Source organism: Ctenopharyngodon idella, chromosome 8 (genome assembly GCF_019924925.1).
Source record: "Ctenopharyngodon idella isolate HZGC_01 chromosome 8, HZGC01, whole genome shotgun sequence".
Lineage (NCBI taxonomy): Eukaryota > Metazoa > Chordata > Actinopteri > Cypriniformes > Xenocyprididae > Ctenopharyngodon > Ctenopharyngodon idella.
The window spans coordinates 23,766,721-23,910,899 of NC_067227.1; the positions used below are offsets into that span (position 1 = coordinate 23,766,721).

A 144,179-nucleotide genomic window follows, 5' to 3' on the forward strand; every position below is an offset into this window, starting at 1 on the left:
AAGAGATTCACAAAAAAAAAAAAAAAAAAATTGAATATAAATGCCGGCATGTGACTTGCAATGATGGCATAGTTTTGTTCATATAAATAGGCCCATCTTTTCTCCTGAATGGGAATTAAATAGAAAGAGTTTTCATGTTGTGATGTGATGAGCCATGTGACATGCAGTGGGCCTGTAATTTGCATCAGCATTATGAATATGACACACATGAAGCTGGAAAACTGTGCTCTTTTGAATGTAAGGTGTGTCTGATTCTGAACACAATGGAGTGTCTGTACAGTTTGACAACATTATGCTAAAAGTTAAAAGACCCAAAATCAGAAGAACAGGAAAATTACCTGGATATGAGCTGTCATTAACAGGCACAACAATACAATGCCACAAATATGCAACAGATGTTAAAGTTCAGAATTGAAAGATTTACTTCCTTTTAACATGTGTTGGAAATCGAATTGGCCACACCAGAGGAAAGCTAAAATTTGAACAGGAATGACAGAAATTCAAAGAAATTCTACATAGGTGATGCAATGTATTGGCCTATAAAACTTCAAGGCTTTAAACATTTTATCTTAATAAACTTAGCTTTTCCCATTAAAAACTATGAATTTGTTGGCATTCAACTTCCTTAAATTCAAATTGCAATTCTGTATCCTGTTTCTACCTCAATTCAAATTCAAGAATCTAATTTTAATTTCAATTTCAATTGGTGCAGAACGCTGATTTACTGAAACAGGAACACGGACTTGAATTTCACAGTAAAAATGGGTAAAAACTGCTGTTTAATTATTCCTTATAGGTCTATTTCTACCTGATCTGACCCTTTAAAATGAGTTAGATGTAATAAAACAAAGTCAAGTTGATTCAGTCATTTAAAATAATATTTTGACTTAAAAACTGATAATTTAGACGCAACCACATAAAAGCAAATTTTTAGGTTACCTGACTTTTTTTTTTTTTTTTTACCATAGATACTGTAAAATGTGTATTCTGCATATTTACAAATTAGATTTCTGTTTGATGTCTGTGATAATGTGCACTGAGCTCCTTTTATGTGGTAAACGACTGATGAATCTTTAACGTTAACGAGAAATGTAATTACGGCAATAATTAGAGCCCAAAAGAGGCTGTGAGATTTCGCATGGCATCTTCAAACTAAAACAGCCATGGTCTTAGCATCGACAAAAGCCAAGTTCTCAAGACTCATGTTCCCTTTGCGCAAGTGTTTGGATCACCGCAGCACCACACTACTTCTCAACGTTCCACGGTGGTCAGGGCTCTGGGTCAGCTTGCGGCCCCCTCTGACACAGCCTGACATGAAAACCCGTCCTTAGAGGGGCTAAGACAGTAGAGAGGTTACTGGAAGAAGCAGTAAGGAGAGAGCTGACAGTTAAAGTCGTGAGGTTCCTAAGGGGGAGAATTTTGTCCGTGTCCTGTAAGCGGACCTTGGGTCTTGGCCGGAGCAGGTGGGTGGAATTTGCTGTTGCGAGTATGATGTCTGCCCAGCCATCACATACACGGTGAGAGGGCTATTTATACAGCACTGTGGGAAAAGGAGAGCGCTCATGTTTATGAGCATTGACCTACAGACATGATGAACGAAGGCCATACCATTTCAGCCTTAGACCATTAGTGACATCAAGGTCAAAGTCTGCATGTGGACACATACAGTTCATGTGTTTACATAACCCTTGCAGAATCTGTAAGATTGTAAGATGTTTATCATTTTTATTATAAAGAGTTCATAAAAATAGTGTGTATATATGTTACGTTAATTACGTTAGTTCACCCAAATTCTGTCATTAATTACTCACCCTCGTGTCGTTCCACACCCGTAAGACCTTCGTTCATCTTCAGAACACAAATTAAGATATTTTTGATCAAATCCGATGGCTCAGTGAGGCCTGCATTGACAGCAAGACAATTAACACTTTCAATGCCCAGAAAGCTACTAAAGACATATTTAAAACAGTTCATGTGACTGCAGTGGTTCAACCTTAATGTTATGAAGCAACGAGAATACTTTTGTGCACCAAAAAAACTAAATAACGACTTTATTCAACAATATCTAGTGATGGGCGATTTCAAAACACTGCGTTTAAATGCAGGCCTCACTGAGCCATCGGATTTCAACAAAAAATATCTTAATTTGTGTTCCGAAGATTAACAAAGGTCTTACGGGTGTGGAACGACATGAGGGTGAGTAATTAATGACAGAATTTTCATTTTTGGGTGAACTAACCCTTTAAGCTATTTGATATTATTATAGTCCACAAGACAAAATAAATAAACCAACCTATGACAAAAATACAAATAAGTTAATTAATAATAATAATAATAATAGCAATAATAATAACATATTGTGTGATCCCTGAGGAGGCAACACACCATATTAAGAACAGGACATTTTTTGTAAAGTTATTATTTTGTTTTGTGGAATATATGCATATATCTGTTATAAAGATTTTTACTAAATAAAAAGTACTAAATCTTCACAACTGTAATTGATTCGGGTATATTGTAAGAACCCTTGTGATGATCCATTACGAGTGTGCGTATGTGGGTTACAGTCGTAGGGTATGGCAAATCGTTTTAGAGTTCATGCTGAATAAGCCGCCCTTTGATTTTCTGAGGCTGGTCCCACTGGCTTAAAAGTGCACTGAGGTCAAAGTAATTCTCTATGGTCGGTAGCCTTTCACACAGTCCAAAGGGAATAAGAGAGAGTGACAGAGACAAATAGATAAATTAAAATAGAAGTAAAGGTAGTGCTAAAAAATGTCAAAATATACACAGATTTGTGTATTACAGGCAGTATACCCCCCCCCCCCCACACACACACACACACGTATACGCATTCATGTAAGTGCACAACATTGGGGAAAGTGTAGAGTGAACATAGTGTTTTTCCTGCCAAGGGTTAATTGTGTCATAAATCCAGCTTGATGCCAGGCATGACTGGTATTCACACCTCCGACTATAACACAGACTCCCACAACAGCGTAGCTAATCTAGATAGGACACTATTAATACCGCCATCTGCAGTAACCAGCTTGACACATAGTAAGTTTTTTTTTAACAGAACAGACTGTATTTCCAGGCATATTGAAAAGGTTATCATTAACGGAACATTTCAGGTTGAATTTAAAGGGTTAGTTCACCCAGAAATGAAAATAATGTCATTTATTACTCACCCTCATGGCGTTCCACAGCCGTTCCACAGCCGTAAGCCGTATTTAAATCAGTTCATGTGCGTAGTGTTTTGAAATCGGCCATCACTATATAAGTAGTTATTTTGGTTTTTTGGCGCACCAAAAATATTCTCATCGCTTTATAATATTAATATTGAACCACTGTACTCGCATGAACTGATTTAAATATGTTTTTAGTACATGAATGGATCTTGAGAGAGGAAATGTCATTGCTGGCTATGGAGGCCTCACTGAGCCATTGGATTTCAACAAAAAAATCTTAATTTGTGTTCCGAAGATTAACGAAGGTCTTACGGGTGTGGAACATGAGGGTGAGTAATAAATGACATTATTTTCATTTTTGGGTGAACTAACCCTTTAAGTTATCGTCAGCATCTGTGGTTAAATTACCTATTGCAGTTAATAAATAAATAAATAAAATACACAATTTTAAAAGAATGCCTCTTGAGGTTCCAAACAGAATTGCAAAATTAACTGTTTTCAGACAGGTTTCATGAACCGACAGCTATTCCCTGTTGAAATAAACCAACTGAAGCTGGTTTTCTGGTCTTTGTTGGCCTCCCAGTCTGGTTAGGCTGGTATGTTGGCTGGTTTTAGAGGGGTTTGGGGCACTTTTTAGCTTGCCCCCAGCTAAACACCAGCTTGGACAGACTGGAAGACCAGCTTAAACCAGCTTTAAGCCAAGTTTAAGTTTTTTTTTTTTTCTCAGCAGGATGGTTTCTGGTCAGACAAAAAATTAAGTATAGCAAAAAACAGACGGCTTTGTGTCTCTGCATAATAATTGATGGCTTTGTAGTCTCAGCATATTAAACTATTAATAATTTAACATAAAAATTACATAGCTTAGATTTAAACACCATCCCCCTGTTTCACAGACAAGTCTTAAGCCTGGTCCCAGACTAAAATACATGTTTGAGCTGTTTTAACTAAAAACAACTTGCACTGGGATATCTTAAAATATGTCAGTGCCATTGTTTTGTCTGAAGATGCACACCAGTAATGTTATTTTTTTTCTAAGGCACATTTATAAAAGCTACTTATATGTCCTAATTGAATTAAGGCCTAAACCTGACTTAATCTAAGCCCTGTCTGTGAAACCAGGCCTAAATGTGTTAGCATTACTATAGCGATATCCAATATCACAACTTCCTGCAAAGTTTGAATGATATAGACAAGGTGCAATGTAAGAAAAACCAAACAAATTGATGATGAATTCTCTGCCTAGAACAGAAGTCCCAACACACACACAAAAATGATTTAGACAACTGACTTAACAGCTCGAATAAAACAATTTAAAGAAAGAATTAATGTAATATAAGCTTCTCTGCTTTTAAACCTTCAAAGTGCAGGACCAGTTTACTTCTACTGTAAGCGCCTTGCTATATCAGCACAATTTACTTTAAAAAATAGTTTAAAAATGCAGGATAAAATGTTTTTCTCTGATAATCAACATTATGCACACACACTGTGAACTGAACCTGAAATGTTCTTCAAAGCCTAGTTAATCAGACAGATGAAGTAGCCCTACAGGTCTAACACAATTACAGTGACACATACGTTCCCATATGGCTGATGAGCTGTACATGAGGTTTAATGTGACCTCGGTATGAGGGTCACTCCCTTTAGTGTGTGTAATGGAGATTGTGTACACACAGGGTTAAGGTGCATCGAGCTTCATCCGTCAGTCTTGTTTCAGGCTTGGTGAGGGTGGAGGGCAGTTCCCAGGCCCCCATGTGTACGTTGGGGGGCAATAACTCACAAGCTCCCTCAGAACTTCCTCTTTCGGCCCTGGTTTTTACGACCTCTGTAGACTGGAGTACAGCTGCTTGGGCTCTGCGGTGCGAATCGAGGGAGCGTGAGAGAGGAGAAACAGGAGGAGAGACAAGACAGCAGGAGAGCTGATGGAGAAAGGTGAAATCACAGTGTCAATTTGAACAGCAAGCAGGAGAAAGAGGAAGCCTTAAGATTCTAGATATTTTGTGAGAAGTATGGCAACCATAAGTACAATATGGTTACAAACCAAGTCACTGTGTGTGAGAACGGCATTATACAGACGCTGTGTGATTTATGATGGTTAAAGCGTCACTATAACAAATGAGAATGGCTTGACAAACAATTCTCATGTCAATGAGATATTAGATGTAATTTATCAACCTTTATCAATTCAATAAAATAAACTTGACCCTTTACAAAACTTTTCCACCATATTGTACACAAAATATCATAGTAAATACAATAATATAATGCAACTTAGTATTACATGCCACTATCATCACAAAAAATGAAAGATATCCAACAAAACAACATTTTCAGAAAAAAAAAAAACCATCACCGAAATGCTGTTTTTATTCTAAGGTGTTGCGCACTGGCAAAAGTCAAAAGAGCCTTGAACTCTCCTTCAAAACACGTCATACAGACTTTTTTTGTCCATTTTATCACTTGCCAAGCAATGGTTGGTAGAAAAGTAATAGCAACTAACATGTAGGATGCATTACATGTTGAGTAATAAATTAAACAATTAGTTCACTTTCAAATGAAAATTACCCCAAGCTTTACTCACCCTCAAGCCATCCTAGGTGTATATGACTTTCTTCTTTCTGATGAACACAATCTGAGAAATATTAATAAATATCCTGACGCATCCGAGCTTTATAATGGCAGTGAGCGAGGATCAACAAGTATGAGCTAAGAAAGTGACTCCATTCACATCCATCCATCATAAACATACTCCACACGGCTCCGGGGGGGTTAATAAAGGCCTTCTGAAGCGAAGCAATGCATTTGTGTAAAAAAAAAAAAAAAAAAAAAATCCCTATTTAACAAGTTATGAAGTAAAATATCTAGCTTCCACCAGACCGCCTTCCGTATTCAAATTAGGAAAAAAACCCCGAAACTGCCGTCGTGTCAGTTACACTTTTTCCGTAAGTTGAATAGGGAAGGCGTAGGACTTTTTACTTCATAACTTGTTAAATATGGATTTTTTTTTTTTTTTTACACAAATGCATCACTTCGCTTCAGAAGGCCTTTATTAACCCCTGGAGCCATGTGGAGTACGTTTATGAAGGATGGATGTGAATGGAGACACTTTCTTAAGCTCATACTTGTTGATCCTCGCTCACTGCCATTATAAAGCTCGGATGCGTCAGGATATTTATTAATATATATCCGATTGTGTTCATCAGAAAGAAGAAAGTGCACAGACTACACCTAGGATGGCTTGAGGGTGAGTAAAGCTTGGGGTAATTTTCATTTGAAAGTGACCTAATCCTTTAATATATTAATTTTAAGTAAAAAATTCTATTTTAAAACATATTAAAATATTATTAAATCTAACCAGCCAAAAATTTTTGAATAGTACTGTGTGTGTGTGTGTATATATATATATATATATATATATATATATATATATATATATAGCCTATAATTAACCCCACTTTTGGTGGGGTTCCCCTGCGAGGACTTTAGAAGACACAACATCTGGATCAACACACACATTCGCAAATTTCTATATATCCTAATTATTGTTAATATGTAATTCATTTTTCCAGGAGCTCTTTGCTTCTACCTTCAATTAAATTGCTAACAGTGATTGTAAATTAATTGCCTAAATTATTACATTATTAGCTAACTGCATTCTCCAAATTGTAATGTTGACATGCATTCTCTGTAAAGCTGCTTTGAAACGATATGTATTGTGAAAAGCGCTATACAAATAAATGTGAATTGAATTTAATATTGATAGTAACTAATAAATAGAATGGTATTTTGGCAGAAAGTGCAGATAACATGGTACATTTTTGTAGAAGATTCTGTTCACACAATTTGACATATTCCTCATAATAACATTAAGTTTAAGTAAATACAGAACCATCTACTATAATTTTCTTTTCTTGATACTAGGTTTTCTTTCCTTTTATAATCCATCTCTTTCAATTTCCATTCCCCAGCAAAACCATTCCAGTAAGTGTGTCACTTGTTCACACATTTTACTAACTTTCCCTGCAGACCGCTCAGAGAACAGTGTGTCTGTGTGTGCATAATCAGTTCATGGTGCGTTAAGAACGTGTGCAGTATACACGACCCCTGATCACACCAAGTATTTTAATCCAATCGGCTTCGTTTTCACATGACTGTCACGCACCCCTGCCACCATGGCAACAGAAAAGAGAGAGACGGGAAGAAAGTAGAAAAAAGAGCAAGAGATAGGAGTGGCAAAATGTTCCCTTGCCTTCCAACTGTAACAAGTCTGGCCTTATTACAATTATTAGTTCTGAAACTGACTTCATCTGATTCTGAACTCCATCTTGAAAATGAGCGCTTGGCTCTTGTCCTGCTCTGTCTGTATCACTAGAGCAAATTTCAAGCAGTGTTGATGATCAACGGTATGCAAACACTTCCCTTCTCACACAGCTTCACACAGTGTCAGATAAGGATCTTCTACGAAGGTGAACATCAGATACAAAAACAGATACACCTTTTTCTCAGGTCACAAGGGCACAGAGCATTTTTATCTCAAAGGGAGAATGTTTTAACCAGGTTTACAAACTTTTTCAATCAATCAACTCTTGAGCTTATCAAATATGTCTGTCTACAGGAAGTGACTTTTACTATTAAAATAGAGCCTTAACAACATGAAAAAAACTGTGTAACAAAGTGTGCAGGAGAACATAGATAAAACTGATGGTGACAGCAGGGTCGTGAACTACAAATCAGCTACATCTACTGATACAAACCGAGAGTTCTTGTAAAGAACATTGCTAAAGATACATAACTGCAAACCTCAAGGACAACTGCTGCTAAAACGCACCTTTCAAATCTATTGCACGGCACAAGTTTCTCATCTATCCATCCATTTCTGCTAAGAAAACATCCAGCATAGTTCAAGGCCTGGCAGTGTTTATCAGCAGGTCAGCCTCAGCAAACTCCCACTTCCCCCTCTGCAAAGAGAAACTGAGGGGTGAAGAGTTGAGTCTGTGCACTGTGGTTGGTGATGCACGCTACCGTGGCAGCTTCTCTTTTCGGCTGTACCCACTTCCTGCACACACGTAGACATAACGGGGTAAGAACGTCAGCATTTCGTTGTCTCTGCAGAAATGGTTAGCACCTTTTTTTGCATCCAGTCTCTAAAATCATCTCTCTTTCTCGGTTTCCTTCTTGCTGAAAACTTTGCACAATAACGAAAAACAATTAGCGCTCGGGCCGAGAACAGGAAATTTTTTATTTTAAACTACAGTTGGGCGCACTCTGGTGGTTGTGGATGGAAAGACATAGCAGACATTGGCAAAAATGTGTACTTTTTGTTCATCAAGAAAGTTTTACACATTAAACAAACGAGTATCACTAGAGAACGTAACATCCAGTCATCCGCGGGACGTTCACTCAGAACGCCATTTTTATTTCAAAAACGTGAAATGCTGAAAGTAAAGGTCTACAATAGTTTTAACTTATAACACTACTGAAACAGCAACAAGGCACTCCGAAACTATTATACACGTTTACATGTAAACTACTTTAAAAACCAGCGCGGTGAAAGGAAAAACACAGCCCACAAATGCTTATTTTACATGGGGCGGGTCGCCTAATGGGGGCCGACATTATGCGATAGTGTTACTAGCTGAATGCTATTCCCAGATAGCACACTGTCTCCAAGATGAATTTTAAAAGAACGCTTCTTTCTGTTGTGCACAATCATATGATAAACATCCTTTTTAAAAAGCAGTTTCTAAACCATAAACATCTTAAAGACATTTTCTAAATGTCTATTTAACATCTGACAGGAAACGACTTTGATTTGAGATGAGGCATCTCCACGATATAGGCGTGCTATAAATTTTACCTTTTACCTTTACCTCCCGTATCCGAAAACTTTTCCAAAAAATTTCCCATTTCAAGGATTTTATATATTTATTTATTTTACAACTACTATTGCTTCTGGTAGGTATAGAGGAATAGTCCACTGTCTTCGCTGGAAACACACACACGCACAAAGTGTACATTTAATTTGTGGCTGTTTTCCCCCCTTTTCATTGGAAATACGCACTATATGACATTAAAATAACTTTAAGGATGTCATGTTAGAAATTCCCATTCCCATGAGTTTATCAGGTCATTCTTTCCAACTATAATTCTAGTGAACTAGTATGAACATACGTGAAATTACATAAAATGAATGGCCTGCTTTGGCAACGGAAACCCAAAAAGCCACAGACCAATGAGACCATTTCTTTGATATGACTGACGGTTACCTTGTATTGAGACATCTACTAGTCTAAAGATAAAAAAACATAAATGCCAGAGTGAACTATAAAACCAGAAAGAAAAGCAAATATACTGTATATAGATTTAGTGAGCTGAACAAATGCTCTTCTGATGAGCAATTTAGCCTAATCCAGTTGGTACATGAGCATCTGGTTGGTTATTTGGAAAGCAATCATCTGATAAACATCTTTTTAAAAACTGTTTCTAAATCATAAACATTTTAAAGACATCTTCCGAAGGTCTGTTTAACATCTGACAGGAAATGACTTTGACTACAAATGAGCAAATGCTCTAAAAATACGTATCTTTCAGATATTAAAGCACGCACATCAAATAGACGTCTCAATGATGTAGTCATGCTGTCGTGTTTCAGATTACTTCTTTTGCCTCGCATTTTACTGAAATTTTTTTTTTTTTAATTGTTTTAAAAAGGTCCTATTCCAGGTAACTGCAATGGTAATGCTTCTGGTAGATGATTAATATCAGAAGTAGTCCATTGTCATAGTGGCAAACACAACCTAAAAAAATACTGTGTGTACCTTTCATTTGTGACATAACACATATGACACATAACTTTTGTAAGGATGTCATGTTAGAAATTCCCATCCAAGCTCATCAGGTTATGCTTTCCAACCATAATTCTAAAGAACTACTATGAACATACATGTGAAATGACACAAAATGAATGGCCTACTTTGGCAAAGAAAACCCCAAAAGCCACAGGCCAATGATACCATTTCTTTAGGTATGATTGAAAGTGACCTTGTATTGACTAGTGGATCTACTACTTATATCTACTAGTTCAAAAATAAAGGAAAAACACATACAAATGCCAGAGAGAACTGTAAAACAGAAAGAAAAACAAAGAAAAACTGAGTTTGAATCATTTTATTTATACTGTAGGTTTAGCGAGTTGAACAAATGCTCTTCTGATGAGCATTTTAGCCTCATCTGGTTGGTACATGGACGCCTGGTTGGTTACTGTGTGTTTAATTCTTCAATGCACGTAAAATACAGACTTGTGTAAACTCTGAAAGAAAAATCTGTAGTAAGTAACCCAGATCAGATATTGTCAACCATGCAATAGTCAGGACCTCAGATCCAGATATACTGTATGTAGTTCTAAACCGCACTGGATTACATCTGACCCAAATCGAAAAAAGTGGCAGGCCACCGCTCACCCCTGACACTAGTTTCAATGATCTGGTCTGTATTGAGTAACTGGACATGACCGCAATGTCCTCACTGCAGTGGCAAGCGCTGTTTGTTGGGCAACTTTTGTACCAAGAAAACAATCGAAAGTTCCAAAATTGCTGTTGGGTCGTAAACAATGTACATTTGAAGCAAGTTCAAACTAAGACTTAATAAACCACTCCATTTCATGAGGCTTTCAGAGATATGAATATCTGGTTTATATATATAGGAGACTAAATGGGCGGTCAGTACAATTATACATTTTGTGCTGATAATTAGGGGACTAAAGCTTTAATAATGCAGTCACCCCCCAAACTCGTCTTACATTTACTCCCCTGGCTGGAAGGAAACTTTATCTAATGTGAGAAGCATTAAGTGTTCAGTGGAACTGATTCTATCCTCTTTCCAATCCACAATGTGCTAAAACTTCACAATTGAATTCACATCTTGTTAATGAATCATTAATTCATTGGTTTGGGATGCACTGCTGCTCTATGGTACTGTTATACAGTATATAAGAATAATTTCCATGAATGGAGGGATTTCACAAAGACAAACAGGAAAACACACTTTCATTCTCTCGCTTTCATTCATATACTCCAAGCAAGCGCAGACTAACTTCTGTGTAGTTCATAAAACAGATACCAGTGAGGATCAGGCTAGGGACTCAACGGCCTGTTAGGAGGGAAAGTGCCGGACCCGACAGTCTTTAAGAACAGGCTGTGGCTTTTGAAACACAACGTGAGCTTGTCGTCATTTGAGAGTCCGTCTGCTTTTCACCTGTAACCTTCTCAAGAGCCCCTCTTCCCTCCGCATATCCGTCACACCTCACAGCCACCAGAAGCGTATGTATACGATCAGCATGATGAAGAAGACTCCACCCGCAGCTAGCTTAGCGTACGTGGAGCGAGTGTTCAGGTACTTAGCGTCACTTCTGTATTTCTTGGAAAGGCTGGACAAGTTGCTGGCTTTCGAGTCCAATGCTGAGGAAAAACATGAAGATGTGAAGAGAAGAAATCTCAAATATACAGTACAGTACACAATTTTGCAGGTTTTGCTCAGGGATCTTTAAGTCAGTAAGATTTTTTTTTTTTTAATGTTTTTGAAAGAAGTCTTTTATGCTCACCAAGGCTGGACTTATTTGACTAAAAGTACAATTATTACAATTTAAAATAACTGTTTCCTATTTTAAAATATAATTTATTCCTGTGATGGCAAAGCTGAATTTTCAGCATTTTTATTCCAGTCTTCAGTGTCACATGATCCTTCAGAAATCATTTTAATTTGTGACCCTGGACCACAAAACCAGTCATAAGTCGCACGGGTATATTTGTAGCAATAGCCAACAATACATTGTATGGGTCAAAATTATCGATTTTTCTTTTATGCCAAAAATCATTAGGATATTAAGTGAAGATCATGTTCTACAAAGATATTTTGTAAATTTCCTACTGTAAATATATCAAAAATTTATTTTTGTGAGTGGATATGCATTGTTTAGGACTTCATTTGGACAACTTTAAAGACGATTTTCTTAATATTTTGATTTTTTTGCACCCTCAGATTCCAGATTTTCAAATAGTTGTATCTTGGCCAAATATTGTCCTATCCTAACAAACCATACATCAATGGAAAGCTTATTATCAGTTTTCAGATGATGTATAAATCTCAATTTAAAATAAATTGACCCTTATGGCGGGTTTTGTGGTACAGGGTCACATATGCTAATTTGGTTCTCAAGAAACACTTATTATTATCAATGTTAAAAAAAAAAAAAACAGTTGCACTGCTTAATATTTTTGTGGAAACTGTGATAAATAGAAATATGTTACATTGTAACATTGTAAATGTCTTTACTGTCACTTTTGTTCAATTTGATGTGTCGTTGCTCTTATTTAAAAAAAGCATTTAAACCTAAATTCGTTCCATATTAATTCATTCACATTCTTTGTTCAATTAACATATAATAAAATCATTACTGCCATCAAAAACATTATTGTTCTGTAGCATTATATAATTGAAATATGCATTTTAATTTTTTTTTTTTTTTTTTTTTTTTTATTAAGCAAGGACAGTGAATAATTTAGCTGAACTTAAGCTTCTTAACATTAGCTTTGGTTTAAGTAACATGAATATTGTATTCGACATGCCTCAAAAACAGATTTTACAGGTAGAAGAGAAAAAAAAAAAAAGTTAATTTTATATGTCCTCAAACTGCAAAGAAAAAAAAGTATTATGCAAAACGAACCAAGCCATTACAAGCATTATTTACCAGATAAAGCCTCTCCCCGCTGCAGAACTTCTTCTATGTTGGCCACCATGATTCTCTGTACATCCTGTAGCTCTGTGTTGATGTTGCTCAGGTTCCTGCGTGCTCTGCTGTCGATATATGACTTTTTGGTCTTCTGGATATATGTATCTTTGGACAGATAGAAAAAACTGAATTACAAGGTTGTCTCTTGATGAGAAGTAAATGAAACTCTTGAGAGAGAGAATGAGAGCTATTACCAAACTCTATAAAAGAGTAGGGCCTAGAGACCGTGGGCACCTTCTTGCCATGTTGTTCGTGAAACTCTGCCTGCAGATCTTCCAGATAACCGAAGGCTAGCTTTTTAGGAAACGCGGCCTCACAGAGAACCAGGTAGCAAACGCCTTTCTCTATGACATAGCTTTGAGAAGACACATTTTATTAGCAATGTGTTTTATCTATCACATATTTTTGTGTGTAAATCTAGAAATTAAGTGTACTGTGATCTTGAAATCAACATTTTATCTACTTATTATGATCAATTATTTTATCAGCTTTAGTGTAGTTTTAATATACTGTACACTTACTGAAAGGCCATTGCTCCAGCCTCTAAGGTGCATCGGTTGGGACTCTGTTCATTTAGTTTGCGGAAGAGCTGTTTGGCTTGGCTCTGATATTGCTGGAGGTCTCGACCCATCTAAGGACAAAAGTGCAAATTTATTAGATACTAACACACTTACACTGATACAGTACATTTGACTCAATCCTCTTCAGAGGGATTTCACAAATCTAAAGGTGAACAAACCTTTTCACTTCCCTTCATGGCAGCATGAAAGGAGGAAATGTAAAGATGTTAGACCTTAATCAATTGACTGCTGTAAAGGTAATGAAACTGCTGTGCACCCATTAGGAACATTAACACCATTTGGAGCAATTTGGATTTTTTTTTTTCTTTATTTCTTCTATCAAAGCCCAAAACTTTGTCTTGATCAAAAAGTTTTTACAGTTAAAAATGAGAAACATAGGAAATAAGCTGGTTTGCAATTTATGTAGTTTTTTATTAAAGGATTTTAGATTTTGCCGCACATAGATACATAAAAGATACTTTACAGTATTAGTTTATATTAGTTTTAGTATCAGTTTATCCATAATTACAGCAGTTCAGCTGCACATGAGAGGTTACAGGTCAATCAAACCAGTCAAAAACAATACTGAGTGAAAAGTGACAAACAAAATCACATACTCTTTATGTTGAAAAGGAATAGATCATTTTAATTTACACTTCTACAAGGTCATCTTTTGTGGTTGATAAATCAACCACAAAATTATTCGAGAAAATTCTGTCATTGTTTTCTTGTTCTCAAGTCATTCCAAACTAGGGATGATTTAAAACAATACCATTACAACTTTACAGGAAGACACACATCACACTATAACAGATGCACAGATGTCAATTATCATATGAGTATAGAAGATGTGCAATATAGTAAGTATATGAATCATATGGTGGAATTTTGGAGCTTGAAAGCCCCTGGTCATACTTAAAATTGTACAGAAAAAGAAAGCATCCTGCAAAATATAGACACTCATTTTGTGTTACGCAGAAGAAAGTTTTACAGGTTTGGAACAATATGAAGGTGAATAAATGATGACAGAACTTTTCAGTTAATTGTCCCTTTAAATACAGTCAATTTAAATCCTCATAGCATCACCATCGAGTTATTGAATGAATAACTAACATGGAGTACAATTGAATTTTTTGGAAAATGTGAGAAACCGTTAATTTAGGGTTTATCCTAAAGTGCTTGACTATAAATTTACAAAATTTATACAGGTGCTGGTCATATAATTAGAATATCATCAAAAAGTTGATTTATTTCACTAATTCCATTCAAAAAGTGAAACTTGTATATTATATTCATTCATTACACACAGACTGATATATTTCAAATGTTTATTTCTTTTAATTTTGATGATTATAACTGACAACTAAGGAAAATCCCAAATTCAGTATCTCAGAAAATTAGAATATTGTGAAAAGGTTCAATATTGAAGACACCTGGTGCCACACTCTAATCAGCTAATTAACTCAAAACACCTGCAAAGGCCTTTAAATGGTCTCTCAGTCTAGTTCTGTAGGCTACACAATCATGGGGAAGACTGCTGACTTGACAGTTGTCCAAAAGACGACCATTGACACCTTGCACAAGGAGGGCAAGACACAAAAGGTCATTGCAAAAGAGGCTGGCTGTTCACAGAGCTCTGTGTCCAAGCACATTAATAGAGAGGCGAAGGGAAGGAAAAGATGTGGTAGAAAAAAAGTGTACAAGCAATAGGGAAGACACGTTTTATTAGCAATGTGTTTTATCTAATAACCGCACCCTGGAGAGGATTGTGAAACAAAACCCATTCAAAAATGTGGGGGAGATTCACAAAGAGTGGACTTCAGCTGGAGTCAGTGCTTCAAGAACCACTACGCACAGACGTATGCAAGACATGGGTTTCAGCTGTCGGATTCCTTGTGTCAAGCCACTCTTAAAAAACAGACAGCGTCAGAAGCGTCTCGCCTGGGCTAAAGACAAAAAGGACTGGACTGCTGCTGAGTGGTCCAAAGTTATGTTCTCTGATTAAAGTAAATTTTGCATTTCCTTTGGAAATCAGGGTCCCAGAGTCTGGAGGAAGAGAGGAGAGGCACACAATCCACGTTGCTTGAGGTCCAGTGAAAAGTTTTCACAGTCAGTGATGGTTTGGGGTGCCATGTCATCTGCTGGTGTTGGTCCACTGTGTTTTCTGAGGTCCAAGGTCAACGCAGCCGTATACCAGGAAGTTTTAGAGCACTTCATGCTTCCTGCTGCTGACCAACTTTATGGAGATGCAGATTTCATTTTCCAACAGGACTTGGCACCTGCACACAGTGCCAAAGCTACCAGTACCTGGTTTAAGGACCATGGTATCCCTGTTCTTAATTGGCCAGCAAACTCGCCTGACCTTAACCCCATAGAAAATCTATGGGGTATTGTGAAGAGGAAGATGCGATATGCCAGACCCAACAATGCAGGAGAGCTGAAGGCCACTATCAGAGCAACCTGGGCTCTTATAACACCCGAGCAGTGCCACAGACTGATCGACTCCATGCCACGCCGCATTGCTGCAGTAATTCAGGCAAAAGGAGCCCCAACTAAGTATTGAGTGCTGTACATGCTCATACTTTTCATGTTCATACTTTTCAGTTGGCCAAAATTTCTAAAAATCCTTTCTTTGTATTGGCCTTAAGTAATATTCTAATTTCTGAGATACTGAATTTGGGATTTTCCTTAGTTGTCAGTTATAATCATCAAAATTAAAAGAAATAAACATTTGAAATATATCAGTCTGTGTGTAATGAATGAATATAATATACAAGTTTCACTTTTTGAATGGAATTAGTGAAATAAATCAACTTTTTGATGATATTCTAATTATATGACCAGCACCTGTATGCATAAAGAAGCCAATGTTGTGATTAATGTAATAAATGTGTGTTTTTTTAAAATACTGCACATTTAGTGTTTATATGGTATGTAATTATAATACTGGCTTAATATAATATACACTGTCAAACAGACTGAAAATACAATTTAATAAATAAAGTAATTTGAAAATGAATAAAATTATGAAATCTATTATCAAATCTTTCATGATCTTATGATGTTGTTAACTTATTTTTTTGTGTTTTTTAAACTATTTATTTAAAAAAGGGCTATATTTAGTATGGAGGGTGAAGACGAACCAAGTGTGAGTTCAAATCAAGACAGAAGAGGGCGCTGTTACTGATCAAGAGCACTCAAATTATACGGTTTCATATAATGAACCTTCTTTCTGTGACCACCAATTACACCTTTCAAATTGACAATAAACGACAAATACAATAGATAAAGATTTACTACGCTGTTGGATTCCAAGTACAGTATTTCAAACTAATATAAACATTACAACAGATAACGAATTACTGCAATCTGAGCTAATAAAGGCCAGATTAAAACAGCTCTCTGCTGTTGTGGATTAAAAATCCGGCAACTATACACGTATAGAAGAAAACGTCATGTTCTCAAGGCATTGCTCTTTTATATTTCACATCTACAGCACACATAGGCCTAGTATAAATGATAATCAATGATAAATGACTGAGCTCATACCTGCTCGTCCTCCTGCATTGAAGCCGCCAGCGGCAGTCCATCCGCCAGCCGCGCGATCATTGTCAGCAGCACCATTTTGCTGTAATGTCAGATTTACACACAGCAGGTGTATATGGAGCGGTTAACAGCTGTGAAAAAGGCTGTGTCTGGATTACAGCTTCACAACACTCCTCCGTACGCTGAGCTGGCCGGAAATACGTCAATATTCGGCGTCACTGTATTATTGTCCCGCAGGGTTTTAATTTTTTTAAACCACTATCTTTGGTTCCGCATGTGATTGGGGATTAGATTTGCTTTTGAATGACAGAAATTAATAATTTAGGTCTAAGGTATTTATTTGATATTTTGCCTGGGTGTTCACTAGTCTACCAGATATAACGTCATATCTCACAGAGAGTTGACACGTAGGTTGCCTCAGTTAACCCATCACGTGCCCACCATGGGATATTATTTATTTACATCTGTTTACATTCGTTTCTGGAGCTAAAACAGAAATTAAAACAAATATGTAACATCTGTGCGCTTACTGTGTTTCAGCCCAACAACACAGAGATTTTAGCCTAATCTAGATCTTCATTAGAGCTTAAGCAATATTTAAAATTGTGGCTCTTATTATTTCTGATTCACCCAATTCACATCAGTTGCCCATTAACATTATGTTACATAAACAAATTACAGATATCAAAGTCTCGATAACAGATTTACCATTTTGTTATTAATCGTTTTCTTTTTCTACACATATATCTGCCATATATAAAAGACAGGGAATTAATGCATAAATCTCCTTAAATCAAAACCCTAGAGGAAAGGGTGGGTAATTTATGAAGTGATGACAACAGTGGAGTGGAAAAAGAATGAACGGGTTAATTTGAGTCATACTCGTCTTTGCAGAAAATTCCTCTGACATGGAAAAAGTATATCTACTGTATCGAGCCTTCTTCTGAAACCCGCTCAAAGCTAAATAACTATAAGTATAGGCTGTTCAGCAGACAACAAATTTTTCACATATGAAATCAAGGGCTCAGTCAAAAAGTGAGTCTTTTGGACAAAGGCAGAGACCCGGGAATAATAATAATAATAATAATAATAATAATAATAAATAAACTAGTCAAGTACCAGACAATCTCAGAGAATCAGAAATACAAAAACTTTGATACAATAACACGAGATGTTTCAAAAGAAATTCCCCATATGTGTCCAGAAAAAGTGTCTCTAATTTGTAGTCAGACAGCTTTTTCTAGAGGAAACATGGTCATGACATGAATTTTAAAAGTGTCTGTTGCAGACACAGTTTAGTTTCCTTTACTCGTATTCTCACTGGGAGGAAATTGCTAGTGTTGTTTCTGCTGCTTCAGCTGATAAATGGTCATATACTGTGTAACACTGCACTTTTTTTAGTCTCTATGTGAAGTCAGCACTAAAAAACACTGATTAAGTGATAATAGTGCAGTCTAGGCCAGTGTGTCCTGACTCCTGAGGTGAGCAGTGAAACATGGAACATACCACTCCTACACTGTTTCCACACAAACATGTATTTAAGAAAAAAAAAAAAAAACATTATTTTCAGACTTGATTTCATTATATCATTTTGAATGATCTAAATGTCACCGAGGTGCTGTTTATCTGAGATTATGAGATTAAACTAAAAGACAGAGGAGGCAGGAGCATTTCATCCACTTAAAAGGTTCAATTTGCTCCAGCCTGCCAGATTTTCACCACAGCCTTGAACAGGGAGGAAGTCAGATGATATTGGGAAATACCTGTGACATAACAGCATTATGACTGCTGGAATATTCAGAGACAGAAAGACTCTGTCCCTTCTCAATTTCTCCATCAAGCAGAAATTAGGAAGTCTTCAAGGAGTGAGGTAAATTTTAGGGCTCTTTAACAATAAAGTGGAAAGGCCAAAGAAAATATGGTAAGACCAAACGGTCAAAAAATAAAAAGCCACTGCTGACCAAACTCATTAAAACAGAAATTTCAAATTAAAACAGGCATATTTTTGAGGCAATTATGAGATTGAATTAGAATTTCAAAGGAATTTCTTGCATTCAATAATGAATAATAATCTTTACTCAAGAGAATTTAAAGATACAAAAATGTCCCTTTTTGTATGTGGAAACTGCAAACATAAGAAACTCCAAGATAAAAAATGTGGTCCATTAACAGTTACATCAGCACCAGCCAAAATTAAGACAGTATTAAAGAATATGTATAATAAAACAGAAAGAAAATGTTACAAAAACAAAACAAAACAAAAAACCATACAAAATACGCATTGAGGTATACAAGGTGCAGTACATCAATGGTGTAAAGAAATCAGTAACGCTGAGGACTATTCATAAACTCTTTAGGGTAATTCAAGTAAGTTCATTAAAATTTCTAACTACATTGTAATGTTATTAATTATATAAAGTAAATGCTAAAGACTATATGTGCGTTTACAACCAACAAAACAATAAAAAAGGCAATCCAAGTATAAAGTATGAAATGTAAAAAGCATGCAAATATAAAAGATACAGTACATGAACATACTGTAGTGTAAAGAAATATGGAACAGTTTACAGCTTGATAAAACAAACCTTTTTTTGCAATTTCATGCAGGCTCACTGAAATTTCTACTTTTATTTTAATGTCTCTGAGAGAAGTCCTTGATTTTCTGTGCTATAGCCTGGGCCTTTGAGACAGGGCACGGCAGCAGCGGGAGTCGGGGAGGACCCAGCACTAACCCTGACACTTCACTCATCACCTGCTTATTCACGGCCACATCAAACCCTGCAGAGCATACATGATGGAATAAAGTTAATAAAAGTTCCCTATAATATGCACAACAACAACAATGTCTTACTGACACATCACAGCTGTACTGGGAGTACAATACTATTCAAAAGTTTGGGGTCAGTGTGATTTTATATTTTAAAGAAATTAATAATTTTATTCGGCAAGGACGCATTAAACTGGTCAAAAGTGACAGTCAAGACATTTATAATGTTACAAAAGATTTCTATTTCCAATAAATGCTGTTCTTCTGAACTTTCTATTCATAAAAGAATCCTGAAAAAAATGTGTCACAGTCTTCACTATATTATTAAGCAGCACAACCGATTTAAATATTGCTTTAAAAAAAAAAAAAAAAAAAAAAAAAAAATCAGCATATTACAAGGATCATGTAAAACTGAAGACTAGAGTAATAGCTACTGAAAATTCACCTTTGGCATCACAGGAATAAATTACATTTTAAAATATATTAAAATAGATAACAGTTATTTTAAATTGCATCAGTCTTTCACATTTTTACTCTATTTTTGATCAAATAAATGCAGCCATAAGATCTTACCAACCCCAAACATTTGAAAGATGCCAAACAGTCAACTCACCAAGGTTCTTAGCAAATGTGATGACCTCCATAAATTCAAACTGTGAACAGAGAAGCGAATTCATTTAACTGAAAATTAATTCATTAAACTGAAAACATGCGGATGAAGTAAAAATGGCCCAAATTAAAGCAGCACTAAATTAAAAATGCACATGAATGATGTACCTGCAGGGCTCTGGTCTGCATGTGGTTGCCATTATCAAAACCAGAAAGCATCTGGTTCACTATGCATCCGAGGTAGTTATATGTGCTGGAGAGGATAGAGAGAGTGTTGCATGGTTTTCAGCAATGCATTATAGGTTAAGTTTTTTAAGCTATGAAAGTGTGTCAGCAGGTACTGGTTTTTATATTGTCAAGCCATAACCTTTAAACATAAATGTGTATCAGTTGTTACTGCAGTTTTAAAATAAAAAGGGAATACAAAACTGAAGCTACACTACTGCCATCAAGCAAATCAGCCACAGGAGACACTGAACGACACAATAGCTATGTTTCCAACCACCTATTTTTATGCAAATTTTGGGATATCGCATAAAAAATGCTGGATGGAAATATTTTAAGAGGTGCAAAAATTCTAAAAATGTGCATAAAAAACATATATGCTATTATCAGATAAAAAGACATGCACATAAACTATGATGGTAACACATTTACCAAATAAATATCTTGATGCACAACAAAAACTCACATGACTTTGCCTCAACAGAGGATGTGATTGGATAACTGGACTAACCAGTGAATCAATTTCATTGCACAGCATCTCAAATTTTAAATCTCAAATCTAATCCAGTGTTGCCATGTCCGCGGTTTTCCTGTGGAATTGGGCTACTTTAACACTGTTAATTGCGGGTTGTTTTTCATGTCCACGAGTTGAAGCGACCCCAAATAACATGATATTTGGCCCCTGGAATGCGAATTTTGCCAGGGGAACCCCACCAAAAGTGCGGATTGTACCCCCTGGAACGCAGAATTTTTACTGGGGACCCCCCCTGAAACGCGATTGGGCGGGTTTTGTTGTGAACACCTGGCAACCCTGGTTTAATCATTCTGAAATGCCTGAGCCAAAGTCTGTCCAAAGTCCAAAGAATGATTTGGTATAATAACCTCCCAAAAGTGTATCACATGATTGCGTTCCAAAACACCAGGCATCCACCTCCGAATGCAAGATAACATGACAGCGTATTTTGTCTGTGTGCTCTTAGGTGCAAAACCATGGTGGTGCAACAACTTCCATTTTTATTTTGCACCAATTTCACCAGAAAGTGATGATTTAGTTCTCTTAAACACATGGGATGGAAACGGTGCTTTATTCTCAAAGGTTATATGAGATATTCCAATTTTGCGTATAAGTTAAATATGCAAATTTGTATGGAAACATAGCTAATGTATTATCACGAACCAGAGTGACACCACAGAAAGAAAAACAGTGAAAGGTCATGAATTTTTGGTAACTGAGGCCAGAGAAAAGAGTTGTAAGATGCCATGATGTTGGCACTCACCTTCCTACTGCTCCATGAACACCTAGTACCAAAGCTCCCAAGAGTTGCTATGTAACAAAGTGTCAAGCAAAACATATAATCAAAACCGGTTACACTAGCAGGAAAAATTTTAAAAAAAAAAGTAGATTAACGAGTGAGGAGATTTCACACCTCATCTACCCCGTACAAGACAGACCAGTTATGGGCTTGACTGTAACAGACACACTGTCCAAGATCCCTCAGGTCAGTCCCACTGTATTTGACTCCCTGAAATGAGGGGATCATCTGCTCTATCCCATTTAGCACATCTGCTGCCTCCACTGAAAAAAAAAAATAAAGAGAAAACTGAGACCAGGAGGAAGTCAATTAGTCAATCTCTCATGTGTGAATCTGACTCATTCAAAAATTGAGTACTGTGAAATACTCAAGAATTTACAAAGTCTTCAGTGTTTTGACTGCCAGTAATGATGACACATGGGGCTGCTCTTACATGCAACACCGGTCATGCCTGGAAGATGATAATAATACATCGGAAGATCTGGAGCAGAGGCGCTCACTTCTTTTATAAACAACCTCAATGCTTCTGTGAAAAGAGGAAGGTCATTTGTTTTATGACAATTATACAAAAGCACATTTGGTAATACCTTTAACATGAGATTAATTAAGTAGAGTTTAGAAAAAGGGGGTTAAAACCTGCATTAATGGGTTTGAAATAGGAAGGAGAGATTACTGCTATGGCATCGGCCCCTATACTGGCGGCATGCCGAGCCTGAAGGAAAGTAAAAAACATCCAGTCAGCATTTTTACACAGTCACGAGGAGAGAACTAGCTGTTTATCTGAACGTGCTGAAACACGAATGGATAACCATGGGAACAAATGGGAGGAAATATATATGTAGGACTGCAGTTATGAAAATGGACAAGTGCATTAAGAAAAGTGGTATGTGCATGAAAGATGCAGATAATGCATGTGAATAAAAGGGGATGTTAAGCAGTGTGCTCACCAGTTCTTGAGAGTCTTTTATACTCATGCAGCCAACATGAACAACCACTTGCTCAAGCCTGAACACACACATAAAGTATAAAGAAATTAAAACTCTAGCAATGGCAACTAAAAGTTAGATGAAGATGTGTATTAGGGTGTTTCTTAAGCTATGGACAATCTTAAACAATAATGTCTAACAGTGGACATACTTGTTGCATCATAGGAGAATTTTGTTATTTTTGTAATTTTTTCCCGAATCATATCCACCACATATGTATCTTGAAATTGATTCACAGGAAATACAAGGATTCTGTGTTGGAAATGATAGTTTATTGTTTTTGGCCAACTCCATTGTCTTGCTAAGACTAATTTCATAGGTATAAATGGATGTATCCTAAACACAAACAATTAAATAACATGTTCACACTTTTCATATAATTTGACATTATTACTCATTAGGAGTAAAACTGCTGGTTGTGGTGGAAATGTAAAAATGTATGCAAATCATTTTCACACAACAAATATTGAAACTTTATGATTTTTTTTCTCCCACTTTTTGTTTAGATTTTTATAGTTTTCAAATTAAAATTAATATTTCAAATTTCTTATGGTGGATTCGCCTATTTTAAAATGGGATGTCTGGGTCAGCAATATTTATACAAGCAATAAACGTGAGAAGTAGCAGAAAATAAACGATGAAGGCACAGTAAACAAAATGCTTAATGTGATTGTCACCTTTGCATAATAAATAAAAATGTTTTTCTGTTAACATTATGTCAAAATTCAGTAACTTTTACAACCCCTGGGACATAATCATTGCCCGCTGCTGAATAAACACCATAAACATGCTATCACTCACTTGCCCTTTCCATGTTGGCACCAAGCTGCTGCAAGCTGCTTCCTTTCGTCCACAGTTAGAGAACAGCCCTCACCTGTTGTGCCGTTAACTACCAAAAACAAGGTGGTTTAGATTACAAATGATATAAATGAGAAAACACGCTGCGTTATTCCCCCAAATCTTTGATTAAATTAATAGGTTTGACTTACCAAACACACTCTTGACATTCTGTTTTTCTATTAGGTATTCAATGTATGGTCCAATTACAGAGAGATTAATCTCCCTAAAAAGAGCAAAGGTTGAATAACAATAACCAAATCACTGCACGTCAGGTATAAGATTGTGTAAAGCATTTATTGAGAAATTAATTATTTCACCCTTCTGCGGTAAGTGGTGTGAATGTAGCTGCCACGAGACCAGTGAGCTTTTTTACGCTTTGAGACATCTCTGCATACAACGAGAAACGTTGTAGTAAGCAGACTGAACAATTCCATGGACATAACATGTCATACATTTAATGCAATCAGACTTTAAATGGTCCTGAAAAGTCTCAAGTTGTATTTTCTTTCGCCAAATGACCACATAATCATTCAACTTGACCGACCAATTACATTTGAATTCAGTCCACAATTAAAAGACAGTCGCTTACCTTTCTCTTTCGTTCGCTAATAGCGTTCAATGAGCTCGAGCAGTATGCACTTGTCACTGCACTGACCGTTGTACTACTGTACTTGTTTGGACATTACGTCACTGCACGAGGCAATCATGTGATGCATGCTTACGACAAAGAACTTGCTCAAGCACTTGTTGCTACATCTTGAAAAGTAAAATATGTGATAGACCAGACAGTTACTTTTTAATTTTATTTAGAGACTTGTATGCATTATATTAAGAAATGTGTTGTAATGAATTAAAGAATTTTAAAGAAATTTAAAGCAGACACTGATACGACGTGTACTTTCAGTAAGACGCATAACAAAATAATAATATTTTATTAATATATCAGGCTTCTTTTGGGATTTTTTATTATTCATATTTCATTTTTATTATATTTGTATATGTTAATTTTATATATATTTTACATATTGCTAACGTAAAAAGCTTGCTTGCAAGGCAAGCTGGGAACTGTAGTTTCTGCACCACACCGTCTACGGGGCGTGTACTCTCGGCTCTACCCGGATGCGGATGTTGACGTCTGCCTATGATCTGGCGTAAAACTGTGGTGATCATCATTCACTCAGCGTTCCTGAGAGAGACCTCTGGCCCTTTTTATTACACCTGATATAAAATCACTCTTACAAGGAATATTTTTTATTTGTTGGAATCTGGGAGCTGAATGGACCATCTAGTCACTCGCGGATGATAGAAGAACAGATTTAAGAAGCTCTTTCCGCTAGTTACAGCAGCGTTTATGCCACAAAACATATGCCCACTGGTGCCGAGCTGTCATCGACGGGTTAGCCGGCGAGCTAAACAACAAAGCGTGACGGGTTAATGAATCTTTTTCAGCAAATCATCTTGACAACAACATTTCGCTGGATATTTTATTTTTGAATAACGCCGTAGCATTTTCTACATGGTTTAATTTTGTTTTTAGTTTGACGAAGATGGGATTGGGACCTGCATACTATCTAACTAATTGCTGTAAGTTCTAGTGGGATCTATACGATGCGTTCTCTCCTTCTTTCTGGGGATATAAACTGCTGATAGTGTCACCCATGGTGATGGTTGCTATTAGAGACAAAGCATCTTTTTCCATGGCCTCATCTGGAGCTCCTCTTGAGCCTGTCTCTGCTGGGGATCCACAGTGATGTAATTGTATTATTGTTTTATAGCTGATACTCAATAGAGTGTAGCATGCCAATGTGTCACATGGGTGCCAACGTGTTATTAAGGTGACAGGCAGGTGTGACAACAGCAGCTGGCTGACCAACACTAATGAAAAGTGACTTAATCGGTCTTCCTTCTTTAGTCATTTTGTAATAGATACTAAAGCATCTCAGAAATGCACCAGAGCTGCATTCATCCAAGAGAGACGTTTAGATAAGAACAGGAACTATACAGTTATTGAACCGGAACGGTGAATGTATTCAAATGCTGTGGGTGTTGCTGAATCTGGCTTGCATCTTATTTTTTTACATTAAATTTGAAAATGATGGACCAGAGGTGGTGGAACTCTAACTTGGTGCTAAATAAACACATCTGAGGCATTAAAGAGTTGCCTAGGGTGTCTTCATCTACGTGAAGGTTGGGATGCTTCATTCTGCAACAATGTTGCCTGCTTTTTTGCTGCTGTTTTTTATGGGAACCTCCATCCGGTTGTCTGAGACCATGAGCAGAGATGAGAAGAGCAAACTGAGGTATGTGAGGACACGTGAAATTATGAATTGCTTGCTATATGATTCAAAACTGTGTTTTTCTTAATATAATAAATGCCTTTACTTCTCAGGAACCAAGTGCTGGAAATGTTTGACCATGCTTATCAGAACTACATGGTATGTACACAGTGACTAATAACATCTGTTGTTGCCAGCTGGGTATACATGGAAGTTTCAGTACTACTTTTCCATCAGCATTCAAAGTTCTATGTACATTTTTAAATGTTTTTGTAAGAAGTCTCTTAGACTCACCAAGGCCGCATTCATTCAAAAATCCAGTAAAACAGTACTATTGCGAAATAATATTAAAATGTTTTTTATTTTAATGTATTTTAACATATAATTTGTTCCTGTGATGCAAAGCTGAATTTTCAGCATCATTACTCCAGTTTTCAGTGTCACAAGATCCTTCAGAAATCATTCTAATATGCTGATTTGGTCATTTCTTATTATTATCAATGTTTAAAGCAGTTGTGCTGCTTAATATTTTTGTGGAAACTTTGATACTTTTTAAATCAATCTTTGATGACAAGAAAGTAGAATAGAACAGCATTTATTTGAAATAGAAATCCTTTTGTTACATTATAAATGCCTTTACAGTCACTTTTGACCAATTTAATGCGTCCATGCTGAAAGTATTTATGTATATATATATATATATATATATATATATATATATATATATTTTTTTTTTTTTTTTTTTTTTTTTTTCAAAAAATGTGTATGCATTTTTGGTCACACTTTATTTTCATGTGCCGTTGTTACAGTGTAATTACACAAATAAGTTCTCACTAATATTAATTAACAACGAAATTATAGGTTTAGGGTTAAGGTTTGGCTTAGTGTTAATTGCATGTAATTATGCATAATTTACTGTTATTACACTATATTAAATGTATTTCACATGTGTAACTATGGCACATTAAATTAACCTTTCTTTCTGTAGAATTTTGAAAAAATGTGTTTGTTTTTTTTTGTCCATACATTAAAAAGCCAGTAGGGTCCAGTGTTGTTTTGGCCCCCACTGACTTTCGGTCTATGGACAAAAACAATTGAAACATTCTTCAAAATATCTTCATGTCTCACAAAAGAAAGAAAGTGATATAGATTAAGAACAACATGAGGGTGAATAAATGATGCCTGAATTTTTATTCATGGATGAACTATCCCTTTAACATTGCTAGTTTGCCAATAAATTTTCCTGACAAGTGTAAAATAATTCCCAGAAGTCTCTGGTATGCCCAGAAGTGTCTCTAAGCAGGTTGGAAATGTAAGATGTGTGAAACTGAAATTTGATAGCCTCCTGTTTAAAAAACAAACAAACAAACAGGAGAGTTGCGAGGATAGGGGAGCCAGATTAATGTTAGAGATAACAGCATTATAATTAAAATCTGCTTGGTTTCATCTAATTTCATCACTGTTGTTTTCATTTTGATAGGACCATGCCTACCCCGCAGACGAGCTGATGCCTTTGACTTGCCGTGGGCGAGTGCGTGGATTAGAGCCCAGTCGAGGGGATATAGATGATGCCCTGGGGAAGTAAGTCAGTTGGAGATGTGTAGAATTTCTTTTTATTCATTTATTTTTAAAGAAACAGAGATAAAACATATTTTCCTGTTCCGTCAGGTTCTCCCTCACCCTCATCGACACTCTTGACACTCTTGCAGTGAGTAACATCTCAAACAGAACTTGAAACCTCTTGCAAACACAAATATGTACAGTGAAACCCAAGGCTGTTTGCTCATGACCTGCTCTGTTATCTCACAGCTATTAAATAAGACGGTGGAGTTTGAGGCGGCGGTAAGGAGAGTGGTGAAGGATGTACGGTTGGATAATGACATTGTGGTGTCTGTGTTCGAGACCAACATCCGGGTGCTGGGGTGAGTAAGACATCTCCGTCAGAGTTTCAAAATGGACTGACGTGACGTGGCATTTTAAATCTATATAGTAAATTGTGGCTGTTTTGCTTGTGTAAAACTTTACTGTTCTTTTAGTGGACTGCTGGGAGGCCATTCCATGGCTGTCATGATGAAAGAAAGTGGGCGAATGCTCTGGTACCAGAATGAGCTGCTGCACATGGCCAAAGATCTTGGACTCAGACTGCTGCCTGCATTTAACACCAGCAGTGGCCTGCCGTACCCTAGAGTGAGTGATCGCACACATGTACATGCATTGCGTATGCAATATGAATGATTAAAATGTCATCATGAATATATGTTGGACATGAAATGGCCTTTTTGTTTTTTTTTGTTTTGTTTGCAAGCATTTATCTTTATGTCTATACACACACTTTCAGATCTTTTCTGTTGATTTGGCTGTTCTGGGCATAGCATTGGTTTGTTGAATGTCTGCTTTAGGGAAAAAGCTGTGACTTCCCACAATGGCTGCATGTCTCATCAGCAGCATGACCACCCCTTTCACAGTTGCTGTTAGTTTATTTTACAGACCTTCAGTTATAAAGCATTTTCAACTTATTACACGTGTCTCTGGAATACCTGATTATGATTGGTCCATCACAGCATTATGCTAAACTGAATGTTGTCTATCTAAGGAAACAGATTTCCTGCACATACTCTTGTGTAATACTCTGCTTTATTCTCAAATAATAAAATAATTTGGTAACACTTAACAATAAGATTTATTAACATTAGTTAACTACATTAGTTAACATAAACATACGATTAACAATACTTCTATAACATTTGTTAATCTTTATTAATGTTAATCTCAGCATTTACTAATACATTTTTAAGATCAAAAGTTGTATTTGTTAATATTAGTTAATGCACTGTGAACTAACATGAACATGAGCATTTTTATTAACAAAGGTTAATAAATGCTGTAAAAATATATTGCTTATCGTTAGTTCATGTTAGTTAATGCATTAACTAATGTTAACCAATGACACCTTATTGTAAAGTGTTACCAATAATTCTTATTTAATAATTAAATAACCTACTTTATGTAATTGTGTTAACTCTAATGTCCACTTAGATGTTAATTCCCCATTATTTATTTGAGAGAAATTAATACTTTTATTTAGCAAGGACACATTAAAAATGATCAAAAGTGACAATAAAGGCATTTATAATGTTACAAAAGAGTTCGATTTCAAATAAATGCTGTTCTTTTGAACTCTCTGTTCATTAAAGTATCCAGAAAAACATTGTATTGCAGGTTCCACAAAAATATTAGGCAGTGCAACTGTTTTCCACATTGGTAATAAAATAAATGATACTTGAGCACCAAATCAGCTTATTAGAATGATTTCTAAAGGAAAGGATCATGTGACACTGAAGACTTTGAGTAATGATGCTGAGAATTCAGCTTTACCATCACAGGAATAAATTATGTTTTAATATATATTAAAATACAAAAGAATTGTAATAATATTTAACAAAATGACTGTATTTTTAATCAAATAAATGCAGCCTTGGTGAGCATAAGAGACTTCTTTCAAAAACATGTAAAAAAATTACAGACCCCAAACTTTTGAACGGTAGTGTATATTAATATAAATCCTGCTGGGGATTATTCTGTGATAAGTCACCTTGATTATGACTTTAATGATTGATTGCATTTACAGGTGAACCTGCGTTATGGAGTCCGTGGACCCGAGACCCGCACAGGCACTGAGACGGATACCTGCACCGCCTGTGCCGGGACAATCATCCTTGAATTTGCAGCCTTGAGCCGCTTTACTGGGGACCCCACATTTGAGGTAAAATATCACAATGGCTTTATGTTGCAAATGTGAACAAATGTCAGTTTTGTTGAGTTTCTGAAGTTATAACATTTGGAAATGTCCTTATATGACCTCCAGATAAATATTTATTTCTTAGGGTCCTTAATTAACCTCCAGAGAAATGTTTGAAAACCTTGCGTTCTGTATAAGTCATGTTGTCTAGAGCATTTAAGGTCACCAAGCTAGTAGAAATACTGTTGTGATTGTTTTGTAAGACACTAACAATGGAGCACTGATGTCATTTCGGCCTAAAGTGTTGATTCCTGGAATGTTTGTACTCATTCAGTCTACAGAATTACAGCATAGATCTATGACATAACTGTGCCATTTTTAAGACACAGACAGCATTAGCGTTACCCGTTTTGTTGTGCACTATGAAAAGTATCATGAGGTCAGGAATGTTCTTATTTTGTGTGGTGAAAGAGACTTACGATGACTAAATCTATTGAAGTAGGCCATTATTTAGGTGCTGGTGTTTTGTTGTATTGTTCGCAGGCTCATGCGAGAAGGGCTCTTGACTTCCTTTGGGAAAAGAGACAGAGGAACAGTAATCTAGTGGGAACAACCATCAACATCCACTCAGGAGAGTGGGTCCGCAGAGGTGAGACTAAACTAACCCACCCAAAACATAAAACAACTGTGCTCCTATACAGACAAATTAGGTAAAAGTCAAGTCAGAATCATGGTGTTTTTTGTAACTGTTCCCTTAACAGACAGTGGAGTTGGAGCAGGCATAGATTCCTATTATGAGTACTTGATGAAGGCTTATATATTACTGGGAGATGACCAATTTTTGCAGCGCTTTAACACTGTGAGTATCACTCATTATTTTGTTAAAGTCATCATAATCTCCTTTTCAGCTTACGTCACCAAGCCGTCTTACTTTTCAAGCCCTTTCCTTTAAACACCTGTCATATTGAGACAACTTTGCTAATCCAATCAATCCTAAATGGATAAAATTAAGTCCCACCCTGCATTTTTTGCAACACCATTTCATATTTACTTTGAAGAGGGTAGATTGTGTATGTTAACATTTTGAATAAGTATATTATATTTATTTATTTATTTATTTATTTATTTGTCTTTAGTAGACTGGAATAGTTTGTATATTTTGAATTATTATTTTAATAATTATTTTTATATTTATTTTGTTACATATTTTTTAATTAATTTATAATTATTATTTATTATTATTAGATTGAATTGTAATATTTTGAGTATTTTTTATATTCCATTTACTTATTTATTTTGGAAGACTAAAGTAGATTGTGTATTTTAACACTATGATTTATCTTTTTATTTATTCATTCATTTGTTATTTGTTTATTTTAGTTGACTAGAGTGGATTGTATATTTTAACATTTTGAATTATTATTGTTATATTTATTTTATTGATTTATTTATTTATTTTATTGTATATTTTATTTTATAATTGATCATTCATTTATTCAGAATAGAAGCTTTGGAACATGTTGCCTGTAATTGTAGGGTCCAAAATAGTTTATCATACTTAATCTAATGCGACTCGCATTTTAGTTTTGTCTGCCATGAAATAGCGGGTCTCTTTATCTTGTCTGTATTCATGAATTGTGATCGCTTGGCATATTTTTCAGCACTATGCATCCATTATGAAGTACATCAGCCAACCTCCTCTGTTACTGGACGTCCACATCCACAAACCCCTGCTGCCAGCCCGCACCTGGATGGACTCCTTGCTTGCCTTTTTCCCAGGATTGCAGGTGAGAAATCAGTGTTGTCTTTGTTTCTCTGAGTTTGTTATGAATGCCCAAACATAAGAGTTTTGCTCTTTGCAGGTGTTAAAGGGAGATATTCGGCCAGCTATAGAGACGCATGAAATGCTTTATCAGGTTACCAAGAAACACAACTTCCTTCCTGAGGTAGTTCCTTTTTTCTGCTGTCTGTCTTTTAAATATCATCACAGTCTGTGGTTTATAAACTCTTCTTGACTGCCCTGCTCCATCACGTACTGTCTCGCCAGGCGTTCACCACTGATTTCAGGGTTCACTGGGCCCAGCACCCCCTGCGGCCAGAGTTTGCAGAAAGCACTTACTTCCTTTATAAGGTACAACTGAGTTCTCAAACAAATCTCAATACAACATCTCCTTCACTCTCCATTATTTTCCTTCTTATCAACTTGCAAATGTGACCCCCTTCACACTCCATTGCTCCTGCTGAGGTGCATTCAACCGTATATTTTAATGTAGTAAACCATGGAGATGATACAAATGATTAACTGTGAATTTCGTCTGAAGGCAACCAGAGATCCATATTACCTGGAGGTGGGCCGCAGCGTACTGGAGAACCTGAACCGATTTGCTCGAGTTCCCTGTGGCTTTGCTGCTATGAAGGACGTGAGGACGGGGAGTCACGAGGACCGGTAAGAGCTGGAGTTTGTGGATAGTTAAAGAGGATATTGGTTTGTGGTATATTTTTGTACAAATAGTTTGAGTGGATTCTGTAAAGAGAGCATTTATGAGTAAAGAGTGGGTGGCAAGCTGTCTCACGGCATATTTATTTCTCTTCATCACCGCCCACCTGTTTTAGCATGGACTCGTTTTTCCTGGCGGAGATGTTTAAGTACCTGTTTCTGCTGTTTGCTGAGGAGGAGGATTTGCCTTTTAATGTGGAGGACTACATCTTTACCACAGAAGCTCATCTGCTGCCTCTCTCCCTCTCCACTGCCTCAAACTCACAGGCGCCCCCTGTCGTCAACAACATGGTACTGCACATATGCACTATTGCAGTTCTGCTTGCCTCTCTATGTTGTAACACTGGTCAGAGTTGACCTTACTCATCCAGCTCTGTTTTTAAGTCATATTCCTTACTATAACATAATACAACTAACTAAGCTCATTTTCACTGGTTGTCTACTTGTTTCTCTAATCAAATGTTGATATAATATCTTTGTCACCCCAGGCTGGAGAGGAGCTTGATGACTCAAATTTTGAGTGGACTTGCCCTAACACCCGCCTACTCTTTCCTGATCCCGCCTACCCACGCAATCTCCGTGAACCAATCAGGAGCGCAGTGGATAAGAGTTGTCCGCGCCCGACCACTCATCGGTGAGAAAGTGATATAACTAGCTGGTCTATTACATAATTATATATATTATGTACAATAAAAATATATATATATATATTTATATATATATATATAAGCATTATATTGATCAGAAGTGACAGTAAAGACATAGTGTGTATGGTTTCCACCAAAAAAGCAGGAAAAACACGTTTCCTTCATTGATAATAATATGATTATAGACGATTAATTATAATTAAGCACCAATAATAATTGAACACTGAATCATATATCAGAATGATGATAATAAATTAAAAAAATAATATTTTAATATAAAAAATGCAAGTGGTCTGGTGGAAATTACACAAGATTTTCAAGAAGATAGTGATGAATTTTTCTTCTTCTTTTCATCTCTCTCAGAGAGCCTGGTATGGGCCGTCCTCCTCTTAGGGCTCAAGACTTCATGGCCAATAACCCCGAACATCTGGAGCTGCTGAGGCGGATGGGTGTGAGTCTCATCCACCTAAAGGATGGCAGAGTACAACTCGTTCAGCACGCAACACAGGTATACCAGACCTAGATATAAGAATTATACTATGTAATTTATATTTCGTATCTGTAGATTAAAACTTAAATCCTTCTCTCTCTCTACAGGCGGTGAGTGCAGTCGCTGCAGAGGACGGCATGCGTTTTATGCAGGAAATGATGGAGCTCTCCAGCCAGCAGCAGAAAGAACAGCTTCCTCCACGAGCTGTTCAAATTGTGTCGCACCCCTTTTTTGGTAGAGTGGTACTGACCGCAGGCCCTGCGCAGTTTGGATTGGATCTTTCCAAAAGCAGTTCTGGAGTGAGTATGACTAACTGTGACTTTTTATTGTGTACTTTCTCACTTTTTTTTGGCTATTTCTGTGCTGTTCTGGGTTTGTTCTTGCTAAAGGGTATAATTTTTTTATAGCCATGCTACATTGTGTATTCTGTTCTCTTTTTCCCTCTCCCTCAGGTGCGTGGGTTCGTAACCGTAGCGGAGCCCTATAACGGCTGTTCTGAGTTGAGTAACAGTGAGATTGTGGCAGGCCGTATCGCTCTGCTCCAGAGAGGCCAGTGCATGTTTGCAGAGAAGGCTAGGCACATTCAGAAAGCTGGGGCCATCGGAGGCATCGTCATCGGTGAGAAATGTTTTAGCGAGTCAACCATTAAAGTCATCTATTTCAGGATTTTTAAATACTTTTTGATGCCAAGGACCCCCAAATGTGTTTTAAAAAAAAAAGGCCTATTCCTAAACAAAACTAAAAATGTGGCTTTTATATTGTTAATGTACTGAAGGCCAAGAAAATAATTAAAACATTATCTGGAAATTTAGTTTGTATTAAGTTGACAGTGTATCTTTTTTCCCCATCAATTTTACTTTTAAATTCACATTAATTTGTATAGCACTTTTCACACTGAATATTGTTCTGAAGCAGTTTTACAGTTAACGTTGACAGCCCTAAAATTACATTTTGTATTTTTATTTTTTTCTCTCAAATTTTTTACGGCCCCCCCAGAACCCTTTTATGGGCCCCTGGAGTCCCCCAGGACCCCTGTTTGAAAACCCCTCATCTACTTAATGTCCTGTACTTGAAAATGGCGACTTAAACAAAGTATTTATGTCTCACTCTTTTTGTTTTGTCACTTCTGTTTAGATGATAATGAGGGCAGCAGCAGTGATACGGCCCCATTGTTCCAGATGGCGGGAGATGGTCGGAACACTGATGATGTCACTTTACCACTCCTCTTCCTGTTCCACAAAGAGGGCAATATCCTGTTGGAGGCTCTAAAGGAGTACAAGGAAGTGGAGGTGCTGCTCAGTGATAAAGCTAGAGACAGAGGTGAGACACTTCGGAGACATGAATTTGGTTAATATGTGAGGAATCATTGTGAGGTTGTGCATGTTGCATCTTCTACTTTCATTCCTTTCTAATTCTTCCTTTATTACTCTTTCACTCTGTGTTTGTAACTTTTTTCCCTTTCCACTACTTCTCTTTTTTCCCTACTTTCCTACTTGGATGAGCAGAAGCCATATTTAAGGGGAAAGCCCTCCCGGGCACCCTGTTGGATGGCAGTAAGTACTCCTCCTCCTTGGGTTTCCCTTCATGCAACCCACTTGTTTTTAATTTTTCATTTAAAATTAAACTAGCGAAGTTGCATACCAAAAAATTACAGTACTGTGCAGTTATGATAGAATATATAATTTAATTTACAGCACCTTGATAAATTGAACAAAAACATAACAATGCAAAAACACGCACAATGCAGATTTTTTTATTCAGTTAAATAGAGTTAAAAAATCTTGCTGAATTTTTCGTAGAAAAGGTACATCGCCATCGTGCTCTGATCAAAGTGACTTGTTTTACAACTCGTAAATACGAACTTCCCAGGAGGACTTGAACACACCATAAGATTATGGACTTCTATTAGCGCAAAATCTGCATTCCTTCTAATCTAATTTTCTTCAAATTTTGATGATGATACCATCATTCTCCACACCTAATGTGGTCCGCTAGGTTTTCCCAGTGATGTGTAATAGATATTAGATAGATTTCTTAAGGTTCATTCAACTGACCTCCTTTTTTTTTTTAAGGTACAGATGGAGCAGAAGAAGAGGACTGCTCCACAGAGGAGAAAGACCACAGTTCCTCCACCTCCTCAGAACCTGTCGACCAATCACAAGTCACTACTCAGGAACAGACAGCAGGCGTGGGTCAAGATGCAGTTCAGCCAGTGGAGGGACTTGGCAGTTACATCCCCGTGGACGTAGGGGAGGAGCCTGCGGTGGACGGCGACTCCGGCAGCCAATCGATGGACTCGCTGATGGCTGATTGGCAGGAGGACTTGGAAGCGTTTAAGCAGATGGAGAAGGATGAGCTTTGACATTCCCCTCCATCTCGGACTCCGCTAGCACGTCCCAGCCATAGCACAGACTGAGAAATCAGTTCTGTCGAATAGGGACAATCTATCAGATAGGCGCGTTAAGAACTCTGACTCAAAGAGCTCATTTTCTACGGCCATTTCTCAGGGGCTTCATTCTGATTCACATATATCCTGTTCTCTTCATCTGAACGCTGACAAACTCTATTCCAGATTTCACCCACGCATTACAACTTATCTCTTTCTCTACATGTCTAGGGTACACAATCACTCCTGTTTTTGTCTTCCTTCTAACTAATGGATTCTCTGATTATTGAAGTGCAGGCTTAAATCATCAGTGCTGATTAATCATCTGAAGGATTGATTAATTTAATGGCTGGTTTAACTGTGATGAATTGCTTTTAGCCGTAGGATTCATATTTGGTTCTTGTCTCAGTTTCAAGGGTCTGGAACAAAAGAATATTTTAGATCCTTTATGGAATGATATATGTGTATGTTTGAGTGTTTGTATGTATGTTTATTGTTTTTAATTGTTAAGAGAATCAGCCTGGGGCTCTCATACGAATAAGACCCAAAGTTCAAAAATGCTCCTTCCACATTAAGTATTTAACGGTCTTATACATTCAGTCCACTTAATGACTTTACGACAAGGTCAATCTTTCAAAAAGAGGCATTAAAGGACCACGGATGACATCTTTGCATGTCAGTGACAGTTTTTTTTTTTCCAAGAATGAAGGAGACATGTGAAGCATCCTAAAGGATCCGCCAGAGGACGCTATTGCTCCATTGCTCCTAGTAGTTAATTAATTGACTGGGAGACCATGCCAGGGGGCATGAAACGTGATAAGCTCAATAAAATTGATTGAAAATTTTAATATGACTCCTTTTTATTGGATAGACCTTCTATCACATGTGTGATATTTATTACGGGAGCGGGGACTTGATTACATTTTAGCTTTATGAACTTGCGTATGTAATAATTTAAAGCAGTAGTAAGGCTGTTGCATCTAAAGTGTAATGTGTACAGTAAAACCACACAACTTGGTTGCTGAAAATTCAGCTTTGCCATCACAGAAAAAAAAAAACGTTTTAAAATAGAAAACAGTTCATTTAAACTGTAATAATATTTAACAATATTACTGTTTTACTACATTTTTAAACAGATAAATTGAGCCTTGGTGAGCAGTGGAGACTTTTTTCAAAAACATTACATCTTATCGACCCCACACTTTTTAACGGTAGTGTAAGAATAAATGTAGACTATCAATTATATGTTTATTATTTTACTGTAGTATAGAGAAATTCATACATAAAAACAAATATTTATATAATAAATATATCGAATAAACATTACTATAAATAAAATGTATCATTATAAATATATAAAACACATTATAAATGAAAAGAACAGAACATTACATGAAATATTATTAGTCAAAACAAGCATATTATTACTCGGCTTAAGCAATTGAGACTTTTTAAGACATGCAACTGGGGGTGATAAGGAGAAAATGTTAAGGATAATTCGACTAGTTCCTCCTCCCCTCCTACGTCTAGGCATGTGGTTGGTTTGCCACACGGGCTTCATCAAGATGGCTGCAGTTCTTCGAGCAAATCAGGAGTGCGGGCTGTAAGCCAGCGGTCCACATCACTACAGCAGCGCATATTCCCGTCCGTCTGTGTGTGTGTGAGCCGCCGCCAGTGGACCGAGCGGGTCACTTCTGACAAGTGAGTGTTTCCCTGTCACATATATGCATTTTTGTGCTGATTCAGGGAGTGTTTGTGTTAATTGGTACATGCAAACCGTTTGCTTCTCTTTGTTTCTTGTCTTTGGTGATTCGATTCCTGGTTTGGCTATTGACTGGTTCTTCTTTTTTTGCATGATCAGTTCTATCTGATCTTTGAACAGTGATTCTGGGCTGCATTGTTGTTTCGGCTGTATCTCAAAACCTAGCGTGCTGCCAGCCTACACAGCATTTTTTGGCATCTTAGGCATCATTTTTTGGCTCCTATGATGCCCAAAATCCTGTCTAGGTAGGCAGTTCACTAGGTTTTCAGACATAGCCATTAAGGCAGGAATAGGTGAGTTCAGTGGGTGGTTAATGTGATGTGTCTGTCATATTGATGACTACGTTTTTACGTAGTACAGCTGAACTGGAAGTAATGAAAACAAAAGACACCTGGGTTGGCATGCATGCACACGTACACGTGTGTGTCCACTGTCCTGCGGGCAGACAATGCGCCCTCTGTCTCTGCCATGGCGCAGCTGTGTGTGTCCTTCTGTCACTGTGCTTTCATATGCAGTATTTTCACTAGCGTAGCGCACATTCAGTGTATGACGGTGTGTTTGAGTGTAAGACTAGAGGGAGCTATGGGTGATTTAGCGATGTTTGATTTGTAAATGAAACATTCCTTTTTATTCGGATCTTTTTAATGAATCAGTTGAAGCGGTTTAGAGAACCTGACTGATTAATTCGTTAATGAATCGGTCCGAGCGGTTGTTGAATCAACTCAATGACTCAACTGAGAATGTGATTTGAATGGTTTATTCACCCAAAAATGAAAATTCTGTCATTAAGTACTCACCCTTATGTCGCCCCAAACCCGTAAAGCCCGGAAAACACCAAGCCGACGCCGACGCGCTAGTGACAACGAAAGCAGACTGCGGGGTTGGCTCACGTCGGCAGCGTCTGGGTCCAAAGTTGCCCTGACACACCAAACCGACGCTCGACACCCGACGGCCAAGTAGCATGTCCATTCTGCGCCTGCGTAAGAAGAAATGCCTTTCCGTACCAGCAGGTGGCAGTAGCTGAACAGCCAACCAGAATGATCAGATGGCCCGACTGACCGACGAGCTCCGACGCCGATTCAACATGTCGGAATCGGCCGAAAAAAAGCTGACGAGGACCAACTTCAGCTGACGGTGCGGAACACACTGAGAAAACTTACTCGGCTGACGAACAAAAATTGCCTGAAGGCTGACTTTCTGCTTGGTGTGACCTTCGTTCATCTTCGGAACACAAATTAAGATATTTTTGATGAAATCCGAGTGTATCTGAACCATACATAGACAGCAACGTCATTGCACCTTTTGAGGTCCAGAAAGGTATTAAAGACATCGTTAAAATAGTCAACGTGACTACAGTGGTTCAACCTTAATGTTATGAAGCGACGAGAATACTTTTTGTGCGCAAAACAAAAATAATGACGTTAATAATGACAGAGCTTCCGTCCGTGTTTATGTCCGAACGCGGGCTCAGTATTGGCTGTTGTGGTTACGTGGTCACATTGACTATTTTATCGATGTCTTTAATACCTTTCTGGACCTCAAAAGGTGCAATGACATTGCTGCCTATGTGTGAATCAGATAGCCTCGGATTTCATCAAAAATGTCTTAATTTGTGTTCTGAAGACAAACGAAGGTCTTACGGGTTTGGGACAACATGAGGGTGAGTACTTAATGACAGAAATTTCATTTCTGGGTGAACTAACTCTTTAGCAATGTCTGATACACTATTTATTTATGTCAAATTTGTGAACAAATCGTTCTTTAGTCGATGAATCGGATTAACAATTCATTAATGAATCTGACTGAATCAGCCTGAGTGGTTTTTTAATGAGCTCACTGACTCATTGAACTGAGAATCGCCTCTTTCAGATAAGTGATCTGTCTTAACAACTCTCTGACTCACTGAACTGAGAACTGACTCTTTTAGGTTTGTCATACTCGGCTGCGCTTCTCGAAAGCATCGTAAGCCTAAGTAGATCGTAGAGCCATTGGCACCAGTGGTCTCTATGATCAACTTCGCTTAGGATGCTTTCGAGAAGGATGCTGTGAGCGAAAAATCTGAAAACTGTGAGTGAAAACTATCCCATGATTAACTCACCCTCAAGCTATCCTAGGTGAATATGACTTTCTTCTCTCAGATGAACACATTCGGAGTTATATTAAAAAATATCCTGGTTCTTCCAAGCTTTATAATGGTAGTGAATGGCACTCATGATTTTGAAGCCCAAAAAAAGTGTATCCATCCATCATAACAGTATTCCACATGACTCCAGAGGGTTAATAAATGCCTTCTGAAGCGAAGCGATGGGTTTTTGGATGAAAAATATCCATATTTAAAACTTTATAAACAAGGGGTTAAACAGGTCATCGTTGATCCGTGATCTGTACGGTTCAGCACACGTGATTTGCGGATTAATTGCAAGTTTAACTGCCATAAAGTGTTTTTTTTTTTTTTTTTTTTTTTTTTTTTTTTTTTTTTTGTCTTTAGCCATTCACATGCCTGTATATTGGATAATGTTTTCAAAACACGTGCAATAGCGAGTGGGCTTAGATACGGTTTCCAATGCGATTGGCATTAGCCAATCATAACAGTGGCCGTTTGACAAGCCTTAAAGGAGCCGCCCCTTTAAAAACTAGTAATTTCAGACAGGGTTAGAATGAAGGTTGAAAATAGTTTTTATGAAAATATGTTTGTTTTTTTACGGAGCCCCAGACATGACATGCAGGAAAAAAATAGTAGGCTAGATCGTGTGCATGATTTACTATTTCGTTCCCTCGATTTATAAATCATGCACATGATTTATAAATCGAGGGAACGAAATAATAAAACGTGCGCACGATTTACTAAAACGTGCACACGTTTTATTATTTCGTTCCCTCGATTTATAAATCATGTGCATGTTTAGTAAATTGAGGCAACGAATTAGTAAATCGTGCTCACAATTACATTTTTTTTTCTTGCATGTCATGTGCGGGGCTCCGTAGGTTTTTGCTTTTTTGTGCAAAAAACTTTATTACCATCATAAGTGTACCTCATGGAACATATGAAAATAATAAAAAAAATCCATGCCATGACACCTTAAAATAGATCTTACATGAGACAGGCTTTTTTTTAACATATTGTATTTATAATGAACCCAGACCCAATGAGCTGAATTTTAGTACAGTTTAATGTAAATGCAAGTTAGATTTTGACTCTGAACTGCTTTATTTTTATGGGCTGATTCATGGCTGCAACAAATTGACACACAAAATCAGAATAAATGGCCTTAATTAACATTAAACTTTACTGAAAAACTGTAATTAACAACAAATTATGCTTCATGGGACTCTATAGCAATGTTGTAGAGCATGTAATATGCCACGCTGGGAAGTCAGGAACCACATGAAGATGTAAAACAACTGCTCAGTCACTTTTCTTTTTCTTTTTTTTTTTTTTTTTTAAATCTGAAACAAACTGAAAAAACAATTTAAGGAAATTAGTCTTTGCAATGGGGGGGACACGGCCGGCTCTGTACCTCTCCCTCTCGTGATCTCTCATCAGTCTGACACCTCCATCTGTCTCTCTCTCATCCATAAGCAGTGTGTGTGTTGCTTTGCGCACATATGGCTTTTGTTCTGGTGACTGAAGAGGCTGAATGGCTATTAATAGTGACTGTGGGTCCTCTTCTTGGTCAGTCAATTTCAAGCTTCTCCACCACCACAGCTCCCATCTCCCGCTCGGTCTGTTTTATTCAGTTTCTCCCGCTCAGTTCACAGGACCTGAGAAAAGCGACCCAATTAGCTCATGGGGTTATGATGCAATATCAGGGTGACATCACTCAGAGAGGAGGTTTCCATAGCTACAAGAGGTCTATGTGGGAGGTTCCTGTTGCAGTGTTAGAGCTCTGTGTGGTATGGTTCTGATGACCGAGGAAGTTGCATTTATTTGTGAATTACAACTTTTGATTTTAGTATGATGACAGCACAACCTGATCCGAGTGACTCTTGTACGGTGTGGGATGGTTTTGTCTTGTGGTTAAAGGAAAATTGTCGTCATTTACTCACCCTCATGTCCTTCCAAACCTCTATGACTGTCTTTCTTACGTGGAACACAACACAGATAGAGCTATTTAGCAAAAACTTTTTGTTGCTTTTTTTTTTTTCATGTGAAAGCAAAATTTAATAGTCCATATGACTGCATGTTCCATGTTTTATAAAGCTATGTGAATATTTTTTTTTTTTTTTTTTTTTTTTAGTATGATGAACTCAATTCCCCTCTGCCGCAGATCTCAAGAAGATTTTTAATTTGTGTTTACATTGTTTATATAAAGTATTTTGTAAACAGTACAAAAAGTAAACAATGTGTCTTATGACTGACCTGAGCTGATAACCAAAATATAGTTTTTGAACGCCAGGTTGATGGTGTTTATTATTATTATTATTATTATTAGTAGTAGTAGTAGTAGTAGTAGTAATTCATATTTATATAATAATATTTGTACCTTTATACTTTTAATCTTTATTTATTTCAAATTGACACTTTGTACTGTACATTTATACTTATTTGATGTAGTGTTGTTGTTGTTGTTGTTTTCATTCATTTAGACAATGGTACAGAATTTTTAACTGTTTTTTTTTTTTTTTTCTCGGTTATTGCCTATGATATGAAAATGTGTCAGTGACGAATAAGGTTTTTAAAAGTGTAAAAAAAAAAACCTAATGGAGATATAATTAATTTTGAAGTTTTATTAAGTATTAATAATGAGATTATGTGGTTTTTATAATCAATTAACACTGCTTTTGTCATTTTTTTTACAAGCTGGACAAAATTTGTCACCTAAAAAGTCATTCGATTTTACCGAATGACACTTTTTTTGGTTAAACCGAATTGCGATATTTTCGAACAATGCTAACAGGCTGATTTCTTGTTAGCTTGCTAGCTAGCAAAAAGACAATCAAACATTTTATATTTAGTACACGTTTTTAAAATATTACATTAAACATTTTCCATGTTTTATAGCGGTTGTACTGAATGACCTAATGTTTCGGGACATGCGTATGAGCAAGTGAAAACATGAATTTTTCAAATAGTTAAGAGAGAGTTAGTTACTGTGCCTTTACAGGTGTCTGAATGATGTCACATCCTGTCACATGATATTGAGCGCATGACTTGATCCAAAATGGTCCCTTTATATTGGTTACTCAATGACATCAATAAAACATTTTTTTCTGGACATTCTTTCTCATAACAAAGCCACAACTTCTACACTTAATTTTAATACCATTTTGCACTGTTAATATATGATGTTATAAAATCATGCCAGAACAAAAAATATATACATTTATTACATTTTAAGATATTTTAATCACAAATGAAATGGCTGTAATGGCCTTGGGACGGTTAAACCAAATGACCTTTTGACAGTTCAAAATCTTTAAAATACCTTTATATGTAGCAAAATATAATTAAAACCTTTTGGATTCGAATAAAACAGATCTAGTTGTACTACCTTACATACTTTAAATGTCGTATCTTTGTTTTTTATTATTATTAAGGCCTTTGTACAAAAAAATGAACCGTCACGTCATTGACCCAAATATAAAAATTATGGCCAATAAATATTAATGCATCCTTTGAAAAAAAAAAAATTACTTTCTAAGCCCCATATGTCATTTATGTCTAGTGAGTCGTGACGACCCTGCTATACTATAACTGCACACTCTTAGAACCTTCCTGCCTTGGAAAGCGTTGATGGGGTCAATTACAAATCCAGTCATCTAAAGAAGGGACAGCGTGGTTCAGAGGTGACTTTTTGAGGATGAGTATTGTAACGCCTTTTGTTCCATGGGGTAGAGGTCAGGCTGAAGGTTGTTTGTGACTAACCGTTGCTCGCTGTTCTGATATGACACGGATCAAACAACCTCCTCTGCTGTTGTCAAGCATGGACATCTTCTCCATTCCTCCGTTTGACGCTGTCCCCTGTGTACGTGCCGAGACAGAAGAACACACTCATTTCAATGTTTAAATAACACTGCCGTCTACTACCGGTGTCATTTAGATGGAAGCATGACATTTTTAAACCTTATTCAGATTTTGCTGTATTAGTAAACATTTTGTAAAGGGATGTAAATGAGTTTCGCACAGTGGGAGGGATTTTCATTTGGAGACTTTCAAGAGCTCATTAGAAAGCTGTGTGTATACTTACAGGAAACGGGCAGACCAATTATGCAGCAGCAGGCAACAGAATTGGTATATAATAGATGGTTTTCTAATTTCAAATGAATATTTATAGGCAGAATTAGGAGGCGCTTGTCAGCTTTATAGAGACGGATACGGAAAAATTAGAGACCTGACCCCGGAGTATATTTCCACGAAGCTGTAGCCCTGTGTGTGTGTTTGCTGGAGGAGAAATTGTACTCATTAGTAATTGCAGAAAGGAAAGATACAAAGATGTTGTTTTGAAGATGCTGATATATTAGAAGACTCAGACTAGTTACATGAGAGGTGTGTGTTGTTTATGAGTCATTTGTATTTTTTCTGACAGTAGCGACACAGACACAAAGCTTTAGATGCACACGCATTATAGAGGTGACAGGCACAAATCAGTTGTTGAGGGGTGAAGTCAGTGTTTGAGTCAGTCAGATACAGGCGGTGTTGGGACAGCCCTGAGTGGTACGGTGTGACAGTGGATGGACAGATTCGGACTTCTGCAAGTAAGATTTCTACTCTTGGCTGCATACACTGGCTCTTGTTCATGAAATACGAGTAGAATGAGTTTTTGTGTGAATAGTATGTGACACCATTCTTCAGTAAATTGTCTCATTTCAACTCAATGGGACGGTTTAAGAATGGATTTATGAGAAATTTTAGCAATGTGTGTTTTTTTTTTTTTTTTTTTTAATGAAAAAGTGAGTTTATATTTTGGTCTTAAAACAGCTGTTCTTATGCTAGCTTAAACTGTCAACACAAATCGAAATCATTGATAGCTTGATTTCCCTCAAAAGTTGGGGGTAGTGTTTGGAAAACCTGTATGGAAACATTAATTAGTTCTGCTTTCTAAGGAAAATTGGTTTCCTGGGTATATTTCAGGGTTATCATTAACCAAATCTATTAAAAAACATTTTGTTAATTGAAATAAAAGTTTAAATAAAATATAAATATTTCTAATAAATGCTTTCAGATCCTAAAACAAATGTTTATACAAAAAATATTAAGAGCCCAAAGGTTTTCAACATTGATAATAATAATAAATGTTTCTTGAGCAGCAAATCAGCATATTAGAATGATTTCTGAAGGATCATGTGACACTGAAGACTAGAAGGGTAATGATGCTGAAAATTAAGCTTTTCCATCACATGAATAAATTACATTTTAAAATATATTAAAATAGAAAGTGGTTGTTTTAAATTGTAATAATATTTCACAATGTTACTGTATTTTTAATCAAATAAAGACCCCCTCTGTGAGCATAAAGGTAGGGACACACCAAACTGACGCCAAAGAACTTGCACAGATAAAAGCCGACTGTGCTGTCCTGCTCGGTCGGTCACAGGCATAGATGAATGAATGGGGTCTCCTCTGGTTCTTCAGAGAAGGGGTTTGGTGTTCGTGTTGTCCCGTCTCAGTTGACCTTCAGAGGATGCGTTTTGTAGGTTTAACTTAGTACCAAAGTCGGTACTTTTGACAACACTAATATATGTAGGGCTGGGCGATTTTTCCGATTTTTTTTTTTTCGATTAATTCGAATTTAATGTTTTGCTTCGATTTTATTATTTTTTTAAATCGAGAAATCGCGATTTTGAATAAAAATGTTAGCAAGCGTTATAATTGGACATGTTGACAATACAGCAATGATAACCGTATTAGGAGAAGAAAATGATCCGACCTCATGATTGCGCCGGCGCGCCTGATTAACCGCTCTCATGTGACGCTCTATGAACGTAGAACACATCACTAGTCTTAAGCGGCTGTTCGTTCAGAAATGCGTTATTGCGTTATAAAAATGAGACGCAGGCAGTGGAATGAGGGGAAAAAAAGGCAAAGTTATTAAGTTGAGCTTTTTTTTTTAACTTGACCGTCGTGTTTGTAGAATACCGTTTCATGGGTGAGATGCTGCATAAGACGCGAGACACAAGTGCAACACCTAAACATGTCCGCCAAACATAAAAACAATAGGACAAATAGCGCAATGGAATGCAAAAACCTGTAAACCTGTTTGATATTTCATGTTCGCATGATGGTGACAGGCTGAAAGCTGCAGTTGTTTTCTGTTTTTACAAAGCATTTGCTGTTATTAATAGCCTATTACTGGTGTTATTTATTGCTATTACTTTTTGGCTAAGAAATATTTAGCATTTTCTTATTTTATATTATTTCTGAGTATATAGGATGTGTTTAGGATAAGTTTGTACAACATTTGCCTTCATATTTCAGGCATATTTCTGCAAAGATATTTAACAAATTGTTTTACATTTACACCATGTTGATCACTTCATGTGTGGTGCACTTGGAATGGAACTTTTTTAACCAGATTATTAATAAAGAGAATGTTACTTAAATCAAATTGTAGTTAAGTTTTTAAGTTGACTAGTTAAACAGTAAAAAAAAAAAAAAAAAAATTGAAATCGTGAATCGGTTAATCGTTCTGAAAAAATTGAGATTTTATTTTTTTTGCCGTATCGCCCAGCCCTATATGTATATATGATAACAATTATTTATTAATAATTATGGTGTAGAGAATTGTTTTGAGGTTGGGTTTTCCTTCAATTGTCCGCAATTGTTGTTTTGCTGTTTAAGTGGTCTGCTGGGTGAAAAGTTTGAGAACCACTGCTTTTAACTGTTGTTCTGGGCATAAACAGTTGTAAAGTGTCACCTTGACCATCTTTGACACCTTTATCTTCCCATCTGTTTTTCAGTCTCTTTGCTTCCTCTAATTTGAACTCTGTCTACTCTCTCAGTTCGTCCCACTCGCTTCTCATGGCTAGAGAGTTCCCTTTTTAAACAGTAGCTCTATTATTTTAACATCTCTCCACCCCCAAACCATGCACTGCTCACCCTGCTTAAGACATAAAGAAGGAACGAAAGAGAAAGAGGCTTTAGTCTTAAGATAATCATGACATCACTGAGATGTTTTCACTGTGTGTCTCAGCAGGCTGTTTAAAGTGGGACAGAGAGTTGATGCTACAGCCTTTGCGGGTGAGTAAATGTTATGGTGGGGGGGACTGCTGTCCTGCTCGGTCGGTCACAGGCGTAGATGAATGAACGGGGTCTCCTCTGGTTCCTCAGAGAAGGGGTTTGGTGTTCTTGTTATCCCGTCTCAGCTGAGCTTCAGAGGATGCGTTTTGTTCTTCCCTGATTCTTGTGCTCTCCCGATCAGCCTGTTTTTCAGGGTGAGCGGTGGCTCAGACAGCTCTCAGCCCTGCGGCCTGTTGGAGGGTGTGTACTTTTGTGTTTGTGTGTTGTAGGGGTGTGATGCTGTCTTGCTTGACTTCATCTTTAAGGCTGTTGCTTAGAAAGTAGGTTATTCATTTGTCCTCACATTAGTCGATTATTTCTATTGTCCGAGGTTATTGCATGTTTGTTTGTTTGTTTGTTTGCCTTGAGACATGATAAGGGGGTTGATGATGTGTATGTTTGTTGGTTGAGCAGGTGTTGTGCACATTGAAAGTATGTCTGTTTTGTAATCAGGTTTCCATCCACATTTTCATGCAATATTTTTTTTTTTTTTTTTTTTTCCCCAAGAGGCAAAAACAATTTTTAAAAAAAAAATATGCACATAACCTACAATAGAAATACATTAATCTAATAAACGGTTATCGGCAGCCATTTCTCTAGTCTTTAGTGTCACACGATCCTTCAGAAATCATTCTAATTTGCTGATTTGGTGCTCAAGAAACATCTCATTATCAATGTTGAAAACAGTTGTGCTCCTTAATATTTTTGTGGAAATCATAATATTTTTTTTTTCAGGATTCTTTGAATAGAATGTTCAAAACAGCAGCATTTAATTGAAATATACTTTTTTTTTTTTTTTTTTGTCTTTACTGTCGCTATCTATTTTTCATATACTGTACATTAAAATATTATGATGCCTAAATTTGTTGTAGCCTACTAGCTTTTAAAACAATTTTAATTTTAGTGTTTTATTTTAATTTAGACAATTGAATTTTAATATCAGTTATTAGCTGTAACATGAAAATCATTATTGGCCTATTTATTATCAGTCAGAATTTTAATATCAGTGCATCCTATATGCACATCAAAAAGTCATGTGACTGAATCTCTTAAACACTTAGCATGGAAATGCTGCTTTATTCACATTTTTCGCCCTTAAACTTTTTTTTTTTTTTTTTTTTTACTTTGGAATTGAAGCTTTTGTTTGCATCTGATTAGTTAGTGTGTTTTAGTCATTAGGCTTGTCCTATTGACACAGATTCAACCATCCCGTGACACTCACGTGACCTGTATAGCAGCACACGCAGCATTGATCTTCTTGGTACATGTATACTCATGGCTTAAAAGTTACAGAACACAGACGTCAACATTCTGTCTGCGTAAGAGAAAGTGAACCTGACACAAGTGCCCAGATGGCTTCTTGTTTATGTTTCAGTCATAAGATGCGTGAACAGACTCTCTCAACCTCTGTTTGGTAACACAAGGGTGAATTCATTTTTATTTTTCCTGATTTGTCACCACCACATTAAAAATTATAACTAGCATCACCAAAAGGATAAGCAAAATGACTGTTTTCAAACAGGTCTGCCATCGATCAAAAAACAGATTTGGAATAGGATGGTACCCTTCTACTCGTACTCTGCCTATAATAATTCGAGTACTACGCTACACAAAATAAAGATTCCAAAAGGGCATTTTCACAGCAATGCCACTTGAAGAACAATTTCGTTTCCCTAAAGAACCTTTAAGTTAACAGTTCTTAAACTAACAATTTTTAAACTATTCTTAAACTAAGAACTTTTTTACACCGTAAAGAACCCTTTGTGGATTGAAAAGTTTCCATAGATGCTAAAGGTTTTCATGGAATGCCAATACAGAACCTTTATTTTTAAGACTACACCATGCTATTCCAAATTCAGCCTCTGTCTTTGTGTAACCAACGATGCTTTCTTCACACTTCTCTTCATTTTCTGTATTTATTTGAAGGGAAAAAATTATTTAAACATATTAAAACTGTTAAACCGAGCTGAGGAGACTATACTCTTATTGGTAACTGAAAGCATTATCAAATTAGCTAAGTATATTTGATCAGCAGTTATACAAGTGGCAGACCATATATAGAACTTCACAAATGAAGGCCATTCCAATACTGAGCTACTTGAATGGATAACACTCTTTTCAGACCCAAGATGGTGTAAATCTAAACGCTTCCTCATTGAAATCCCCTACTGTGGGTGATTATACTTTCACAGGCTTTTATGGAATGGTGTACCAAACCTCCACAGTCTTGAGAGGTAGATCTTGTTTACTCAAGACTTGCAGCAGAGAGCTGTTGAGCTCATGAGTGCGCACATACACGCACACGTTCGCACACTTTTCTCTCGCCTGTACACCTGGTGCTTTGTCCTGTGCCCCGTGCTGCTAAAGGCAGAGCTAAACACTGCCCCTCCTGACAACTTCAAACGAGAAGAGAGAGAGAGGAGGAGGAGTAGCCGGCTCTTTTGATCTTTCACTCTTCTGTTTTGTCTTCTCTCAATTTGTCCCCCTCATTTCTGAGTCCCTCTGCCACTGATTCTGAGGGTGTTTTTATGTGGAATGGCCACAAAACATATAGAGTGCTGTGATGTATTTTTGCGGGCCAACATGGAAGTTAGCATCACTCTGGTTCCATCAACAAAAACACAAATTTTTTAGATTGGCTTTTGGATAGTTGCATAAATAATGTCTGTGATCAACAAAAGTTTGATTCTTACACGTTTTGTTCATCATGATAATCTTCACAAATTAACACAACATTTATGAATTTTGATGTGTTATTACAATCTAACAGTGATACTTGATTCTGTTCAGGAGTCTTAGAGTTGAATCCTCTAAGAGGGGATTGATTCAGTTGACCAAAAAGACTCATTCAGATTTGTTTACTCGTTCATTCGTTTTACTCATTTTGAGTTTTATGAGTGATTCTTTTAAATATTAATTCAACAGATTCATTGAGTTGTTCACAACCAAAACACCATAACAGCACTAATTTAAAATATAGCTGCATGCAACAACTATGGGGCCAAGCCCTATATGGACATTTGACATTTTTGGACGCAAGATTTACCTTATGGGCATTGCACAGTTCACATGGCACGAAGTCTTGCTACACACTGGATTTGATCAAACAATCTTCAAACATCTTGCCTGTTGCTTTACACAGCACACCACTCATACACCTTGATTTGCTTAATTTCACAGAGACTTGAAATGTTGAAGGCAAAACTGTAGTTTTTGGCCCTAAATAAAATATTTAAGTAATTCTCTAAATGTAATAATGACGTTTGGTCCTAAAAGTCTTAAAATGACTGTATAAAAACTTAGGCCTCATTGTAATAAAGATTTGAAATGTAGCAACTTTGGTTCTAATTGTTACTTTTGAATTGTTCTATAGTTCATGTTCTATAGCTTCGATGAAGTATAGTTTGTTATTCCATCCATCTATCCATTCTGCAATCTGCTTGTCTACAGGGCTTTATTGCACTATTGCAAAGATTTTCGGATTTTTGAAAGTCTAAAAAGTCATCATACCCATCCTAAGATTACTAAAAGATTAAGAAATCGGTACAATGATGAGCCAAGTAAACTCTTGAATGTACTTGGCATATCAGTAACAATTTGGACATTGCATCATATGGGATTCATAACACATTACTCAGCGTTCACCCAGCTGCTGAGGTTAAGTGAGAATTCATTTAAAATGAAGATTTTGTATATAAATGCACCGCATGTTATATTTAATAAGTTCACATTAGATAATTCTCAGAAAGACAATGTCTGGAACAGAAGCAAATTTTGCACAATTTCTGACCACAGTACTTCTTGTGGTCTGGGCATGCCCCACACGGGAGTCGAACCCATGACCTGAAAGGTTCGGGGCTTGTTGCTTATCACGGTGCGTTACTCAGTTGACCCACAGTCATCAGGTTGCTGAGGAGACCTTCCAAGACCAGAATGAGCACACAAAAGCCATGCAAAGCTAACTAACATAATAAGCATTTTTGTGCGGTTCGGTCCAAAGTTCATCTGATCAGTTTTTTTTTTTTTTTGACAAAATTGAACATAATTTGTAGGAGGAGTAGCGAAAAAACTTTTTCTGAAGTTTTTCATTTACTTCAATATGGCGGACAGGCAAATTGATGGAAAATGACAAATGAGATTATCATTATGTTCTTTGGTTACTGCCGATTCCAAAAATGAGGGAACAAATTTTGAACATTGTTTTCAAAAGTTGTGTTTTTGCAAAAAATCTTATATCTCTGGAACAGTAGTTTGAACACAGGTGGCCCTGTGTTCAAACTTCTCAGGTACCTTAGAGACATGGTGTCCATGAACCCTACCAAATTTTGTCTGTCAAAGCATTTAAAAAAAAAAATCAGTTTGTCAAATTTCAAAATGGCGGACATGCAATTTGTTGATCCTGGCAAAATAAGTATTGATGTATTCGGCATGACCCAAGGTCAAATCATGATCTTCTGACAAACATTTCATTTGCCAGCCATTTTTGCTTGGAGCAATTGGGCTATAGGTGTCTTGCTCAAGGGCACCTCAGTTGTGGGTAATGAGTGGAAGAGAGCGCTGTTCATTCTTTCCCCCCACCTACATTTCCTGCCGGTACTGAGACTCGAACCTACGACCTTTGGGTTACAAGTCTGACTTTCTAACCATTAGACCACAATTGCCCAGAATTGGGTCAAAATTGTTAACTTCACCTTGGCCAAAATTTGAAGTAGGAGTAGCGAAAAAAAATTACAGTACATCTTAAAATGGTGACTACTTTAATGGGTGGAGTCGTAATATATTGAATGTGATGGTGTACTAAGAATTTTGTTTCTATGATAAAGGGTTCAAAAGTTATAACCATTTGAAAAGTGCATTTTTGAGCTGGTGGTGGAGTTATAGAATTGGTCCTAGAGACCCCAAAGTTGGTCAGATTACTATTCATTACCACCTCTACAAGTGTGCCAAATTTCATAATTTTCCTATGTACCGTTCATAGGGCTACCATAGACTCCCATTAGGGAGGAAGAATAAAAAAAGAAAACTAACAATTACAATAGAAGCTACAGCCCCTTTGGGGTTTGGCTCCTAAATACAGATTTTAAAAAGCAGCTTTTGACATTTGTTCTGTCAGTCATAATAAGGTATAACATACTTTATATTTCACTGATTGCTTATTATAAGATATCACTTCTGTTTGTAATCGACTCCCTAATGGATATTTTCCACTTATGCTTGACAACTAGAAAGAGACCAATTACTTTTTGTCTTGAATTTTGATCTGTTGTTTGTTTTATGCTTAAAAGCTTAACAGACTTCTTTTAATTACATTTTTGCAGAAAGTGTGCTTGTGCTATATTTCTTTCTGTGTAAATGCCATTGGTTTGATATTTTGTTTTTTATAATGCAGTGACATTCATACTTTAAGTGTGTCCAAATACTTTGGGGCTGCTGTGTGTGTCTTGTGTTGGCCTTGGCCTTGGTTCAATTTGAAGATACACATGTTCATAACTAAAGAGGGAAAAAGATGAATCTGTAACTCTGGCTTCGGGCTGTGATAGAAAGCATGTCTGGATCTGTTTAGGCTCAACTCAGATGTGTTTTCTTTTCCTGATGATCGGTAGTACGTAACCCAGCAGAGACTCTAATGGAGCTAATCATGTGTCCATTCTAACTTTGAATGTGTGCTGTCAGGCTCCTGAAAGTGAATGTTGAATGTGTTCTCTGTCTCTCTCAGGTGAGATGGTGAGAGGGGGGAGGGAATGAGGCCATGGGCTGCACCTCGGCTAAGCAGGTGTCGGCTGTGCCCACTGACGAAGAGGGCCGGGGCAAAGCCTACAGCAATGGAGACCTCTTCACTGGTCAGTCTCAAACACACACACAACTTTTGAGGAAAGTACAAATTACTGCAGACCAAATAACCATTTTTCAGTAGCACCTAATGACTGGTCAGAATTAGCAGACCCACATTACTCACCTAGACCTACAAATAATAATGAGAATTGCTTTTTCTTGAGCAAGTATACCTAACATTTAAAGATCTGGTCAGACTTCTCAGACTGGTAACCATATTGTAAGTTTGTAAGTATTGTAATCCTACAATAGGCAAGGCATGAGCTCTTTTTGGCCTTAAACAATTTACTTAAAGGGACAGTTCACTAAAAAAATTAAATATATATATTTTATGTTGTTCTAAATCTGTATGGCTAACTTTCTTCTTTTGAAAACAAAAGAGGGGTATTTTAAAAAATGTCAGGTTTTTTTTTTTTTGTCCACATAATGATTGTCAGTGGGGTCCAGTGTTGTATGGACCCCAACGTTCTTCAAAATTTTGTGTGCCACAGAAGAAAGGAAGTCATGCAGGTTTGGAACAACATAAAGGGTGAGTAAATGATAACAGAATTTTTTGGTGAACTATCTCTTTTGGTGAACTAGGTTGCTGGTGAACTAGGTTGCTACTGGGGGACTGTCTATGTAGTAAATAAATTGTAAGAAAAAATACTGTGGCTCTGGATAAGAGTCCACTCAGTGGTTTTAGAAATGGGCTTTTTAGGGGATTAAAACTAAAGGGTTTTATTGGACAATCACCATCTACAGTCCAGTTTTGTTTATACTATCAATAATATTAAAACATCCTTGGATGAAAACAGGGCAGAGATGTGATTGATTTCAATAGGAGACTGTAACATTTTAAGAAAGTTATTTCTCCACTGGACTTCTGTTGATGGATAAGAGCCTGTTTTCCAGGCTGTATTTTTGGCTTCATCCCATTTGGTATACTTGGACTATGCTTTAAGTATGTACTTGGCCAATGAGGGGAAAGTTCACACTTTGGAATATAGTATCGGGGCACAACCATGTCATAAAAATTGTCTTGATTTCCACAGATCAGCCTCTGTTGTGTTTTGTTTGCACGCAAGCATTAGCTTAATTCGTTATCTTAAAATGACTTCATACATAGTCTAGACATGCATGACTCTTGTCTTTCATAGGGTGTAATGTGGGTAATATTAGCTCAAATATAGTATTTCTTCTCTTTCATGTGGGTAATATTAGCTCAAATATAGTATTTGTACTGTGGTGCAGTGATTTGCTGTTTTCTTCCCTATTTTTCAAGAGATTCTAGATGCTTTTTGTCTAAATTTAAATGTTATATATCTTATACCAGATATGTATATGTTAAATATGCTTAATAATATGCCTAATTTGAGATGGACATCACTGAAAGTCATTTGAAGTTCAGTAAGTGATTCAGATGTTGATTCACTTCACTGAGTCAGTGAAGGATTCGTCAGACTGATTCCAACTAGGTAACTTGTGAGTAGAGTTGTCTTTTTGAACGATTCATTAAATGAATCGGCTCACAAGAGTAATTTTCTTATGAATTGGGCTACACTACTCACACTGTATGATTTGATTCAGTAAAAAGAACTCTTAAGAGTCATTTGGCGGTAGTCATTTTTATTGCTGGCCAAACCTAAAAACTAAAAGTTAAATGTAATGCTTTGAATAGTCAATGGGAATGAACTATAGCAGTAACGTCTATATCCATGTTTTTATTATTGTCTAGGAAGACATGATAAATGGGAAGTAATTCAAGCAGATAGGACAGAAAGAAATCTTGTGGTTTTGGACTTTAGTGGCATTGAAATTGGCTGCTTTTACCAATCATTCAAGACTCATTTAAGATTAAACTTTAAGCAGAATGAACAGCCAGTTAAGTAATTTATGTCCAAGCAGTGAATAATGTTTTACAATGTTTTGGGAAGATGATTACATTCTGGGAATTCTTGAATGCATCCTTCTGGGCAGTCATTCTGTGTTTGTCTATGTAAAGACTGTCAGCTACATCTGTGCCAACAGAGGCGTGTGTTCGAGGATAACATTATCAGCTGAAGTGAGTCACTCATGTGTTCGCTGAGTTTTGTGTGTGTGAGAGAGGTTGAAAATATGTTTTTAAAGAGTTTAGATAACGGCAGCGCTTCGTGAGCGACCTGTGAGAGAGTGTCAGAGATTATAGGAGATTAAAAATTAGGGGCAAAACAGCAGAAAATCCTCACAGGAAACACTCGATGACCAGCCACAGGAGGCTGCCGCCTACCCGCTTTCCCTCTCTCTCTCTCCTTCTTCCTGCCATGTTCTTTTCTCTGTCTCTAAGGATTCAGAGTGTGTGAGATGGAGGGAAACGGTTGAATGAGAACGAGGGAGAGAGTGAGTGACATGGGATCAGACTCCCATTTTTTTCCTCCCCTGACATTTATCCCTCCCTCTGCATATCTGTCATTCTTCTCAAGGCCACACTTTCGTTGTTTCCTTCCTTTCTTTGCAATAGACTGTCTCCTTCTTGTTATTATGCCTACTTTTCTCCCGCCTTCCCATTACCAAAACCATTTTACTTTTATTCTCTCTTTATTACCTCAGTATCCTTTACTCTTTCTTGTAAAATGTTTCTTGCCTATATTCTCTTTAGCGGTGTTCAAGGTATGGTACAGTACTTCCAAACTACTCCTAATGTTAATACTGCGTATATAAATAATGTACATAACCATTCATAAGTTTGGGGTCAGTAAGCAGTACATTAATACTTCAGAAGTGACAGTAAAGACATTTAATGTTACAAAAGGTTTCTGTTTCAAGTAAACGCTGTTTTTTAACTTTCATCAAATAATCCTGAAAAAAAAAAAAAAAATGTAGCTGTAACTTCATGAAAAGTAATGTAACTTCAATACCACAGCAAAAATCTAGCTTTGAATAATTAAACATTAAAGACAAATGAACAAATACAGAAATTACAAGCTGAGATAAATACAATATAACAAAGTTACAAATGAATTAAGGTCTAACCGTAGTATTCAGGTACAGAAATGTATCATTAAATGTAAAATAACACTATAGTGTTCACTGTATAAATTAAATATAGACTAATCTTTGTTAAAGCTGTGTTTTGTTGTTTGATTAACATTAATGACATAGACTGCAGCAGGTATTTATAGGTTGCTGTCACTTTAAGACCTAATGAATGGGTTCAATATAATGATACACATCCGATTTCTTTCTCAACTGTTTACATTGATGTAAGACATAACCGACTGTTTACGAGAATACTTTCCAAAGCAGGTATTTTAACAGTTTTGTGTGTATGTGTCCATCCAAGTGCAGGCAAGACACTAAAGAGGAATCAATTCGGTGTTCACGCTATCTGAAACGCGCCTCTGTAGCCATGTTTACATGCACACTTTTTTGTCATTCCGATTAAAATCATTTCGATTTGAAAGATTCAGTGGACTGTTTACATGAGACGTTATCTAATCCGATATGGTGTTTACATGTGCCGGTGCTTTCAATCGGAATGACTTTGTGACATGCGCACATTAGCCTATGTCCTGTTTTCCGCCTTTTATTCCTGTCAACATGGAGTTCCATTATTTCATATGCGTGCTATTTTTATGTAAAGTGTTGCTCTTAATCAAGCAACAGCGTGAATTTGTAGCATATTACTGCTGGAAGGTACGAGGAAAAGACGGGCGCAAGAAGCTGACATTTTTGTTGGCTGTGCATCTCTAAGGAACATCTCAATACTACCTCTCCCTCCCCCGAAAAGCAGTAGCATGTGGATGAAGGTTTGATTTCGCCGCCGCCATTTTGCATTCTAACGACCCCTGACCTCTTGACGTGATGACGTAGGCGCAAAGTAATGTTTAATGCGTTTACACTGCAGAACTTTTACTTTGTTCGGTTTATAGAAAGGTTTATCCCACCTCTCTCAAACCAATTACAATGTCATTCGGTTTGGGCATTTTTATTCGGATTGAGGTGTTTATATGGAGCATTTTCATTCGAATTGGACTTTTAAACCGATTACAATGCTCCATGTAAACGCACCTTGTGTGTGTATGCGCGCGTGCTTCGGGTGTGTGCGCAGATAACAGCGCGCGATTAAGTTCTCTTTCACCTCATCCTGCACTCGAATGGTTTAAAATCACTTGAATGTGTAAACTGTCAAGAAAAAACATGTGCAAATGATACACTTTATACTCTATGATGGGTAAATTTGACAATTAATCTGCGAATGCGTGCCGAACCATGGGGCCTTGTCCGTACTGATCACAGATCAACTGTGATCCCCGTTGCACCCCAAATACCAAGTAAAGCTTGCTTAACATTTTGAATATCAATCATGCTGATTACTTTCTTCATTCCAGGTGGCTCATGTTGTTATGAAAATATTCACAGATTAGAATGTTCTGGTTAAGACAACGTAAAATTAGAACTGCCTTCTGTCTGTGCCATCTTTACTTCTTTGCTCGCTTTCATCACTTTCGCTTTTATCCTAGTGTACTGACTTGTACACTAAACTGAACAGCCAATCAGAGCGACCTCGCTCACCGACGGCCCAGACGCCAGTTCAACATGCTGAATCGTGCGAGCTCCCACCTACGTGTGGAACGCACTGCAAAAACTAACCCAACAGACTCTCTCTGACGGCATGACGTTGGCTGACGTCTTGGTGTCGCGACCCTTAACACTGTCATTTGACTTCTACGACATCAGTTTTATTGCTGTTCTACACTATTTACAAATATAATTACTCCTGTCCCTTGATTTATGAGATAGTGTCATCATTTAGCTAATCAGTTGACATAATATTTTGACATTTAATGTATCTTTGGGAAGTACCAGTCATCATTCAGATATGGGTTCTGTTTCTCTTAGTTCTGCATTTCCACTTGTGAGATTTTGAGGATGTGACTGTTTACTGTACTGTATCTTCTGCTTCTCTTTTACTCTGTGTGTGATCTGTGGGCTCATGTGGCATGTTAATCTGAGAGAACTGTGACACACAACAGCAGATTGATAAGTATTATATTCACCAGCACAAACAGAGCAGTGACCTGGTTACTGTGGATTATTGTTAACTCCCCCCTTTTTCTTGCTCTGTCTATCCTTCTCTCTCACTCGCTCTTTTTCTCTCTTTCTCCTGCCAACCCAATGTCCTTCTTTCCACTGCCCTTCCCAGCTGTCAGTCAAACAGCTCTATCAATAGAACAGAGGGAGACAGCTTTTGCCCCTCTCTCTCTCACTCTCTCAACTCTCAGCTCTCGCCCTGACTTGATTAGTGCCAACAGACTGTTTACTAGTCAAACTGTGTCAGTGTTCAGGGAGTGAGAGTGTGTGTGTGTGTGTGTGCGTGTGCGCGTTCGTGTGTTCTCATCTGTGATTCAGTGCATAGTCAATCCCAACAACACACACGATCTCCGGCACGCACAATGACAGGAAAGGCCGAGCTGCCCTAAAACAAACAAGAGGGGCAGCAGGCGGAGAATATGCTGTCTGGTTACATGTGAGCTGTTGAGATTGTTGTGTGCGTGTGTTTGCTGCCAGTCTATAACGGGGCGTACACACTGATGTTGATTTGCACCGACAAAGTGACCGGAAGGCATTTGATTTTCAACGAGAGCTGGCCATATCCGACATGAGCGACGGTTCAACCGGTCGCAACGTGATGCAGGCGTGGCCAGTGTTGCGAGAAAAGTTTTACTTTTAGAGCTGGGTATTGTTCATCTTGATTTTGTTTATTTCTGTTATAATATCCATTTTACTTTCACATTAATTAAGTTCTCTTGTGATAATGCTGTAGATTATAGATGGTAGTGTTTCAGCCGAATTGAAACCGCGATGAGGGTGGGGGGGTTAGTGGAGCAGAGGTAAGGGAGCACAGTGACTGAGGTGGCCGGGCCAGGCCCCCTTGTGGCATCGACGCTGATGAACAATAACAACTCTCTAGCACCGTATGTTTGTTTTTGTTTGCACCACATGAGGAGAATGCAATAGAGAGATGATTCTTGCCATTATTTCATGGTACAGTCTTTTTATTGCATAATCAATACAGATTTGTAAACTCAAATTCACACAGCAAAGTAAAAAGTCCATCTTGAGATTTTAAGAAAATATATCAGGATCGATGTTTAACATCATTGTGAGCGATTTCATTGTTTTATATGATTTAATCTGTATGATTTCATGTCTTCCGGTCATTACATATGCATTTGGCAGATGCTTTTATCCAGTGTGACTTACCTGCACATTTAAGGTTTACATTTGTCTTCATGTTATTTCTAGAACTCAAATCCATGACTTTGGGGTTTCTAGATCTTGTTCTACCAGCTGAGCTTCAAGAAATTTCATCAGTGATTTATTTCTGTCCACATGCAGCGATATTAAGAAAAAAAAAGATGTATGGAAAACTAAGATATTGCGAGCATTGATTGATGCATTGATGTGATGCATTATGCATTTCAGCAATGTTACTATAAAGTTTTCCCCTGTATATATATATATTTTTTTTTTGTCTACAGACAAGAAAACTGATTTATTGTCAAATAAGAATTGCTGGCCTAATGGTTAGAGAGTCAGACTGGTAACCCAAAGGTTGCGGGTTTGAGTCTCAATACCGGCAGGAAATGACTTGAGCAAGGCACCTAACCCCCCAATAACTCCCCGGGTTAATATAGTGCATATATTTAGCGAAAGAGTTCATTTCTCTGGCGAAATAACAAGCTGTGGACTCGCCTGAGGTAAATGCTACGTGACAGTGTTTACAAGCTGTTTTATTGATGTCTTTCCGCCGTTGAAACACTGAGCGATTACACAAGATATGATACATTTCAGTAAGTTGTACTGTATCTTTCAACATACCTTCAGATGTTAATAACTAGTATTAAAGAGGAAGAGATGATCGTGTTCACTTGCGCTCTGCCATTTGAAATGAGGCGCCTGTACAGTGAGTGATCTGTCACGCCACATTAAAGAGCATAAAAATGGCATTTTTTGTTTGAATTTTGTGATTAAAATGAACAGAATTTGAAAGATGACACTTTGTTTCTTATCTAAATGAACAAAACACGGTGCATATTGTGATTTATTAAGGCACAATGCTGTGTATTCAGATCCAATGGGCCAGGGCTGGGTGGGGGGCGTCCAGTACGCCATGAGAGTATCGTGGTACGTACCGTGGGTGGTGTATCACTGTTTTTCGGTTCAGTTTGAATATCATCACACCCCTAGTCTACTGGTAACTTGGTGCCCTTTCCTTGTGATTCTTAGTCATAATGAAACAGTAGTGAGTGACAGATCTTTTCTTCTGTGTTGTGATGTACATTAGAGTGAAACGGATTATGGAAAAAGAAATAAATGTAGGGCAGTGACTTATCTATTGGGTGTTGATTGGATGGAGGCAAATCTCAGTGCAAGCTTGCAGTAGTTAGAAAGATTGTAAGAAAGGGGCGGGGTTTAAGCAGACTAAATGATTGGAGAAGTGAAGTCCGGCGTAATAGGTTTCCAAAGAGAAGTCTGTAATTTCACTTAAAGATCAAAATTATGAGCTCCAAAAAAAAAAAAAAGAAATTAAAAATTAAACATACATAGATGAATCATTCTCAGTAAGATCAATAAAATGCATTTAGAAAATAGATAGGTTAAATTTCCATTTCATGCCGACTTTAACCTCAGGTTACTACAGGGGCCAAATCTGAGTATGGGTTACCATACTTGGCCCTTCACGTCACTTAACAATAACAGTCCACCCAGCAGTAGGGATGTCCACTATGGCATAATAATACAGAAACTTGTCGACCTTTAGCGATAAAACCTCTATGTTTGAACGTAGCATAAAAGGGTGTGTATGTGTACAGTACATGCTTATTGTATACAGGCTTATTGTTCAGTCTGCGGTGAATTCATTTCACACAGCCTTTTTCCAAAGTCACCAAGTGACTGCGTTCACAAAGCGACTGTTTAGCTAATGTTTTTAACAGCAACGGCGTACAGTAGTGCAACAGATCATTTCAGTGACACTCTGTCTTCTGAGGTTTAGACGTATGACTTGAAATGTTTAATGACTGATCTTTAACCAAAGGCGTGGTATCAGTCATGCGTCTAAAGGTAGCGCAAAACGTGTCTCTTGCTTTGATTTCGTAACTCTTCTCTGTTCCACCATAACGATAGCGAGTAATCTTCCACCTACTATCAAAGAGAGCGTGAGATTGACAAACTCCCCTCCCTTGCAGTGGACTCACTGTGTTAACAGACACCCACTTATAGAATAGCTTCAGGGCAAAGCTTCTCCACACTGATTCTAAAAGTAAAGCAGCCCACTCATGTTCCTCAGACACGCCACTCACAGTGCTGAACACATCTGAAATTAGGCCAGAAGGTAAAAGTGAGAGGAAGACAAGGTTGTGTAGCTGTCGTGTCGTCCGATTTATTTCGTTTTAGCCGAACAAGTAGCCAGACAGCTAAATTACCTGGTCGTCAGAAGGCATCTGGTCACAAACACAGAAAAAGATAAGAATAAACATCGGAGTTAAAGTTTTTGAGATGTCTCCAAGGCTGCATTTGTTTGCTTGTACCTGCCTGATTTGCCATTGGTCATCCGCGTGCCACCAAAGTGTGCCAACCCGCCAAGGCATGAACACTACAAGACCCATGAATCCATGAAGTCCCGTGGTTTCTGGCACCAAGACATTACAGCAGATTCTTCAAGTCCTGTAGGTTGCGAGGTGGAGACACCATTGATCGGAATTTTGGTACAGCACATCCCACAGAAGCTCAATCAAATTGAGATCTGGGGAAACATGTTCCTCAAACCATTCCTAAACAATGTGTGCAGTGTGGCAGGGTGCCTTATCCTGCTGGCCACTTTCACCAGGGGATACCATTGCCATGAAGGGGTGTACCTAGTTTACAACAATGTTTTAGGTAGGTGGCACGTTCAAATTGACCTTTACATGAATGGCCAGACACATTCCTCCCTTGACCATCATTAAAATTTTGTGAGATTGTGCCACAGTAGACCTTCTATAATTTCAGACCAGACGGGATAGCCTTTGTTGCCCTTGTGCATGAATGAGTCCTGGATGCCCAACACCCTGTTGCCGGTTTTTAGTTTGTCCCTCCTCAGAACATTGTTGGTAGGTTCTCACCTGTACTGACCGGGAGCAACCCAGTCAGCATTGCCTTTTCAGAGATACTCTGACCCAGTCGCCTTGCCATAACAACGTCTTTACTCCTTCCCATTTCTGCTGCATCTAACACATTCACAACAAGAACTGATTTTTCACTAATCATCTAATCTACTTAGAACTTGACATGAGACCTTGTTAGGAATTGATCAACAGTCTTTGTAGGGCTGCACGATTTATCGTGATAAAACCGCACACGATTTGGCAAAGGCTGCGATTATTTTATGCACAGCTTGTCAGAGCTGTACAGCTCTGTGATCAGTAGTAAATGCTTCTCCATCTGAAAGCCAGAGTGCGATCTTGGGCAGAAACTCTAATATGCCCTGCCTCAGAAGTAGATAACGCGTCATATCACTGTAGCTGAATAAACAGAAGATTGAAACACTTTGATTGATTAAACATGACTAATAAACACATGACCTCCTTATTCTGTGTAAGAAGCCACATCATCTCACAGAAGGATGCTCAACTGTCGTTATGAAATGAGTTTGGAGTAAAAACATGTTATTAAATGTTGTCTTTTCTTGGACAAGATGTTAATAAATTCTGGAAAGATGTTTGACGTGTGTTGCTTTTTCAAATGTACATTATAAGCGACTTAAACTCGCAGTGCTTTCAGATGGATTAGCATTTGGAGCCATACTTCATTGACATTGCCTTTGTGATTTCATAATCGCACTAAGAATCGCATTTAAGTCATAATTGCATTTAAGTTCAATGTTATTTTTCATATCGTGCAGCCCTTTTCACCTGTGAGTGGTCATGTTTTGGTATCTGTACGAAATGTATCTCTGTGTGTGTGTGTGTGTGTGTGTGTATCACTAAAATGGAACCATCATTTTGACCATATTTGCTAGCTAGAATGTTTAATAAGGAATCAAATGATCTTTTATTGTGTTCCTTAAAATGATTCGTAAACGCATAATCATCAGAAGAACTAGCAATATAAGTGTAAAATGTAGAAAAGTGGCAAACCGTGAGCTGTGATTGGTTGTGTAGCACCTGTCGCATCTATCTGAAGAATGCCAACATTGAGAGAGAGAGTTACTAAAGTTAATTTTTAACAACATACTTCATCACTTCGTGACCTTAACCATGTTTGTATGTTTTATGGTTTTTGTTTTGGCCAAGAGGTTGTTATTGAAGGATGGGGCAGTTAAAAACTAAATTAAACCCAACAACAAACTCACTGATTGTGTGTGAGAATAATAAATCTTCCTCGTGCTCATTTAGTGAAAGAAAAAAATCTATTTAAATCAATCATTTATTTAGAAATTTAGAATGCAAAATGACACTGTATGATTTAATTGAACATTTTTAGAGATACTATAACTGAATGACTGAATTAGTTGTTGGTTTTGTTTTAATGAAATTGGCAGTTTCGCAGTTTTGCCCATCTGCAAGGGTTTAAACACTGAAATAGGAAAATCAGAGATGCTGTAAAAATATCTCAGCCTTGGTGCTGTCATACTCATGAGTCATGACACAAGAAGCAGGCACAAAACTGCCTACCGTCACAGCCTTTAGGAAATGAAATGGCCTAATAAAAAGCACATAAAAATCAACTCAGTATTCACAATGTTATTTAATTTATGAATAGAATCATTTAGAATTATAAATATTCAATATTACCCAGCTATTCTCTAACATCATTTCCTTTCTTCATTTCTATACTATAATAAAGTACAAAACAATAAAAGTGGCAAAAAAGCCCACCTTTTTTAATTTCTGTCTATTGAGAAAGCAAGTATGCTCATCTCCATCACATTCTAAAGGTCGGAATCATGCTGTTAACACCAATTAGCCAATCAAAATATCCCTACATAAGAGAACATCTCATCTTCCCACCAAAAATAGCCCATCTGGAACATACTAAACTGACAAAATGTCACTTTCTCTCTCATGGCGAGCAACTCCGTTTCTCTGAGATGCTTGTTTCTCAAATGATTGTCTCCCTGAAAAGATGGATTAGGAATGATATGTTCCTCAGATCTCCTTTTTTAGTAATGTTATCACCCTACTTGCGTTTATGCGAGCGTGTGTGTGTGGGAAGAAGATCTATTCGCATGTACGCATGTATATGAATTTACGTGTCTGGCTCTTTGGGATCCTGGAGGCCTGTTTTGTGTAACACACCTCAGCCAAATCAGTTAAAGTTTGATTTTAATTTGTGTGTGACGTTTCTCTTTGGTTCGGCATGTGTGTGTGTTTGTCAGCATGTTGGAGCGTGGTCTTTTGTGCAGAGACATGTTTACATTCCTCAAGCTGTGAAAGACTGGCGGCGTTGCTCCCTCTCTTTTTCACTCTCCTTTTATATTTCTTTCTTTTTTTTTCTCCCTTTTCTCGCTTTTTTGTGCTTGTGCGGATGGACTGCACTGAGTCACATTCACAGGCTGCCCACTCCAGCTGTCATGATGGTAACTGACAGGGAGTTTACAGCGAGAAAAGGAGAGAAAGACGGATAGAGGCGAAGATAAACAGAGATTGAGTGGGCTGCGATTGCCTCGTGCTGATTTGTAGACAGAGTAAATGACAGATTTATGTATGTGTGTGGGTGTGTGTATGTGTTATGAGGAAGTGAATGCATGGACATGCAAACACGGACATGGCTGCTGGTAATTACTGATGGCTGGGAAAGGGCAGAATTCAAAACGTTCTGTTTTAGCTTAGTTGAAGCATTTCAAATGTGAATTCTGTCACTGTTTACTCGCTCACATTGTTCCAAACCTGTGTGAAACTCTTTCTGTGAAAAACAAAAGGTATTTTGAAGAATATGGTCATATGTTTCTCAGTATATTAAAAGTGAATGAGGACTAAGGCTGTCAAGCTCTAAAATGACCAAAAAAACCCATAAATGTATCATATAACTGGTCCATATGACTCATGTGCTATATTTTAGGCCTTCTGAAGCCATACAATAGATTTGTGTGAAGAACAAACTGAAATTTTAAGTATTCAATGAAATGGCTCTACTTGGCAGGTTAATGAGAGAAGTAGCATTGTCTAATTAATGAATCACTCATTTGTTTGAATCTGATTTTAACAAATCTGTTCATGAATTGGCCTGATTCAGTTCTTAAGGTCAATGGTCTTGTCACAACAGTCAATCGGAGGGGAAGATTATCACTGAATAACTACTTTTTACTTTTTTCCCCACACAAATCTGTTGTATGGCTTCAAAAGTCTTGGAATATAGCGCATGAGTCATATGGGCTATTTATATGATACTTTTATACAATTTTCTAAGCTCAAATGCTTCAGTTTCCATTCATTGTCATTGCATGGAAAAAAATACCAGTATATTCTTTGAAATGTCTCCTTTTTGAGTTTGAAAAAAAGTCATATGAGTTTGGAATGATATAAGGGTATGTAAATGATGACAGAAATTAAAATTCTCTGTGAATCATTTCTTTAACAGCCCTGGAATGAAACTCTAACTTCTCTTTCTCTCTTTCACTGTAGATGAATATAAAAACAAGGGAGTGGAGGAGGTGAAGTATATGCGTGGAGAAGAGGACAGAGTAAATGCACGCAACCAGGAGAACCTGGTGAGAAACAAAACATGCTCTCTCTCTCACACACACACACCTGGGAAATTCTTCATGCGCAATGTTGTTCTTCATATTTGCTCTTTATTTGCAAAGACACTGCTTGAGGCACATATGCCTGTTTTTTGCTTATATGAGAAGTAAAACTAAGCGTATGCAGCACACACGTGTGCCGACATGTTTGGAATGTGGGAGAGGGAAATTCTGACAATTTTTCTCCCTTTGTCACAGACTCTCATACTTAGACACTCACATTACCAGACAAAATTTCATATCATTGAGTTCTTACATGCATCTTTTCCTATACTCATATACTTATTTAAATATTCTCAAACGTCTGGATTGATTCTTTGCCTAATGAGAACGCTTTTTCAACCATAATAATATTGACAATAATTATAATGATAATAAAAATATTATTATTATTATTAATAACAAAACCATAATAAAATATTATAATTGTAATATTAATAATGATTTATTTTAGTTTTTGTTTTTTTAAAACAAAACTATACACTAATACACATCCATATTGTTTTTTCCCCACTTAACAACTTATTATGTCAAGGTTTCTTGTATATGACTTCTTTCTGCCTTCTCTCTAACCTTTGGAATTAAATCATCTTTTTAGCTACTTTACTTTAAGACTTTATGTAAATTACCTCTGTTATGATTGGCTAACCTTTTCACCTGTTAAAGGAGTAATAACGTCACTGCCAAGTTGTTAAATAATGGCATTGATATGCAAATGTGGGCCGTCATGTTAATGTTATATAACTCCGATGTTTATATGTCATTACTTTTTTCATTTCTTATCCAAAATACAGTTCTCAACCTGTTTTAAAATGTAATAATCCACAAATTCTTGCATGTACAAGATTGATTATATTTCTAGTTATAAAACGGTTAGTTCCTGTCCTTGATTCTGATTGGTCAATAACTGTGTTTTTTTTTTTTTTTTTTTTTTTTTTTTCACGATAAAACACTGCTATGACCGCTTCATTGAAGCTTACTGTATTATGTAGAAGAGAGTATTGTGAGAAAGAGATCGAGTGAGTGAGTTTATTACGTGCATTCAGATTTAGCATTTTCCTTCAGGTCAGTCCTATGTTCATAATAAAAAATCTAAATGTCCGATGTATTATCTTGTCCTTTTAACAGTTAAGGGGTTTTCCCGTGACTGACAGCGCTAGTCAAAGCATTGACACTGACAGTCTTCGCTACTGACCGACACACTCATAAAGACAGTCTTTGCCGCCATCTAATGGCGTAATAATGTAACTTCTGTTGCTGTTCACAGTCAGGGTCTATTTTTTTTACGGCGGAAGGAAGGCTTTTAGTGAAAGTTCATGAAATTTATTGTGGCTTTAATATTTGTATTGTGTGGTAACAACCATTTTATAAAAGCAATAAGGTACTCGAGGCTAGTGCTGTATCGTGAATAAGTCAAGGCTGAAGCTTCGTGTCGTGCCTAACGACGCCCTTCAGCCATGACTTATCCATGATACAGCACAGCCTCTCATACCGTATTGGTTACATATACTTGTCTTCAACATGTTTTTTAAAATAATTTTATAATAATATATCAAAATAAATAAATAAAACTTGAAATGTGACCAGATTTCAGATTATAATAAAATAGTTGTCATAATTCTACCCTTAAAACTCATAGTTTCAACATTATAACCAAGATAATTGTTTTTTTGGATCTTAGTTTCCATAAATGGTCTGGTTGTATTGTGAACGAGGATGTCTACATAGTACACTGAATAATTTTATTTCAAATAGAACAAATCCTATTTTTCATGGTATGTCCCCTTTAAACTGGCCAGCTTAATGAAGCTGTAAAGGCAGAGCAGGTGTTCAGACGCCCATGTTCTGATAAGGGGGGTTAGAGGAGAATAGAGACGCAGTAAAAGAGAGGGCAGCCCTGTTTCTCGCTGTCTCTCAGCAGGGCAGCATTCTCATTAGCAGTGGCCAGAGTAAGGTCACTCCCAGGGCCTCTCTATCATGCTGTGTTCCAGACAGAGAAGCTGGTTCTGGACTGTGTCCAGCAGCCAACAGAGCCTCCGCACCGGAGGGCCACCAGGGACAGTCGGCGGAGGCTGAATTTGGCTTTGTTGTGAATAGTAGTAAGTGAAAACGTGCTCTTTCTGGGTGTGTTTGCAGGAGAAGAGCTCGGCGCTGCACAGGACCAAACAGCACAAAGAGGTGCCTGGGCCCAGCGCCAATAAGACGAAGTGAGTGGGTTTATACGTCTTTCTGTTTACGGTGTGCGTGTGTTTCTGTTTGTTTTGTGTGTGTGGGTGAGGGCATTAGAGTTCTTGCTCTCTTGAAAACGTGCCAAAAGTCTGTAAATTTTGTGTGGTTTGTTTTGCCTTGTGGCTTGTCTTATCCCCTCTGGATCTCATTTGCATGTTCTGTTTGAGCATAATGTGCCATATGTTACACAACTTATTGTATGTAAACATGTGTTTATTGCCGTTGGATGTAATTGTCAATTTCAAAGTGCTTTATTTGCATAATTATTTCTTGTGAAATTACATTTCCAAAGCATTGGTAACAACAACAAAATTGTTATGTAATATAATAAAGAAAAAATGAAAATAGGCTAACACTTTATAATAAATTTTTTTTTTTAATGAAAAGTCATTTAAAGGTGCAGTAAGCAATTTCTGAGAAACACTGTTGATATTTGAAATCAACCCAAACAAACACACTGCTCCCTTCATTACTCCACCCCCAAAATGAACAAACACGCAATGCAGGTGTGGATGTCACTTTATCATAGCTGAAGCAATGCAAAATAATGCTTCGTGAACAATAAAGTGAAGATGACGAAAGAATGACAAGGAAGAACAAAAAATGAACATACAGCACACAAAAGTATATACAAGGAAGAGTTCATTGTTAGTCGCCAGCAGCACACCAGCTCCAGACAAACAATAACTCTCAAACCAGTCCTGTTACTATAACATTACAACAACAGCATATCTTGGTTCTGTGAAACGGCAAAACCATTGTTACTCACATATGGAGCAGAAACAATGAAACCTCAGTGTCTGTTTTCAGGCCTTCTTCCTTGGGTTTCTCCTGCGCTAGAAAGCTTTTCTAATATTAACGTCCTAAAGGTCTTGCCTGTTCAAAACTAGGGATGGGCATTTTTACAAAATATTGTATTCGAATATTTGGGCTCGTAAAAAACAAATATTCGAATATTTGTTTATTTAAATGACGTTAAACGAGAAAGACGTTATTTTTTTTTTTTTTAATTCATCAAGATTTTGTAACCATTTCAAATAAAAGAAACTTGTTAAACACGCGCCACAGTGCCACCCCATGCATTTAGTTATAACTGCAAGTTTTAGTGCTTAGGATTTATCATAGATTCACTGCATTTATGGCCAGGAAAGCAACACAGTAAAATTCGAATAGTATTTTTATTTTTCAAATATTAATTACAGATTGAATATTCGACTATTTGTGCACACCCCTAAAAAAAAAAAAAAAAAAAAAAAAACTTTTTCCAGTGCTGTTCCTCTGATCTTTTCTCTTTTGTAATGTCTCTCAGCCATCTCTTTCTACAGTCTTTCTTCAAATATCCCTCTTGCTCACTCTCTCCCCTCCCCCTGTCATGAGTGGACGCACCCCCTACTGCTGATTGACAAGTGTGTTGTGCTGCTCGGTTCGATCCACAGCCAGCATTTCTCAGAAATTGTTTACTGCACCTTTAAATGAATAGTTCAACCATAGATGAACATTTTGTCATTTATTCAGCCTCATGTAGTTTCAAACTAGGGGTGTTGCAATATACTGGTATGTATGATAACCATGATATTTAAAAAATGAAAGAGTTCTCATTTTAATGTTATTTATATGACAGCACTGCACACTTTCGAAGCCATAGTTTCACTTCAGCCCAAAACGCTGTCATAACCAATCCGGGATGTTAGGGATGAATTTGACTGATAGCATAATTCATTTATTTATTTAGTCCAAATTCCTGTAGATATTGCAATAATATTGTCATCATTAATTCTTTTGGCCATGATAATGAAAATCTGAAAAGTGAAAATCTGATCTTGTGACAGCCCTATTTCAAACATGTAATTTCTTTATGCTGTGAAATCGCAACAAAATGAAAGGAGACTAGAGCTGTTGTGCTCCCAAAATCTAGTGAATATGATTATGAGGCCACAAAAGTATGTACTGTACTAGTGGTACTTATGGTGGGATTTTTGTCATTTTTGGAGTTCAACAGTCAACATTTTCATGTGTTTGCATGGAAAAAAGCGTGAACTTGAAATGAAAATATCTTGTTCAATGGAAGAATTTTTTTTTTTATAATAACATCAGGGTAAATGAAGAATTAAATCAATTAAATCAAAAATGACAATTTTTGGGTAAACTAACTCTTTATTAAACATAAAATATTGCTTAACTGAGCAGTAGTTGAAAATCCAAGGTTTCAATGTATAACTCTTTAAGTGTAAATGAATTTATGATCTGTTAACCATTAATATTTTATTTGTTTATGACTTTAATGGACTTTAATTTCCACTGGGCTTTAATGAACATTACAAACACATTACACAGAAAATGAATACATATGGTGTTCAAAATGTCTGGATGAAAAAAATTGTGTTTGGGGGCATGTTCATTAAGAATGAACAGTTCATTATTGTTTTATGTGTGTGTCGATGGAGTAATGCTCAGTTAATGTGCTCTGTGTGTGTGTGTAGAGGCAAGGGTTTATGGTCCCTGCTGTAATGTGTCTATAAAAATTATTCCTGCCCAGCCACTCTGGATCCTACAGGAGCTGGTAGCTGTGTGTGTGTGTGTGTGTGTGTGTGTGTGTGTTTGTGTTTGTGTTCTTTATGCTTGTTGTAATGGAAAATGTGAGTGTATTTGTTGCTTCCCTTCTCCTACCCCCACTAACTTCCTCTCTTTCTCTCTCCATCTCTCTCCATCTCTCTCTCTCTCTTTCTCTCTCCATCTCTCTCCATCTCTCTCTCTCTCTCTCTCTCTCTCTCTCTCCCTCTCTCTCTCTCTCTCTCTCTCTCTCTCTCTCTCTCTCTCTCTCTCTCTCTCTCTCTCAGCATACATACATCAGAGAGCCAGCAGGAGTTCTTCAGAATGCTGGATGAGAAGATTGAGAAGGTGAGGGTTGGAGGGAAAAAACAAGGCACAGAAGTAAAGGAGGGAGCAGATGGGTTAGAGATTAGAAAAGTGCCACTGTACATGAAACCACTGTTCTACAGACTACTCGTTTATCTAGATTGTGACATTTAAAAGATTGTCTTGTCATTTTGCCATGTGCATCGACTGTCTGGTACTTCCTGTAGACCTCTGGAGATAAAATGATATATTTATGGCTTTGCTTTTTTCCATTACTTCCTCCTTTCTCTCTCCCTCTCTTATCTATCTTTGTGTCTCTCTTGAGGTCTGAGATCAGTTGGTCTGAAATGGATGAAATCTAAACATTTTAGATTTTGTTTTAAAAAGTTGAAACAGGGTTACATAAAAGCTGTAGAGCTTTGTTCACACCACAAAAAAATCCAAATTGTTTTTCGAACCATTTAGGGCCAGCTATCCGCATTGTCATTTCATAAGTGATGAAATCGGATCGTCAATATTCTGTATATCTACATTGAAATTAAATACATTTTCAAAAATATAATTTGAAACACTTAGATGTGGTTTGGATCAGGTTTGTAAAAATCAGATTGTGGTGGGTTTTGTTTGTTTTTGTTTTTTGTTTCATTTTATGTGTTGTATGTGAGCGAGGAAACAGATTTGCCAAAAAATATATACAGTATCTCACAGAAGTGAGTACACCCCTCACATTTTTGTAAATATTTTATATATCTTTTCATGTGACAACACTGAAGAAATGACACTTTGCTACAATGTAAAGTAGTGAGTGTACAGCTTGTATAACAGTGTAAATTTGCTGTCCCCTCAAAATAACTCAACACACAGCCATTAATGTCTAAACCGCTGGCCACAAAAGTGAGTACACCTCTAAGTGAAAATGTCCAAATTGGGCCCAATTAGCCATTTTCTCTCCCCGGTGTCATGTGACTCGTTACTGTTACAAGGTCTCAGGTGTGAATGGGGAGCAGGTGTGTTAAATTTGGTGTTATCGCTCTCACTCTCTCATACTGGTCACTGGAAGTTCAACATGGCACCTCATGGCAAAGAACTCTCTGAGGATCTGAAAAAAAAGTATTGTTGCTCTACATAAAGATGGCGTAGGCTATAAGAAGATTGCCAAGACCCTGAAACTGAGCTGCAGCACGGTGGCCAAGACCATACAGCGGTTTAACAGGACAGGTTCCACTCAGAACAGGCCTCGCCATGGTCGACCAAAGAAGTTGAATGCACATGGTCAGCGTCATATCCAGAGGTTGTGTTTGGGAAACAGACGTGTGAGTGCTGCCAGCATTGCTGCAGAGGTTGAAGGGGTGGGGGGTCAGCCTGTCCGTGCTCAGACCATACGCCGCACACTGCATCAAATTGGTCTGCATGGCTGTCGTCCCAGAAGGAAGCCTCTTCTAAAAATGATGCACAAGAAAGCCCGCAAACAGTTTGCTGAAGACAAGCAGACTCAGGACATGGATTACTGGAACCATGTCCTGTGGTCTGATGAGACCAAGATAAACTTGTTTGGTTCAGATGGTGTCAAACGTGTGTGGTGGCAACCAGGTGAGAAGTACAAAGACAAGTGTGTCTTGCCTACAGTCAAGCATGGTGGTGGGAGTGTCATGGTCTGGGGCTGCATGAGTGCTGCCGGCACTGGGGAGCTACAGTTCATTGAGGGAACCATGAATGAGCAGAGAATGATCCCCTCCCTTTGAAGACTGGACCGCAGGGCAGTATTTGAACATGATAACGACCCCTTTTGTGGCCAGCGGTTTAGACATTAATGGCTGTGTGTTGAGTTATTTTGAAGGGACCGCAAATTTACACTGTTATACAAGCTGTACACTCACTACTTTACATTGTAGCAAAGTGTAATTTCTTCAGTGTTGTCACATGAAAAGATATAATAAAATACAGTGGGTACGGAAAGTATTCAGACCCCCTTAAATTTTTCACTCTTTGTTATGATTTTAGCAAATGGCTGCAATATTTAAGTTCATTTTTTTTTTCCCTCATTAATGTACACACAGCACCCCATATTGACAGAAAAACTCAGAATTGTTGACATTTTTGCAGATTTATTAAAAAAGAAAAACTGAAATATCACATGGTCCTAAGTATTCAGACCCTTTGCTCCATATTTAGTAGAAGCACCCTTTTGATCTAATACAGCCATGTATTAGCCGTGTATTATGTAGCTTTTTGGGAAAGATGCAACAAGTTTTTCACACCTGGATTTGGGGATCCTCTGCCATTCCTCCTTGCATATCCTCTCCAGTTCTGTCAGGTTGGATGGTAAACGTTGGTGGACAGCCATTTTTAGGTCTCTCCAGAGATGCTCAATTGGGTTTAAGTCAGGGCTCTGGCTGGGCCATTCAAGAACAGTCACGGAGTTGTTGTGAAGCCACTCCTTCGTTATTTTAGCTGTGTGCTTAGGGTCATTGTCTTGTTGGAAGGTAAACCTTCGGCCCAGTCTGAGGTCCTGAGCACTCTGGAGAAGGTTTTCGTCCAGGATATCCCTGTACTTGGCCGCATTCATCTTTCCCTCGATTGCAACCAGTCGTCCGGTCCCTGCAGCTGAAAAACACCTCCACAGCATGATGCTGCCACCACCATGCTTCACTGTTGGGACTGTATTGGACAGGTGATGAGCAGTGCCTGGTTTTCTCTACACGTACCGCTTAGAATTAAGGCCAGAAAGTTCTATCTTGGTCTCATCAGACCAGAGAATCTTATTTCTCACCATCTTAGCAAACTCCATGCTGGCTTTCATGTGTCCTGCACAGAGGAGAGGCTTCCGTCGGGCCACTCTGCCATAAAGCCCCGACTGGTGGAGGGCTGCAGTGATGGTTGACTTTCTACAACTTTCTCCCATCTCCCTACTGCATCTCTGGAGCTCAGCCACAGTGATCTTTGGGTTCTTCTTTACCTTTTCTTCACCAAGGCTCTTCTCCCCCGATAGCTCAGTTTGGCCGGATGGCCAGCTCTAGGAAGGGTTCTGGTCGTCCCAAACGTCTTCCATTTAAGGATTATGGAGGCCACTGTGCTCTTAGGAACCTTAAGTGCAGCAGAAATTTTTTTGTAACCTTGGCCAGATCTGTGCCTTGCTACAATTCTGTCTCTGAGCTCTTTAGGCAGTTCCTTTGACCTCATGATTCTCATTTGCTCTGACATGCACTGTGAGCTGTAAGGTCTTATATAGACAGGTGTGTGGCTTTCCTAATCAAGTCCAATCAGTATAATCAAACACAGCTGGACTCAAATGAAGGTGTAGAACCATCTCAAGGATGATCAGAAGAAATGGACAGCACCTGAGTTAAATATATGAGTGTCACAGCAAAGGGTCTGAATACTTAGGACCATGTGTTATTTCAGTTTTTCTTTTTTAATAAATCTGCAAAAATGTCAACAATTCTGTGTTTTTCTGTCAATATGGGGTGCTGTGTGTACATTGAGGGAAAAAAAATTAACTTAAATGATTTTAGCAAATGGTTGCAATATAACAAAGAGTGAAAAATTTAAGGGGGTCTGAATACTTTCCATACCCACTGTATATACAAAAATGTGAGGGGTGTACTCACTTCTGTGAGATACTGTATATAATTTTGTGTTTTTGTTTTGTTTTGTTTAGACACTGTCTCAACAAAGCCTAAGCTGGTTAATTAGAATTATAAAATCTATTTTTGGTTTTGAGATGTTAATTTAACACCTAGCCAGACATGACAGGATTCCAGCGATAAGCAATTCATCTTTCCACATTGAGAATGAAAATGCTCAATGCAATCACAATCAGCCAATCAAAACAGTGTGTGAACAGAGACCTCATCCAATGCACTGTGCTGCTTAAAATGCATATTTATATTTTCATGATTCCTCTAAATGGAATGATATTTATCATTTTCCAATTTAAACTTTATCAGCTTGCACTACAATATCCAATGCTTTTCAGCTTCCACAATCAGTCTCTCTTCATCCATGTTTGATGTTTAATATTCATGAGGAGCGGGATTTTGGTCCAATGAGTTTTTTGAATTTTTTTTTATTTTATTTTTTTTATGAGTGGCATTACCCGGTAACTGACAAAATGAAGTGTTGCTGCTAGTTACGACAAACTTAAATGCCAAAATTGTATTTCTTTTGTTTACCTGTCTCTCTCTCCATTTTCACCAGGGGCGGGACTACTGCTCCGAGGAGGAGGACGATGTGACATAGCAGATAGGAGCCAGATCTTGCCAGAGATGGAAATGGAGAGAAATTGTGAACTCAAAAATCAGTGTTTCCTATGTCTGTAACACTGTCAGTCTGAGAGCGAGTGTGCGTGCGAGTGCGTGAGAGAGTGTGCTTGTGAGAGCGAAAGAACGCAGGACTTTTCCTCATAGGCTGTTTGCACCCTTGACCCCTTCTCCTCTCTTGGGGTTGCCTTGCTTGGATATCTAGATGGTTTTGGGTGAAGAAAGAACAGCCTGATTGATGTATTATCAACACAGACTCACTCTGATGTGAAATGAGGACCCCCCCACCCCCCATCCTCTCCGCTCTTGTCCTCCTACGGCCAGCATTGAATTGGCCCCTTCCACCGCCTGGCTGTGACGGAGCCATTGGAGAAAGAGAGAGATTATGTCGGGGAAAGTGAGATGCCCCTCCCAGTCCTTGTTTTAAGTGGCAAGCCAGAGGAAAAAAACTGACATATGGAGGAACGAGAAGAGAGCTTACGAACATCCTATGGCGATAGTGAGGCGTGAATGTAAAGATGGAGTGTTGTGGGTTTTGGGGGGGAGAGGGGATTGAACAAGAGAGATATTTTATTAAGAGCGACTATATGAACGAACTGTCTGATTATTTTGATATTTTGATAAGAGAGATGTGGGACGTTTTTGAACATTTGATCTGGGCTCCTGCCTTTTGAAGGACTTTTTTTTTATTTGCCGAGATTTATTTGATTGTTCCATAAATGTGTTTGTTTGTTGTTTTTTTTTCCTCTTATTGCATAGATCAGACCTCCTCAAGCTTGTGCTATAAAGGTCAGGGCTGTGCAGTGACCCCATAACACACTCGCTCACACACACACACACATACATCGAGAAAGATCTTAAAGCTAAAATAATCACCACACCCTCTTTCCACACACAATTTCTGACTTCTATTTCTATATCCTGCTATTATTTGTAAAAATGGACGGAAATAGTCACACTAGTTACCAGCAGTTACCCACACACACATCCAAATATATCCCTTACAGCCACCCGTTAACAGGCAGCATTTAACTTAAAGATCTGTATTGACTGTTTATGCTGCCCTTTAATACAGGTAATGGACTGTGTTGAAAGAACTGGGGTTGTCTGTTTTTTGTGTTTCGATGGCTGTGTTTGTGTTAATCTGTGTCAGAGAGCCAGGTCTGACTGTGTTAATCGTTGTCAAACGGGTGAAATGTTTGTCGTAGACCTGTGTATGTTTAGCTACAGTGTTTACCTCTGTTCCTCACCCTGCCTTTCTCACTCAGTAGTATTTAGTCGTGTTGGCTAAAATGCATCTGGTTGTCAGCCTGTACACTTACAATTCATGTAGACCACCAAACCAGTATGAGGTGAGGTGGGGTGGGGTCACTTTGAGTACACAGCGCTGGCCAAGCATCTGTCATTATAATTACTGGATTGAATCCTTTTTAAATTTTATTTTCAATGTTTTCTTTTTCTATTAAAATATAAGACACAGGAGCTATGGTTTCTGTTTGTGTGCTGTCTCACCGATTAATTGGTTGGTTGGTTGGTGTGTGTGGCTTGTGTAGGTACGTACTGCTTTGCTGACATCATTAATCCATTCTAGCGTCATATTTCCTGTTGGTGGTCTGACTCATAACGTTAAAAATACTTAATGGTTTCTGGGGTCGAATTTCCAATGCAAAAATGTGCAGATTGCATTTCCACCATGAGTTAAAATAATACACCTTACAAATATTTAACTATATTATTAAAATAGCTGTCCAACGTCACGTCTTTTCGGAGAATCCACATAAAGACGAGACATTAGAAGCTGTTGACCAACCAAAGCATATGTTCGTTTTATTTTTACTCACTTGTTGTGGTTTGTCTCCACCTGGAGGTTGAAGAGCGGAACTACATTAAAAATGTTTAGCTAATATGTGCAAGGATGATACGATTTAAAGGGTTAGTTCACCCAAAAATGAAAATAATGTCATTTATTACTCACCCTCATGTCGTTCTATGCCCGTAAGACCTTCGTTCATCTTTATAAAATCTGATGGTTCAGCGAGGCCTCTATTGAGAGCAAAGCCATTGAAACTCTCAAGGTCCATAAAGGTACTAAAAGCCTATTTGAAACGGTTCATGTGAGTTCAGTGGTTCTATCTTAATATTATAAAGCGACAAGAATACTTTCTGTGCACCAAAAAAAAACAAAATAACGACTTCAACAATATAGTGATGGGCCGATTTCAAAACACTGCTTCAGAGCTTTACGAATCGAATCAGTGAATTGGAGCGCCAAAGTCACATGATTTCAGCAGTTTAGCCGTTTGATAGGAGATCCGAATCACTAATTCGAAACAAAAGCTTCATAAAGCAGTGTTTTGAAATCGGCCCATCACTAAATATTGTTGAAAAGTCGTTATTTTGTGTTTTTGGCGCAAAAAAAGAAGTATGTTGTAACATCATGACTTCAGGCTGAATTTCACACACACACACACACACACACACACACACACACACACACACATATATATATATATATATACAGTCCCTTTAATCATATTTTTGTCTCAGTCTTCAGTACTTTAGTACAGTGGTTCTGTACCTAATTATTTAATATTAATTATGACTAAATAATTACACACAATATTCCCCCTCTCTCCGTATCATGTAATGAAACCTGAATACACAATATTGTATAGCACAATGTTAAATGTAGTTTTAGATGTTTTAACATTTTACACCATTAGGCACTTCAGGGCATTAAGATATTCTGACTAGCAGGATCCCAAAAAGATAAATGAATTACAGCCAATAATTGAAGAACAAGTCTTATAAATTATGTATATGTATGGATGCGTGTGTGTGTGTGCACGTATATATGTATACATGTGTATATATAGTCTAAGGACAGTTTGTACTATACTGTATTTTGCACAGAATTTAAAAAAAAATCTGCGCAAAATCTGTGATAATTTAAGACAGAAAAAAGATCGGCCTTATTACTGACAACAGTAAATCTCATATATACTGTTCGTCTATATAACATTGTCACATTACACATGCATAACCTGTGGTGCATAACCATCTATAATGTACAGGGTTTCTCTGCCTTGTACAGTTCTAACAGTATCTGCAGGGAAGAGAAAAACAGTACGGTCAGGAATATGGGCAAAGACAATATTTTTTCCACTGTGAGGTAAAACCCAATAAATCCCTTCTCATGTGAATTCTGCCACAGTGAACAACATGTTCTGGAAGTTTGGCCGTGTTTTCTCTCTCAGTTGGTATGTTGGTATGTGACACGATTAAGTGAGTTTTACCAGGCTAAGTACTAGTGGTTGTTATGCTCTCTAGTCTAGAGGACAGCAGTGGGTGGGAATGGAGCAGAGTGTCTGATGGTTGGTTTTTGAAGTGGATCTGAATGATAATTTTGTAAGGTGGAATGTGTGAGAGTGTGTATGTGTGTGACAGCTCCATCTGGTGTGTGTAGGAGAAGTGGAGGAAAGGAAGATCTGATATGAGAGTGAGAGAGTTGGGTTTAGCCCTGTGAGAGCTCTGGCTTGGTTGTCATTCTACATTGCCAACATGAGCTCACAGCAATTACATCTAACTCAATCCAGCAGGCCTCTCTTATACCCCCCTCCCCCTGTTCTGTTTTCTCTCTCCTCATTCTGCACATATATCTCTCTTTTCCCTTCCCATCCCTCTCTTCTCCTCCATTATACATTTCCTACATGCCTGCTTTTAACTGTAGGAACCCCTTATAATTGTGATCCATTACTGTCCTAATTATAAACTCTCTGCCATTCACTCATCTTTTTAAAAACATTCCTACTAGAACTTTAATTAGCCTCTTTAAAAACTTGCTTTCAACACTGAATTTACTATAAGCTGTCACCTGCACTGACAGAAAGCACCACCACGTTCCTTGAATTATGAAGTAAAATTTGGCTACTCTGGTGTTTAGGGCCACACCAGCTGCCTGATCCAAACTTCACACATGTTTTGGCGGCATAAAATATTGTGCTAACTGTCAGAATAACTCAGTTTGATGTGAGATTTTGTACCAGACATGGACGTAGCAGACGGAAACCAGGTTTGCACCAGCCAGAGCTCTGAGCCAGACTGCTGCATTGTGCTCATAATTTTTCTGTCAGCCAAAAGAAAATCAGCCGTTTCTACCAAGCTGCAAAATCCAGATACATGCTTGCTGGGTAAACAAATTCCAGCAGGCTAACCGCACAAAAAATTGTCTCTGAATGCTAACTGGCATTAAAAGATAAAAATAAACTTTTAATTCAAAAGACTCGCTCATTTTAAAATCTGTTCCTCCACTTTTAAACACTAGGGGTCGCCATAAGATCAAATGTACTTGTTTTAATCAGCGCAACGAAATGCAGAAGTCAAATGTCCCTCAGTAGGCTACCTTTTAAACGGTTTGTCAAAAACTAACTAAACCCCGCCTAAGAATATGCACTATTGTAATCGTATTTCGCGCCCAAATGACATAATTTCTACAGTTATTATATAGCTACAAACAACAGCTACAACTTACTACTTGGTATTCGCCAAAAATCAAATTATTTGGAATGTCAGAAAAATCTGAAAGCAGTTTGAATGGGATTCCAGAGCGTGCAGGGAGCAAAAGGTGACAGCTGTAGTGAATTCGATAATGACGTCATGTCTGAACACTCAGAAGTGTTGGGATATACGACGAGACGCGAATGGAATGAGATCGAGCACTCGATGGAGAAATTAAATGAGCAATGAGGAAAGAATGGGGAAAAGGGGATATAAAGAGCTCCGGACAACAGCTTTTCAAAAGCCAAAATAATAAATAAACAGTTAGCCTATATATTCTTTCTTTGTTAAAGGGTATAGGCTAAATGGTATAGGCTACTAAGAAATGCTGCACAGCAAAACTTCCAGTGTTAAATGAACACTTCCAGTGTCACCGGGTATTTATATAATCCGGTGTGGATTATATAAACACTGGCAATGTCAATTTAACACTAACAGTGTTCATTTAACACTGGAGGTTTCACTGTGTGGGTTAAAAACAACCCAAGTTGGGTTAAAAATGGACAAACCCAGCGGTTGGGTTAAATATTTGCCCAACTCTTCTTTAAAAATTACTACAACCCGAATTCCGGAAAAGTTGGGACGTTTTTGAAATTTGAATAAAATGAAAACTAAGACTTTCAAATCACATGAGCCAATGTTTTATTCACAATAGAACATAGATAACATAACAAATGTCTAAACAGAGAAATTTTACACTTTTATCCACTAAATGAGCTCATTTCAAATTTGATGCCTGCTACAGGTCTCAAAAAAGTTGGCACGGGGGCAACAAATGGCTGAAAAAGCAAGACATTTTAAAAAGATTCAGCTGGGAGAACACCTAGCATCTAATTAAGTTAACTGATATCAGGTCTGTAACATGATTAGCTATAAAAGGGATGTCTTAGAGAGACAGAGTCTCTCAGAAGTAAAGATGGGCAGAGGCTCTCCAATCTGTGAAAGAGTGTGGAAAAAGATTGTGGAAAACAATGTTCCACAATGTGAAATTGCAAAGGCTTTGCAAATCTCATCATCTACAGTGCATAACATCATTAAAAGATTCAGAGAAACTGGAGAAATTTCTGTGCATAAGGTACAAGGCCAAAGACCTTTATTGGATGCCCATGGTCTTCAGGCCCTCAGGCGACACTGCATCACTCATCGGCATGATTGTGTCATGCCAGTGAGTGATTACTAAATGGGCCCACGAATATTTCCAGAAACCACTGTCAGTAAACACAGTCCGCCATGCCATCTGCAGATGCCAACTAAAGCTCTATCATGCAAAAAGGAAGTCATATGTAAACATAGTCCAGAAGCGCCGTCGTGTCCTGTTTTATTTAAAATGGACTGTTTTAAAATGGAAAAGTGTTCTATGGTCCGACGAGTCCAAATTTGACATTCTTGTTGGAAATCACGGACGCTGTGTCCTCCGGGCTAAAGAGGAGGGAGACCTTCCAGCATGTTATTCAAAAGCCAGCATCTCTGATGGTATGGGGGTGCATAAGCGCATACAGTATGGGCAGCTTGCATGTTTTGGAAGGCACTATGAATGCTGAAAGGTATATAAAGGTTTTAGAGCAACATATGCTCCCCTCCAGACGAAGTCTATTTCAGGGAAGGCCTTGTGTATTTCAGCAGGACAATGCAAAACCACATACTGCAGCTATTATAACAGCATGGCTTCATAGAAGTCCAGATCTTTTACCTATAGAGAACATTTGGCGCATCATTAAACGAAAATATGTCAAAGACGACCACAAACTCTTCAGCAGCTGGAAACCTATATCAGGCAAAAATGGGATCAAACTCCAACACCAAAACTCCAGAAACTCATAACCTCGATGCCCAGACGTCTTCAAACTGTTTTGAAAAGAAGAGGAGATGCTACACCATGGTAAACATGCCCCTGTCCCAACTATTTTGAGACCTGTAGCAGGCATCAAATTTGAAATGAGCTCATTTTGTGCATAAAATTGTAAAATTTCTCAGTTTAAACATTTATGTTATCCATGTTCTATTGTGAATAAAATAGTAGCTCATGTGATTTGAAAGTCTTTTAATTTTCATTTTATTTAAATTTAAAAACCGTCCCAACTTTTTCGGAATTTGGGTTGTATATGCCTGGCTTAAAATGAAGCCAAAATAGGTTGGAAATTAAAAATCAGACTCATAATTACTAGAGGCAACAATAATAATCAAAAGGTGAACATTTATTAATAAGCAATTTCATAAACAATAGTTGTTATCTTCAAACAATAGTTGAGTTATATAAAACGACCGACCCAGCAGATTGGGCAAACATTTAACCCAATCGCTGGGTTTATCCGTTTTCAACCCAACTTGGGTTGTTTTTAACCCAGCATGTTTTAGACTGTATGATTTACATAATAGGCTAAATGAATTCAAAGTGTTTGTGCAATCAATCTGCAATGTTCTCACTAATATAGTGAAAAATTGTGTGTGTGTGTGAGACTAACTTCAGATCTCATCCTTCAAGCTCCTCACTGATCTGTCCTGGTGAAGGGTGTGAAAATCTGGAGGAGGCAACCTACTTTTTCAAAGGTGACCACTCTAAACCTCTCCACCTCTCTCTACTCCTCCTTACCCACCCTCTCTGTCTTTCAGCCTCCCATTCACTCACATACCCCGTTCAGGTTGTGACAGCGGTGTCCATCAGGCAGAGATGCCGGCTGAGGGATTCGTGATTGTAGCTGTGATTTGCGCTCTGATGGCGCAAAACTGCCGTGGCGAACTTATGGCTCACGTGCAGGACCTGAATCCCGTGCCTGAATCCTCTCTGCTTAAACCCAAAGTCATGATCGCGATTTTGGCTCGGAACTCGGCGCACAGCCTGCCGTACTACTTAGGCTGCATCGACCGCCTGGACTACCCGAAGGACCGGATTGCGATATGGTGAGAATCTCCAAAACTGGGCTTTTGTGCAGTGCTGCTGTTAAGGACGTGTAATGTGTGTATGTGTGTGAGAGAGAGATGAGATGGTTTGCTTTTGCAGCAAGTGTGGTGGTTGAAAACTGAGAAGGTCGTGTACATAGTGGAGTTATTGTGGAGCGCGCGCAGGTAAGGTTTGGTTAATGAAAACCTTCTGGCTGATAGAGGAACAGAGACGCCGCTGTCTGCGTGAAGCAGACCTGTTAAAGCGGTTTTACTACACTGTCCACGCGTGTGAGCAAGGATTTAATTACATGTTCAATGAAGATGAAAGACATTTGCTGACTAAGCAACATGTCCTGTCGGCTTTCTTTATAATTAGAGTGCAAACTGTTAGCCTACTTTTTAAAATTACGTTTTAAGAGAATTTCTGTCAGCACAATTTTCGGGGCGCAATCAGTTGACTTTTGTATCGAGTTAACCGCCCCTACCGTCCTTTAACAATCTTTAACTTTTATGCGACATATAGGCCTACTTGTAATATGGGAATGCGTAATAATCAGTAAATAAAATGTGAAAAGTAATGGCAGTTTATGTTTTGTACCGTCCGAAACATGGCGAACTTCCCAAGCGAACGACTGCTATTATTGAGCAGGCCTATATTTATTTGCTCTGACTAGTAAACTTTTGTTGTTACTGAAATGTTATTTGAAAACGCTGGTGAAACGAATATAGGCATACACAAACTTCTTCATAATTATATGAATACCCTCTACCCCAGGCCTATTTGTCAATAAATAGCCTACAAGGAGTGTTTGCCTGTCTCTTTCCTGCTTAGTTTCTAATCTTATTTATATGCTACTACAGACGAACATCATCTATGAACTGTCCTCACTTCCCTTTAGGTTTCCCAAGGGTAAACAGCTGATTTGCATTCCTAGCCAAATCCATTGAATGGAGGCACATGCACAGCTTTCATTTCAGCTCCCCTCCTTCTCTAATGCCACTATGCTCCACCATCCGAGCAGAACTGCTTCGAGTTTGAGAACTTTTAGTTCCACGTGTTTGGGCTGGCATTAGACTCCACTCCACTGTTATGACTTTGTGTTTTACCACTTTTCCTCTATTTCTTTTGGCAGGAGTGTTCTGACTGAATAACATATTTATGAAGTGAAATACATTTTGAATCATTTTGCAAATTGTTTGAACTATAATTAGCCAATTACCTGTAAAAATTAATTCTGACAGTTTTTCATCTTTACTTTTCGGTATTAAAATTAAAGTTGTGATGAAACAGAAGTAAGGACGAATATTTTCTTCTGTATTGTGATGTACATCCGAGTAAAACAAAAAAGAAAAGAAAAGAATGTAGGCTGGGGATTTGGTTCTATCCCTTGGTTGTTGATTGGAGCTTGATATGTATACGTTGCACTCAAAAGTGAATGCAGATTAATGCAAGCTTGTAAAGGTTCTGCATATGTCACCAGAGAGAAGCCTGTCATTTTTACCGAAAGGTCCAGTTCTGACATTTTGATTAACATTACTCAAAAAAAAAAAAAAAAAAAAAGCATGAATAAATTGTTCAGTTTATGCCAACTTTAATGAATTAGCTGTCTTTGAACATTTATGTTTGTATGTGCACTATCAGGAAGACCTTCAGAAGTTTACTGAACAAACGGATCAGTCAAATGATAGGCTGAAAGTCTCACTGCTTTGCGAAAGAATGTGGGGAATTAGGGGGAAGAAAGGATGGAGAGAGAGAGGAAAGGGCAGGGGAGGGGCACTGTTGAAAATTACACAGGGGCACCACGAGTGGCCTAACAATCCACATTCCATCCCTATTGACCATGTGCACAGGTCACCCACTATGACATCTCTCTCCCACTTTCTCTTCTCTGGTTTGTTATGGAAGTATCTCAGATTGGATCAGAGACTGTATAAGGTGGAGGAGACGTTTTTACACTAGAATTTGCATGTGCATTAACTCAACTACCCTGAAAAATAGTTAAATAGCATGATTAGTACAGAATAAGCAACATTACAGTAATGTTTTATTGCTGTAATTGCTGTTATTACTGTAATCCCAACTAACAGATTTTCTGTCTTTTTCTTATAAACAAAAAAATAGCTGTACTTTTATGCCTATTAACTATAGTAAGGTAGCCAAGACGGCCACCAAGTGCACTGACTTCCCTTAAAGTCGACCTAACCTGATCTTCCAGTGAAAAGACAGACTTTTCTCTGATAATGTATGCAGGACTTCTCCAATCAATTAGTCCACTTAAACCCCGCCCAGTGTTGCCAAGTCCGTGGTTTTCCCGCGGAATTGGGCTACTTTAACACTGTTGCCGCGGGTTGTTTTTCATGTCCGCGGGTTGCAGTGACCCTAAATAACATGATATTTAGCCCCTGGAATGTGAATTTTACCAGGAGAACCTTGCTAAAAAACAAGGATTTTAGCCCCCGGAACACGATTTTTACCAGGGAAACGCTATTGGGCTAGTTTTGATTAGGAACTGGTGGGTTTTGTTGTGAAAACCTGGCAACCCTACCCCGCCCCTTTATTACAATCTGCAAGCTCTCATTCAGATCTGCCTCCATCCAATCAACTAGTGAATAGAATTAAATCCCAGCCCTACATTTTTTTTCTTTTTCAATAATCTGTTTCACTCAGATATGTCACAATATTGAAGAAAAAATCTGACACTACTTCTGTTACATTAACTTTAAAGGGACCTTGATTACAGTGAGAGTTTCTGCGATTGACAGGCTTTAGCATGAACAAAGCTACTGTAATATTGAAAAGAATTGTGAGTGCAAACAGAAGAGACAGAGAGGACAATATCATCTGACAGTGTCTTGATTAATGGCTCAGACGTGAATGGTGAATCCAGCGCCATGTTCCCTAGAGGCACAGTCCTGTAATTAGTGAAACGGTGTTCAAGCTAATGGCGCTAACACAGCTTTTGACATAAGCTAAACATGACTGAACCAGTTACAGTCAGATTTATTAAACACAGACTCATTTTTGAGAGATGACTGCTCTTTTGTTTCTGTCTACCAGTCTTATCGGTATGATATGATTTTCTCGACAACCATGCAAGAAGTTTCCCTTTAGACTTCGATCCAGCAGTTATGATGCTGTTGTTGAGGAATGCTGGGCATTTTGGCAAGTTAAATAAACAAAGCATGGTGAATAAAACAATTGACTTGAGAAAAGGATAGAAATATGTTGGGTATTGATCTGAAGGAGATCTGTAAATGATTATGTTTATTTCATTACAGCTGTAAGTGTGCTTGTGTTTTTATTAGGTTTGCGTGAGCGTTGCTGTAATCAAAACCCTGGCGCAGTGTCAGTTCAGTGGGGTCTAAAGCCTAACTTGAACTTTTCTGCCCAGAACCAGTTTCCTTCCTTTCCAACAATGATTACGTCCATTCAGTTGTCCATCCAATCCACTTAAACTCAGAAGGCGTCAACCAGACAGGGGTTCAAGAGTAGAGGAACAATAGTGCACAAAAGTCCAGACGGCAGGACGATTGCTAGCTTTAGTCACGGCTGTCTAGAGTCGAGCTGGCGAAGTAGTTTATTGGTGTTCAGTGTGTTGAGTTAGGGCAGGTGATAAAATAATCTGCATGATATTGTTATGTAAAATGTAATGGTTAAAAGAGCCATGTAATAAAATAGACTGCGTCAGGACTGAATAAATTAATAATTTAACTTAGTAGGAAAGACACTGGTCGTATGTCATATATCACATTCTAGACCCAAAAAGAATCTCTACTGATGTCTATTAAAAATGAGCAGTGCATTCTAAGAAAATGTTTTGCAAAAGTAAATAAATAAAAATATATTTTTTTATATAATTTTATAATTTAAACCAGTCTAGATTGAATATTTAATTATATAAAATTATATATATATTTTTTCATTTTTCATTTTTTTTATTGTTATTTTCTTGCAACTCTGGAGTGATTATTCACATGGCTCAGCTGATTTACTTAAAATATTGTGTGGTCCAATGCAGCTGCTATTGAGATATTTGGGAGATACTCTCTCCAGGTAATAGATAGACTTCCTTGGGTCTGACGCTCTAACTGAGAGACTTTTATCTCAGTCACAGTTGTTTTAGGTTGTCCCAAATGGCACACTTGCCTCAGGATCTGAGGATAAAAGACATGCGTGAAGCAAGCAGCTCTGCAGGGACATATTTTAATGAATAACTAGGTATTTCGAGGTAACAGAGGTTTGTGTTGTTGTAGTTTTAGTGCTGTCTGCTGGATTCATCCTTCTGGTAAACCACTGGGATGACTAACATTGTCTACACAGCAAGCAATCCATCCATCTGTCTGCCTCTCACTGTTTCAGTCTTTTTCTCTCACACCAGTTTTTAATTTTTTACTGTCGATTTGTCTTTCTCTTGTTCTTTGCGTAAACACATATCACAAACTTTTTCACAGTGTAGCTGATGTGTTTATATTCTCAGGAAGGTGCAGGAGCGTCTCTGAGTTCATGTGAATGTTTGATAAACTCTGTCAGTGCGTCAGGTGAGACTGTGGGAATCTCTCCTGCTCTAGGCTAGTCTATGATCCTATATGAGCTTTGAGCAAAACATTTCTGTCTTTACTGATGTGTGTTTGTTTTTGTGATTTACAACTCAACTTTTGTTGCTTTTATCAGATTTGTAACTCCAAAACAGATGTTTAAGGGAACAACGAGTCATTGAAAAGCTGATAAAACAATAATGCTGTGGATGGAACTTTTACAGTCTCTGAGGCTATAGTATGCAGCTGTATCAAATTAAATGTATTTGTACTTTTAATGTGAATGTGATTATGTACTTGTAACTTGACTTTGTATTGGTACTTGGCATAAATTGCTGTTGTCAGCAGGGATGAACAGGCCTCATGCTCTACAGTAGGTGTGTTTGTGTGTGACACGGCAGTGCTGTGTTGACAGAGGATGGCTGGAGGAATTTGAGTACAGCAGAGGTTTCACAAGCCCTTTTGCCCCCTCCTCAATATACAGAGCCAGGGAGCCACGTCAGCCCATGCATGGGGGGGAGAGCCACTGGAAAGCAAACACACACACGCACACGTTGGGCTTTTGTGTTTTATGGGGATTTCCATAGACATAATGATTTTTATACTGTACAAACTTTACATTCTATCCCCTAACCCTACCCCTAAACCTACCCATCACAGAAAACTTTCTGCATTTTTACATTTTCAAATAACAAACATCACTTAATATGATTTATAAACTGTTTTCCTCATTGGGACCAAAAAATGTCCCCACAAGGACAAGGATTTCAGATATTGCCATCTTTGCGGGGACATTTTGTCCCCATATACACATATCTGTAACTGGCTGTTTTAACTAATGGCCATTTAATTTTTTTTTTTTCATTTAACTAATGGACATTTACATTTGGGAACGTTTTTTTCATTTCCATTCCATTTAATTTGGAATGAAAATATGAAATCTTTGGAATGAAATAAAATATTTTCACAATAAATGATGTTCTGAAGCAGCAAACAAATGCATTTGTTATCTGTTGAACACAAAAGAAGTTAAAAAAGTTGTCCATAATGGCTCAGTGTTGTTTTTGGACCCCATTTACTTTTATTGTATAGACAAAAACAGTTCTTTAAAATAGCTTCTTATGTGTTCTGCAGAAGAAAGTAAGTCATACAGTTTTGGATCAACACAAGGATGTGTAAATAATGACCTTTTAATTTTTGAACCATGAACCATCCCTTAAAATGATGAGTGTGGTGGGTGGCATGAGCACAGGTAATGTTACAAGGCTTCAGAGCATCTAAACGAAAAATCAGCACTGATATAAAAAAGATACTCGCGTGTTTTTCAAGACTGTTCTCTGTCATTATGAACGCACATGCTAATCTTAAAACAGCAGACACTGTCATTGTTATAGCTGAAACTGGTAATCGACCTATAAGAAAGTTTGTTACTGTGTTGTCTGAGCAGGTTTGGATAGTAGAAGATTTTCCTATGGTTTATCTATTTCAGGATTTTTTCATGTAATCTAATGTTTTTTTCCTCCTTATCTGTGATGGCTGTATACTGTGCAGGTGGGGAGAGTATAAAATGTGTGTGTATGGTGGTGAGTAGCATGTGGTGTCCAGATGCTGTCAATAATGACATATGGAGGCGAAACAGAGAGACAAAAAGAGAGAGTGAGCCTCGGGCAGTCAGATAATGAGCTGGAGACTTACAATAAACTTCAAAAAGGTAGTGAAAGAAAATCAGGTTTTTATAAGCAAGGTCCTGCTTCCTCCAAGCACAGCATGAGCACACACATACATACAAATCTAGAGTTAAATATCCTGCTGTGCACACACACAGCCCTAAACACTTTTCATCACCTTTATCATGAGGTCCACTTACAGAATAGTGCAAGTGGAATAACTTTCAGGAGTAAAGGGTATTTAAAGGGTTAGTTCACCCAAAAATGAAAATTTTGTCATTAATTACTCACCCTCATGTCGTTCCACACCCGTAAGACCTTCGTTCATCTTCGGAACACAAATTAAGATATTTTTGATAAAATCCGATGGCTCAGTGAGGCCTGCATTGATGCAAGATAATTAACACTTTCAATGCCCAGAAAGCTACTAAAGAGATTTTTAAAACAGTTCATGTGACTACAGTGGTTCAACCTTAATGTTATGAAGCGACGAGAATACTTTTTGCGTGCCAAAAACCCCCCAAAATAACGACTTTATTCAACAATATCTAGTGATGGGCGATTTCAAAACACTGCTTCATGAAGCTTCGAAGCTTTACGAAGCTTTTGTTTCGAATCAGTGGTTCGGAGCACATATCAAACTGCCAAAGTCACGTGATTTCAGTAAACGAGGCTTTGTTACGTCATAAGTGTTTTGAAATTTCAATGATTCACCACTGGGGGGCGTGACTTTGGCAGTTTGATACACGCTCCGAACCACTGATTCGAAACAAAGATTTGTAAAGCTTCGAAGCTTCATGAAGCAGTGTTTTAAAATCGCCCATCACTAGATATTGTTGAATAAAGTCGTTATTTGTTTTTTTGGGGTGCAAAAATTATTCTCGTCGCTTCATAACATTAAGGTTGAACCACTGCTGTCACATGAACTGTTTTAAATATGTCTTTAGTAGCTTTCCTGGCATCTGAAAGTGTTAATTATCTTGCTGGCAATGCAGGCCTCACTGAGCCATTCGGATTTTATCAAAAATATCTTAATTTGTGTTCTGAAGGTCTTGCATGTGTGGAACGACATGAGGGTGAGTAATTAATTATAGAATTTTCATTTTTGGGTGAACTAAAAAAACGGACAAACCCAAACAAACTTTAACAGTGAAATATCAGATTACTTGCTGCTTGGACTGAGGATTTGTGTCCCAAACATTAAAAAATGAATATAAATCAATACACAGATAAGGGAAAGTACTTAAATAATTGCACCTACACCTGGACCACATTCAGAAAATGAAGTGTATGTAACGTGGTCAGTGTCAGAAGTCTGTTTTTGCCCTTGGGTGTGGAAATTTGTTAGAGATCGAAAGGTGAGAGTGAAAGGTGAGGAGAATGTGTCTGCCCGGATATATAACTGACTGAACCTTCAGAAAGCAGAAGTTTGAGTCATTCGTAGGCCGGCAGGTTGGAATTCTTAAGGCTGTTTGCTTGTCCGGTCATGAATATGAGTGTTGCCTCCTGCGGCCAGAGCTAAAACACAGGATCAAAGACTTCAAATAGGCAGAAATTCATTGACTTGAATTTGCTTAATTTTCTTTATACAAAATATAGTCTTTTTCTTTTGATTTTGGGAGAATTATGATCCAGATATTTTCTTTACTCATCACATACACTCAGACATAATGCAATCATATAGTAATGTAGCATAAAGTCATGCAGAAATCATAAATCTCTATATCCACCAGAGATTGTGTGTATTTGCACACTTCAGCATGTGTAAATGTGCAGTTTTCTTTGTCCTGGAGCAGCATAACCCAAAATGCATTGTGTGGGTCTCTCCCCAGGAGGTTTGGAGAACACACGTGAAATCGTTAGCCATTAGAGAGGCATTTAAAGAGATGCAGCGTGTCCAGTTATTCCAGATGTTTATATTAGTTGCAGCAGTGTGATGGAACCATAATAATATACCTCATATAAATGCTAGAATGAGAATTGCATGCAAAGAAAAGCTAACACATGTGTATTTATCCTCATATAAATACATCCACATGCATTGCTTTACTGCTTTATTGTTCGTTCTGATTTTGATAGATTTTTCACAGATGTTCTGGAAAAATTATTGCAGCTTGAAGGCCTGTTTTCCTTTAAAACAACTTTGGCACACTTATATTAGCTGAAGTCATCAGAAAAGCAGTGTGTGTCTGAAACCAGTGATCTTTTTGACACTGCAATACCTGTCATTACCTGTGTGTCAGGTGTTTCGAACCGGTGATAAAGAACCAGACTGCTTATCAAGCTCAATGCTGTCGGTTCCCTCTGCTTTCATACACTCATAAAACCTTGGACACACATAAAGCATACTTAAAACACATATACAACATCTTGGCCTGTATTTTCGGGACTCTTTGTCAGGATATGTTGTTAAGAGCAAGACTGAGTATAATTGTCTGTGTTTGTGTGAGTGACAAAATAGCAGTCGTGGTGTCGAATAGCTGGTCCATCACTTGTTATTTAAAGACGAAGAATGTATAATAATATGAGTATACTTAGATGCACACACTGCATACACTGTTATCTGTTGTCTGCCAATGTTTATTTGTGGGTGGTGTATGTGTATTTGCGGGTTTACACTAGTATTATTCACTGCAGATGTTCATGGCAGACATAGGTGTAGATTTGGGAGGTGGCAGTGGGAACAGGGTGGACACAGGGCCTGCGAGTAAAAATCTGTGTTAGTGAGTATATGAAACAGTATCAATTGCCAGTTGGCCAGTAACATTTTTATGAATTCTTCTAACAATGCAATATTGTGAGAACTTGAACGTGAACAAACGTAAATGACGCTCTAATGATGCACCACTCAGGAATGGTTTTTAAAAAAGCGCAGTGCAGAATGCGCGGGTTTTGAGACGTGATGGAATAACGGCAATAATGAACAAATAAAACAGCTGCCACACCAACTTGCTACTGTAAACAGAAGCTTGCAACGCTTGCCCCGCCTCCAAGTTCCACTGTTTTGGAACTGACATTGATGAGCGGCGCTACGTGTAAAAGTTGAAATTCTTTCAACTTGACACAGCGTCTTAAAAACGCGGCGCTCGTGCGAGGCGCTGCAAAAGACGCGAGACGCGAGCGTAACGGTCATAAACGTCCATATAGCGCATTTACATAGAAAAACAATGGAAAAGTAGCGCGTTGGAATAGAAAAACGCGTTCTGTGTGAACGGCCCCTTAGTGTGTTATACTGACTTGAGCTCTCTTTCATATCTTCTTGCGCTTGAAAATGATGTCAAAATGCCTGTCTTGGCAAGTATCGCAGACTGTTAAAAAGATGGATGACACACCTTCACTCTCTTCCATTGTAGTATATGAAGCCGCCAGTGTTTAAATATGGCGCTGACATCTTGAATCTCGAGTCTGCGCATAGTGAACTTGGAGCCTGAGTCTGCGCAGTAGTGAGCCACGATATCAAGGTCCCGCCCACACTCAGAACAACTTCTTATGGCAGTGTGAAATAAACAGTTACGGAAATGTAGCAATTAAAGTTAAAGCTCCAATCTCCTCATGAAGATCCAGAAAAATAGTCTGTTGGGCCTCAGTGACTACTTCACTCAGTGAAGCTGTCAATCTCAGCTGTCAATCATGACGTCACACCTCCGTTTTTATAGCATCAAATAACTAACAAAAATATTTGAAGTGTGATTTGATTGTTTAGTTTGTCTCATGTCCCATTACATTTCATGGAGAGGGTGGGATTTATGACCTATACTGCTTCCAGCCACCTGGGGGCAATCGAGACGCTTTGGCTTCACTTTTCAGGACTCGTCTGACACGCTTGGCATAGTAAACATAGTAGTCAGTTATTTCGTAAGTGAATGTAAATTGTTGAGACAGAAAACGCATTAGCTCTTAAAGTGACAGCAGCCTAATATTCCTGCTGCTGTCTGTGTTTTTAATGTTAATCAAACAACAAAAGACAAAGAAAAATCACTCACTGCTCAGACTGAATAACTTTTGTAACTTTAATAATTATTAATCTATGTTTCATGGCTGGTAAAAAAATAGTTATGGCCGGTTTCTTAATTTAAGAAAATTTACCAGCCATAACTATTTTTTACCAGCCATGAAACATAGATTAATCATTATTAAAGCAGGTGTGGCAAAAATTGTATATTTAAAAAATTGCATTGTATATATACGATAAATTTATATATTTTTGTCTTGTTAACAATATCTAAACATTTTTTTGATTGTTTTCTTTTAATTAATTTACATGAGAATAGAATAGATTAAAAGAGCAGATTACGTAGGATGGACTTTTTTTCCTCAGATAATATATTTTGAATAACCCATGTTTTGACTTGTTTCACCTGCAAACTGTTTTTATCCCTTGTTTTTCTACACCTTAATAAATTTAGCAAAGTTTATGCTTTTAATCAAGTAAACAGTGTAATTTAGTGTAATTTTAAGCTAAATTTAGGCCTGTATTGTTTAAAGATGTACAATTTGTACTGGAAGATAAGACAAAATGCTAATTAAGAAGGCTTTTTGTAATATTTTATTAATATTATGACTCATTTAACCTTTTTTTGCTCTTGTCTACACATTAGGTGAAAAGAATCCAGTTTAATTTGCCCCATTGCCTCAATTATCATCCTGCTACTACTGCAGAACAGCCTGCAATGCTGTGTACAACTGTATAAATATGAAAATACACACTAGTTGGATTTTATTTCTGGTAAAGGTGGGGCAAGGAAATGTGCATGTGTGTGTGTGAATGTGACGACTGAGGTGATGTCAATATTTGTTGGTTCTTTCCTGCACAGTTTTACTGCAGAGTCCCTGTGCAGTGGAGGTTTCCACTGGCACGGCCCAACAGCCCTGACTCCACTGAGGACACTGTGTGTGTTTGTGTACTTGTGTGAGTGTTTACATGTGATGTTCATAACCCACAGTGTAGTAATACTGGGAAAACTTACTGTTATGTCACAGCGTTTGTGTGTTTGGTGCTTTTAATGTAGTCAAAACATGAATTAGTTGAGCTGTTTTGCATATTTTTTTTTTTTTTTTTTGCAAATGATGGTATATTGTTTTATGAAGTCTTTTGCACACTTGAATCTGCAATTTATTGCCAGCAACGTTTTTAAGCATGCTATGCTAGGCTCTTGAAATGCTAATATGAAACTTAGACAATACATTTTTTACCTCTCACAAGCTGGTGTTGGCAAGCGGTTGTTAAGTGCCTCACTTCCTTGCAAGCTTGTAACCGCTCCTAAGGAATTTATCAGCCCTGGGAATAGCTTGCTAGCTGCTTGCTAGCACTGTCAAATAGCACTTTTGACATCTTTATGTGAATTTTAATAGTCTTATCAAACTCTGACATAAGTCTTTGAGTTTAGGAGAAGGAAATACTAAATCAAAACACATTGTTTTCCGTTCCACCCTAGCCCGAGGGATGCATCACTCTTTCGCTGCTCCTGATGAGCAGCTGTTTTTGAAGATTGTCTTGTTTATACTAAAATAAAGTAAACTCTCCTTTGTCTTTTGAAGGGCTGCAACAGACCATAATGTGGACAACACCACAGCCATGCTGAGAGAATGGCTGAAGAACAGGCAGAGCAAATATCATTATGTGGAGTGGAGACCCATGGATGAGCCACGGTTGGTTAAAAACATCTTGTTTCAGGACAGATGGTTTCAAAGTCAATTAGCTCTAATGGCTGTTTATGTCGGGAATTTGCAACAGTCTTTTAATCTCTTTTCCATCTAAATCTAATGTTTTCCAGAACAGGGATTAAATAATTCTGTCAAGCTGTATAACCTTCTTCCATGGAACACAAATGGAAATGTTTTGAAGAATTCTAGATTATATTTATATATTATATTATGTTATAGCATACTCATTTTCATGTACCTAATGAATGAGCACATATGCTTTTAAGCTCCAAAAATGATACAAAAGCACCATAAGTATCATGAAAGTGTTCCATATGATTCATACGCTATATTCCAAGTCTTCAGAAATCATATGATAGCTTTTTGTGAGGAAAATGTTGAAATTGAATTTTTTTTTCACTGACAATCTCAATACTCTCCTTGATGTGTTCATGAGAGTTCATCAGAGAAGTAACAGTGTCTAATTTGTAAATGAGTTGCTCTTTTGAATCAAATCTTTCTAATGAATCAGTTCACAAAGCCCAGTCTGAATGAATCTTTCTTAAAGGGTTAGTTCACCCAAAAATGAAAATTCTGTCATTTATTACTCACGCTCATGCCGTTCCACACCCCGTAAGACCTTCGTTAATCTTCGGAACGCAAATTCAGATATTTTTGTTTAAATCCGATGGCTCAGTGAGGCCTACATAGGGAGCAATGACATTTCCTCTATCAAGATCCATAAAGGTACTAAAAACATATTTAATCAGTTCATGTGAGTACAGTGGCTCAATATTAATATTATAAAGCGACGAGAATATTTTCAGGAAGCTTCGGATCGTAATGAATCAGCGTGTCGAATCCGCAGTTCGGAGCGCTAAAGTCACGTGATTTCAAGCAGTTTGGCGGTTTGACACGCGATCCGAATCATGATTCGACACGCTGATTCATTACGCTCCGAATCTTCCTGAAGCAGTGTTTTGAAATCGGCCATCATTAAATAAGTCGTTATTTAGTTTTTTTTTTGGCGCACCAAAAATATTCTCGTCGCTTTATAATATTAATATTGAACCACTGTACTCACATGGACTGGTTTAGTACCTTTATGGATCTTGAGAGAGGAAATGTCATTGCTGGCTATGCCTCACGGAGCCATCGGATTTAAACAAAAATATCTTAATTTGTGTTCCGAAGATCAACGAAGGTCTTACGGGTGTAAAACGGCACGAGGGTGAGTAATTAATGACAGAATTTTCATTTTTGGGTGAACTAACCCTTTAACAATTCATGTATTTTGTTCTGGCATTAGGTTGCTGAATATACAAACTGAGAACTACAACAAAACAATACAAACCAAAAAGAACATAAAACTACACAAAAGTACTGGTGTTGTCAGATCTTTGCCCTAGTGGTTGTGCACTTGCTCCTGCACATTATGCTGTGATGCTTAAGCAGAGGATGTGAGTTTGAGTTTTTTTCCTTTTCCCAGTCTTATCTCTATTATTTCTTTTTTCACTAAACTATAAATAAAATTAACATAAAGGCCAAAAAAATCTGTAGTGTTGTAGATTTCTGTAAAAGAAGATAAGATTAAGTTTGTTTATTATAGGAGTTGAAAGAGTTTTCAACCAATTAAACAAAGTTTTATTAAATGTTATTTTTAAAAAAATGTGTATGCATCTTTTTTGATGTAAGGTCATACACGGATGAGTGGGGACCGAAACACTGGGCTCCGTCTCGTTTCAATCATCTAATGAAGCTCAGGCAGGCGGCACTGAAGGCTGCACGAGAACGCTGGGCTGATTATATACTGGTAAGATCATGCTGCCATTCTTGTAATACCCATGTTAAATAAAAACCACAAGTACTAATACCCTACTATATTCATCATGTGTCATTCATGTTCCACAAATGATGCAAAAATGGTTGTTTTATGTAAAACTAGAGCTTTCCAACTACATATCTCTCTCTCTTTCTCTCAGTTTGTTGACAGTGATAACCTCCTGACCAACCCACGGGTGCTAGATCTCATGATGGCAGAGAATTTCACACTGGTGGCGCCTATGCTGGATTCCCGATCCCTCTACTCAAACTTCTGGTGTGGCATCACACCTCAGGTACAGCTCTGTCAACTCAGAATACAGACTAAAAGAGTAGTATTTTAAAGGGATATTTCACCCAAAAATACAAATTCCGTCATCATTTACTCACCCTAGTGTTGTTCCAATACTGTTTAACTTTCTTTCTTCTGAGGAACTTTGAAGATATTTTAAGAAATTGAGGTATTTTACTTTGTCCAATCAATGATTGTCATTGGTCAACAAAACTATTTTTTCTTCAAAATGTCATCTTTTGTGATTTTACAGAAGAAAGAAAGTCATACAGGTTTGGAACGACATGAGGGTGAATAAATGATGACCGAGACTTAATTTTTGGGTGAAAAGGCAAGATTTATTGCTGTTCTTCACCAGTACACAAAATGCTTTCAAACTAAATTGTACATTCAACATTCTCATTGAAAACTAATTATAAACAGTACTTCAATAGCCTGGTTTCTCTGCCATCCTCTCAGGGTTATTACAAGCGCACCCCAGACTACCAGCCTATCCGTGAGTGGAAGCGTTTGGGCTGTTTCTCTGTTCCCATGGTGCACTCCACCTTCCTGTTGGATCTGAGACGTAGCGCCACACTGGAAATGACCTTCTACCCACCTCACCCCGACTACAGCTGGGCGTTTGACGACATCATGGTCTTTGCATTCTCCGCACGACAAGCTGGTGAGAGATCTCCACTGGGTTGCTTTAACAGCCGTCCATTAGAAATAATGTATATTTTTCTGATTATACAATTTTTCTGCACTATAATGTTTTATAAGTTACTATCAGCTATAACTAACAACGAACAACATGTTTTCTAGCATTTATTAATCTGTTAAATTATATATATATTTAATTTAAATATTAAATAATTAAATTATTATAATTATATTACTGCACTATGACTGAACATGAAAAAAATAGTATATTTGACATTACATACATACAACACTTTTAAAATAAACAATTATATATATATATATATATATATCATTTTATTATATTTATGTATTATTCTGCTAGATTAATAAAAGCTGCTAAAGTATTTTTCATTGTCAGTTCATGATAACCTAATGCATTAACTAATGTTAAAACATTGACCACAATTGCAAGTGTTACCATTTTATTATTTAAGCGCATGAGTTGTTTTTAAGCACAGAATGTTTTCAGAGCAAACAGATGAAGGCAGTAAAAGTGGCGTTCTTCTGTTTTTGGGACCCAGAACAGACACGGATCAGAACACATAATTCACAGCACCTTCAACTGCCCTCCACTTTCTATGTTGCTGAGGAGGGTTTGTGTTAGTGTAGCTTTAATATCGGATAATCTTGTGGTTAACATAACCAGCTCCAGCTGGGCATTTTTATGGCCTCTTTGGGTGTTTGTGGATGTTCCATTGAGGAAATAATGTGTGTAAGAGAGAGCATGCAGTGCAGTTACAGTAAATCCAGAGAACACACAGCTAACACTAAGTCGACAAATCATGATTCCAAACACACCCATGAATACAAAATGTTACAGCACAAAACCACACAAACACATATTAATGATGTAACACTCATATTTTCTAGTTATATTGGGTGGGCTATACAGTGTTTCCATGACATGTATGTATTATGCTGTTTTTTTCTGTAGGTGTACAGATGTACGTGTGTAACAGAGAGCATTATGGTTTTCTGCCTGTACCTCTGAAGGCCCAGCAGAGTGTAGAAGATGAGAAGGAGAGTTTCACACACACCATCACTGAGGCCATGAGTAAGTATTATCATATACAAACAACACATTATATACAATATAATATATTAAAGCATGGATGTTCATTCATTCATTCACTACATTTCAAAAGACAATTTAAAATAACTGTATTCTAATTTAATATATTTTAAAATAAATATATTTATTCCTGTGATGGCAAAGCTGAATTTTCAGCATCATTACACCATTACTCCATTTACTCCAGTCTTCAGTGTCACATGATCCTTCAGAAATCATTCTAATATGATGATTTGGTGCTCAAGAAACATTTCTTATTATCAGTGGTCAAAACGGTTATTTTGCTTTAGATTTTTTTGGAAAACATGATTTTTTTTTCCAAGAACAGCATTTATTTGAAATAGAAATCTTTTTTAACATTATAGATGTCTTTACTGTCATTTTTTTGTATCAATTTAATACATCCTTGCTGAATAAAAGTTTTAATTTCTTTAAAAAATCTTACTGACCACAAACTTTAGAACAGTAGTGTATATATCTATACTTATTAGAACACACATGCACTCTCACATTTGTTTTTCTGTCATGGAGGGGATTTTTACTAGTGGAAATGTAATTCCTGATATCAAAAATTGCCATTGTTACTAGTGGAAATGTAATTCCTGATATCAAAAATTGCCATTTTTACGCCAAAACGGCTCGTGATATAAACACTCACTGAAACCTTTGTGCATTATGTTTTCATTACCACATTGAGTATGTTTATAAAGGCATTTTCTTCTTAGGGACTGTTGCCTGGTCCCTACAACGTAGGCAAACACACACACCCATAATGAAGCACACCCATTGCCCCTAATAAACCACTCTTTTTCCAGCACTTTAACTCTTTTACACTTTATATTTTCAACCTCCATTAATTGGAGGTTTTATTTACATTTTGTTATGTCCCAATGTATAATTGTCAGATTTAATCATTTAGTAAAATGCCTTTTCTTACAGTCGATCATAACCTAAAACCCTCAGAGTTCCTCTTCACTCCACCCAAACCCCAGGACAAGATGGGCTTTGATGAGGTGAGAGAACAGAATCTCTGGAATGTCTTGCTTGACTGGACACTCATGACAGTTACCCTGCAGAGAACCTTCAGCTGATTTAAGCTTCTTTGAAGTGACATTTTCTTATTTTGTTCTGCTTCATTCCTCAGACTCTCTCGTTCTCTCTTTTCCCCTCAGATCTTTCTGATTAATCTGAAGCGGAGGTTGGACCGGAGGGAACGGATGTTAAACACTATGGCGGTGCTGGGTATTGAGGCTACGCTGGTTGATGCTGTAGATGGGAAGTAAGTCATCAAGGGGATGTTCTGCAGCATCACGTTTATGTTGTTTAGGTATTTCCAAATGTGGCAGAACCATTCGAGTGAAAGTCAAACTTTGTTGATCTTACCTTTTGTACTCTCTCTCAGGTCACTGAATACATCTCAGCTTCAGGCTTTAGGTATAGAGATGATGCCAGGATATAAAGATCCATACTCTGGTAGGGTTCTGACTCGCGGAGAGATTGGCTGCTTCCTCAGCCACCACTTCACCTGGAAACAGGTACAGACACATTCACATATCAACAAATATGTGGCACTTTCTATAAATAGGGTACAGAATAGGGACCAAAGTCATTCCTTTTTCTTTTTCAAGAAACGTTTAGTGGAAGGTGTCCTTATTAAGCAAATGCTCTAATAATTATCACAACAAAATATGAAATTTGTGCATCTAATGCTTTAAAACAAAGTGGACCATGTTGACTTCTGTTAGGCGTTTTAGTGTTAGTGTTTTGTGTAAGCCAAATATATAGGATATAACTGTCCAGCCATATCGGCTGGACAAGAAACACTCCAGTAAATGTTACCATTTGCTGAAAAAGCTTTTCAAAAAGACAAAGCATTTTCTGTTTAGTCCGAGTAAATTAAAGGTGCACGGTGTGTGTGTGTGTGTGTGATAGGTGGTGGAGAGGGGTCTGCAACATGTGCTGGTGTTGGAGGATGACGTGAGGTTTGAGCCTCGGTTTAAGAAGAGGTTACAGACCATCATGGAGGATGTTGAAAAAGCTCAGCTGAACTGGGACCTCATGTAAGAACAACACCAGCTGATAACAAGCACATGATGACACCTTTTCACCGCTCAAAAAAACATCTTTCTACATCTTTCTCTTTCTTTGTCTTTCTAAATAGATATGTCGGCCGTAAGCGGATGCAAGTAGCTAAGCCAGAGGTGTCTGTAGAGGGCGTGAATAACCTTGTGGAGGCCGATTACTCATATTGGACTCTAGGTTACGCTCTTTCACAGCAGGGGGCCAAGAAACTCCTCGCCGCTCAGCCGCTTGGCAAGATGCTCCCTGTAGATGAGTTCCTGCCAGTCATGTTCAACAAACACCCTAAGTAAGTGCTGTGGATGGATGGATAGATGGATGGGTGGGTGGAGGGGTGGATGGATGGATGTTTATTCCTAAATGACAACAATTCGGCTATGTCTATTAAACCTTTGACAAGTACGATCACCGCTGACCCACCCAGAGAAAGCAGTTATCATGTATAGGTATTAAAACAGCTTCAAAAACAGTCTTTTCAACCACACAAGAATCTCTATTTTTGTGTCCCAGTAATTCAAATGATCACAGAAGTACTGAGATAAACGTTTATACTTCAGATATAAACACTGATGTCTACATTAGCGATTAAAATAGACTAGATCACCTTTTGAAAGTAACTTGATGCTTCAAATAAAGATTGTATCAATCACTTTATTACACCAGTAGGTGGCGACGAGTGACTGTTAAAAAATGTATTTGCCATCAAATCATTCATTCAAAAACGCTAATTTATCCAGTAATGAAACAAGTGAAATCACTGAATCATTTATTCAAACTGTTTTAAAAAAATTTATTCAAATAGTGTTATTTTGTATAGATGATTCAGAATGTTGTGATTCTCAATTTATCCAGAATCGTGCAGCGATAGATAGATAGATAGGTAGATAGATAGATAGATAGATAGATAGATTGATTGATTGATTGATTAAAAGATTGTTTTTTTGCAGCAGTTACACACAGACACACACTGGGGCTGTATTGCTGAGTGGCACAGACACAGTGCTAGATTGTTCAGAGTGAGAAAATAAGTACGGTGCCCCTGCTGGGTCACACAATGACTGCCTTTCTACCTCATTTCCTCTAGTGGGAGAACTGCTCAGCACTGGCTGTGCCCCCAATATGTGTCGCCTTTACTGGCCCTTCTCTCTCTCTCCTTCAGTACCCTGCGGTCCTTCTCCCCTGTTGTCTTGCATTCTCTGGGTTCCCCTGTCTCTCTCTCCCTGCTCTTTCTTCAAGGAATTTTGGGAAAGGCCAGTTCTTCCTGTTGCCAGCTTTAGAGGGACAAAATTCCCATTGATAGCTCTGTGAGTCTGGGGGAAGGGCCATTGGTATAAGACAGATGGATTACTGTATAAATATACTCCTTTTTCTGTGTGTTTTGGTATGTGTGTGTGAGAGAGATAAAGACTCATTGTGTACCCCAAGTGTGTGAATTTACTGTTGTTTTAGCATAAAGTGTAGTGAATAACGCAATGTTTTCATGTCCGATGTAGATGTAGAATGTAAAATATATAACATTATGTAAATATTAATTTTAACATTATACACTCTATCGTTCAAAGGTTTGGAGTCAATACGATTTTTTAAAGAAATTAATACTTGCGGTTCTTGCAGCACAACTGTTTTCAACATTGATAATAAGAAGAAATGTTTCTTGAACTCAGCATCACCATATTAGAATGATTTCTGAAGGATCATGTGACACTGAAGACTGGAGTAAATGATGCTGAAAATTCAGCTTTGCCATCACAGGAATAAATTACATTTTAAAATAAATAGAAAACAGTTATTTGTTATAATACTTCACAATATTACTGTTTTTAATGTATCGTTGATTAAATAAATCCCACCTTGGTGAGCATAAAAGACTTCTTTCAAAAACTTAACTTCTTTAAAAAAATCTTACCAACCCCAAACTTTTGAACAGTAGTAGGCCTAAATATATTTTAAAAAATACATAAAAATTAAAAGCTATATAAATAATTTATCCACCAAAAAAATGTCCTTTTTTCCAGTTTGTAATTTTTCTCACACCCTTGCTTTTCTTCCTCCCTCATCCTCGCTCTCTCTCTCTCAGTGCGGCATTCATGTCTCACTTTGATCCCAGGGATCTGCGCGCTTTCTCTGTTGAGCCGTTGCTTTTGTACCCAACACACTACACGGGTGAGCCGGGTTACTTCAGCGACACAGAGACGTCCACTATTTGGGATGACGAGGCTGTCAGCACAGACTGGGACAGACAGTACGCTCAAAAAACTGCCCAGCAGGCACAAATTCGCTCCGTCGCCCAGAACAGCGTCACCGGGGGACACACCACCGCCTGCGTCCCGTGCCTCGCGAGACGAACTCTGAGTTCTCTATTTGTTCTTGAACTACACAACTGAATGACAAAACACACTGACTCATAGACAGCTCACTCCTCAATTTCCAGCAATCCCCTCCTCCTTGGCGACACATCAGCCAATAGCATTACAGCTGGCTGGGATGCTTGAACACCATTGGCTGGCTGGTTGATTTTGCACAAAGACACACAAGCTCTTTTTATTTCCACTTTATTTATTTCATCATGCCTTCCAGAGACATTGAGGGACCAAACGGTCCCCGAGGGACACTTCAAAGTGTTTGAAGGATGAAGACACTGCGGAAGGACTGGATGGAGAAACACAGACATATGGGAGTTAGATTTGGTTTTGCTAGTCAATGAACAAGACAGATGAATCTTTATTTGAAAGTTTTCTTTTTTATATTGTAATATAAAAACAGATAGAGTTTATGCACAGAGTGTTGAATAAAATAATCCTACAGCCTATCCACATTTCTACTGTATATTATCAGGAAGGAAATTATATTTTAAGCTGATATATTTTAATAGCATCACCAAATCACTTTTAAATGTCATTCATGAGTCGAGTATGTTTTAGAGACAAAACTTAAGAGCATTGGTTACATTTGTGGGGAAGTTGTTCAAATCTGCCATTTTCACATGTTCTGGATTTAAAACCCTGTCTAGAACATGTTAAATTGCCATAGAAGGAGAACATGACTTCATGTGACACATAATTCACTGGTCATTAAGAATGGGAGTTTTTAATGAATGAGAACAGCTGTACAAAATCTAGTTCAAAGTGTGTGTAAGACAAGTGGTGCTTTTGTGTTCTTGTTAACATCCAATTGTCACTAAATTTCTTCCAGAATGTTTCTGGAGGCTCAAGGAGATACATAGTCCATGTATCTTAAAAGAGTTGTATGATTCTACTGGGCATTATGTCATGTATCCTAATTCGAAATAGCTCTCATTTTTCCAAACACACTTGTATTTTCTTAGAAGAGTTGTATGAGTCTACTGGGCATTATGTCATGTATCCTAATTCAAAATAGCTCTCATTTTTCCAAACACACTTGTATTTTTCCACTCAGCAGGCTGGCTCCTGTTCTCTGACTATTTCATTACCTTCTTTGATTAACTGAAGATGTCATGGTGCTGGTGGTGTGTTGATTCAATAAAACTGACCAATCGATAATATAATGTGTCTAATGATGTCTGCGAAAGCTAACAAACTAGCCTCAGATTCATTTTAGTATATCAGCAACTTCTTTGTGCTTGAGTAGTTAACTGTCATCTTGAATAACATGTACTTCCAACACCCTCTGGCTGTTTCTGTGCTAAACTCTCATAGATGTGTTTGCCTGAAACCTCCATTCAGTGTAGAAGGGTTGTGTACTTGCTGGGTTATTGTTAAAATGGGCTGCTACTGCATTTGGCAACCATGGTACATTCTAAATACATTGACTATAAATAAGCTTGCCATTTCAGAATGTGCTGCCAATTTTATGTTAATGACCAGTGAGTAAATAAGAGATGTTTATACAAAGCAGCTTATTGTGTCAGAATAAAAAGAGCGGAAAGGCCTATGGTTTTTGCCAAACATTATGAGAATTATAGCATGACACAAACTGATAAACATATAGTACAGTAGATGTATTTCTATATTATTTCGGTGGTGTACAATGTACATTATGGTGTACATTTAAATAAAACGCTCGACGAAGTCTGTTTCATAAGTGGCAAAATGCAGCTTGGTAGTTCCTATTAGGAGACCCTGTCACCACCTGCTGGAGCATAGTGGTATTGCAGTTCGTCAGTGAGGTGGAGTTGAAGTTATGGCGGGTACGTTATTTCACATTAAATCTTGTGTAAAACAGTGTAATATAATTTATATAGCCTACCGAAATGTATTGAAACGGAAATCATTTAGCATAATTATGATTAATTACCCATGTGTATTATATATGTTTATTATGTGTCTTTAGTTTACCAACATGCTAACAGACAAACTCAACTGAAATCAATTGCAAGTTGAGTGTCACGTGAGCTTCGCTGTTTGATGACATATTTCAAATCCATCTGAGTTATGATGCAGCTTTACTAGCTCACTAGATTTTGGAACAGAACCCAAGTGTCCAAAACTACAAGTATGTGAACTCTGACTTGGTAAAGCGTGCTAGAGTCTACGAGCCCCACAATTCCAAGCTATTCCAAACCCCCTTGGTAGAAATCGCGTTCCGGGGGGCGGGAGAAATGGGAACGCGAGGGCACCGCGATGCGACCACATTTTCTTTGTGCTGGCAAAGAAAATGTGTTTAAAAGGACATAGCTGAAATCACAACAGCCTCTGTATTTATAACAGAACATGTATGGCATCCTGTGATTTTTGTTTAGGAGTGTAAGCAAATTCCTGTTCCTGGTCCAGTTCTGTAACCCTGTATGATCAAGGAGGGGCATCTTCAAAGAACGTGAAAGAAGAGCAAACGGGTGGAACATTGGACAGGTTTGGATGTCACAGAAACACTTTCTCAGGATTACCTTGACTGCTGAAAGATTATTCATTAAACTGCACAAAAGAATGACTTCTCAAAGGGTGATACATTCAGAAGCAAATGATTTTGAGTTTTGGTGAAACTGGGAATTCTAGGAGAGCAGAAAGTGAAATGTGTGGGTTTGAATGGACAGTTTGCAAAAAGAGTTGACTGTAGGGCACTGCCACGATTTCACTCACACAGTAAAATCAATTTAATATGGTAAAGAAGAGATTTACACCAATAAACCTTTCAAAGTAAAACCAAATACTGTACACGATAAAATTAAATCTGAACATATTACATGTTAAATAGACGCCCTCTACTGGAGAAACTAAGAACGTGCCAAATGCAATGACGGATATAGAAGTGTGGCTACATGTAGGAATATCACTGCATTAGATAAGTTAGCTACCAAAACGAGTCATATACCTTTATTAGTTTTTATATCATATATGTTTGTTGTAATTTTAAACCAGACAAAAATACTAACTGCAACAATTTTATTAATAATAAAAGGTTCTAATCAGCACAAATATATACAGTGCCACTTGAAAGTTTGTGAACCCCTTGCAGAATCTGTGAAAATGAAAAATTTTAGCAAAATAAAAGAGATAATACAAAATGCATGTTATTTTTTATTTAGTTCTGTCCTGATTAAGATATTTTACATAAAAGATGTTTACATATAATTCACAAGACAAAAAACAGCTGAATTTATTAAAATGACCCAGTTCAAAAGTTTGTGAACCATTGATTCTTAATACTGTGTGTGGTTACCTGGATGATCCACGACTGTTTTTTTGTTTTGTGACGGTTGTTCATGAGTCCCTTGTTTGTTCTGAGCAGTTAAACTGAGCTCTGTTCTTCAGAAAAATCCTCCAGGTCCGGCAGATTCTTCAGATTTCCAGCATCTTTTGCATATTTGAACCCTTTCCAGCAGTGACTGTATGATTTTGAGATCCATTTTTTCACACTGAGGACAATTAAGGGACTCAAACACAACTATTACAAAAGGTTCAAACATTCACTGATGCTCCAGAAGGAAGCAAGATGCATTAATAGTCAGGGGGTGAAAACAGGGGGTGAAGCAAGATTCATTAATAGTCAGGGGGTGAAAATTGTTTAATTATCAGTTTTCTTCATTTAGTACTGCCCTTTGGAAGCAACAGAAGATACCTACATGTTTCCCGGAGACAAATTAAGTACAATTTACTTAATGCATCGCATTTCCTTCTGGAGCATCAGTGAATGTTTGAACCTTTTTTAATAGTTATGTTTGAGTCCTTCAGTTGTCCTCAGGGTGAAAAGACGGATCTCAAAATCATACAGTCACTGCTGGAAATGGTTCAAATATGCAAAAAATGCTTGAAATCTGAAGAATCTGCAGGACCTAGTGGATTTTTCTGAAGAACGCTGGGCAATTTAACTGCTCAGAACAAACAAGGGACTTATGAACAACCATCACAAAACAAAATAACAGTCATAGATCATCCAGGTAACCACAGACAGTATTAAGAATCAGTGGTTCACAAACTTTTGAACGGGGTCATTTTAATAAATTCAGCTATTTTTTTGTCTTGTGAATTATATGTAAACATCTTTTATGTAAAATATCTTAATCAGGACAGTACTAAATAAAAAATAACATGCATTTTGTATTATCTCTTTTATTTTGTTAAATTTTTTCACAAGTTCACAAACTTTCAAGTGGCACTGTGCATTATCCAGGTGTTTTTGATGTTTTGACTGATTTTAAATTTATTAAAAAATGTGAAATAGATATTTTTTCTAATATATTAGTAAATATATATATATATTTACTAATATATTAGAAAAAATATCTATATAATATAATTATATCTATATAATTATATTATATTATAAATGCTTAATATATGCACATAAATATGCATTATCCAGGTGTTTTTGATGTTTTGACTGATTTTAAATTTATTAAAAAATGTGAAATAGATATTTTTTCTAATATATTAGTAAATATATATATATATATATATATATATTTACTAATATATTAGAAAAAATATCTATATAATATAATATAATTATATCTATATAATTATATTATATTATAAATGCTTAATATATGCACATAAATATGCATTATCCAGGTGTTTTTGATGTTTTGACTGATTTTAAATTTATTAAAAAATGTGAAATAGATATTTTTTCTAATATATTAGAAAAAATATCTATTTCACATTTTTTAATAAATTTAAAATCAGTCAAAACATCAAAAACACCTGGATAATGCATATTTATGTGCATATATTAAGCATTTATAATATAATATAATATAATATAATATAATATAACATAATATAATATTTGCCTTATCTCACTGTTCTGAAAGATTTTGGTCATGACCTGTTGGTGCTAGTAAGGGAAATGGCCAAGAGAGGATGGTGATGGAGAGAGGAGAGGAAGGAGTTGAGGAGAAGAGGCAGGTTATGGAGAGAGGAAGAGGAGGAGGAGGAGGAGAGGAAGGAGAAAGGGTGAGTGTAGGATAAAAGAAAGAGGAAGTAGAAGTGGTGGAGGAGGCTGCCCTCTATCTTCAGAGCTGCCAAAAAACAGCCTCCAGAGAGCAGCTCAGGTCAGGGAGAGGTGGAGCAGCAGCAGGATGAAGGAGAGGAGAGGAAGGTATCATGGGCAGGAAGAAGTAGTGATGGTAAATGACATGACCATCTTATGAGAATATAAATTACTACTCTCTACTTTGACAAAGTAAAAACTCATACTATCAATACTATCTCACACAATATCAAATACACATCAGTAAATATTATACCAAAATCAGCATCAATGCCATGATGAGATCTTTATTCCATTATGTTAAAAACATTACATTTTGTCTATGACCTTATGTTAAAACTTCAAATATTCAATATAGTCTCTATTAATTAATTACATTAAAATGAATAATTATATGAATTAAATTTTGCATGTCACAAAACACTCCTCTCACTTCTGTGAAATTTCATGTTATTTAATCTTTTAATAGACTACATCTTCAGCTGCTACAGTATTGGTGATCAGCTTGGGAAAGGTGGTTTTGGTGTGGTGTATGAAGGGAGACGTCTGGCGGATGATCTTAAAGTAAGTAAAAATAAATAAATTATCAAGCCAGCAAATGTTGTCTTGTCATCATCTTTTACTCTACGTTCTCTTAGTATATCTGTTAATTTTTTTCATTAGGCTTTTAAATACGTCACAAAGACCCAGGACATGAAATGTTTATTAATTGTAAGTATAAAACATCTCATATTAACTTAAATCACAATCAACAAACCCTTATTTGGGAAACCACCTTCTTCTATTGACGATAAAAACTGTTTGTCTTCTAGCTTGATCATCCAAACCCCCTTCCGAAAGAGATCACCCTCAAAAACCTGGCAAATAAAGGTCCCAGCGTGCCAGAGATCATCAGGCTGCTGGACTGGCAGGACCACCCTGACCACTTTGTTATGGTCCTTGAATGTTCCTCTCTCTGTGAGGATCTGGTACAATTTTTGAGGCATCACGGTGGAAGACTCGATGAAGAGAAGGCACGGCATATCATCAGGCAGGTGGCTCATGCTGCGAACATGTGCTGCCTTCGTGAAGTGCTCCACCGTGACATAAACTGGACAGTCTGCTCATTAACAGCAAGACATCCGAAGTCAAGCTGATTGACTTCGGATGTGGGGACATCCTGAGGAGTTTGCCGTACAGGTCATTCTCTGGTATGTATTATATAATTAATTTTTCCAGTGCTAATGGATATGGAAATAAAATCATGTTGCGTTAGTGCAAACTTACACATCAGACAAAATCTCTTTCCTCCAGGAACAGCACAGTTCTGCCCTCTAGAGTACAATGTGAGGGGAATGTACTACGGCAGGCAGGCGACGACGACGACATGGTCACTAGGGATTCTGATGTTCGTGATGTTGTGCGGACATTTCCCTAGTGACTATGATCTCCTGCTACTGAAACGGAAGCTCTGGTCCAAACCTGGCCTGTCAACAGGTGAGATCTAGAATTAGTCATTCAGAATCATTCAAATCATCTTAACATGATCAAATAGAGCAGAAGTAAAGATTAAGGTAGTAATCAGACATCCCTTCCGTCTTCCTGCGCAGAATGCTGTCATCTGCTCAGGGCTCTCCTGCAGGACAAACCAAGCCGGCGACTTGGTCTGGGGCTAATCCTGTCCCATAACTGGTTAAAGGTAGTGAACCTAAGATCGGCTAAATCATTTATTTTCTCATGGGAAGAATTTGCTAAGTCAAACCTGTTCTTTTTTCTGTTTTGTTTCAGGTCGTTGCATAAGGCCACTCCAGTTGGTGTCTTTCGTGCAGCTTGGCGTCTTGTGGGCTGCAATGGGAGATGCTTCCATCCCTCCTCTCGCCTTTGCGGGGCGAGCAAGCCATGTGTAGCGTCTTGCGCCTTGGTTTGAAGGAGCAGTATTTGAGTCTGGTGGAACTGCGCCTGGAGGGATATGTACATACTTCTTTTGGTTGCCCCTTTTTGTTTTTTCCATCATGGCCACTCTGTTCCTGAGGTTCCTGCCACAGCTGTCCAAATGCCAGAGTTGTCTGTCTCCACAATGTCAGAGCTCCCTTCTCGACCACCTTGCCTGTCAATGCCAGTGCGCCCAGCCATGGCTACCTAGCAAGTCCTGCCACAGGCACCCCAATGGTGTCATTGCCTCCACAGATGTTCCTGCAAAGGCCCCAGCCAAAGCAAGCACCAAAGGCCATCTCAGCCACTCTGGTTTCCAAGCTTCCAGTCTTCTCCGTCCAGGCCAGAGGTTCCTGTAATTGCCTCAGTCATCAGCCATCTAAGCTGTCTTTATTCAAAATCTCCTGTCTTCAAGCTCCCAGTCATTTGTCATGGTCTCCTGAGGCCAGAAGTGCCAGTTAGTGCCACCTCAGTGGTTCCGTGGCCATTCGAAAGCCAGAACCCGACTGTCTCAAAAGTGCCAGAGGTTCTTGTTATGGCTGCTACAGAAGGTGCCTCCATGGGCACCCCCATCTCCAAGTTCTCTGCAATGTCACCTCGGTCCCAGAGCTCCCTGCTATGTCTGTCCAACCTCAGAGATTCCTGGTATGGCCACTCGAAAGGTTTCTGCGATGACCAGCTTATGTCTGCTTAGTCCAGTGGGTCCAGTCACTTAGAGGTTCCTGCCACAGCCAGCCCAAGTTCCTTGTCATGGCTGCTTCAGAGCTCTCTGTCTCTGAAATAAATCTGAAATAAAAAAATCTGAAATTATTGTTGTATACATGTCATCATTTTAGAGACTCTTTAACCCAAAGCAACTAATGCAGGTAAGTAAAAGCGAAAAAACAGTAAGAGTGTTTTAACAGAATTCATTTACAGGAAGTGCATTTTGACCAGTGGTGGACGAAGTACACGAATTAAGTACCTGAGTAAAAGAACAGATACATGTAATAAAATATTACTCCAGTAAAAGTATGAAGTACTCCTTTTCAATTTTACTCAAGTGAAAGTACAAAAGTACTTGATTTTTAATGTACTTAAGTAAAAAGTACTGATTGATGAATGTTTATTTTGTGATTTTTTAATAGGCTACTTAATTAAATTTTATATATATATTATATAATCCTACTGCTCAAAATACCTGGGTTTTTCCCAAAATAACCACTCTATGGAGTCAAGACACATTTCACTATGAGGCTTACATTGGCGATATACCTGAGAGAAAACAGATTTTACCATTTTCAGCATTAAGAAAAAATAAGTGTTTTAAAGCTTGTTGTTTTGCAGAACATCACAGTTATATATGATATGAGAATAAGGCCTGTAGTTAGGGAGTACATTTTACTTTATGAAAATATAATTATATTTTCCTTATGACATTTTTTTAAACTTGGGGTAAAATGCCAAAAGCTAGACAGTTAGCATCAGCTAACAATATTGACTGATTTTCACCATGGTTATAAATAAACATTGATATTTATCTACTGTTATTTTGGCTTGTCTTTTTCATTTTAAGCTAAAACTGTTTCAATGTATAAAGCAAATGGCTTTATCAGAGTGGGGGCATTTTACCCCACCTGTGGGAAACGCCCCCTTAGTCTAAATTTATTTTTTGTTAAATCTAATACGATGAAAACAATGGCCATTTTTCATACTTGGTTTATAATTCATTGTCATTGAAAACGAGGATAACTATTTTAGACACATTTAACTTTTGATTAAAATTACACAGTCCTTAAGGGGGTCCACTCTACCCATGAAATATTATGAATTGTTGACTAACAACATAAAAACAGACGTGAGGGCTAAATGCATAAAATTTTAATAAAACTGCTACTGTGACCTAAATACGACTTTCAGTTACAATAATTCAACCTAAAATTCGACATTAGTAACTTACTTTTCACGGCATTAGCCGCACGCGCACGAGGATCCGCCGGTTATGATGGACTTATGTGAATTCAGTTCACTGGAGACTCGCTCTGAACGGATCATTTGAATCAGTCAGTTGTTGACTCGAGAACAGCTGCATTCGGATCAGTCCAATTCGCGAATGATTCGTTTGGTGCGATTTTCGAACCGATTTAATAGGTTAATTGAAAAGAATCAGTTCGTTCATAAATCTGACACTACTTTTGCGTCTCGGAGTACGTGATGATTTCTTCATTTCAAAATCATATGTTTTATGAAATGTAGACAGTGTAGTAAAACGTACGACCTTTCACAGCAAAATCCCCAGTGTTAAATTAACACCCAAAGCGTACATATGAGTCCATCTTGCCGGGTGTTAAAAAGTAACACTGAAGCAGTGTTAAAGTTAATGAGATAATTGATTGATGATTGAGTGATGATTGACAATTAGTGGTGACACCTGATGTTAATAAGCAGAATCATTGAAGGAAAGAGAGAAAAAAGGTGTTAATTAATGTTTTATGGAATGTTTCATTTCAAGTCACCATGAAAGAGGTCAGCGTTTGCTTTAGTTGGGCTCTTGACGCTTTACCTTTTATTATTAGTTTTTCTCTGGCTGCTCCAACTTTGTGTTTGTAAGGCACATTTGTTATGACCAGAGCAAATATGATCTGGTCACAGTATGTTTTGGTGATGATATTATCATTTTGCAATGGCCTGATGTCATCATCTGCTTGATGTGTAGCTTTAGTATTAATGATTGTAGTCCTGTGATTTTACAGCTTGAGATCCAACAGCAGTATGAACAATTTTTTTTTTTTTTTTTTAAGAAAAACACATTAGGAACAGAAGCTTCTGTGTTTAGACACACACAGACATCAAGAATCAGCATATGATTCTCAAGAACGGTGACAATAAATAAATACAAAATACTGACAAACAGATCAACTCTGAACATCACAAAACAAGCTACTGTCACAACAAAACAACAGAAAAATAAAAGCAAACATGAAAATTACAGGACAATTCAGCTGCATAATTTATTCATGCAGCAATGCATGATGGGAGCCATGGATGAGTTTTGATTGGTGGCTCCCATCATGCACTGCAACATGAAGCACTTTGATTGTCACCATTGTTGAGGGTCATATGCTGATTCTTGATGTCTGTGTGTGTTTCAAAAAAACCCTTCAGATTATAAAAACTCTAATTTAACATTTATATGACTAACAAATCAGGCCATTTCACAATGAAAATGTCATCATCAAAGCACAATCATCATGGCTGTGCTTCCCAACGCATTGTAAACCTAAATCAACCAACTTTGGCTTACAACACTTTTGGGAAATGCAGCCCAGATCACAGTTTCTCTGACCATAACAAATGTGCTCTACAAACACAAAGTTGGAGCAGCCAGAGAAAAAGTAATGTTAACAAATAAAGAGTCAAGAGCCCAACTAAAGGAAATGCTTTTCACCATCATGGTGACTTTAAACTAAACTTTCATTAAAACATTAACATCTAAACATCAGTTAATTCTCAATAAGAACTTTTGTTGATGTATTACAGAAATAAAATCAAACTGGTTAATAATAAGTGTAATAATGTTTAATGGCTGGAAGTCAGTTGTAGTTGTCGTGTCTCTCTCTTTTTCTCTTGTTGTTTCTTCAGTGATTCTGCTTATTAACATCAGGTGTCACTACTGATTGTCAATCATCACTCAATCATCAATCAATTATCTCATTAACTTTAACACTGCTTCAGTGTTACTTTTTAACACCCGGCAAGATGGACTCATATGTACACTTTGAGTGTTAATTTAACACTGGGGATTTTGCTGTGTTGGAATGTAGTAAAGTAAAAGTTACTCAAAATAAAACTACTCCAGTAAAGTAGGCCTACAGATACTTGAAAAATGTACTTAAGTGCAGTAACAAAGTAAAAATACTTAGTTACTGTCCACCACTGCTTTTGACTTGTACCTCGTTGTGATGGAACAAAGACTGGCCTTTGGATGGAAGCACCATGCTGCTCGCTCATCGAGTAATGGAGAGAACATGATATCAAATTACATGTTGTATTCCTTTAAATCTATTTATAATGTAAAATATTCCGCATCATTATTGATTTGTCCTGATTATGTCAACAAGTTTTAAACTTACTTTTAAAAATGCAGCATAATTTATCTAAATGATGTAAAATGTAGGGATATTTTAACAAAACATGTGGTTATATGTAATGATTGTTTACTAAACATTTTTCTCAGTAATCTACTATAAAAACTTATTTCTTTACTGACCCAAAACATCACTTTCATATTGGTGGAAAGTGGAATGTTAACTTGAGATATTTCAATCAGCATTAATTAGGATGATAATGCATTTTAATAAAACATGCTGGTTCATGCTCTTATACTGTGAATTAGGCCCTACTCATGTATACAGTTTTGTGTTTCTCTCTCTCTTTTGCTCTAACTGGCTGTTTAACAGGCCTATCATGTGCATGTGTAAGTCCTGAAAAGCAATGTACTGAAGTGTGTTATGTCTTAGGTGATGTGATCCTACATAACTCATACATACTGGAAACTACATAACCAAACATGTCCCTCACAAACAACTGTGACTAATGTTTTTACTATGCGAGGCATGAAGGAAGTACTTGATTTTTTGTGTGTTTTTTGTTATCAATGTTTGCCATCAAGACCACATTGTCAGAAGTGCTGTGCTGTTTTTCAGAACAGACTTCAGACACTAGGTCTGAATAACTGTAAAAAAATAAATGTGCACAAATGTGCTTATATGCAGTGTGTGGATTATGTAATGACTTTCTGGGGATTCAGAAAAAGAATTTCTGTCATTTATTTTCTATTTTCATTTATTAAAGTATAAAAAAAAGAACATCAACAAAACACTGTAGGCTAAATACAAAAAAAAAAAAAAAAAAAATCATGTGACTTAACTAGACCTGATTCACATGACTTGTCAAGTCATAACAGACCACTCTGAAAACCAGGTTTAAAAAAAATGAAAACAACACAACACATGCTGAACACACACTGAACACATATAATTTCACATATATTCTCATTAAAACACTGGGCTAGAAGAATGTATAAAAATACAAAATACAGATCATCATTCACACAAGTCTGTTGTAAATACCACCACATCAATATATTCCCTATCACCAAATGCCAATCATTGTGAAATTTGATTACAAAGCTGATAAAGATTTTATTCTTAGAATAATTAACAAAACTGTACTCCATACAACTAAGGTAACAGAGCTTGAGTGGGGTTTTCATTTGTATTCTGTTGCTCTCTCTGACTCTCTACAACACTTTGGCCATCATTGTGAATCTCTTCATACCCCCTGCTTGACCTGAAGTGAGAAAACCTCCTTCTCCGTTTCACTAAGAGGACAATTCCTGCCACTACAACAGCGATCAAAGTCATTACACCACAGGCCACACCAGCCTTTTCACCTCCTGACATCCGGGTAGTTGGCGCATCGAACATTATGGCCATTTGGTTGACTTCACCAGGCTTTGCTAGTCTCCATTGTTTCGTTTCTCCAACCCTCAGCCAAGCCCGATCACCTTCTGTCATCACAGCTACAGTGTTTGTCGCCATCTTGTTGACCAGAGGTGGTTTTGTGAACGGTGGTAGGCGAATAGGTTTTAACTGGCCACCAGTAAACTCGACTGATTGGACACAGTACAATACCTGACAGCCATCACTAATGGCAGCAAGGTGTTGGCTGTACTGAGGTGGACAACGGTATTCACCCCTTGCAAGAGGGTTGCCAGACTGGCAGCTAAAGAATCCCCCAAAAGGCACAGAAGATATTGTTCCTGCCTCATAGTCATTGCTCAAACAAATCATCATGCCATTAGTCAAAAATATTTGTGCAAAATAATTTGGAGGACAGTCATGAGATTTGGTCAATGGGTTTTGTAAAGATGGTCCGAATAGACCTCCAAAGAGGTATCCAGAGTACTGAGGGACTGTCTGATTTGTGGAACACCAGTAAGTGTCAATTTTTGCACTACGGACGTAATAAGCATTTCCACATACATTGTCACAACAATCAAAAATTAACCAGCATGAGTGACATTGCTTATGGCACTCATATTTATTGTAACTCTGCTCTACTGTCTCTGAATGTAACAAAGAGGAAGCGTACGGCTGGCGGCAAGAATAGTCACCAGTATCCGGATTTTTTTGCGCAAGCTCATGACAGATGACATCTCCATCTGCCGCCAATGGAGTGCATGTTTGGTAAACTCCACCAAAGGTCAAATTGGTGACTGGACCTTCACATGATTTGTCATTTACATTAGCCTGAAAGTTAAAGTTTGGTGAATTTTGATCTACACATCCTGGAATGGTGTTTATGTTGTAGTAGCGCTCAGCAGCCTTTTGGACTGACAAAGCCAGTTTTTGTAAAGTTGGAACTGGAAGATCGGGAAATGTGGATGGATTGAGGAAATAGTGCATTGGCATGCCAGAACGGTCAATAGCCACAAGGTTATTTTGCGTGCTCTCTTGCCACTTCTGCAGAGTGATGCCTTGGTAGAATAAAGCCCCACCGTGGCTCTGAACTATAGAATATGTAATGTTTTGCTGGTAACTGAGGGTTTCAGAGGTTTCCTGGGTTTCCTTGCTACCAAAGTTAAAGTTAACCTTGTTAAAAAAGTTCAAGCCTGCTGATGCAGAGACAGATGACTTGTCTGACTCACTGTCAGAGACATAAGACCTTTTTATATAGTCCTCTTGGACCAAAGTGGCACCAGCATCGATGCTTGTGATGACATGGGTGCCATAATCAAGTATGAGTTTCTCTGACAGATAATTTGCTTGACGTGTTTGGTTGTTCTCAATAGCGTCTGCGATTTCCACTATCTGCTGAGCAAATCGGGAGTCCAGAGTAAAGTCAGGATATGCATTAACAGTGTAAAGATGGTTGCGTACCTGAGAAGATATAGAAGAAAAGACAAAATATTTAAACCCTTTTCCTGGTCAGTTTAGATTCTTTTTTTTTTTCTTTTTTTTCTACTGAAAGAAAAAACAAAACAAAAGTTGGCCCAGGTATAATTGTTTTCTCATTAATTTAGAGAAAATATAATTTTAGTAGATTCAATTAAATTAGAAAGGCTGATATATATTTTTAGAGTGTGTAAACAACAGTAAATTAAAAAGCTCTTTATGTGAATATATGTATTTTGTGTTCATATTAATATTAGTCAATACAAAATATATCCTTGAACAGGCACATTCTCAGATTATAAAGTGATCATAACCAGTCCAAACTTCTTTAACGTGAAATGAAACTGAAAGTGATCTTGACTCTAGTGAAAGTCAACTTCGCTCTGAGATTGCGCCCCTTTTGGCAAATAACAACTTAGCCTTCTGTGTTTATTTTTATATCTCCCTCCTTATGAATGTTAATAATTGCTGCATAATATATTTGAAAAACCCTGCTGCTTTTATTTCCCCACTTTTCTGACTTACCTGCACTCGTGTTGTTACGGAATTGCCTCTCACTTGGTGTATTTTCATGCGCGTATTTTCTTCAGAGAATTTTCCGTTTAGTACAGGAGGGAAGGAAATGTCTGCATTGATGGATCCTGATGTGGAGCTTTTCTGTTCCAGCCATGACATGATGGTCTCAGAGTGAGTTTCTACTCCGCTTGTTTTCCGTGGAATAACAAAGACTTCATCTGGGATGAGATAAAGTCCATCTTCTGTGGTCTGGCACTGGGAATAGCTCAAGTTCATCACCCGTCCCATGTCTAAATTGCGCAGGTTATCCCATCCTCCCCCTGGGAGCACCTCTAGTGCTGTTAAAGTTGAGTTTATGCGACATTCGCGGAGGCCATTACTAGGTCGGATAAACGCATTAGACTTGCAGACAACGACGAAGATAATTAGGAAAGTATACAGCTGCTTCATGGTGATGCGAAGGAGCACTGACTACACTGCTTCTCTCTTCGGGAATTTTCGCCTTTATGACTTAACAGGAGGTGTGGCCTTGGGAAGTTTTAATTTCATGTTCAAAGTTTCAGACACTATTGTACAAGCTTAGTCCAAATTTCCCAAATGAAGGAAACAGTCTGAATTTGTAGAGGAATGTGTTTTAAGTAGACTGCACAAAAAACAGCTAGAACATTTTAAACCAGCCAAACAGACCAGACTGGTAAAAGTTTTTTTGTTTTTTCCCCCAGCAGTGAGATTAGCTGTATCTCTTACATGTGGGTTAACGTCATAACGCTGAATAATTCATTTGAACTCGCAGATAATTTGAGTTAAAGAACTGATAAAAATATGAAAAAAAAAAAAAAAAAAAATGTACAAGCAACTTTAGTTTTAATTTTTCTTTACAACAAGGCCAAAATACATTTGTGATCATCTGTTTAATGTAATTACATCAAAAACAATTTTTTTGCATCTAAAATAATTGAACCCCAAAATTACTGCAACACAAACTTGTAAGCAAGGAAAGTATTTAATAAGCTTTTATCCAAGTTTTTACTGTTGAATTTAGCCCAGAGTTCAAGTAACTTTTTAGTTTCATTTTGTTGGGAATCTCCAAAGCGCACATTGTGCAACTGTCAGAGATCTGATGTTTCATCTCTTGAATTAGCCTACTTGATTTGTCATCATCAGCTGGAAAAGTCTGTAAGGGACAATAAACACTGACTAAAGTTGAAAAAGATTAATAGGACCCCATTAAAACTTCATGTATGCTGTACACCTGTCACATGTATGTTCTGTTTTGTTTAGCTTCTGTGTTCCCATTTTCCTTAGTTCCTTGTTAGTCTCCATGGTACTTAATTTAGTGAACACCTGTTCTGTTTTAGTCAATCATCCTACGTGTATTTAAAATTCTGTCTTTAATTACTCACCCTCATGTCGTTCCACACCTGTAAGACCTTCGTTCATCTTCAGAACACAAACTAAAATCTTTTTGATAAAATCTGATGGCTGAGTGAGGCCTGCATTGAGAGCAAGTTAACTTAGATTTTCAAATGCCCAGAAAGCTACTAAAAACATATTTAAAACAGTTCATGTGACTACAATGGTTCAACCTTGATGTTATAAAGCGACGAGAATACTTTTTTTGTGACAAACAAAATAACTTTATTCAACGATATCTAGTGAAGGGTGATTTCAAAACACTGCTTCATGAATCTTCGAAGCTTTACTAATCTTTTGTTTCGAATCAGTGGTTCGGAGCACTGCACACGTGAACCATTGAAATCTCTAAACACTTATGACATAACAAAGCCTCGTTTACTGAAATCACATGACTTTGGCCATTTGAGATCATTTGATACATGCTCCGAACCACTGATTTGAAACAAAAGATTCATAAAGCTTCGAAGCTTCATGAAGCAGTGTTTTGAAATCACCCTTCATTATTGTTGAATAAAGTCATTATTTTGGCACACGAAAAGTATTCTCGTCACTTCATAACATTAAGGTTGAACCACTATAGTCACAGGAACTGTTTTAAATATGTCTTTAATAGCTTTCTGAGCATTTGAAAATCTAAATTAACTTGGTCTCAATGCAGACCTCACTAAGCCATCAGATTTTATCAAAAATATCTTAATTTTTGTTCTGAAGATAAACACGAAGATCTTACGGGTGTGGAACGACATGAGGGTGAGTAATTAATTACAGAATTTTCATTTATGGGTGAACTAACCCTTTAAGCCTTGAGTTTCTTTGACTGGTATTGTTAGTATTATTGTGTTTGTTTTTTTTTGTTTTGTTTTTTTTGTATCTCCAGTGATCTCCTGAGTTTTTCTGTTGTGAATTTATTGATTAAAGGCTGTTTTTGTTCCTGAATTCCCTTCGTCGTGCGCTTCATACAGCCACACCATGACAACACCTAATTAATATAAGACATTACTATTGTCACCAACGATGTACACTTCACTAAATTGCACTCCACTACTGAAATAATGAATTATTGAACTGAGAAAAAAAGGAATTTAAAAGTTAAATGCAATGGGATTAAATACTCAAACTTTCTGCTAAATTATAGTCATAAACATTTAGTTTACAGACTCAGATCATGAGAATGCTGAAAGTCTGCAGCTCACTTATCCATGGAATGAAGACACAGGATGCATTGAAAACTGCATTGTACACAAGCGTACAAACAGCCTCACACACAACAGGAAACCACCAAGATTAATATTCTTCATAATCATGCATTTCTGTTTCTGTTGACCAAGCAGTTTCTTTAAAATAAGGAAATATATCTGAAACTGTGTGAACTCCAATCACTGACAAGTTGCTATGCAATTTCCCAGAGTCATAGGCATAAGTTCATTAGGAAACCAAGTCATGTTTACAAGGTACAATGACTGCTGAGAACAATTCTATGGGGCTACAAGGATTTGGGCAAAAAAATCTAATTGCGATTTGCAATTTAAAATTTGATTTAAAAATAAATTTTATATATATATATATATATATATATATATAGTACATGCATTTATTCACATAAACATTGATCAGATAACATAAACAGAAGCTCAACCATACTTGCTTGACGCGTGAGAACAAACCTCATTGGTTCTTTTGTTCAAATTAGTTGTGTAGCTGTCAATGAAAATCACAGAAATCGCTCAGATTTTATTAAAAATATTTTCAAGATGAAAGGTGTGCTATTCGCAGACATCTATGATTGATTGATTTAATGAATGAAAGTGTTCACGGAATGTTAAATGAGTAGTATCCGAGTAGTAGAGACTTATATTCATATGGTCTCACATGTAGCACTAATGAGGCGACAGACACGCTCTCCATGGAATGAAGATGTGATATTGCAAAAACACTGATTAAAAGCATGTAAAATACTCTGAATCAGCTTTTATTATTTGGCTAGGATGACAGTGCCTCTTGCATATACGCACAACTACACACACATTTTTACACTCATGGTTTATATTCATGTTTTTTCCTTTCACCCCTGTCATCTACACTAAATAATAACGAATACATTTAAGCATTAGTTGTCCATGACCTTAAAAAAATAATCACTTTTCTGCTGGGGCACCATAGTGAATACTTGTGGGTAGTTGTTGTAATTTGTATGCAATTTCGCTATTGTCGACTAGATGGTGGTAGAGGACAGCAGGAGTTTGAGCACTTACCCTTTTTTGTAGCATGGAAGTAATTTATGAATTATTTTTGTATAAGAATTTTGGTAGAAACAAATATTTTATTTTAAGCCATATTATTTCACATTTGAAGTCTCTTTTAGGGTATCTGACATACACTTACTTGGAATTTCTTGGACAGTTATATACTTCTTACCCCAGATAGCAACTTTGTGGCAGCCCAAATCCAGTCTACATCTGTCATGCGTGGTATGATGATCTGGACCACATGTGGTATGGAATGATGGCACTTGTGCGGACTGTTCCTGTTTGCCAGATCTGAGCCACAAGCAAGCTATAGCAATGCTACATGTCAGCCAAGAGCAAAGTAATAAAACAGAACTGGACCTTGTCTGAGACATGAAATCTCTCCAGATCTCAGCAGAGGAGGATTAAACAACCCCACAAACAGCATTACAGCTTCACATATTACTAACCAGATTGACTTTATTTCTGTCATTCATTTACAGAAGTTTAACACTCATGTTTCATTTGAAGCCACCATAATGGTGATTGGTGTTTCCATATTGGACTCTGAACTCTTATAATATGTTCATTTCCTTTGGCTGCTGAAACAGGGTGTTTGTCACATACATTTACAGTAGTAAAGAAAACTGAAATTAGACTGATGATAATTTTTAGCCATTCGAATTACAAAACCTGTTTTGCATAAAACAGTTAGTAAACTCTAAAGTAAAAAAACAAGCAGAAAACAGTAGGATAAAATGACAAACACAGATATGAGCAATCGGCGTATGAATCTCAACAATGGTGACAACAAAATATTCAGACAATCAGATCAACTCTGGACATCACAAAAAGCTACTAAAAGACAGAACAAAAACCACAGCAAAAATAAAAGCAAATAGTTAGAATTAAAGAAAATAAAAGGACGATTCAGCTGCATAATTTATTCATGCTGTGATGCATGCTGGGAATTTTGTACTATTGTTCCCAGCATGCATTGCAGCATGACACTTTTGGTTGTCACCTTTGTTGAGATTCATGTGCTGATTCTTTGTGTGTCATCTTAGATCTTTTTTATTTATTTATTTATCTATCTATCTATCTTCAGATCGGTTTTGTTCCATTATGAGATTTCAGTAATGGTCGGTTTTGTTCAGTTGTGAGATCTCGATTGATTTCGTTCACCTTTGTTCTTTTAGGAGATCTCAATTGCAGTCAGATTCATTCCTTTACTCTCAATGACTGTCAGTTCTGTTTCTTTACAAGTTTTAAATTACGGTTGGTTTCGTTCTCTTACAAGGTTTTAGTCACTGTCAGATTTGTTCTGTCATGAGATTTCAAAGACAGTCAATTTTGTTTCATTATGAGATTTCAATGACAGTATGAGATTTTGAGGACAGTTAAGTTTGAAATGATTCAAACTGTTGGCTTAGATTATTTAAGATAATCTTGTTAGTTTTGTTCCTTTATGACATTTCAATGACGGTTGGTTTTGTTCCACCACAGGATCTCGACAATGGTTGCATTTTTTTTTCCATTACAAGATTTCGAAGACGGTCAGTTTTGTTTTGTTACGAGAGTTCACGGATTGTTGATTTTATTTCTTTACGAGATCTCAACAAAGGTAGGTTTTGTTCCTTTGTTTCTTTACAAGATTTCAAAGACAGTCGGTTTTGTTTCTTTACAAAATTTCAATGATGGTTGATTTTGGACCTTTATTAGATCTAAATGACAGTCAGTTTTGATCCTTTACGAGATTTTAATGGTTGACGCTTTTGTTTTGTTATGAGATTTCAATGACGATTGGTTCTGTTCAATTGCAAGATCTCAGTGAAGGTTGGATGGTTGGCTTTGTTCTTTTACTAGATCTCAATGACAGTCAGCTTTGATCCTTTACAAGATCTTAGTGGTTGACGGTTTTGTTTTGTTATGAGATTTCAGTGATAGTTGGTTCTGTTCAATTGTGAGATCTCAATGACGGTTGGTTTTGTTCCATTAAGAGATCTCAACGATTGTCAGTTTTATTCTGTTATGAGATTTTAAGGACAGTCGAGTTTAAAATGATTTAAACTGTTGTTTCGTGACAAGATTTCAATGATGGTCAGTTTTCAGTGTCAGTTTTGTTCCAATACGAGATTTCAATGACGGTCTGTTTTGTTCAGTTACAAGATTTCAATGACGGTTGGTTTTGTTTCTTTGTTCTTTTACTAGATTTCAAAGACAGTCGATTTTGTTTTGTTACAAGATTTTAATGATGGTCGGTTTTGTTCCTTTAGAAGATCTCAATAGCAGTCAGATTTGTTATTTTATGAGATCTCAATGACTGTCAGATTTGTATCATTACAAGATTTCTGTGACCTTCAGTTTTGTTCAATTCCGAGATTTAAACGACAGTCGGTTTTGGTGGGTTACGAGATCTCAATGATGGTAGGTTTTGGTGGGTTAGGAGATCTCACTGACGGTCAGATTTGCTGGGTTATGAGATTTCAATAACAGTCGGTTTTGCTGGGTTATGAGATTTCAACGATGGTCGGTTTTGGTGGGTTACAAGATGTCAAAGATGGTCGGTTTTGTTTCGTTACGAATTTTCAATGACAATCAGTTTTGTTCCGTTGCGAGTCGGTTTTGCTGGGTTATGAGATCTCAAAAACGGTCGGTTTTGCTGGGTTATGAGATTTCAACGATGGTCGGTTTTGGTGGGTTACAAGATCTCGATGATGGTAGGTTTTCAGTGTCAGTCAGTTTTTTTATCGTTACGAAATTTCAAAGAAGGTCGGTTTTGTTTCGTTATGAGTTTTCAATGATAGTCGGTTTTGGTGGGTTACTACATTTCAACGATGGTCGGTTTTGGTGGGTTACAAGATCTCAAAGATGGTAGGTTTTCAGTGTCAGTCAGTTTTTTATCGTTACGAGATTTCAAAGACGGTCGGTTTTGTTTCGTTACGAGTTTTCAGTGACCGTTGGTTTTGTTCCGTTGCAAGTCGGTTTTGCTGAGTTATGAGATCTCAAAAACGGTTGGTTTTGCTGGGTTATGAGATTTCAATGATGGTTGGTTTTGATGGGTTACAAGATCTCAGTGATGGTAGGTTTTCAGTATCAGTCATTTTATTTCTGTTACATTGTTTTAAAGACGGCCGGTTTTGTTTTGTTACGAGTTTTCAATGACCGTCGGTTTTGTTCCGTTGCAAGTCGGTTTTGCTGAGTTATGAGATCTCAATAACAGTCGGTTTTGCTGGGTTATGAGATTTCAACGATGGTCGGTTTTGGTGGGTTACAAGATCTCAAAGATGGTAGGTTTTCAGTGTCAGTCAGTTTTTTATCGTTACAAGATTTCAAAGACGGTCGGTTTTGTTTCGTTACGAATTTTTAATGACGGTCGGTTTTGCTGGGTTATGAGATCTCAAAAACGGTCGGTTTTGCTGGGTTATGAGATTTCAACGATGATGGTTTTGATGGGTTACAAGATCTCATAGTGGTAGGTTTTCAGTGTCAATCAGTTTTTTATCGTTACGAAATTTCAAAGACGGTCGGTTTTGTTTCGTTACGAATTTTCAATGACGGTCGGTTTTGTTCCGTTGCGAGTCGGTTTTGCTGGGTTATGAGATCTCAAAAACGATCGGTTTTGCTGGGTTATGAGATTTCAACGATGGTCGGTTTTGGTGGGTTACAAGATCTCAAAGATGGTAGGTTTTCAGTGTCAGTCAGTTTTTTATCGTTACAAGATTTCAAAGACGGTCAGTTTTGTTTCGTTACGAATTTTCAATGACGGTCGGTTTTGTTCCGTTGCGAGTCGGTTTTGCTGGGTTATGAGATCTCAAAAACGGTCGGTTTTGCTGGGTTATGAGATTTCAACGATGGTCGGTTTTGGTGGGTTACAAGATCTCAATGATGGTAGGTTTTCAGTGTCAGTCAGTTTTTTATCGTTACGAAATTTCAAAGACGGTCGGTTTTGTTTCGTTATGAGTTTTCAATGATAGTCGGTTTTGGTGGGTTACTACATTTCAACGATGGTCGGTTTTGGTGGGTTACAAGATCTCAAAGATGGTAGGTTTTCAGTGTCAGTCAGTTTTTTATCGTGACGAGATTTCAAAGACGGTCAGTTTTGTTTCGTTACGAGTTTTCAATGACCGTCGGTTTTGTTCCGTTGCAAGTCGGTTTTGCTGAGTTATGAGATCTCAAAAACGGTTGGTTTTGCTGGGTTATGAGATTTCAATGATGGCTGGTTTTGATGGGTTACAAGATCTCATAGTGGTAGGTTTTCAGTATCAGTCATTTTATTTCTGTTACATTGTTTTAAAGACGGCTGGTTTTGTTTCATTACGAGTTTTCAATGATGGTTCGTTTTGTTCCGTTGCGAGTCGGTTTTGCTGGGTTATGATATTTCAACGGTGGTCGGTTTTGGTGGGTTATTAGATTTCAACGATGGTCGGTTTTGGTGGGTTACGAGATCTCAAAGATGGTAGGTTTTCAGTATCAGTATTTTTTTTGTAGTTAGAAGACTTCAAAGATGGTCGGTTTTGTTTCGTTACGAGTTTTCAATATTGGTCGGTTTTGTTTCATTGCGATTCGGTTTTGGTGGCTTAAGAGATCTCAGTGATGGTAGGTTTTGGTGGGTTACGAAATCTCCACGACGGTCGGATTTGCTGGGTTATGAGATTTCAATAACGGTTGGTTTTGCTGGGTTATGAGATTTCAATGATGGCTGGTTTTGATGGGTTATGAGATCTCATAGTGGTAGGTTTTCAGTATCAGTCATTTTATTTCTGTTACATTGTTTTAAAGACGGCTGGTTTTGTTTCATTACGAGTTTTCAATGATGGTTCGTTTTGTTCCGTTGCGAGTCGGTTTTGCTGGGTTATTAGATTTCAACGATGGTCGGTTTTGGTGGGTTACGAGATCTCAAAGATGGTAGGTTTTCAGTATCAGTATTTTTTTTGTAGTTAGAAGACTTCAAAGATGGTCGGTTTTGTTTCGTTACGAGTTTTCAATATTGGTCGGTTTTGTTTCATTGCGATTCGGTTTTGGTGGCTTAAGAGATCTCAGTGATGGTAGGTTTTGGTGGGTTACACGATCTCAAGGACGGTCGGTTTTGCTGGGTAACAAGAGATTTCAGTGATGGCAGGTTTTGGTGGGTTACGAGATCTCAATGACGTTCAGATTTGCTGGGTTATGAGATTTCAACGATGGTCGGATTTGCTGGTTTATGAGATTATAATGATGGGTTACGAGATCTCAATGACGGTTGGTTTTCAGTGTCAGTCGTTTTTTTGTCATTACGAGATTTCAAAGACGGTTGGTTTTGGTGAGTTACGAGATCTCAATGATGGCAGGTGTTAGTGGGTTCTCAGAAACGGTCCGTTTTGCTGGATAACAAGAGATCTCAGTGATGGCAGGTTTTGGTGGGTTACGAGATCTCAATGATGGCAGGTTTTAGTGGGTTTTCAGGAACGGTCAGTTTTGCTGGGTAACAAGAGATCTCAGTGATGGTAGGTTTTGGTGGGTTACGAGATCTCAGTGATGGTAGGTTTTGGTGGGTTACGAGACCTCAATGAATTTCGGATTTGCTGGGTTATGAGATTTCAATAACGGTTGGTTTTGCTGGTTTATGAGATTATAAGGATGGTCGGTTTTGGTAGGTTTTTTTTCGTTACAAGTTTTCAAAGACGGTCGGTTTTGTTTCGTTGCGAGTCGTTTTGGTGGGTTACAAGATCTCAATAACGTCGGTTTTGGTGGGTTACGAGATCTCGATGGTAGGTTTTCAATGTCAGTCGTTCAGATTTCAAAGACGGTTGGTTTTGTTTCGTTACGATTTCGTTACGTTTTGGTAAGTTACAAGATCTCAATGACAGTCAAATTTGCTGGATTATGAAATTTCATCAATGGTCAGTTTTGCTGGGTTACTAGGTTTCAAAGATGGTCAGTTTTGGGTTATGAGATCTCAAAAATAGTAGGTTTTCAGTGTTAATCAGTTTTTTTGTTACAGGATTTCGAAGACAGTTTTAAATAACAGTTGGTTTTGGTGTGTTACAAGATCTCAGTGATAATAGGTTTTGGTGGGATGTTTGATCTCAGGGACAGTCGGTTTTTCTGGGTAACAAGAGATCTCAGTGATGGTAGGTTTTGTTGGGTTACGAGATCTCAATGATGGTAGGTTTTCAGTGTCAGTCTTTTTTTTTCATTACAAGATTTCAAAGGCAGTTGGTTTGTTTCGTTACGAGATCTCAATGATGGTCGGTTTTGGTGGGTTACGAGACTTCAGTAAAGGTCGGATTTGCTGGGTTATGAGATTTCAATAATGGTTGGTTTTGCTGGTTTATGAGATTATAATGATGGTTGGTTTTGGTGGGTTATGAGATCTCAAAGGTGGCTGATTTTAAGGATCAGAATTTTCTTTTTTTCTTAATGAGATTTCAAAGTTGGGTAACAAGAGATCTCAGCGATGGTAGGTTTTGGTGGGTTACGAGATCTCAGTGATGGTAGGTTTTTAGTGTCAGTTGCTTTTTTTTTTTTTTTTTCATTACAAGATCTCAGAGATGGTAGGTTTTGGTGGGTTACATGCTCTCAGGGACAGTTGGTTTTGCTGGGTAACAAGAGATCTCAGTGATGGTAGGTTTTGGTGGGTTACGAGATCTCAATGATGGTAGGTTTTCAGTGTCAGTCGTTTTTTTTCTTTTTCATTACAAGATCTCAGAGATGGTAGGTTTTGGTGGGTTACATGTTCTCAGGGATGGTCGGTTTTGCTGGGTAACGAGATCTCAGTGATGGTAGGTTTTGGTGGGTTACGAGATCTTAATGATGGTAGGTTTTCAGTGTCAGTCGTTTTTTTTTCTTTTTCATTACGAGATGTCAAAGACGGTTGGTTTTGTTTCGTTACGAGATCTCAATGATGGTCGTTTTGGTGGGTTACGAGACCTCAATGAAGGTCGGATTTGCTGGGTTATGAGATTTCAATAATGGTTGGTTTTGCTGGTTTATGTGATTGTAATGATGGTCGGTTTTTGTGGGGTTTTTTTGGTTACGAGTTTTCAAAGACGGTCGGTTTTGGTGGGGTTGTTTTGGTTACGAGTTTTCAAAGATGGTCGGTTTTGCTGGGTTATGAGATTTCAATGATGGTCGGTTTTCGTTGGTTACGAGATCTCATTGACGGGCGGATTTGCTGAGTTCTGAAATTTCAATGATGGTCAGATGGTCGGTTTTCGTTGGTTACGAGATCTCATTGACGGGCGGATTTGCTGAGTTCTGAAATTTCAATGATGGTCAGTTTTGGTGGGTTACGAGATCTCAAAGATGATAGATTTTCAGTGTCAGAATTTTTTTTGTCTTCACGAGATTTCTAAGTTGGGTTACAAGATCTCAATGATGATAGGTTTTGGTGGGTTACACGATCTCAGGGACGGTCGGTTTTGCTGGGTAACAAGAGATCTCAGTGATGGTAGGTTTTGGTGGGTTACGAGATCTCAACGATGGTAGGTTTTCAGTGTCAGTCGTTTTTTTTTTTTTCATTACGAGATGTCAAAGACAGTTGGTTTTGTTTCGTTACGAGATCTCAATGACGGTCGGTTTTGGTGGGTTACGAGACCTCAATGAAGGTCTGATTTGCTGGGTTATGAGATTTCAATAACGGTTGGTTTTGCTGGTTTATGTGATTATAATGATGGTCTGTTTTGGTGGGGTTTTTTTCGTTGCGAGTTTTCAAAGACGGTTGGTTTTGTTTTGTTGCAAGTCGGTTTTGCTGGGTTATGAGATTTCAATGATGGTTGGTTTTGGTTGGTTACGAGATCTTAATGACGGTCAGTTTTGCTGGGTTATGAGATTTCAGTGATGGTCGGTTTTGGTAGGTTACAAGATCTCAAAGATGGTAAGTTTTCAGTGTTAGTTGTTTGTTTTTCGTCATGAGATTTCAAAGACGGTTGGTTTTGATTCGTTACAAGTCATCAACGACAGTCAGTTTTGTTCCGTTGCGAGTCGGTTTTGGTGGGTTACGAGATCTCAGTGATGGTAAGTTTTGGTGTGTTACAAGATCTCAAAGACGGTTGGTTTTCAGTGTCAGTCGTTTTTTTTGTCGTTACGAGATTTCAAAGACGGTCGGTTTTGGTGAGTTACGAGATCTCAATGATGGCAGGTTTTGGCGGCTTCTCAGGGACGGTCGGTTTTGCTGGGTAACAAGAGATCTCAGTGATGGTGGGTTTTGGTGGGTTACGAGATCTCAATGATGGTAGGTTTTCAGTGTCAGTCTTTTTTTCATTACTAGATTTCAAAGACGGTTGGTTTTGTTTCGTTACGAGATCTCAATGATGGTAGGTTTTCAGTGTCAGTCTTTTTTTCATTATGAGATTTCAAAGACGGTTGGTTTTGTTTCGTTACGAGATTTCAAAGACGGTCGGTTTTGGTGAGTTACGAGATCTCAATGATGGTAGGTTTTGGTGGGTTACAAGATCTCAAAGATGGTAGGTTTTCAGTGTCAGTTGTTTTTTTGTCGTTACGAGATTTCAAAAACAGTAGGTTTTGTTTCATTACGTGTTTTCAATGACAGTCGGTTTTGGTGGGTTACAAGATTTCAGTGATGGTCGAATTTTGCTGGGTAATGAGATCTCAGTGTTGGTAGGTTATTGTGTGTTACGAGATCTCAATGATGGTAGGTTTTCATTGTCAGTCATTTTTTTTTTCGTGTTATATTACGAGTTTTCAATGATTGTCGGTTTTGTTCCATTGCAAGTTTTCAAGAATGGTCGGTTAAGTTCGGTTACAAGATTTCATTGATATCTGTTTTATTCGGTCATGAGATTTTAATGATGGCTACTTTTGTTCCTTTTACGAGATCTCAATGACGGTTGAATTGCTGGGTTATGAGATTTCAATAACGGTTGGTTTTGCTGGTTTATGAAATTATATCGATGGCTGGTTTTGGTAGGTTACGAGATCTCAAAGATGGTCGGTTTTGCTGGGTTATGAGATTTCAACAATGGTCGGTTTTCATGGGTTACTTGATGTCAACAATGTTTGGTTTTGGTGGGTTAAGAGATCTCAAAGATAACAGGTTTTCAGAATTGGTCAGTTTTTTTTGTTACAAGATTTCAAAGACAGTTGGTTTTGGTGGGTTACAAGATCTCAGTGATGTTAGGTTTTGGTGGGTTACACAATCTCAGAGACGGTCAGTTTTGCTAGGTAACAAGAGATCTCAGTGATGGTAGGTTTTGGTGGGTTACGAGATCTCAATGATGGTAGGTTTTCAGTGTCAGTCTTTTTTTTTTCATTATGAGATTTCAAAGACTGTTGGTTTTGTTTCGTTACGAGATCTCAACGACGGTCGGTTTTGGTGGGTTACAAGACCTCAGTGAAGGTCGGATTTGCTGGGTTATGAGATTTCAATAATGGTTGGTTTTGCTGGTTTATGAGATTATAATGATGGTCGGTTTTGGTGGGTTACGAGATCTCAATGATGGTAGGTTTTCGGTGTCAGTCGTTTTTTTTTCATTATGAGATTTCAAAGACTATTGGTTTTGTTTCGTTAAGAGATCTCAATGATGGTAGGTTTTGGTGGGTTACGAGATCTCAACGATGGTAGGTTTTGGTTGGTTACAAGATCTCAATGACAGTCGAATTTGCTGGGTTATGAGATTTCAACAATGGTTGGTTTTGGTGGGTTATGAGATCTCAAAGATGCTAAGTTTTCAGTGTCAGTTGTTTTTTTGTCATTATGAGATTTAAAAGACGGTCGGTTTTGCTGGGTTACTAGACTTCAACGATGGCCGGTTTCGGTGGGTTATGAAGTCTCAATGACAGTAGATATTCAATGTTTGTCAGTTTTTTTGTTATAAGATTTCAAAGACGGTTGGTTTTGTTTTGTTATGAGTTTTCAACGACGGTTGGTTTTGGTGGGTTACAAGATTAAATTCATACAAGAATTCAATGACATCTGTTTTATTCAGTCATAAGATTTCAATGATGGACAGTTTTGCTGGGTTATGAAATTTCAAAGACGGTCGGTTTTGGTGGGTTACGAGATCTCAAAGATGGTAGGTTTTGGTGGGTTACAAGATCTCAATGACAGTCGGATTTGCTGGGTTATGAGATTTCAATAACGGTCTGTTTTGGTAGGTTACGCGATCTCAGGGACAGTTGGATTTGCTGAGTTATGAGATCTCAAATATGGTAGGTTTTCAGTCTTAGTCATTTTTTTTCATTACAAGTTTTCAAAGACGGTTGGTTTTATTTCGTTGAGAGTCAGTTTTGGTGGGTTACGAGATCTCAGTGATGGTAGGTTTTGGTGGGTTATGAGATTTCAATGGTGGTCGGTTTTGGTGGGTACAAGATCTCAATGATGGTAGGTTTTGCTGGGTTATGAGATTTTAACGATGGTTGGTTTAGTTTTTTTACGTGTTTTTAATGACGGTTGGTTTTGGTGGGTTATAAGATGTCAGTGATGGTAGGTTTTCAGTGTTAGTCGGTTTATTTCTGTTACATGATTTTAAAGATGTTCGGTTTTGTTTCGTCATGAGTTTTCAATAACGGTTGGTTTTGCTGGGTTATGAGACTTCAATAATGGTTGGTTTTGTTGAGTTATGAGATTTTAACGATGGTCACTTTTGGTGAGTTACGAGATCTCAAAAATGATAGGTTTTTAGTCTTTGTCATTTTTTTTATTACAAGATTTAAAAAAAAGTCAGTCAGTTTTGCTTTGTTACGAGTTTTCAATGAACGGTCGGTTTTGCTGGGTAACAAGAGATCTCACTGATGGTAGGTTTTGGTGGGTTACAAAATCTCAATGATGGTAGGTTTTCATTGTCAATCTTTTTTTTTTTTTTCATTACGAGATTTCAATAATGGTTGGTTTTGCTGGTTTATGAGATTATAATGATGGTTGGTTTTGGTGGGTTACGAGATTTCAAAGAATGTTATTTTTTCAGTCTTAGTCATTTTTTTTCATTACGAGTTTTCAAAGATGGTTGGTTTTGTTTTGTTTCGAGTCGGTTTTGGTGGGTTACGAGATCTCAGTGATGATAGATTTTGGTGGGTTACGAGATCTCAGCAACGGTTGATTTTGCTGGGTTAGGAAATCTCAATGATGGTAGATTTTCAGTGTCAGTCGGTTTTGGTGGGTTACGAGATCTCAAAGATGGTAGGTTTTCAGTGTCAGTCATTTTTTTCGTAACAAGATTTCAAAGACGGTTGGTTTTGTTTTGTTATGAGTTTTCGATGACGGTCGGTTTTGTTCTGTTGCGAGTTTTCAGGGATGGTCGGTTAAATTCATACAAGATTTCAATGACATCTGTTTTATTCGGTCATAAGATTTCAATGATGGGCAGTTTTGTTCCATTATGAGATCTCAATGATGGATCATGAGATTTCATGTGTCAATCATTTTTCAGTGTTAGTCGTTTTTTTCTTTCGTTACGAGATCTCAATGATGGTCGGTTTTGCTGGGTTATGAGATCTCAATGATGGTAGGTTTTGGTGGGTTACAAGATCTCAATGAAGGTCGGATTGGCAGGGTTATGAGATTTCAATAACGGTCGGTTTTGCTGGGTTATGAGATTTCAAAGACGGTCGGTTTTTGTAGGTTACGAGATCTCAATGATGGTAGGTTTTGGTGGGTTACAAGATCTCAATGACGGTCGGATTTGCTTGGTTATGAGATTTCAACGATAGTCGGTTTTGGTGGGTTACGAAATCTCAAAGATGGTAGGCTTTCAGTGTCAGATGTTTTTTTGTCATTATGAGATTTCAGAGACAGTAGGTTTTGTTTCATTACGCGTTTTTAATGATGGCCGGTTTTGGTGGGTTACGAGATCTCAGCGACGGTTGGTTTTGCTGGGTTAGGAAATATCAATGATGGTAGATTTTCAATGTCAGTCGGTTTTGTTTTGTTGCGAGTTGGTTTTGGTGGGTTACGAGATCTCAGAGATTGTAGGTTTTCAGTGTCAGTCATTTTTTTCGTAACAAGATTTCAAAGACAGTTGGTTTTGTTTTGTTTCGTTGTGAGTCGGTTTTGGTGGGTTATGAGATCTCAGTGACGGTCAGTTTTGCAGGGTAACGAGATCTCAGTGATGGTAGGTTTTTGTGGGTTACAAAATCTCAAAGATGGTAAGTTTTAAGTGTCATTCATTTTTTTTTCGTTATGAGATTTCAAAGACAGTCGGTTTTGGTTCGTTGCGAGTTTTCAATGACAGTCAGTTTTGGTGGGTTACAAGATCTCAGTGATGGTAGGTTTTGGTCGGTTACGAGATCTCAATGACGGTTGGTTTTGCTGGGTTACGAGAGTTCAGTGATGGTAGGTTTTGGTGAGTTGCGAGATCTCAATGATGGTCAGTTTTGCTGGGTTATGAGATTTCAAAGATGGTCGGTTTTGGTGGGTTATGAGATCTCAATGATGGTAGGTTTTCAGTGTCAGTCGTTTTTGTCTTTTGTTACGAGATCTCAATGATGGTCGGTTTTGGTGGGTTACGAGATCTCAATGACGTTCGGATTTTCTGGGTTATGAGATTTCAATAACGGTCTGTTTTGCTGGGCTACGAGATTTCAACAACAGCCGTTTTTAGTGGGTTACGAGTTCTTAAAGATGGTAAGTTTTCCGCGTCAGTTGTTTTTTTGTCATTACGAGATTTCAAAGACGGTCGGTTTTGTTTCGTTGCAAGTCGGTTTTGGTGGGTTAAGAGATCTCAATAACGGTCGGTTTTGCTGGGTTATGAGATTTTAATGATGGTCGGTTTTGGTGCGTTACGAGATCTCAATGATCTCGACAACAGTTGTTTTTTTCCATTACAAGATTTCAGAGATGGCCAGTTTTGTTTTGTTACGTTACGAGATCTCGTTGACAGTAGGTTTTGTTCCTTTTCAAAGATGTTTCAAAGATGGTCGGTTTTGTTTTTTTACAAAATTTCAATCAGTTTTGATCTTTCATGAGATCTCAGTGGTTGATGGTTTTTTGTTATGAGATTTCAAAGACGGTTGGTTTTGTTTTCATTATGAGATCTCAATGACAGCCAGTTTTGGTGGGTTACAAGATCTCAGTGATGGTAGGTTTTGGTGGGTTACAAGATCTCAATGATGGTAGGTTCTGTTCAATTGCAAGATCTCAATGATGGTAGGTTTTGTTCAGTTGTGAGATCTCAATAACGGTTGGTTTTATTCTGTTATGAGATTTCAAGGACAGTCAAATTTGAAATTATTTAAACTGTTGTTTTGTGATGAGATTTCAATGATGGTCAGTTTTCAGTGTCAGTTTTGTTCTATTACAAGATTTCAATGACGGTCAGTTTTGTTTCTTTTTTCTTTTACAAGATTTCAAAGACAGTCAATTTTGTTTCGTTACAAGATTTCAATGATGGTCACTTTCGTTCCTTTAGGAGAGCTCAATAGCAGTCTGTTTTGTTCTTTTACGAGATCTCATTGACTGACAGTTTTGTATCATTATGAGATTTCAATGACAGTAGAATTTGAAACAGTTCAAACTGTCAGTTTTATTTAATTACAATATTTCTGTGATGGTCAGTTTTTCATTATGAGACTTCACTGATGGTTGATTTTGGTCCTTTGCTAGATCTAAATGACAGTCAGTTTTGTTCCTTTACGAGATTTTAATGGTTGATGCTTTTGTTTTGTTATGAGATTTCAATGACGGTTGGTTCTGTTCAGTTGCAAGATCTCAATGATGGTAGGTTTTGTTCAGCTGTGAGATCTCAATGGCGGTCGGTTTTGTTCCATTAAAAGATCTTAATGATGATCAGTTTTATTCCTTTATTAGATTTCGAGGACAGTCGATTTTGAAATGATTCAAACTGTTGGTTTAGTTTAATTATGAGATTTCAATGATGGCCAGTTTTGTCCCTTCATGAGATTTCAATGACGGTCAGTTTTGTTTCTTTACATAATATCAATGGTGGTTGATTTTAGTCCTTTAAATGACAGTCAGCTTTGTTCCTTTGCGAAATTTTAATGGTTGATGCTTTTGTTTTGTTATCTCAATAAATGGTGGTTTTGTTCAGTTGTGAGATCTCAATGATGGTTGGTTTTGTTTCTCTAAAAGATTTCAATGTCTGTTTTGTTCCATTATGAGATCTCGACAATGGCTGTTTTTTTTTTCTGTTACAAGATTTTAAAGACGGTCAGTTTTGTTTTGTTATGAGAGTTCACTGATGGTGGATTTTGGTCCTTTACTAGATCTAAATGACAGTTTTGTTCCTTTACAAGATTTTAATGGTTTTGTTCCTTTATGAGATTTCAGTGACCGTCGGTTTCGGTTACGAGATTTTAGTGTCTGTCAGTTTTCAATGACGGTCAGTTTTCTTCTGTTACAAGATTTCCAAGACTGTCAGTTTTGTTTCGTTACGAGATCTCAATGACAGTTAGTTTTGTTCCTTTATGAGATCTGAATGATGGTTTGTTATGTTCCTTTATGAGATTTCAATTACTTATTGAACTTATTGAAAATATAACATGCTATATAAAAATTCATTTTGAGTTTATTCTCACTTGAGCTATGGAAATTTGGAATCCCCATGAGCGTGTTTTCCCAGTGGTGCAACGCGATGAGTGATAGGCACCTATCCCAGAGATTGTGGGTTCAAGTCCCGTGAGGGACAACTTCATAAAATTGCGTGTAAAGCTTTGTCAACTGGATTCCTTTATAATCCCAAGAACCATTGTTCTAGTCTTTCTTCCTCTAGGATTAGAAGTCTTTTTTTGTTCATTCTGTGTTCGTTCACATCTGAACTGCTTTTCATTTTGAGTTCATTCTCACTTGAACTATGGAAATTCGGCATCTGGATGCACACATGCCTTCCCAGTGGTGCAACAAGATGAGTTACAGGTGCTTAACCCAGAGACTGTGGGTTCAAATCCTGTGTGGGACAACTTTATAAAATTGTGTGTAATCTTGGGTCATTTCAATTTCTTTATTATCCGGGTAAGCATTGTACTAATCTTTATTCCTCTTGGATTAGACATAAGTGTGTTTTTGTTCATTCTGTGTTCATTCTCATCTGAACTTCTTCTCATTTTGAGTTCATTCTCACAAGTGCTTCTGAACCAGCTTTTTCATGTACGTTCAATTTCTCCTGTTTTTGCTCTTCCTGCTTCGCATTGCGCTGCAGCCATATTTATGGTTGGTTTTGTTCCTTTACGAGATTTCAAAGACAGCCGGTTTGTTTCCATTATGAGATTTCAATGATGGCCAGCTTTGTTTCATTGTAAGATTTCAATGACGGTTAATTTATTTCCTTTGTGAGATTTCAAAGACAGCCGGTTTCCTGCCAGCCAACCTCAGCATTTGTAGAACAAAGTAAGATTGTTCTTATTGATCCCAAAAGAATTGAGCTTCCTTAAAAGGTACTGCCGCTGCTGACATTTCTGGAGTATCTCCTCCGTGTTGGAAGTAAATTTCAACAAATTGTCAAAAATTGTGCCCAGGTACTTGTACTCCTCAACAATCTCTATGGGCTTTCCTTGAATAACAGTAGTAACTGCCATTTGCCTCTGCTTATTAGAAAAGGTTACTACCATCTCTTTAGTCTTATTCACGTTTAGTTCCAGACAGGAGTTGTCACACCATTTGACAAATTCCTGGAGAGCTGGACCATGCTGCTGTGAAGAGCCTGAAAGCAGAGACAGTAAAACAGTGTCATCAGCAAACTTAATTAGATGACAATTAGGATAAGTGGACCTGCAATGATCAGTATAAAGAATAAAGAGCAGAGGGGAAAGGACACATCCCTGCAGGGAACCAGTATATAGAAGATCAGAAAGGATGTTATTGACCAGCACTCTCTGAGACCTATTCCAGATGAAAACGACTGGTGAGTTTCTCAGCAAGAATATGTGGCTGCAAAGTATTGAATGCAGTAGAAAAATCAACAAACAAAAATCTGGCTGTGGTATTAGAAGACTCAAGGTGCTCATGAACAACATCTGTAATAAACACTTTTGCATCATTGACTCCTCTGCCTGTACAATAAGCAAAACTGATGTAGGTCCAACTGTGGTCAGTCACTTTAGTCATATAGTATTTAATAATTCTCTCCATCGCCTTCATCACAAGAGAGGTAAGAGCAACTGGCCTCAGATAGTTTAAGGCTTTAACGGAACTCTTTTTTGGTATTGGAATAACTGTGGAATGTTCCACAGCTGTGGAACTATGCCACTATACAAGGAGTTCTGAAACAAAGTCTGTAACACACCCCCCTAGCTGCTCCGCACAGTATTTTAAAGTTCGGCCAAAAATATTATCCGATTCAGGTGCAGTTTCCTTAAGAGCTCACACTACCTCCTCTGTATTTACGGTGAGGACAGAGTCCCCAGGTTTTAGAGTAGAAATAATTGTTTCCAATTGAGTGCTGTTATCTGCCTCAAATCTGCTGTAAAAAGAATTGAGGTTGTTTGGAAGAGATGTTGGGCTGCTACCAGCAACCTGAATGTACTTGCAAGCATTGGGAGCAATATTAACTGCTGCCATGTTCTTAAGACCTTGCCAGGCTACATGGAGGTTCCACTGAGTGAACGTTTGCTAAATATTATTCTTATATTTCAGTTTAGCAGCTTTAATGGCATGCTTAACCTGTCTATTAACTTCATTTTTTTAAACTCAGAGCTGGTATAAAAAGTCTCTTTTTCTTATTTAAATTTTCCTTGAGTTCCTTGGTCATCCAGGGCTTACTGATTGGAAAAATGGTAACCTTCTTAGTAGGAATGATGTTATCCACACAGAAGGAAATATACAATATAACTATGTCCACTTTCTTATTAATATCAATAGATGGAATTGAGCATATTCCAATCCGTTGTTTAAAACATCCCTGTAGTCTGTCAATGCTGTCATTACTCCATTGTTTAACAACCTTTACCACCTTCTCTGCCCTCCGTATAACCAGTACGTTCTGGTGATCTACGTTTGAGTCCACTCAAAGCGGGGCGATTAGGATCGGGTGGGGTTATGTTAGTGCCATGACCTGGATGGGAGTGAGGTTTAAGGGAGTGAGTGTAATGAAGACCAGCTAGAAGAAAGCTGTATAGGTAAACCTCACATCCCGATCTCAAGAGGCGCACTAGCAAAGGATGTTAGAGACTGTGGTCTTTACACTCCTTTTTTTGTGTGTGGTTCTTATGCCGGCAACCTGGGTTCAAGTTCCACTCGGAGGGGGTGTGAGTAGAATACTTACAACAGAGCAAACGTTAATCTCTGAACATATTTTTGTAAAATGTGTTGTGAAAATGAAACGTGATTATATATCTCCATGAAATTTTGTTCAGATACCAAAAATTTTGACAAATACACATATACACTTCTGGTGATGCAAGGATTAGTGTTTTTATTATTATTATTATTGTTAATTTATATATTTATATATTTTTTTTATTTTATTATTTTTTTGTAAAAAGTGTTTTCGTGCATGCTTGGCCAGAGGTTTTGTTTCATTTACACTGTTCTGACCAGCAGGGGTCACTATCGTGTGGTGTTTCTAATGCTTCAAAACAGTGAATCATTTTGCAAAGCAATTAGTTCATTTGTTTAGAAGCTTTGAAAAGCTTAATTTCTCCCATCACAAGTGTAATGTATTAAAAAAAACTTTTTTTTTCCAACATGTGGAAGTGTTATCAACAATTCACCCTTTGCTGTGAGTTGGATTGACAGGTGATTTGATCAATCATAATGCTCAATGTGCCATTTTGTCCGACAAATTAACCAAACTGTAGAGTTAGTAGATTGATATTGGTGGAGTTGTAACTGAGACCAACTAGTGAGAACTGTGCAGGTAAACTGACACAAGAAACTGCAGTCTTTGGTGTTCTTATTAGTGGGGCCCACCTCCCATGCCAGCGACCCGGGTTTGAGTCCCACTTGGAGCAGTTCAGACCGCACAGGTTACAGACATACATTTAAAATATATGGTGTGTATTGAAGTCTTTCTGCGGTTAGAAATCTTTTGTAACAATATTCCAAAACAGAAACATTTCCAAAATGTTTCCAGTATACACTGTTCAAAAGTTTGGGGTCAGTCATTTTTTTCTTTCTTTTTTGAAAACAAAATTAATAATTTTATTAAGTAAGGATCTGTTAAACTGATAACAAGCGATAGTAAAGGCTTATATCGTTAGAAAAGATTTCTATTTAGAATAAATTCTGTTCTTTTTAACCTTTTATTCATCAGTGAATCCTGAAAAAAGTATCACAGGTTCCAAAAAATATTAAGCAGCACAACTGCTTCCAACACTTGATTACTGAAGCCCTGAACCGCATGGTGGGGGAATAAAGAAAAAGAAAATTTATGGTGAGGGGAAAAAAAAGAAAACGTAACTCCTTCTTTTTTTAACATAATACTTACATAGTGTGAATAGAATGTATCGCTATTTTCACTTATTGTAAATAGCATCTACAGCTATTTGCACTGTAAATGACTATATTTATTAAAATTATTAAATGGATGCTGCCTTATTGGGAGAATAAAACCCACCCAACATCTACCACCAAACCTTACCCAATAATTATTAAACACTCGTTAGGAGGTTTATTTCCAATTTTAGAACATTATTTTCATTTTTATTGAAAATAAATGCATTTCTGATGTGATATGTGACGGGAAAATACTTTACCAATCGGCGATTGGCTCTTATTTAGAAGGCGGGACTTATTCCGCCATATTGCGCGTTGCACTTTCTCCCATTCAAAACAATACGAGTGACGCGTCTTGTGTTATTCTATAGTCTTTGGTAAAAGCCAGACGTTGAATTTTGTACGTCTTTTCTTAAACTTGATATATAATAATGAGTTATGCCGAAATAACGAGATATTATGTTGAAATAACAACTTAATATCTCGAAATAACAAGTTATTATGTTGAAATAATGAGGTATTATGTTGAAATAACAAGTTATCATGTTGAAATAACGAGTTATGTCGAAATAACAATACGTTTTTTTTTTCCTTACCATAAGTTTTCTTTCTTTTCCCCCCCACCATGTGGTTCAGGGCTTCTGTAGATAATAAATCAGCATTAAAATGATTTCTGAAGGATCTTGTAACACTGAAGACTGGAGTAACGGCTGATTAAAATTCAGCTTTGCATCACAGAAATAAATATTATTTTAAAGTATATTAAAATAGAAATTATTATTATATTATTATTTTATTATTTGTTAATATTTCACAATATTACTGTTTTTCTGTATTTTTGATCAACTAAATGCAGGCTTGAGGAGCATATGAGACTTCTTTCAAAAACATTAAAAATAATAATTAAAAAAAAATAAAGTGCTTCCATGTAAGTTGTAAGAACTAAATAAAGTACTGTATTTGTGATGTGAAACTAACTAACTAACTAACTAACTAATGTAATGCAGGGATTATTTTTGCCCCAGGGTTACACCCCTTATTTTCTGGGGTTTATTTTAACCCTTTATTCAGTACAGCTTATTGCGACTGTACTGGGGCATTGGGCGGTATGTAATGTGCTGTATGGGCTATTTTACACCAGGGTTACACCCCTTATTTTCTGGGGTTTATGTTAACCCTTCATACAGTACAGCTTATTGCGACTGTACTGGGGCGTTAGGACCCACTTAGGCCACAGGTTGATCAGACCCGCTAGCCTCTCTAACACCTCTTCCCGCAGCTACCCAGTCTCCCAGGAGGTCTCCCATCCAGATAGAGACCGGGCTCAACCCTGCTTAGCTTCAGTGGGTGTGCAGGTGAAAGCTTCAGGTTGACAGCTGCAGGGCTACTCAAGCACTTAAGAACTTCACTTTTGACTAAACAGATTGACTTAATTTCAATCACCATTATGGTGGTCAGTATTTGCTTTAGTTGTGCAGTTTGACTCTTGGCTTGTTAACATTAGTTGTACTTTGGTTGCTGTGACTGTTTGTTGTAGAAAGACCTTTAGTTAGTTAGATTTCAATGAAATACAGTTTTCAGTGTCAGTTTTGTTCCATTACGAGATTTCAAAGACGGCCTGTTTTGTTTGGTTACGAGATTTCAATGACGGTCGGTTTTGTTTGTTTGTTTTTACGAGATTTCAAAGACAGTCTGTTTTGTTCCTTTGCAAGATTTCAATGACGGTTAGTTCTGTTCAGTTGCAAGATCTCAATGAAGATCAGTTTTGTTCAGTTGTGAGATTTTAATGAAAGTTGGTTTTTGTTCCATTAAGAGATCTCAATGAAGGTCAGTTTTATTCTGTTATGAGATTTCAATGACAGTCGAGTTTGAAACGATTCAAACTGTTGGATTTGTTTTGTGATGAGATTTCAATGATGGTCGGTTTTGTTCCTTTAGGAGATCTCAATAGCGGTCAGTTCTTTTCCATTACAAGATTTCAATGTCACTCGGTTTTGTTCCCTAACAAGATTTTAATAACGGTCGTCTTTGTTCCTTAACAAGATGTTAATGACAGTTGGTTTTGTTCCGTTGTGAGATTTCTATGATGGTCAGTTTTGTTCAGTTACGAGATCTCAATGATCTGTTCATCGGTTTTGTTTCGTTATGAAATTTCAATGATGGTCGGTTTTGTTCGGTTATGAGATTTCAATGACGAAATCTGTTTCTTTGTTATTTTATGAAATTTCAAAGACAGTTTTGTTTCTTTATGAGACTTCAAAGACAGTCGGTTTTATTTGATTATGATATTTCAATGAATGTCAGTTTTGTTCCTTTACAAGATTTCAAAGATGGACAGTTTTATTCAGTTACGAGATTTTAATTACGGTTGGTTTTGTTCCTTTACAAGATTTCAAAGACGGTTTGTTTCCATTACCAAGCTTCAGTGATGGCCAGCTCTGTTTCGTTTTAAGATTTCAATGACGGTTAATTTTATTCCTTTATGAGATTTCAATGATGGTCTGTTTTTTTCCTTTATGAGATCTAAATAGCAGTCAGTTTCATTCCTTTACGAGATCTCAATGACTGTCAGTTTTGTTTCATTACAAGATTTCAATGACAGTCGATTTTGTTTCTTTACAAGATTTTAATGACAGTCAGTTTTGTTCCTTTGCAAGATCTCAGTAGCTGTTTCCCTCCAAATGTGAAGCAAATCTTTTCAAAGTTCAAATGTGGTTCCATCTCCCATTATTCACAAAAAACAAAAAACCACCTCAAGTGAAATGTAAAAACTAAAAACCGAAAAACCGAAATTGGGCATTTCCATTATTCGTTTCTGATGCGATACTTCAAAATGCGCATAAAAACAGGGTGATGGAAACATTGTGATGATTTTGTTCCTTTACAAGATTTTAATGACAGTTGATTTTGTTCCTTAATGCCTGGGACACCCTGGATGATTTTCAAATTTTAACTGATTTTAAAACTGTGGGAGACCGCAGACATAATGACAGTTTCAACCGATTTCAACCGATAATCCTCTGAACGCACACACTAGATGATTCAACCGGACAGCAAGACCACACACCTGTTAATTGCAGGAACGATTTTCGAGACTCGCAAAATCAAACGTGACTTACAGAAGTAAATGCAGAAATATAACATGCTTACTTTCATTGGTTATCACACAAATCACACTTATCCGATCAGAAGTAAATATCAAGCATGTTTAGGACAGAGGATTTTTGGATTTTTGTCACCAAATCTCAACAATGGTGACAATCTAAAGTGTCATGCCGCAATGCATTGTGGGAACAATAGTATAAAACTCCCAGCATGCATCACACAATGAATAAATTATGCAGCTGAATTGCTCTGTTATTTTCTTTAATTCTAACTATTTGCTTTTATTTTTTGCTGTGGTTTTTGTACTGTCTTTTAGTATTTTAGTGTTTATCATTGTAGTTTTGTTTGTTTGTTGTAGTATTGTTTTCTGCTAACGGTTTTTATCTACAATCTTCTAACTGATTTATGCAATGCCATGTGACCTCATGTTACAGTAAAACAGAGTTTGTAATTTAAATGTATTAATAGCACAAGACAATTATTACATTCAAATGACAACAGTGATTCAGGCAGTTTCACTATTATTATAAAAACAACACTTGATCTGATTTCAGTTTTCTTTGGTACTGCAAATGTATTTGACAAACACACTGTCATAGCAGCCAGAGAAAACAAACACATCATAAGAGTTAAGAGACCAACTAATTGAAACACCAATCGCAATTATGGTGACTTCAAATGAAACAAACATGAGCGTTAAACTTCTGTTAATTCTTAATAGGTTGTTTACACATGGCGTCACGGGGTGGCGCGAAATGCAGATAGAGGGCAGGAAGTGATTTTCTACTTAAGGAAGCACTATGAAATACCTGTTTTGTGTAGTTTATTGTTGCTCTAATCTAATGTTTATTGTCGATCAAACCAGGAAACCACAAGGAGCTTTTATTGTGTACCAAAAGTTGTTCATCAGGGGGAAAAATGCAAGAAATTGACTGAAAAACGTAGGAAAAAGTGGCTTGTAATCCTCTGTCTGCGGTCGAGAGGAGCCGAGTCAGATAATGCTTGTGAGTGCAGTAATTGCTTTGTCAAAAGATAAATACACCTTGCATATGCAACCACTAACAAAAAAGTAGTACACAGCAAAATCCCCAGTGTTAAATTATCATCATGCAACAGCCTGATGTCATTTATAGTCTAAATCTCAGACCGTATGCTTGATGTGTAGCTTTAGTATTTGGTTGTAGTCCTGTGATTTTACAGCTTGAGATCCAACAGCAGCATGAACACTTTTCTTTCTTTCTTTGTTTTTTTTTTTTTAAGACAAATACATTATGCACAGAAGCCTCTGTGTTTAGACACACACAGACATCAAGAATCAGCATATGATTCTCAAGAACGGTGACAATAAATAAATACAAAATACTGACAAACAGATCAACTCTGAACATCACAAAACAAGCTACTGTCACAACAAAACAACAGAAAAATAAAAGCAAACATGAAAATTACAGGACAATTCAGCTGCATAATTTATTCATGCAGCAATGCATGATGGGAGCCATGGATGAGTTTTGATTGGTGGCTCCCATCATGCACTGCAACGTGAAGCACTTTGTTTGATTGTCACCATTGTTGAGGGTCAAATGCTGAATCTTGATGTCTGTGTGTGTTTAAAAAAAAAACTTCAGATTATAAAAGCTCTGCTGGATCTCAAGTGTTAATAGATTTAGTATAAAGAAATAATATAACATTGATATGACCAGTTAACAATACTGGATGTCACCAACAAATCAGGCCATTTCACAATAAGAATGTTATCATCAAAACACAACCATTATGACTGTGCTCCCCAAAGCATTGATCAACTTTGGCTTACAACACTTTTGGGAAATGCAGCCCAGATCACAGTTTCTAACTAAATGTGCTTTACAAACACAAAGTTGGAACAGCCAGAGAAAAATGAACATTAATAGATAAAGAGTCAAGAGCCCAACTAAAGGAAATGCTTTTCACCATCATGGTGACTTCAAACTAAACTTTCATTAAAACATTAACATCTAAACATCTGTTAATTCTCAATAAGAACTTTTGTTGATGTATTACAGAAATAAAATCAAACTGGTTAATAATAAGTGTAATAATGTTTAATGTCTGGAAGTCATTTGTAGTTGTGTCTCTCTTTTTCTCTTGTTGTTTCTTCAGTGATTCTGCTTATTAACATCAGGTGTCACTACTGATTGTCAATCATCACTCAATCATCAATCAATTATCTCATTAACTTTAACACTGCTTCAGTGTTACTTTTTAACACCCGACAAGATGGACTCATATGTACACTTTGAGTGTTAATTTAACACTGGGGATTTTGCTGTGTATGCATCCATAGTTTTTGTATGCTTTCGTTTG

The 144,179-nt window shown here is 37.4% G+C and overlaps 6 protein-coding genes, 1 long non-coding RNA gene and 1 pseudogene across 11 annotated transcripts; 4 read left to right on the plus strand and 4 right to left on the minus strand.

Moving 5' to 3' along the window:
- Positions 1-10,337: 10,337 nt before the first annotated feature.
- Positions 10,338-17,299, minus strand: sec22bb (SEC22 homolog B, vesicle trafficking protein b). The gene is made up of 5 exons (XM_051902119.1): positions 17,082-17,299; positions 13,494-13,603; positions 13,167-13,327; positions 12,931-13,077; positions 10,338-11,641 (listed from the first exon to the last, which is right to left on the minus strand). The coding sequence occupies exons 1-5, from the start codon at positions 17,154-17,156 to the stop codon at positions 11,487-11,489; spliced, it is 648 nt and encodes a 215-aa protein (XP_051758079.1). The 5' UTR covers positions 17,157-17,299; the 3' UTR covers positions 10,338-11,486.
- Positions 17,300-19,131: 1,832 nt separating this feature from the next.
- Positions 19,132-24,536, minus strand: npl (N-acetylneuraminate pyruvate lyase (dihydrodipicolinate synthase)). Of its 2 annotated transcripts, XM_051902117.1 has the most exons (12): positions 24,408-24,536; positions 24,136-24,205; positions 23,968-24,041; positions 23,780-23,867; positions 22,940-22,997; positions 22,629-22,704; positions 22,426-22,518; positions 22,107-22,255; positions 21,957-22,003; positions 20,623-20,707; positions 20,459-20,498; positions 19,132-19,856 (listed from the first exon to the last, which is right to left on the minus strand). In XM_051902117.1, the coding sequence occupies exons 2-12, from the start codon at positions 24,201-24,203 to the stop codon at positions 19,711-19,713; spliced, it is 924 nt and encodes a 307-aa protein (XP_051758077.1). In that variant the 5' UTR covers positions 24,204-24,205; positions 24,408-24,536; the 3' UTR covers positions 19,132-19,710. The 2 variants fall into 2 exon arrangements, with proteins under 2 accessions (XP_051758077.1, XP_051758078.1); XM_051902118.1 differs by lacking the exons at positions 20,459-20,498; positions 20,623-20,707 and having other exon boundaries at positions 19,692-19,856.
- Positions 24,537-24,956: 420 nt separating this feature from the next.
- On the plus strand, positions 24,957-36,701 carry edem3 (ER degradation enhancer, mannosidase alpha-like 3). Of its 3 annotated transcripts, XM_051902114.1 has the most exons (21): positions 24,957-26,118; positions 26,208-26,253; positions 27,575-27,675; positions 27,763-27,802; positions 27,904-28,016; positions 28,131-28,281; positions 29,723-29,857; positions 30,377-30,482; positions 30,595-30,692; positions 31,495-31,620; positions 31,696-31,779; positions 31,881-31,964; positions 32,155-32,279; positions 32,447-32,621; positions 32,819-32,964; positions 33,341-33,485; positions 33,575-33,766; positions 33,920-34,085; positions 34,602-34,787; positions 34,973-35,020; positions 35,540-36,701. In XM_051902114.1, exons 1-21 carry the CDS (start codon positions 26,012-26,014, stop codon positions 35,827-35,829), a joined length of 2,664 nt encoding a protein of 887 aa, XP_051758074.1. In that variant the 5' UTR covers positions 24,957-26,011; the 3' UTR covers positions 35,830-36,701. The 3 variants fall into 3 exon arrangements, with proteins under 3 accessions (XP_051758074.1, XP_051758075.1, XP_051758076.1); XM_051902115.1 differs by lacking the exon at positions 34,973-35,020 and having other exon boundaries at positions 24,958-26,118; XM_051902116.1 differs by lacking the exon at positions 34,973-35,020 and having other exon boundaries at positions 24,958-26,118; positions 35,546-36,701.
- Positions 36,702-37,365: 664 nt separating this feature from the next.
- zgc:92140 (uncharacterized protein LOC447854 homolog) lies at positions 37,366-76,238 on the plus strand. 2 transcript variants are annotated; one of them, XM_051903289.1, is made up of 6 exons: positions 37,366-37,554; positions 52,549-52,672; positions 65,294-65,379; positions 67,549-67,619; positions 70,479-70,539; positions 74,695-76,238. In XM_051903289.1, the coding sequence occupies exons 2-6, from the start codon at positions 52,582-52,584 to the stop codon at positions 74,734-74,736; spliced, it is 351 nt and encodes a 116-aa protein (XP_051759249.1). In that variant the 5' UTR covers positions 37,366-37,554; positions 52,549-52,581; the 3' UTR covers positions 74,737-76,238. The 2 variants fall into 2 exon arrangements, with proteins under 2 accessions (XP_051759249.1, XP_051759250.1); XM_051903290.1 differs by lacking the exon at positions 37,366-37,554 and adding an exon at positions 46,775-46,793.
- A 5,534-nt stretch (positions 76,239-81,772) lies between these two features.
- Positions 81,773-103,513, plus strand: colgalt2b (collagen beta(1-O)galactosyltransferase 2b). The gene is given in 13 exon segments (XM_051903288.1): positions 81,773-82,211; positions 93,935-94,045; positions 95,735-95,852; positions 96,022-96,156; positions 96,612-96,816; positions 97,771-97,890; positions 98,848-98,921; positions 99,081-99,187; positions 99,311-99,443; positions 99,841-99,968; positions 100,070-100,276; positions 102,065-102,290; positions 102,292-103,513. Coding segments are annotated over 13 exon segments (1,842 nt in total). The 5' UTR covers positions 81,773-81,981; the 3' UTR covers positions 102,340-103,513.
- Positions 98,928-102,125, minus strand: LOC127517522 (uncharacterized). Its single transcript, XR_007931260.1, has 3 exons — positions 101,980-102,125; positions 99,292-99,433; positions 98,928-99,174 (listed from the first exon to the last, which is right to left on the minus strand). It is a non-coding gene; the product is annotated as an uncharacterized LOC127517522 (long non-coding RNA).
- Positions 103,514-107,144: 3,631 nt separating the features above from the next.
- Positions 107,145-110,092, plus strand: LOC127517708 (serine/threonine-protein kinase pim-3-like; annotated as a pseudogene).
- A 4,008-nt stretch (positions 110,093-114,100) lies between these two features.
- On the minus strand, positions 114,101-117,509 carry mpeg1.2 (macrophage expressed 1, tandem duplicate 2). The gene is made up of 2 exons (XM_051903730.1): positions 116,772-117,509; positions 114,101-116,231 (listed from the first exon to the last, which is right to left on the minus strand). The coding sequence occupies exons 1-2, from the start codon at positions 117,210-117,212 to the stop codon at positions 114,531-114,533; spliced, it is 2,142 nt and encodes a 713-aa protein (XP_051759690.1). The 5' UTR covers positions 117,213-117,509; the 3' UTR covers positions 114,101-114,530.
- Positions 117,510-144,179: the final 26,670 nt, after the last annotated feature.

Excerpts from the sequence above, each read along its gene's own strand:
- sec22bb (XM_051902119.1), bottom strand. The coding sequence starts at position 17,156 with ATGGTGCTGCTGACAATGATCGCGCGGCTGGCGGATGGACTGCCGCTG. Across the intron at positions 13,604-17,081 it reads CAATGCAGGAGGACGAGCAG|ATGGGTCGAGACCTCCAGCA; the intron begins GTATGAGCTCAG and ends TTTTGTCCTTAG. Across the intron at positions 11,642-12,930 it reads GCGGGGAGAGGCTTTATCTG|CATTGGACTCGAAAGCCAGC; the intron begins GTAAATAATGCT and ends GTTTTTCCTCAG.
- npl (XM_051902117.1), bottom strand. The coding sequence starts at position 24,203 with ATGTCTCAAAGCGTAAAAAAGCTCACTGGTCTCGTGGCAGCTACATTC. Across the intron at positions 20,499-20,622 it reads TGCAGACCAGAGCCCTGCAG|TTTGAATTTATGGAGGTCAT; the intron begins GTACATCATTCA and ends CTCTGTTCACAG. Across the intron at positions 19,857-20,458 it reads CACATTTGCTAAGAACCTTG|GGTTTGATGTGGCCGTGAAT; the intron begins GTGAGTTGACTG and ends TATGCTCTGCAG.
- edem3 (XM_051902114.1), top strand. The coding sequence starts at position 26,012 with ATGCTTCATTCTGCAACAATGTTGCCTGCTTTTTTGCTGCTGTTTTTT. Across the intron at positions 28,282-29,722 it reads GTGGCCTGCCGTACCCTAGA|GTGAACCTGCGTTATGGAGT; the intron begins GTGAGTGATCGC and ends TTGCATTTACAG. Across the intron at positions 34,788-34,972 it reads TGATAAAGCTAGAGACAGAG|AAGCCATATTTAAGGGGAAA; the intron begins GTGAGACACTTC and ends TTGGATGAGCAG.
- zgc:92140 (XM_051903289.1), top strand. The coding sequence starts at position 52,582 with ATGGGCTGCACCTCGGCTAAGCAGGTGTCGGCTGTGCCCACTGACGAA. Across the intron at positions 52,673-65,293 it reads CAATGGAGACCTCTTCACTG|ATGAATATAAAAACAAGGGA; the intron begins GTCAGTCTCAAA and ends CTTTCACTGTAG. Across the intron at positions 65,380-67,548 it reads CACGCAACCAGGAGAACCTG|GAGAAGAGCTCGGCGCTGCA; the intron begins GTGAGAAACAAA and ends GTGTGTTTGCAG.
- mpeg1.2 (XM_051903730.1), bottom strand. The coding sequence starts at position 117,212 with ATGAAGCAGCTGTATACTTTCCTAATTATCTTCGTCGTTGTCTGCAAG. Across the intron at positions 116,232-116,771 it reads CCGTAACAACACGAGTGCAG|GTACGCAACCATCTTTACAC; the intron begins GTAAGTCAGAAA and ends ATATCTTCTCAG.